Genomic DNA, 124,186 nt, shown 5'->3' on the forward strand with positions numbered 1-124,186 from the left:
TGCATCCTATAAGGCTTTTAGGGTGGCACTAATCTCTGCTTTTCCCTCTGGAAGGCAACATTGTTTTTCATATACTCTCTTGGCTGGGAGGAGCTGTTTCCAAGGCTTCCACTTGGCCAGTGGGAGGGTTCTGTAATGATAAGGTGTGTCCACTCTGATTAAACCTCAGGTCTAGGGAAGTAGTCAGGTGCACCTGTGGATCCAGTGGTCCCATCGTAAGCTAGACCTGGGCCAGGGCTCCATTTCATGTATTGCTCTTACACCCCTAACCTAACTTGGGAGCCACGAAGACTCCTGGCACCCCCAGTTGTCAATGTCAACTCAGACTTCATATCCAAGTAACCTAGCAAAATCTAGGTATTCCTCCTCCCTGGGGTATGGTTCTCTGAGTAAATGACTATGGGTCCCTTTGGGGAGGACAGGGAGAATCATTACTGTGTCACTCGCAGTGATGGCTGCCTTTCTGGAAACTGGGCAGTGTTTTGTAACTTTTGTTTTGGGACAGCTTCCCTCAGCCAACCAATCAATGACCCACTGTTGATTCCTTCTGCTTGTATAAGGGAAGCCAACCTCTTGTCGGCTGCCCTGCACTACACTGTTGTCCCTGCACTACACTGTGATCCATTAATAGCTCCCTAGTTCTCTGTGGGTTAGGTCCTCCAACCTGGCCGCTCATTATGATAACTGTTCACATCTGGCTTCTGAAATGTCCATGCTGCCACCTGGCCCTATTGCTTTAGGATTCCCCACAACCCCACTGCTATCAGGGAGGCTGGTTCTGTTATGCCTTCTACCGTCAGTCTGGGCCTCGGAGGAATGGCCACCCAGCTTCTCAGTGATGTGGTGCCCCTCTCCAGTGTGCCTTCTCTTTTGGGTAAATGGGATGTCCTCTGGGTCCTCTTGCAGAACATAATTGGCTGGTAGGTTTTGTGGCCCATCACAAATATAGTCTGTCCACTCTTGCATGCCCTTCACTGAGCGTGTGGAGCCCTGCCTCTACTGCCTGCTGCAGCAGCTCCTGCATTTCTACTTCCCTGAGCACAGGCCATGGCTTTCTCAAAGCTTCCAAGAGCCAAGCTAGGGGCATATTATCTATGTTTCCTGGGAGTGTAGAGTTCAGGGTAATAAGTCCTGTGTTACAGCAGGGCACTCCCATATGGATAAAGCCCTCCCTGGACCCATTTCCTGTTAGCACTGCCTTCCCCCCACCCCAGCCCTTTCAGTCCCACACACTCCTGGCTCCTGCCCATCCATCTTGGCAAGGTCCTTCAGTGCCTTCGGCATACTGTCCCTTTCCTCTCTCAACAGGCCCAACACTTGCCGAGACAGGTTGTTATTACATCACCCTCATTATTGATCCAGTGGCCAGAAGGGGAGGTGGGGAAGAGGTCTGTGCATGATTTTTAAGCAAGATGAAGGCACCAATCCTTAAGAGGAAGCAGGCTGTGTTTGCAGGCCCAGGGGTTGCAGGGGGACCTGGGCTTCCAAGGCTTTCTAAGGCATCAATCAGATGTTCCCATCCCAAGTGTCAGGGTCCCTCTCCTTCCTAATGAGGACAGTGACTTTTGTGTAGGAGATTTGGTGGGTTCAAAGTTCAATCTGCCCTCTTAACACCTAAGGCTTGGCTTGATTCCCCTCAGCTTTGTCTGCCCTTCTCAGAGCCTGCCAAAGAGGCCCTCTGATTTCACACTCAGTCTTTTTTTTTTTCAGCCGCTCCATGGCATGTGGGATCTTCCCGGACCGGGGCACAAACCCGTGTCCCCTGCATCGGCAGGCGGACTCTCAACCACTGCACCACCAGGGAAGCCCCTCACACTCGGTCTTAAGCTGGTGCTTAATCATCCTCAGCTTTTCATTGTCTTTCTTCAATACATTGGTGACGGGCCCTAGGAATAGTCCCCTGACACCACAGTTCTTTTAAAAATTTTATTGTGGTAAGAAGACTTAACATGAGATCTGCCTTCTTAAATTTTTAAGTGTATAATACAGTATTCTTTTTTTTTTTTTTTTTTTTTTTGCGGTACGCGGCCCTCTCACTGTTGTGGCCTCTCCCGTTGCGGAGCACAGGCTCCGGACGTGCAGGCTCAGTGGCCACGGCTCATGGGCCCAGCCGCTCCGCGGCATGTGGGATCCTCCCAGATTGGGACACGAACCCGTGTCCCCTGCATCGGCAGGCGGACTCTCAACTACTGCGCCACCAGGGAAGCCCAGTACAGTATTCTTGACTGTTGTTATAGAGCAGATCTCTAGAGCTTCTTAGTCTTGCTTCACTAAAACATTTCGCCTATTGATTAGCATCTCTACATTTCCCCTCCAACAGCCCCTGGCAGCCACCATTCCACTCTGATTCTGTGAATTTGACTATTTTCAATACCTCATCTCATGTAAATGGAATCATACAGTATTTGCCTTTCTGTGGCTTTTTTCACTTAGCAAAATGTCCTCAAAATTCATCCCTGTTGTTGCACATGGCGGAATTTCTTTTGTTAAAGGCTGAGCACATTCCATTGTATGCATGTACCGCACTTTCTTTTTCCATTCACCTATGGGTGGACAATTAGATTGTTTCCACACCTTGGCTACTGTGAATAGTGCTGCAATGAACATGGTTGTGCTAATATCTGCTGATTTCTGTACTTTTGGATAAATAAATGGCCAGAACTGGTATTGCCTCATCACGTGGTAGTTCTAATGTTTTGAGGAACACTCGTACTGTTTTCCATAGCTGCTGCACTATTTTGCATTCCCACCTTCTCCACATCCTAACACTTTTTTTGGCTTTTGTTCCACAGTTCTTATAATTACTCCTTCCCTTAAACTTCTCGGAGGCGTAGGATATTGCATTCCCTTCTCCAGTATCCTATCCCGGTATCACCATGCTGAAAGCCTGTTAACTTCAGCATGCTAGTGGCTTTTCCTGCCCCATGGTTACCAGTGATGGGGCTCTCATGGCCGGGCAGCTGGCAGTAAGCCAGCTCCAGCCAGCTCTGAGAGCACTCCCCACTCCTACTGTCTCAGGTTGGCTTCCCCAGAAGCAGATTTTGGTGAGTAGGCAAGGGCAGCTGGACTGGGCAGAGGGGTGTTGAACCGAAAGGCAGTCGCAACAGAGGCCTCAGATGGTCCCACTGGCACCGTGGATCTGGGTGGCCCTTTCATGCCCCAAATTGAGGAAAGGGGCTGGGCCTTTGTACCCCCATATTGGCCAGGCTCCAGATGTGGGCTGCCCCTGAGTAGGGGGCATAGCCACAGGCAAGGCAGCTCCTTTCCACTGAAGGCAATTCCCAGACTCAGCTGAGAGCTGGCAGCAGCCAACATTCCTGGCATTTGGTGGAAGGAGCCCCTCGGTCCTGAAGAGGCAGCTGGGCTCACACCTTGTCTGTAGTGGCAGGATTGGGCTCAGACAAGCCTGTTCTCTTGTTCTAGTCTTCCTATAACACTATGGCAGGGCTAAAAAGTTGGATGGATGGAGAGAGGAGCCAACAGAGGAGGCTGGATAGGTTCAACAGAAGGAACGAGAGGCAGCAGCAGAGTTTAAGCGTCTTTTACTGCACAAGCAAGTATCAAAAAGAAGAAATGGCATGGGGGGAGATATAACTAATAGAGCAGATTTGAATTTTTTTTTTTACTACTTGGGTGAAGGATTTTCTTGGGCCTCCAACTCCAAGGGTAACATGACATAGTAGGAAGGACGGCAACATTTGCAGCTCTTGACTTTGAAGATGACTGTATGTGGTTGGGCTTCGCCCTGCGTTAAAGAAGTGGGTACTTAAAGTATACAACCTATCTAGAGCCTTAAAACTCAAGATGAGAGATAGTGGAGGTATCAGTAGTGATAAATCCAAAGGTAGGGCAGCAAGTACTCACCTCAGCTGCGTCAACTGGAGCTAGATCCTTCACAACTTATTAAGAATATGTATCTCCAGCTTTTTTTCTCTGTAACCTTGAAAAATTCTGCTTTCCAGATACAAAGACAAATGGAGCCTTCTACTTGGACTCCCGGCGCCGACCACCTAACAGCCCCGGAATGCATGGTGTGCCTGTCTGGCCAGGACCCGCCATGTCACTTGCAGCAGAAGACTCTTCCCACCCGGCCTCATTAGACAGGAGAGGGAATCCTGAACCCCCTCACCCCACCCTCGGGCAGCTGTTGTATTTGTTGCCATATCTGTTTTTGCAGCAGATATCTTTTCCTCGGACACCTTCCTATCTTTTTCTTGCACAGGTTACCTCTCTCAGAGTTTGCATTCCAGAACATTGATATCGAGGTGGAGCCGTGTGTTCTGTCCTTGCCATGCTGGATTTCACTTTGAGTGAGGGTCTGAAGCTATTTTTTCCAACTTCCATGAAATGGTCTGCAGGTACTGACTAGGGTCTGCAGCCCAGCTAACTGCAACCATTCAGAAGGCAAATTATCTTTGCCACATAAGCAAAGCCTATCTGAAAAGTGGCAAGTGCATCACCAGCTTTCCAGTAAGGCAAACTGATCCCATGTGCAGAAGAGCTGACCTGTTTCCAAGACATCACCTACCATTCTTTGTGCTGGTCCCGGAGTACCTGGAACTTTTAGTTGACTAGCCTTGGACCAAGTTCACAGGCAACCACCATTTTGCATCTTTCAACACCTTTACCACTTCCACGTTGCCACTTCCACACCTTCATCAGCTGACTGGCCTTAAGGTTGTCTAATTGATAAAGCTGCTAATGATGGCAGGAGCAGTCCAACCCCAGGGATGAACGTGGGACCCCATCTTACCTTCAGCATCTCCTTGGGCTGGGCTGGCAGAGGCCCCAGAGTAGCACAGGCTTGCACTGCGGATGCTGCAGTGCTGGGGTCACCTGGCAGAGGGGCAAGGGCTCACTCTCCTACTATATGCAACATATGTCCTTTGTGCTTTTAATTGAACATGTGTTGGGCATCTGCTGATTTTACTTTCTCAGCGTTCCTCCCTTCCTGTTAACAGCACCCTCTTCCTTTGGGGAATTTCCTTTCCTGTTCCACGTGGCTGTGAACTGCTCTTCCCCAGAGCTCTGGCTGGCTCCCTTCCAGTACTCGGCCTCAGTTAGGTGTCTCCTTAGAGGGGCCTATTCTGCCCACCACATCTAAAGTCTCTCAGGCCTCCCCTCCCCCACAGCAGCCTCTACCTTATGCACTGCTTTAGTTTCTTCCTGACACCATTTTGAAATCATCCGTCACATGTTATGACATCCCCTTCACATGAGACTGAAGGTCCACAGAGCAGGGACCACAGAGCTCTCCTATACTGCTGCTACTTTCCCTGCTCCTAATACAATGCCTGGACATAGTGGGTGCTCTATAAACATGAGCTGAGGGAGCTGTGCCTCAAGAAGCCTGCCTCGGTCACCACATGAGTCTGGCTTGTAACTCTCGACAGACTCGGGAAGGTGGCCGGGCAGCACAGACTGGAACTGCCTGACCCTTGGCACTCCTGAGGCCTGGCTTGTTAAACACCTCCTCTGATTCTGGGAATTAGCTGGTAACCTAAAATACAGACTGGGGGCAGGGAATGTTCAGGGTTTTATTAGCCAGTTTTTCTGTTGGCTCCCAACAGAAGCCCAACAAAACCTGCATTCCAAGTTGCAATGTTCAAAACCTTCCTAAATATTTAAAGTAACTATATTGTATCTCATCAAGAGGAAGTACTGCAATTTACTTAACCAATCCCCTCTGACAGCTCTTTAGATTCTCCTAGTTTTCTGCAGTTATAAATAGTGCTACTAGGAACACCACTGTGCTATATAACCATTTTCTGCACTTAGAATTATTTTCAAGGATGGCTTCTCAGAATTGGAATTTCTGGGGTGGACAGACGGCACAAATATTTTAAGGCGCTTGCTACCTTTTTCAAAATTTCTTCCCACAAAAAAGTTGTACAGCAGCCTGCCTCATCACACTGCAGTCAGCACTGAGGATGACTGAGGTAATCTGACAAGCAGAATCATCTCCCTTTGGTTCTGTTTTGTACTTCCTTCCCCACTCATGAGAGCGTGTCCCCCACCCCACGCCAAACAACACACACATTCTGTGCATTCTCAGCCAAGACTTCATGAGTCTTGTGTTCTTCCCTTTACTGTGCCTTATATACATGGCTATGTTAGGCTTCATTAGAGTAATTAAACCTTTCAATTCCATCACATGACAGGCTTCCTCCCTGAAGGGTGCTCTTTCCTGCCCTTCTAAGAGCTCCAGCTTCTCTAGGTCTGACCCGCTTCCAGCCTATGGCTGAGGTGAGAGGTCACTGAGAAGACTTGCCTTCCAGGTTCCCGGTGTGGCTTCTGTCATCATTTGATGCCCCTTCACAGTGTGACACTGACAAGAGTGAGTGGGTGAACATGCCAGAGCACACACTTTCTTACAATAAAAAAGAAAACGAAACAAGACCTAGAGAACTGCACTGACAGTAAATCTAAGGGTTTAAGTAAAACATCTGAACTGCTAAGGATCTAAAGTATCCCTTAAGTCCAACTTCCCTCACATTAGACGTAAGGGCATGGATGAGGTCTAGAGAGGGGAGAGACCGGTGGCCCTGGGCAATGTCAGTGCTAATTTCCCATGTATCACCAAAAAACAAACCAAACACCCCCACCACCAATGTGCATTAAGAAAGCAGCTAAATCACAAAGGAAATCAACTACCAAACAAAGCAGCTGTGTACTGGTCCACCTCCTGCCTGTGGCACAGCCATGTGAATTGAAATACATGGGCAGTTTCCATACTAGCAAAATACTTTTATTATTTTATAATGATAAAACAGGAAAGTAAAGATTTCTTTTTGGTGTATACCAGAGTTAAGGGAAGTAGAAGAATAAGGGAATTAATAGGACTTTTATGTACTTTGATGACAGTAAAAAGTTAACAATACCAACTGTTTGACATAAAACTTATAGCCCCCAAAACACATATATAAAGGATCATAGTTTTAAAATCTATAAAAGTAAAAAATATACAGTCAGAAGCTCTAACGCTTATTCCATCTTTAATATAAAATTGTAAACATTTATTTACACAAAGCAAGTGTGTATAACAAAAGTCCAAGCACCCTTTTCTTTTGAGTCATGGCTCCTGGAAGATGGGGATTTGCACTGAAGTGGAGTTGTCTCCTTCCCTGACTACCCAAAAACCAGATTCATAAATAAAGCCACAGGCAGCTCCCTGGGGGGACTCCAAGCATCACATTTTATTGCTCTGACACTGCAGCAAGTGAGAAGCCTGCTGTCTGTCTAGGTGGCCCCAGGACTAAGGCAGGGGCAGCCCTCCTCACACGGGGGAGGCAGAGGCGCGAGCGCCCAGGGATAGAGGTGAGCAGCAGCCAGAGGGAGACCAGGAGAGGAGCAAGGACCCACCACCAGCCTTCTGCCCGCTATTTTTGGTAGAAAACCCGCTGAAGTCACCCTCTTCCCCTTCAGATTGGGGAACTCACTCAGAGGGTGGAGTCTTCACTGGCTTTATGATTCATTCCCTTCTTTGAGAGTTATATTCAGTGACTGGGGAAGGCAGGGAGGGTGTTTAAAGGGGAAATGGCCCAAACACCACCCATGGTGGCAAATGGCTATTAGAGAAGAAGATCTGAGGGTCCAAGTACCCCCATGAAAGGCACTGCTGGTGCAAAATAATTACCAATGTGTGTACAACCCTTTGTCCCCTCAAAGCCACTCAAGCTGGTTGTGTGAATATTTTCCTTGGCTCAATTCTTTACATATGATACTCCTTGAATTATCCATTCTGAGGCTCCAGGGAAATAAAAATGGGGTTGTGGTTTCGCCAGAGACCACTCTGTATATACGCCACTCTTTTCAGTGTACTATTTTCTCTCCGACACCCCATTTAAAAGGGTCTCACCTTGTGCTTACCATGTTGCTTTCGTTACATCGAAGTGCTCTGTCTTCATTTCCCACAAACAGCCCACAGGTTGTTGTGGACTCTTAGCTTAGTCAAGACCTAAAAAGTCATAGACCTTAAGAGAGAAATCCATTTGAATCTTTAGAAAGGATGTATTAGTGTTACAAAGCAATTCTCTTTAAAAAGTGCAAGTCATCTGACAAGGGAGTGGCAGAAGTAGTAAAACAAAGTGGAATTCCTTCCTCTGGCCCAGCCTGCGTCCTCCCTGCCAAACGGGGCACACCTATTTTTCTCCTTCCCACAAACCTTTGCTTTCTGGGGAAGGGATACCCAGCTCCTTACTATGCTAGGCTTCCCTAGGGAATTCTAATGACTCTTTCTTTTTCTCTCCAATCCAGTAAATCAGTGGCTTAAGGAGTTTTTCCATTTGGGCTGGAGAGAGAAAGAAGGGGAGGCAGAAAGAAAGGTTATGGGAAATGAAGACAGGGTGCAGGAAAGACATCTGTTCATAACTCGACAATGATCACCTTCCTAACACATTAAAGATGAGTTTTCGGAGAAACTGCAAAAAGAGAAACAACAAAAGAGGACAGAGGAATCCCAATTGTTTCATTTCAGCATTTGGCCTGGGGGCCGCCTGGGGTCTTGCTACCAACACATGGGAGGAAGGGATTCCTCAGCCCACATCCTCCTAAATGCCAGCCTGGAAGAACAGCATTCTGGGAGAAGGAGGAGCTGCTGGAAAGACCAGATCTGTGTCACTAACTCTGCTTTCTCATGGCATCCTGTTCCTTTTTGGCACATGCAGTCACAGCCTGCACTTACGGAAATGATTTTCCAGTGAGCCTCCCTTTGCCCTGAAAGCTGACAAAGAGCAGGAATAAAAAAGGCTCTTAATCAAAAGGAAACCCTAAGTTTCCAATGCCACTTATCAATTTAAACCACCACCTACCCTAATCTGTTTTAAAACCTTAAAAAAATTTAAAATCTTTTCTATGCTACAAATTGCAAATAGTTCTGCTATAAAGTTTCAACAAAAATTTGTCCCAAAATTGGGGCAAGTGGAGAAATCTTGGATTAAGTCAACATGATAGCATAGATTTTTATAAGCCTGACATCGTGGGGTTTCACTGTTGGTTTTTTGGTCATTTGGATAGAAAACCACCTGCAGAACCCTGTCCTGCTGTCCCAAAACCAGATAACGACGCCAGCAGATGGGGTGGGGCCAGCCCAACATACCACAACTGCTGGCTGGGAGCCCTGGGCCCCACAGAGCCTGGGAGGACCAGGCCTCAGCCCCATGGCTCTAGCTCTACCTGCCCAGCTCCCTGGGCTGTGGGCTTTTGGTCCAAAGTAGTTGCTCTTTCTTGAATTTGAGAAGAAAAATATAGGCTGTATGAACACTGAAAACACCACAAATCCTCCTGTTACTGAGGCCCTAGAAGGTCGTCCAAATCATTCATCCACTCCTCCGAAGTCCTGTTCTTCAGCAGGGAGTCGATCAGGTCGGCATCTCCGGCCATGCTGGCCAGCCCGCTGCTACCTGGCTGCCCACTGTAGGCAAAGGGCAGTTCTTGGCCTGCGGTCCGCACAGGGTAGGCTTGGGTGCAGTGTAGCCCTGCCCGGCCGCCCACTGTTGGGGCGGGGCTCTGGCTGAAGGCCCCCAGCTCAGGCCCAGCTGGGCTCAGGCCCGGCAAGGCCTGCTGTGGGGCTCCCTGGGGAGGTGCTGGGGCAGGGGCACTGGTCCTCTGCTGTGTGCTCACAGGGGGCAGCATGGACCCTGCTGCAGCTGCTGAGCTCATGGGGGCCATAGGCCTGCTGGGCATCGCCTGGGAGAACTGTGGGCTGGACATTTTCAGGTGGGCCTGCTGCATGTGGAAACTGGAAGCTGCAGTGAAGGGACTTACGGAGTTGTTCCCTGGGGTTTGGCCACTCAGGTTCGGCATTCCCTGATGTTGCCATGTGGAATTCTGGCCTCCCATGGTTGCCGATACCCTTGGGACCTGTGGCTTAGTTAAACCAGAGTTCAGGGTCCCCTTATTGTGCTGTTGGGAGATACCCGAGTTCCCCAGAGAGTTCTGCCCATAGGCAGCTGAAACCGAGGTGTTCGGGCCCACACCGGTCTGCCGTGGAATGTGGGCATGTCCATTGGTGGCCTGTGGCGGGGGCTGGGCAACTCTCTGGGTCATACCAGAAGCCATGCCATAGAGGCTGCCCTGTGGCATGCTTTGCGAGCCAGTGAACTGAGCCACACCCCGGTCCTGCTGGCCTGAGCTTGAAGGGAGAGAGGAAACCGAAGTGTGTCCAGGACCCATTGGTATCAGATTCCCAGCCTGAGGGAACACTCGAGGACAGCTGGAGTTAGATGGACCCAAGTTGTTCATGCCAGGCATGGCAGAAGAGGACCCTAGAAGACAGAGAAAATTCTGTCAACTAAGCTAGCATTTCTTCACCACCACTATGGAGATACCTCCAAGACCCATGCTGCAGCTGCTATCCCACAGGCCTGAAAGGCAAAATCAGAACACCAGATACCTCATGATCAGTGGAACCTCAAAGAGAACCCTGGGGGCAAAGGTTTCCCACAGGGTGGAATGGAGGCCGGTCTGGAGCAAAAAGGAGATTAAGACAGGCACAGAGGAAGGGGCAAACTCTATGGCTAGAATGTGGGGAGAGTATCTAGAGATAAAAGGAAGAGATGGTCCCGGCCAGATTCAGAAGAGCTGCAGCCACCATAGGAGGGGACAGGGTTGCAAAGCCAAAGGGTAACTGGACTGTGACTCTGGTTTAGACCTAGCTCGGCAGGGACTGTCAGGATCACTTAGATGAGGCCCACACAGTGTGGCACTGCAGGGCGGTGAAGGGAGGAAGGAGTCTGGACTGAAATCAGAAGATATTTACTGAGCACCTGCTCTGTGGTAGGTTCTGTGCTGGGGAGACAGCACGGAATGGGACAGAGAGGTCCTGTCCTCAGGGAACTTGCTATTTGGGACTCTGTCTTAAGCAGTGGATGCATGGTGACAGCCCTGACTGAGATTTTTTTTTGTTGGTAGGTGAGCGATTGTTCAGGGGTTGGCCATAACTGAGTACACTTTGTTTCTCCTCTTCCTCTCTCCATCAGCACCTAAACTAAAAACTGAGTTGAAGACAAAAGGGAAATGCTGAAACAGTCCACTTCTGTACCACTGATAGCCCACAACAACATCAGATGGGATGAAGGCAGGAAAGCTGGCCAAGACCCAGGCTTCTGAGATGCCCACAGACTTCAACCCCTGGTCCCTGTTAGCACAAGCATAAAACCCCACTTAAGGGCTTTCCTGGTGGCGCAGTGGTTGAGAGTCCGTCTGCCGATGCAGGGGACACAGGTTCGTGCCCTGGTCCGGGAGGATCCCACATGCCACGGAGCGGCTGGGCCCGTGAGCCATGGCTGCTGAGCCTGCGTGTCCGGAGCCTGTGCTCCGCAACGGGAGAGGCCACAACAGTGAGAGGCCTGCGTACTGCAAAAACAACAACAACAACAACAAAAAAACCCACTTAAGTCTCCTCTGGAATGCACAGCTGTGGTCAACTTCTCTGGGACACTTTATAACGAGAATCACTGACCAAGAGAAGCACAGGTTTCGAAGATATTCCAAGAGCTAGGAAGGCAGGTATGGCCTAGATTTTACTGCATTTGTCAACTGAAATCTCTATTTCTGGAGCAACAGCCTGAGCAATGGCGGTCAGGTTCCCTCACATATCTGAGACAAGACAGCTGAGACCTCAGAATGCTTCCTGCCCCTTTCTGGCCAACTGTCTGCTGCTGATACTGCCACCCGTGACACCAATATGAGCAGACAAGAAGAAAGAAAAGAAGCAAAAGGCCATACAAGTGCACTAAGTCTCTCCTTATCTGGAAAATAGGAGAGGGTCATTTTTTGAACAGACACATAATGCTAGAAGCAAAGAACTCTCTTAAGAATTACAGAAGCCACTTCTTACTGATAAGACATCTTCCAACTACAGATGATTTTGCCTCAAAAGATTATACAGCCAGGGACCCAGCCAAAGCACTTAGCCAAAGTAGTCTGCCTCTGTGACTTTCTTCTCCTGACCTGTAGAGTAACCAGAACGCTAGGCTCCTTATGCAGAATGGAGTTACAGGAGCATATACATCCATTTAGCATCTATAGCATAAAACTGGGCAGACAGCAGGAACTCAGCATGAGTGGGACAGACTACCTGCTCTGTCCAGTGCCTGCCTTCCCTTGCCCCACTCCACTGCCTCAGACACTCCTCACCTGTGAACTGTCCAACCTGTTGTGGGAAGGTGCTCTGTGTTGGGTCTTGGTACTGGGGTGGCGGGCGGGTCAGATGGCGCTGAAACTGTTGCTTCTCCTAGAAAATGCCAAGAACAACAGAAAATTACAAGACCCACATAAAACAACAAAGCGATTAGAGAAAAGTAAACTGTCCAAGTTTGTTACTCAGAGGGACTCCTATGGAGATAATGCTCGTAATCTCATTTGGGGGGCTCTTAATAAACTGTAGTATGAGACAGAAGGATGGGGCAATGATTTAAAAAAAAAAAAAAGGTGATGTATCAGTTAAAAGAAAAAAGAATGGCAGACCAGGGAAATGCAAATCAAAGCCACAATAAGATAGATACCACTTCACACCTACTAGGATGGCTAGAATCAAAAAGATAGATAAGTGTGTCAAGGATGTGGAGAAACTGGCCCCCTCATACACTGCTGTGGGAACGTAAAACGGTGCAGCTGCTTTGGAAAACAGTTTGGCAGTTTCTCAAAAGGTTAAACTAAAGAGTTACCATATGACCCAACAATTCCATCCCTGGGTGTATACTCAAGAGGACTGAAAACCTATGTCCACAGAAAGGGGAAACAACCCAAACGTCTATAAACTGATGAACAGATAAATAAAATGCAGCATATTCATATAATGGAATATATTCAGCCACAGAAAGGAGTGAAGTACGGATACATCCTACAATATGGTTGAATCTTGAATGCATTTTATATGAAATGTCCAGAATAGGTAAATCTATACAGATAAAAAGTAGATTAGTGGTGCCCTAGGCTTGGGAAGATGGGGGAACAACTTTTAATGGGTAACTAAAATAGGAGAGGGTCATTTTTTGAACAGACACATAATGCTAGAAGCAAAGAACTTTCTTAAGAAAGTTAACCCAACTGCACACCCAACTGCATGTGACACAACTATTGTCACACAAGTGTTAAAAAGTATCAATGGATCTATATATATATGTCTTTTATAGATATAGAAGACAATCCAGGACACACTGTGTAGTAAGAAAAGCAAGTGCTAACTTTGAGGAAGTCCGGGAACACTCTGTGTTTGTTTACTGTACAAGCCCTAGCCATGAGAAGGCTTCCAGTGGGGACACATTTTAGAACATATTTGAATGTGAGTAGAAATGCAAATAATGATCATCATAGAATGGTACTTGACCATTCTCCACCCTACAAAGCCATGTGATTCTGCCAGGCTTGAGTGTCTTGACTAAATAACCTGTTTCTTTTAGGTAATGTTCTAAAAGTGGCTGTGGTGATGGTTTGTATAACTCTATGAATAAACTAAAAACTATTTGAATAATACACTTTAAATGGGTGGATTGTATGTCATGTGAATTACATCCCAATAAAGCTGTTATTTAAAAAATGGCAGAATTGAGGCAGTAATGTGGGCTTTAAAGTCATCCTCAATCAACTTTATTCTCTGGGTAGCTAGTTCTCTTATGTCTTAAGGATGTAATTTAAAGTCCTGAGAACTCCTGTAACCTTGGTACCTGAACACTACATTTGGTGACCAAGTGGGTGAACTGCAGGACTGGGAGCGGGCTTGTCAGTCCTGATTCTTGAACCCCAGGACCTCAGGGATGTCTTCATTTCCCCGCTTTATGTTCTCCCTTATAGCAATCTCTACCTTTACAAAAAAGCTGGATCCCACAGCAAACTGGTGGACCAAGTGAGCTCAGTGCTTTGGTAGCTGCTGACAAGGGACATGGAAAAATGTTCCTAACACATACAGTTTTAGCCACAGATTCGGCCTTCATTAATCCCCACTAAGTGACATAAAGCTGCTCTGACACAGGCTACCACTGTCTGAGAAACGTCACACTCCTGTTTCAAGGATACTCTAATACCGGGCATATAAACAATCACAAATCCACATACATACACACTGGAGCTTGTAGCCACTGCAGTGACTTGGGAGGCAGGAAAACATGGGCAGGGATGGTGGGGTTTTCTTCCACCTTTCCCTTTACCTGTTCTGCCAGAAGGTGCTGTTGCCTTTGCAAAAACTGCTGTTGTTGCAAATGCTTTTGTTGCTGCTCCCTCTGTTTCTGTTGGTCCAAAAGCAACTGATGCTGCTTCATTACAGCTGCCTGCTGCTGGTTACTGAGAAAGGAGGTGCTACTGTGAGTGCTGGCTACGGACACGGCAGGTGGCTGAGTCCCCACACTGGCAGCCTGGGTTGGTACAGGGACGCTGGGAGGGTTCTGGTCCTGTCAACACAGAAAAGGGGGTCTCAAGTCAGGTGGGACACACTGAAGACTATAAGCCCTGATCAGAGAAGATGAGCTGCATCCAGTGAAAACCTGGCTCAAGGCTCTCTCTTGAAGCCTCTTCTTCCCTGCAGGCGACTCCAGTGAAACCACCCTCCAGGGCGGGGCTGGAGACCAATAGCACTAACACCTGAGTATCCAGGCATGGCAATGAACAGTCACTAGCTGCATGTTAGGTTTGTTTCCTATGATTCACCAGTGGCAAAGGTGTGATTTTACATTTAAGCTCGTATATTTGTATACATAGTTCCAGTGGCAACTGTAGCTTATAAATGCTCCCTTACTGGAATGCATGGGTGTGGATAGGCCCCCAGAGGAGGAACTTCTGAGGGGCTCTGGTCGATGGAGATGCTACATTCTGAGTGTGCAAACCTTGGGCCCCTGGTGGCTGGGCTGTCCCTGAACCTCCTGAAATTATATGGTTTGTCCACATGTGTACAGCATTTTCCTGGGAAGAGACTGCTTGACTTTTGTCAGATACTCATGCTCAAAAAATACTGAGTACCAATGAGAATTTTAATGGATAGTCTCTATTAATACCTGGACCTAAAGTGAGAGTCATGTCAAAGGTTACCACAATATTACCCCAACATCATTACTTACCTTTAAAAGAAAAGGAAAAATTTTAACTCATACAGGAAAAAGGCAAAAAGCAATTATCATTTGAACAAATTCAACTTTTTGAGCTTTTACCCAGTCCTTATTTATTTGTTTGCATGTATGTATGTATGTATGTATGTATGTATTTGGCTGCACTGGGTCTTAGTTGGGGCATGCGGGATCTAGTTCCCTGACCAGAGATCGAACCTGGGCCCCCTGCATTGGGAGTGTGGAGTCTTAACCACTGGACCACCAGGGAAGTCCCTCATTTGTATATTTAATCTTTTTACAAGATTCTAATCTTAGAGTAGACAGATTCTGAAATAATCTCCTCACTCCAATCACCAGAAGCTTATGGACTACAAGAGTGCCTTGTGAGGTGCAAAGTACTACTGAAATGGCAGACATCACTGTGCCGCTCTTTCTTTAGGATGCTCTCAGTGGCTGAAATAATTAGAAGTATGAATGTTTACACATGCATTCTTCTGCTGACAGATGCTTAGACTGCTTCCAGTTTTTGGCTATTAGAAATAATCATGCAATTAGTATCTTGTATGTAACTTTCTTCCTTTTTTTGGATTATTTCTTGCGGGGGTATATAATATGTCAATGCTTACGAACATTTTTATGGCTTATGAAAAATACGAAAAGTCAAATTACTTTCCAAAAGCATTGTGCCCATTTACATACCCTCACTACTATCTGAACATGTCAATTTCCTCATGGTATTACTAGCATTTAATTTTTTAAATTTTAGAGTGTGCTACAAATAGACTGCAGGCTTACAGTAGTGAAAGAAAGGAGGCAATGCAATACACCCAACTGCATGTGACACAACTATTGTCACACAAGTGTTAAAAAGTATCAATGGATCTATATATATATATGTCTTTTATAGATATAGAAGACAATCCAGGACACACTGTGTAGTAAGAAAAGCAAGTGCTAACTTTGAGGAAGTCCGGGAACACTCTGTTTGTTTACTGTACAAGCCCTAGCCATGAGAAGGCTTCCAGTGGGGACACATTTTAGAACATATTTGAATGTGAGTAGAAATGCAAATAATGATCATCATAGAATGGTACTTGACCATTCTCCACCCTACAAAGCCATGTGATTCTGCCAGGCTTGAGTGTCTTGACTAAATAACCTGTTAGGAAGCAGCACTCACCTAAATGTTATAAGCTTACTAAAACTTATGGTATTTTGAACACACATGTTTGAAAAGTGGTATAAAAAAAAAAGCAGAGCCTCTAAGGTCATTAAATGTGATCTTGCCACAAATAACTTAAGTTGTATGGCATGAAAGAGACACTAGACCAAGTGCAGGGGATTCCTCAAATGAGTATACAGTTAAAACCAAGTTACACTAGGGAATTTTACCCTATTTTTGTTTATTAAGAATCAATCCTCGTTTGCTTGGTCAATTTTCACTCCCAAGGGAGTCAAAGGACTAAAGTACCAGCTCCCTCCCTCCCTTTGTTCCACAACTACCTGGGACCTGGTAACCACACTAGGATGGATGTGGATGCAGAGTAACAGAGTAAAGCCCCGTGCTCACCTGGCTAGGTGGAACCAGTGATCGGAAGGGCAAATTTCCTGGCTTTGGTTTCATTAGAAATAAGGAGTTCTGCTCGTTGTTCAGATGAGACAGCTGCTGGGGAAGATAAGCCATCAGGGCTGGCTTGCTCTGGCCAGCCCCAGGGCCGCCTTGCCCACAGTCTGCTTTGTAGTGAGAAAGGGGTTTGGTGTTGCCGTAGTCCAGCACGGATCCTTGGTTAGCCACGGGATTCTGATTCAAGTTACTTGGTGGCTGGTGACTCAGCAGGTTCACATGGCTGGGCTGGAGGTAGGGGCCTCCTGGCCGAGGGGAGCTCTTGTTCACACTGGGTATCATGAGCAGTTTGGAGCTAGTGAAGTCTTGCTTGTAACCGGGAGGGCTGGCAGGTTTTTCCATGGAGTAAGGGACATTTAAGGGACTGTGGGAGGGGCCTGTCTGCTGCCACGTGGACATCTGGCCTGGAGCTGGTGCTGGGGCAGCCTGCTGTGGGTTCTGGAGCATCTGCTCACGCTTCTGCTTGGCAGCGATCTGCTGGAGTTGGTGGGCAGAGGACAGCTCTGAGCTCCCGCCTGGGCCCTGGCTAGGCAACACCACACTGGAGAGGGCTCTTTGTGCATTCTGGGCTTGGGCTGATGCTGACATCAGGTTGGGACTGGGATTGTCCACCCCAGGCTGACCAGAGGTGTGGAACAGGGGCTGAGAGCCCCCTAGGCTGGGTGAATCTGTGCTCACAGGGCCAGATGAAGGCCCCATAAAGGTCTGTCCTGCAGACCCAGCCCTCACTTGTGGAGAGCCTAACTGTTCTTGTTCAAAGGCTGCTGGAGAGAATTCTGTTTTAATATTAATGTCCTGTGCCAAGGGGGTCTGTGTGGCAGAACCAGAAGACTCTGGATCCTTCTTCTCTTCAAAGTCCTCATTAAATAGATCCTTCATGTCTTCATCAGGCACTGACCTGTTCAGCTCCTCGATGAGCTCCTTCCACTCCTGCTCATTAAGGTTGAGGTCAGGCATGAGGTTGCTTTGAGATATGGAGCCTCCGGCCCCTGTGATCATGCAAGGCAGGTCGTCCACGGGCTCCTGCTTCAGTTCTTTATTCAGGCTCAGGGGAAATGACTCACTGGGGTTGCTGCCTCCATTCAAGTGGAGGCTCGAGTCTGCCAGACACTTCTTGTTGATGGAGTCCAGCCCCAGTGAATGCTTCCCGCTGGCCTGTAGGGCCTCTGTGCCAGGCTTGTCAGGCTGACCAAGGGGGGAGGCTGGAGGCAGGCCATTGGAAGAGACGGCAACTCCCAGAGGGGCCTCCCGGCGGGTCTTCTTATGCCCAGGAAAGAAGTCTCCATAGCCATTCTGTTGATCACCATTCTGAGGGGATGTGGCACTATCGAGATTCCTCTTCACTGTATCATGGAGATGCTGAAAAACAAGAAAAAGAGTGACTTATATATACACCACGTATGAGTCCCGTCTGCTTCTCATGGTGACTTAAACCAGGGGCCTGTATCCCTGCAGTGCTCTCCTGCCGATTTTGCTTGCCCAGTTTACAACTCTCACTTCTGGGAACACACCCCCATTCCCCCTCCAGGGTTGTCTCTGCCTCTTCCTCTCTTGTGGCCTTGCCTGAGTGAAGACTAGCTCAGCTGTGGGAAAGTAATCCGGCTGCAGTCAATGTGTCAGTCCCTGGACTCTTGCAGCTCTTTTTGCAGGACACAAGCCTGATGCAGCCCACAGTCGTCTAATCTGAGGGTGTGACTGAGAATGGAGCTAATGAGAAAGAGCCAAAGGATACATATACATTCTTGAGGACATCATTTGCATCCCGGATCTAGGTTATACACGAGACCAGCCATCCCCCTGGACTTTTCACTTACGGGAACCAATAAATTCCTCCTTGTGTTTAAGCTGGTTTAACTTGGATTTCTGTTGCCTTCAGCTAAAGGAGACTGGGCTAGTATAGGCTCTTTTTCAGGCCTTGTTGGGGGCTGATCACAAGCTCCAGGCCTCCATCTTGGTGCACAGGCATTTTCATGCCCTTCCTCATCTTTCTAGGTGCCCTTGCCCGGCTCCACCCCTTGTCTCCAGGCTAGGCTGCTTCCTCATATGCCTTACAGGCCTCTGCCTTTTGGCTTCTGTCCCAATCTGCTCCCCACCAACCGTGAGCATCTTCTAATCCCCTGCACCCAGTCACCAGCCCTCCCAAACCCTGCCACTTCTTAACAAGACCATTAATTTGAACACAGTCATGTCTGTCTGGCAGTTACTTACTTCCCCATGTTCTCCTCAACTGGATTTGTTCAACTAACCTTATCAAGAGTCTACCGTGTGTCAGGGACAAGTGCTGTGGGGATATCAAGACAAATGAGGTGGTCCCTGCTCTTCATGGGCTTCCAGTCTTCTAGGATATGGGACATACATGGACATGGCTACAGAATAAGACAAACACCATATGCAAGCCGTAGAGCAATAAGCACCCTGAGAGTTCAAGGGCAGGAGTTTCATGGAGAGAACATGACAGGGAAGAGAAGAGGTGGTATCTTTCTGTTATTTCCCAGCCTCGTTTTCAGCTACCAGGACACAACTCTTCCACTAACAGAGGCACCTGCACTCAGCCTCTATACATGTCTGCTCCTTTCCTATGTTTACTTCTGTTACATTTTTGTCCTTTATCCCCCACTCTCAATTCCAACCTCCCCACCAACCACTGGCCCTAAGCATTTATACTGTGCTATTTACAACATTCCAATTAACACCTTTCAGTATTAAAGATAAGCAGATTTCAGAGGAATCAGACAGTAGCACAGGACACTCTGTGCTGCTTTCTTCTGCTGCAGAGAAGGGCCACAATGACCCACCACATCCACCCCAGGAGGCTGAGCACAGAAGTACCTGACCCCCTGGGCGGGGGGTGGAGGGAAGGAGGGGGCCAAGGGCACCAGCTCTCAGCAGCAAACTACCTGTAGACACAAATGTGTAATGAGCAAGAAAACAAGGAGGGCAATTTTATCAGTCCCTGAGTTCCAATTTTAATGTTCCATTCCCTCTCCTTCAAGATTTTCTTATTTCTTAACTGTTAAAGCTGACTGCACAGTGTTCTATAAATCCTGGCTAAGTATTTCTTTAAATGCATATCTGGGTACTTAAGTTAGCTCAGAAAAGGTTAGGAATGCTCAATAAATGGAACTGTAGGGCAAAAGTATAAGCAAAACATGATCCTAGGACTCAACTCAAGAACACAGCCCCTACGTATAGAGAGAACATATCTCAAGATAATAAATTTATGACAAACCCACAGCCAATATTCTGTGGTGAAAAGCTGAAAGCCTTCCTGCTAAATTCTGGAACAAGACAAGGATGCTCACTCTCACCTCTTCTATTCAACACAGTACTGGAAGTCCTAGCCACAGAAATCAGACAAGAAAAAGAAATAAAAGGTATTCAAATTGCAAGAGAAAAGGTAAAATTGTCATTATATGCAGATGATATGATACCATACATAGAAAACCCTAAATGCTCCACACAAAAACTACTACAACTGATAAACGAATTCAGCAAGGTAGCAGGATACAAGATTAACATACAGCAATCAGTTGCATTTCTTTACATCAACAATGAAATATCAGAAAAGGAATGTAAAAAAAAAACCAAAACAATACCTTTTAAAATTGCACCCCCAACAATAAAATACTTAGGAATAAACCTGACCAAGGAGGTGAAAGACATACACTGAGAACTATAAAACATTAATAAAGGAAACTGAAGATGATTCAAAGAAATGGAAAGATATCCCATGCTCTTGGATTGGAAGACTTAATACGTTAAAATGGCCATACTACCCAAAGCAATCGACAGATTTAATGCAATCCCTATCAAATTACCCATGACATTTTCCACAGAACTAGAATAATCTTTTTTAAAACATTTTTTAAAAGATTTATTTATTTATTTAATTTATTTTTGGCTTGAGTTGGGTCTTGGTTGCGGCACGTGGGATCTTCATTGCAGCACATGGACTCTTCGTTGCAGCATGTGGGCTTCTATCTAGTTGTGGCATGTGGGTTTTCTCTTCTCTAGTTGTGGCACGCGGGTTCCAGGGCGTGTGGGCTCTGTAGTTTGCAGCACGCAGGCTCTCTAGTTGAGGCGTGTGAGCTCAGTAGTTGTGGCACATGGGCTTAGTTGCCCCACAGCATCAAACCCATGTCCCCTGCATTGTAAGGCAGATGCTTTACCACTGGACCACCAGGGAAGTCCCTAGAACAGATAATCTTAAAATTCATATGGAACCATAAAAGACCCAGAATTGTCAAAGCAACCCTGAGGAAAAAGAACAAAGCTGGAGGCATAACCCTTCCAGACTTCAGACAATACTACAAAGCTATAGTAATCAAAACAGTGTGGTATTGGCACAAAAACAGACATACGGATCAATGGAACAGAGGGTCCAGAAATAAACCTACACACCTACAATCAATTAATCTTCAACAAAGGAGGTAAGAATATACAATGGGAAAAAGACAGCCTCTTCAGCAACTGATGTGGGGAAAGTTGGACAGCTGCATGTATATCAATGAAGTTAGAACACACCCTCTCACCATACACAAAAGTAAACTCAAAATGGCTTAAAGACTTAAATGTAAGACATGACACCATAAAAATCCTAGAAGAGATCGCAGGCAAAACATTCTCTGACATGAATCATACCAATGTTTTCTTAGGTCAGTCTCCCAAGGTAACAGAAATATAAACCAAACCAAACAAAAAACCCAAACAGGACCTAATGAAACTTACAAGCTTTTGCACAACAAAGGAAACAATCGACAAAATGAAAAGACAACCTAAGGAATCGGAGAAAATATTTGCAAACGATGAGACTGACAAGGGCTTAATTTCCAAAATATACAGACAGCTCATACAACTCGACAAAAAATGGGCAGAAGGGCTTCCCTGGTGGTGCAGTGTGGTTGGGAGTCCGCCTGCCAATGAGGGGGACGCGGGTTCATGCCCCGGTCCAGGAGGATCCCGCATGCCGTGGAGTGGCTGGGCCCGTGGGCCGTGGCCACTGAGCCTGCGCGTCCGGAGCCTGTGCTCCGCAACGGGAGAGGCCACAACAGTGAGAGGCCCGCGTACCGCAAAAAAAAAAAAAAAAAAGGGCAGAAGACCTAAATAGACATTTCTCCAAAGAAGACATACAGATGGCCAACAGGCATATGAAAAGATGCTCAACATGGCTAATTATCAGACAAATGCAAATCAAAACTACAATGAGGTATCTATCATCTTACACCGGTCAGAATGGCCATCATCAAAAAATCTACAAATAATAAATGCTGGAGGGCTTCCCTGGTGGTGCAGTGGCTGGGAATCCACCTGCCAATGCAGGGGACATGGGTTCGAGCCCTGGTCCGGGAAGATCCCACATGCTGTGGAGCAATTAAGCCTGTGCACAACTACTGAGCCTGCACTCTAGAGCCCGCGAGCCACAACTACTGAGCCCACACGCCACAACTACTGAAGCCCCTGTGCCTAGAGCCCATGCTCTGAAACAAAGAGAGGCCACCGCAATAAGAGGCTCATGCACCACAATGAAGAGCAGCCCCCACTCGCCGCAACTAGAGAAAGCCCGCGTGTAGCAACTTAGACCCAACGCAGCCAAAAATAAAATAAATTTATCAAAAAAAACACAACACCCTTTAAAAAATAAAATAAATGTTGGAGAGGGTGTGGAGAAAAGGGAACCCGCCTATACTGTTGGTGGGGATGTCAGTGCAGCCACTGTAGAAAACAGTATGGAGGTTCCTCAAGAAACTAAAAATAGAATTACCATATGATCCAGCAATCCCACTCCTGGGTATATACCCAGACAAAACTATAATTCAAAAAGATACATGCACCACTATGTTCACAGCAGCACTATTCACAACAGCCAAGACCTGCAAACAACCTAAATGTCCACTGACAGATGAATGGATAAAGAAGATGTGGTACATATATACAGTGGAATACTACTCAGCCATAGAAAAGAAGGAAATAATGCCATTAGCAGCAACATGGATGCAACTAGAGATTATCATACTAAGTAACGTAAGCCAGAAAGAGAAAGACAAATACCATGATATATCACTTATATGTGGAATCTAAAATACGACACAAATGAACTTATCTATGAAATAAATAGAATCACGGACATAGAGAACAGACTGGTGGTTGCCAGCGGAGAGGGGTTGGAGTGGGAGGTTGGGGTTAGCAGATGTAAGTTTTTATATACAGAACGGATAAGCAAGTTCCTACTGTATAGCGCAGAGAACTATATTTACTATCTTATGATAAACCATAATGGAAAATATAAAAAAAGAATGTATATATATATATGTATAACTGAATCACTTTGCTGTACAGCAGTAATTAACACAACAGTGTAAATCAACTACACCTCAATTAAAAAAAAAATACTGGGACTTCCCCGGTGGTCCAATGGCTAAGACACCATGCTCCCAATGCAGGGGGCCCAGGATGGATTCCTGGTCAGGGAACTAGATCCCACATGCCACAATTAAGAGTTCACGTGCCACAACTAAAGATCCCGCTTGCCGCAACAAAGATCCCGTGTGCTGCAACTAAGACCTGGCACAGCCAAATAAATAAATAAATATTAAAACAAAACAAAGAACACAGCCCCTACAACACAAGGACATATGTGCTTTACTTTCATGTAGGTTTTTCTGCTTCCTGCTGCCACCTAGGGGTGAGAGGGGGAAAGGAACCATAATCCTAAAATGGACCCTTTATAAGATCTTTTGTTTTAAAAGTTTCCTTCTGGGAAGGTAAATTCATACCCATTTAGTCCGTCAGAAGGAAATAAAAATGAGTTGCTAATTTTAGGGGGGGTTATTCTTTCTATTATTTCTTTTTGTTTTTTTGAAAATCATTTGTTCCTCAGTGTCAGGTTTGGGCTCTCTGTAAACCTGGGAGCTCAGTTTTCTACTTTCCTAAGGGGGAAGATGGACACCTAAGAGGTCAACGCACCTGATGAGTCAGCTGATTTTCCCAGATTAGAAACAGAATCCTTCTTTGCCATAACAGTTATAAAAGCTACCACGTCCTCTTTCAATATCCACATGCAAACAGCTGCAGACAAGTTCCAAAGTAACAACTTAATTTTGCAATACCGATTGCTTTTAGCCAAAGGAAACGCCAGGTCATTTTCTCAACTGTGCACAAAATTTAACTGGAATGATGTAGGTGGGCTTGGGAAGTGTGGAATACGGTGGCTCTGGCAGATTTTTGAGTCTTGAGCATTTGCCGGAGTGCCTGATATGTGCAGGGCACTGCAGAGGAAGACAAAGATGAGTAAACCATGGAACCTGATCTCCAGGAATTTATAACAGATGGGAAAATGGTCTGAACTGATTATAAATTATTTAAGAACAAGCACAGTAAGAGCTATAAAGCATACAAGACTGGCTGTCCTTGTGCTTGCCCTCGGTGTATCTGGTACTTCTGGGTACTCAGCTCAGAGGTTTCTGTTGTAACTACCTAATGGTCTCCTGATGCACAGGGTTTCAGGAGGATTCAGTTCTGGGATAATGTGATCTGGTGCTCATTTCCTCCACAAGGGGGTTTTGTTGAAGAATACTTCATGCTTGATGGTAAACTGGAGGCCTTGCATGCTCACCCAGTCAGTCCTGACTCCTACCCTAGCCTCCTAACCCATCATCTTCTACTCTGCGAGAGGGGCCCCAGGATATCAACGGTGAGTCAAGCTGGAGTTGCCACACCTTATGGACACCAAATCAGTATACTGTACCCACACACCCACTAGATCTCACTTAGTGAGGAGAGTCCCTCACCTAGTCTCTACTTCCACCACCCACCAATGAAATTCCAGTGTGCTTTGTGGTAAAACTTCCCCAAATGAGAGTTCTCCCACTCTGAATTAACAAACAGATGTGGCTGTTTAAGACAGGGGTGGCTCTCTCATCAATGTTCCTTATGCACTGACATGTAGATGAAAGTATAGGTTGACAGGGACTTCCCTGGCGGTCCAGTTGTTGGGACTCCGCGCTTCCACTGCAAGGGGGCGCAGGTTCAATCCCTGGTCAGGGAACTAAGATCCCGCATGCTGTGTGGCACGGCCAAAAGAAGAAGGGAAAAAAAAAAGTATAGGTTGACAATATAGAGGTTCCTCAAAAAACTAAAAATAGAGTTGTCATATGTTCCAGCAATCCCACTCCTGGGCATATATCCAGACAATAATATAATTCAAAAAGACAGAGACTTCCCTGGTGGTGCAGTGGTTAAGAATCCGCCTGCCAATGCAGGGGACACAGGTTCGAGCCCTGGTCCAGAAAGATCCCACATGCCGCAGAGCAATTAAGCCCATGAGCCACAACTACTGAGCCGGTGCTCTAGAGCCCGTGAGCCACAACTACTGAAGTCCATGTGCCCTAGAGCCCATGCTCTGCAACAAGAGAAGCCACTGCAATGAGAAGCCCACGTACCGCAACAAAGAGTAGCCCCCGCTTACTGCAACTAAAGAAAGCCTGCGCACAGCAACGAAGACCCAACGCAGCCAAAAATAAATAAAAAATAAATTTCTAAAAAAAAAAAAAAGAAGGAAATAATGCCATTTGCAGCAACATGGATGCAACTAGAGATTATCATACTAAGTAAAGTACTTCAGAAAGAGAAAGACAAATACCATATGATATCACTTATATGTGGAATCTAAAATATGACACAAATGAACCTATCTACAAAACAGAAACAGATTCACAGACATAGAGAACAGACTTGTGGTTGCCAAGGTGGGTGGGGGGTCGGGAAGGGATGGATTGGAAGTTTGGGGTTAGCAGATGCAAACTATTATATATAGAATGGATGAACAACAAGGCCCTACTGTATAGCACAGGGAACTACATTCAATATCCTATGATAAACCATAGTGGAAAAGAATTTTTTTTTTTTTTTTTTTTTTGCCGCAGCGCACGGCATGCAGAACTTCTCCGACCAGGGATTGAACCTGTGCCCCTGCATTGGAAGTATGGAGTCTTAATCACTGGACCACCAGGGAAGTCCAAAAAGGATTTTATTAAAAAATGTAATATATATGTATAACTGAATCACTGCTGTAAAGCAGAAATTAACACAACATTGTAAATCAACTAAACTTCAAAAAAACAGAGTATAGGTTGAAACATATAAAATCATTTAACTTTTTAAGGTAATATTGGTAATTTCAACCTAATACCATGCTCACCTTTCTTTCCCCCATGAGCTCTTCTAGTACCCTGTATATACAGTGAGGACACTCAGGAACCCCGACTGTTGTTGGAAAAGATCCTCTAAAGGTAAAGTGGATCTATTTTCATGCAACATTAAAGGTTTCAATGATTTGAGGAAAAATCAGTGAGGTCCAAAGTAGCAACTCTGATAAGGCACTAATCTGAGCCAAATGCTACAAGGACAAGTCATCACTTCCTTAGTGTGCCTCGAGGACCACTCAGCACCTGCACTTACTATTCCCCACTGATTCAGAATCTCACTCAATCTTCAAAGGTACCCTGAAGATGAGTATCACTGTTTCTGTTTTACGGCAGATTGAAGTCAGATTACATGAGGTTTCCTAAAGTTTGAGCATTCAGAGGTCTTGGGAAGGATCTGCAGCAGATCCCCACAGCCCTGCCCCTCCCCTGGTCAGTCTGAGATCGGGCCCAAATTAATCCCAACTCCACCTGTGAAGCTAAAAGAGTTTGGTAAAAAACAAGCAGCAGGGAGTGAGTCAAGAGTTTCAAACTGTAAGGAGAACCTCCCTGAGACCAAGCACAAAGAGCCCTGTTAAGACGTTACCAGAAAAATGGGCTGTGCTGAAAAATATCTCACACACCAAGGCTACAAAAGATTCTTTGTAAAATATTTAAAGAAAAAAATGTTACAGAACCTTCTATAATTTGCTACTAAAGATTCCCACTCTTAAGACATTATGTCTTAATAGTTTGGTATCATCACTGATTAGAAGCACACTGAGTACTAAGGAGATCTGTAAGCACCACTCCTTGCCACTAAATCTGCCTACAAGGACATACTGAAAATGCCAAGTTTTGAGAAATGTATTTTCCAGAAAACTTTATAGTTTTGTGCCTAGACATTTTTATCATCATCTTAAAAAATTTTTTTATTTTGAAAGAATTATAGATTCATAGGAAGTTGCAAAGAGTACAGAGGGTCCTGTGTACCCTTCACCCAGTTTCCCTCAACAGTTGTATTTTACCTAATTATAGCAAAATATCAACCAGGAAGAAGATATGGGTAGAATGTGGGTGTACAGTTCTATGTCATTTTAGCAAATGACTATCACCTTTAAAAAAATTTTTATTTTATATTGAAGCATAGCTGATTAACAATGTTGTGCTAGTTTCAGGTGTACAGCAAAGTGATTCCGTTATACATATACATGTATCTATTCTTTTTAAAATTCTTTTCCCGGTTAGACTATCACCTTTTTTGATAAGAAAACTTTTAAAAAGCTCTTTTATAAAAAGCTATTTAAGAAAGCAGGACTATGTATTTAACACAATGTAATCTCTTCCTGCAGTGGTTATAAAGCAGAAAGTTAAAATTCACACTGTATACTGAGAATCAAAATTGATAAACAGATTGGTTCTCATGCTTGGCAAGCAGTCCGCACATTCTCTTTGCTATAGAAAAACCTATTTGGGAAGCCACGTGAGGCTCAGAAGGTTGCATGGTATATATGAAAACAAAGCAGGCTACTGCTAACTGGCTGTGTGATCTTAGTTAAGATGCAATTCTTCTAGGACCTGCTTTCATGCCCTATAAAATTAAGATCCTGGGTAAAATGACCTAAAGTTCCACTCAGTTTTAAAGGTCCACACTGCTGTCCTGTTAATATCGATCAATGTCCTGTAGAGGGAGATACCCTCACGGGTTCATGCAGTGCTCATTCACCAAGATCCTACTATTTGACAGATAATGCCCTATACAGGCTGTGCACAAAATAATGGTGAATTCAGATATTCACTAGGTTTTCACTATATGCTAGGCAGAGCACTTGTTACTGGGGATAAAAAGATAAAGAAGACATGGGACTTCCCTGGCGGTCCAGTGGTTAAGACTCCGTGCTTCCACTGCAGGGGGCACAGGTTCCATCCCTGGTTGGGGAACTAAGATCCCACATGCAGCAAGGTGCAGCCAAAAGATTAAAAAATAAAAATACTTTCACTTAAAAAAAAAAAAGGACAAGACCTAGTTCCGGCTCCACCCCCAGAATCTGATGGAGAATCAATGAAGGCAGGCCCGAGTGTTATGGGAGGAAAGAGAACAGAACAGTGTGGGGATGGCATGCTAGACTTTCCGGAGAAGGGGATGCAGAGAAGTCATCCAGAAGAGGCGGAAGGCACTTCGGCTGAGAGGCAAAGGCAAGGATATACAAATGAGCACTGAATGGCAGTAGATGGAGGGAGGTAAGCAGAAAAAAATGAGTTGTTTAATGCTGATGAAGCATAAAGGGCACAACAGGGAGTACTGAAAGGGAAAGGCTGGAATGGACTATGACTGTCCCAAATGTGATTTAATGAAAAATGTTTAAAAATACACAAAACTAGAGAGAACAGTATAATGAATCCTAATATGCCCATCACTCAACTTAAACAACCATTAGTATTTGGGCATTTTGTTTCATTTCCATCTCCTTATCTTCCCCCCCCCCCAAAAACCTGGATAATTTAAAAAACAAATCCTAGGCATAACATCATTTAATCCACAAATACTTCACTATGTATCTCTAAAAAGTAAGAACTCTTAAACATATATGCATGTAACAACACAATGTCATTATCACACCTACAACATTAATAATTCTTTATCATCACCACCTCAAACCCATTAGGATGGCTACCATCAAAAAGCCAGAAAGTAACAAGTGTACAGAGAAACTGGAACCCTTGTGCACTACTGGTGGGAATGTAAAATGGTGCAGCCACTATGAAAACAGTATGGTGGTTCCTCAAAAAAAAAAAAAAAAAAAAAAAAGACTTACTGTATTAGCCGTCAATTTAATTTCTAAAAGAATTCCATTTCCAAAAGAACTGAAGCCAAGGATTTGTACATCCATGTTCATAGTAGCATTATCCACAATAGCCAAAAGGTAGAAGCAGCCCAAGGGTCCACCAATGGATGAATGGATAAACAAAATGTGGTATACCCACAGAAGCCTTAAAAAGGAAGGAAACTTGGACACATGCTGTAACATGGATGAAACCTGAGGACATTGTTAAGTGAAATAAGCCAGCCACAAAAGGACAAATACTATATGATTCTACTCATATAAGACACCTGAAGCAAATTCATTAAAGACAGAAAGTAGAATGGTGGTTACCAGAGGCTGGAGAGAGGAGAAAATGGGGAGTTATTGTTTAATGGGTATAGTGTTTTCAGTTTTGCAAGATAAAAGAGTTCTGAAGAGGATGGATGGCGGTGTGGTTGCAGACAATGTGAACATACCTCATGCCACTGAACTGTACACTTAAAAATGGTTAAGATGGTAGATTTTTATGTTATATGTATTTTACCACAATTTAAAATTTTTAATTCTTTATTATTATCCTATATCCCATCAGTGCTTACATTTCCCTGTCTCATCAATATCTTTTGCAAACAAAACAAATAAAACAAAATTAAGCATAATAAATTATGGAAAATTTCAAACATACAATACAGTAGAAAGAAAGTACAATGACCCCCATGTACCCATTGTCCAGCTGAAACAACACAGCCCATCTTGTCTTATTCACACCCTACCCATGCTCCCTGGACTAACCTAGGAATCACACCATTTCTCCTTAAATACTTCAGCATGTATTGCTAAAATATAAAAGCTTTTTAAAAAACAATCACCAAAGAACTCTCCAAGCACTTTAAAAATATGATCTAAAAAATGTTGGGACTTCCCTGGTGGTTCAGTGGTAAAGAATCCGCCTTCCAATGCAGGGGACATGGGTTCGATCCCTGGTCAGAGAACTAAAATCCCACATGTCTTGGGGAAACTAAGCCTGCGCGCCGCAACTACTGAGCTCCCGCGCCTCAACTAGAGCCCCCGTGCTGCCAACTACAGAGCCCACACACTCTGGAACCCGCGTGCCACAACTACAGAGCCCACGTGCCGTGGAGCCTGTGCGCCACACCTAGAGAAGAGGGAAAAAACCCCACACACCACAACTAGAGAGAGGCCCACACACCACGATGAAAGATCCCGTGTGCCACAACTAAGACGCAACGCAGCCAAAAATAAGTAAAATAAATAAGAAAAATCTTAAAAAAATAATAAAAATAAAAACGTTATTAGGGATAATCAAGCCACTTTACAGATGGGGATATCAAGACTTGGAGAGAGAATGTATGTTGCTGAAGGTTGCATAGCAAAATTAATGGAAGATCTGGACTGCCTGATGATGTTTCAAAAAAATATGGTCTACACAAGGATGATTCTAGTTAACTGAACCTTAATCACTTGTAAGCAGCATGGTGTTAGATTTTTTAAAAATACACGCTTTCAAATAATATAGACCTCATTTAAAATCCACCTCGGTCGCTAACAAGCTATATGATCTTGGGCAATATGCTTTACCTTTTGAAACTCATTTCTTTCATTTATATGCAGGGACTAATAATATCCATTCCACAGACTTGTGAAAAATAAAGTATGTTAGAAAAAAATTATGGTTAAGTACTTACCTTAAAATTTATGGCAAACTACCAAAAAGATAGAAATATGGTTTTTAGCTTTAGAACCAACAATAGAACAAAAGGGATCACAGAAAACACTATCAATCTATCCAAAAGTAGGAAAGAAAAAAGGAAGAATCAAAGAAGGGAGACAATAAACCAACAAGTACTAAAAGAACAGAAATAATTTCAAATATGTCAGTGATTATATAAATGTAAATGCATTAAACTCTCCAATGAAAAGTTAGAGACAAAAAAAAAAGATAACCATAACACCATTACTGAATGTTAAAAAAAAAAATTGTTGCTACAGTTGGTTTATTCAAATCAGTATCCAACACACTGCATTTGGTTGACATGCTCTTAAGACTTTCAATATGTTAACAGTTCTTTCTCCCTTTCTTCCCTTTGTCATTTATTTGTCCAAGACGCTTAGTCACTTGTCCTGTAAAATTTTCCACTTCCACAGTTGGCTGACTGTGGCCCCATGGTGTCCTTTACAAGTTCTATCCTCTGTATTTTCTATAAACTGGCAGTTAGAAGCTCGATCAGATTCAGATTGGGGGGTGGGTGGGGCATAAATACTTATAGGTGATGTGTTGCATGTCATTTTAATGGGACCTTAGCAGATGAGGTCAGATTTGTCTTTTTATAAGCTCTCTATAATGACTGTGTGGTGAATGGATTTCAGGGAGGGAGGCTACAAGCCAGAGTAAACAAGTAGGTAATTGCAGAAATAGTTCATGAAAGAGATGAGGATCTGACATGGGTATGGGAAAAAGATGATTTCAGATTTAGGGAGGAAGAAAAGTCAGCAGATACTGGAAACCGATTTCAAATTGAGGGTGAGGGAGAAAGGAGTTTCTATCTAGTTTGCATACATGGGTAAGATAGAGAACAAAGGAAAAGCAGGGTTTTTTTGGGGTGGGGGGAGGGTTCCTTCAGTTTTAGCCACAAAGAAATGACTGGACCATCCAGGTAACGTCCACGAGGCAGTGAATAATACTGACTATGAGTTCCATGGAAAGACGTTCATCAGCAACACATGCAGCTAAAACCAAGAGCAGATCCATTTACTCAGAAAGAGTGAGAAGCCAGCCAAGGGGCAGATAAAGAGCCCATACTGAAGACAGAGCACAAGGGAGAGTGATGGGTTAAATGCATCCGAAAAGTACATTGGGTCTGGTCACTAAACGATCACCGATGTTGTTGCCCAGAACAGTTCCAGAAGAATGACTGCAGTAAAAACCCTTGACTTGAGACGTGAGTAAGTAGAGAGAATACGGATTGTTCTCTTCCTAGTTTAAAAAGGGAGATATAGAGGACTTCCCTGGTGGCACAGTGGTTGAGAATCCGCCTGCCAATGCAGGGGACACAGGTTCGAGCCCTGGTCCGGGAAGATCCCACATGCTGCGGAGCAACTAAGCCCGCGAGCCACAACTACTGAGCCCACGTGCTGCAACTACTGAAGCCACCGCGCCTAGAGCCCGTGCTCCGCAACAAGAGAAGCCACCACAGTGAAAAGTCCGCACACCACAACAAAGAGTAGCCCCCACTCGCCGCAATTAGTGAAAGGGTTAAAGGAGGGTTATTTTGGAATGATACATGAGCTCACTTAAAGAACAGCAGATAATTACTTATCGATTAGACTAGATCTCTCTGAAATTCTCTGGAATTCTGTTATTCTATGAATGCAATCAGGCACAGGAATATGAATATGAAAAATGTATCATAACAACTACCTAAAGCATAAACACCATGATCTTCCTGTTTATGGGGAAATTCTGACTTAATTAGGGACTGTGTATATAAAAGCAAGGCTATGCCCTTCCGAAGCCAAGCCCTCCTCCACTTGGGTTCTCTACCCCATTTGGCCTCCTCAAGGTTCTTGCTCATTCAATTACCACCTTTTTCTCTATTTCCCATTCATCTCCCTCTTTACCAGTTCCTTCCTCCCCTGAGCACTGACACATGCTCAGTACCTCCCATCTTTTAACTTCCATCCTACTCTCCATACCATTTAGCACAGTGTTAAGAGCACAGCTAGCTAGGCTGGGTTTGAATCCTGGTTCAGTTGCTTAACTACTGTGTGCTCACAGAGAAATTGCTAAACATCTACAGAAGCTCTGGCTCCTCATCTAAAAAATAAGGTGTGGCGGTGGTAAGAAGAACCACTTCCAGGGGGTGGGGAGGAGGGGCTGTGAGGCGCGGCACTACCAGTTATTGAGCAGCTAACGTTCTTACTGTTCAGCTAATCCTCTTCCCTCGCTTCAGAGCTTCTTCAAGGAGCAGTCTCTACTTTGTCATACTCACCAAGGTGATCTCCTGGTTCTTAAATCCAAGGAACTCGTTTCAAACTCTATCTACCTGACCAGAGCACTGAGCTCTGACCTTCTCCAAACGTCTTTCTCCCTTAAGGCCCACGCAACCACACTGGACCTGCTCCTGCTTCCAAGGCCACTGTTTGCAGGCTGCTCCTTCTCATGCCTGCTCCTTCAGTGATGACACCTGCAAGGCATTTGTCCCTCTTCACTGCTGTCATCTCACCAGGCAACCCCGTCCACGGCCTGACAACCTGGCACAGGCACGCACTCAAATATTTACTAAGTGAACATTTCCCAAATCATCACCTTTGGGCCCAGCCCTCTGTCCTGTGCTCTAGACAACTGTAAACTGGTTATCTCCAAGTGGATATCAGACAGGATATCCTCCAAACTCAGCTCTTTGCCTTCCTCCCCAAATCCGTTCCTTCCCCTTACTCCCTGACTCGGTGCATGGCTCAATCCTTGAACTCTTGGATGATCAGGCATTGATTTCTGCTGATTCTACCTTTTTAATCGCTCTCCAGTAAGATCCCTCCACACCACCTGCATCTTAGTTCAACTACTCATTATTATTATTTTTTTAACCTAGATTACTGAAGTAACTTCATGCTGATCTATTCTCACTCTGTTCTAACCCACTCTTTATGATGCTTTCAACGTGATCTCTAAAAAACACACATTTGAACCATTTAAAATTCCTTACTTCCCCATCACTTACACATGAAGTTCCAATTCCTTAACCTGGCATGTACAGGCCTGTTTGATCTGATCTCAATAAACTCTGTTCAATCCTCTGCTGTTCCCTTGAAGCCTAGACTTAAATGAACTCCTTTCAGGACTGAGAATATATCTCTGGCCTGGCGACCTCCTACTAATCTTTTAAGATTTAGCTCAAACCTCAACTCCTCTAGAGCATTTTTTCCCTGGCCACTTACCCCAAACCTGGTCAAGTTCCTTATTCCATCCCTTAGTGCTCTAACAAACCTTTGTACTTGTATTCCATGACGAGTCATACTGCAAATACTCACTGATCTATTTCTCTACATCTCCCTCCATCCGTAGAGGGCAAGAGCCCTGCCCTTTTCACCCCCAGTACTCAGCAAGTTACAAACACCCAATGCTCAGCAAGTTACAAGCACCCAATGAACATTTCTAGAATTAACCCTCCCACCTTCGCCATCACTCCCTTTCAAAGTCACTCTATTGTTCTTTAGCCCCATGGATATTTGTCCTTCAGTTTTGTGGGATCTCTGCCCAATAATGGAGGCAGTACTGGTTCACCTAATCTCCACAACTACCTATGGGGTGGGCTTACAGTGAATGGAAAGTGAGTGCTGAACCAGGATTTGAACACAGATCTATTTGATTCAAAGTCATTTCCCAAAGTTCAGCTTCTGTGATTCCTTCAAATGTACCTCTTTTTCACCTCAAAACTTAATGTCTTTACTTATCAACTCTCTTCTTTCCCTCTTCTCTGAGAGGGAAACATCTCTCCTTGCAAAGATTAACTCCCTTCAGCTGCACCTTCTTATTCCCTCTGGACCTGCCTCATCAGAGACTTTTCCCCTTCAAATTCTTCCCCTCCCCACCTCAAAAAATAACTTCAACCTGTTTTGTTCTAGAGCAGTGGTTCTCAAAGTGTAGTCCCAGACCAGTAGCATCAGCATCACCTGGGAACCTATTAGAAATGCAAATTCTCAGGCATCAACTTGGGTTAATGAGACCCACTAAGTGAGAAACTTGGGGTTGGGCCAAGGAAACAGTTTTAAAAAGCCCTCCAGGCGTAGTCACATCAAAAATAAACAGGTGAAGCTAATTTTAATAATTTATTTAACCCAATATATTCCACTTCAAATGTAATATTTAAAAAAGATTTTGCATTCTTTTTTGGTACTCAGTTTCAAAATCCAGTACATATTTTACACTTTTGGCACAATTCAATTTGGACTAGACACACTTCAAGCACTTAACAGCCCTCCGTGGCTGGTGACTACAGTACTGTACAACGCAGCTCTAGAAATTAGCTTTGAACCTCAGTGTTCAGGACAGCACTAAGACGAAAGGGAGCGCCCCTAAACCTGCTGCCTGCTTCTGGCAGCAGGCTCCTCACTGCACACAAGGCTCCTCGTCACAGCCTACCCTCCTGTGTCAGGAAAGCTGAACTTCAACATACCAGGACCCTTTGTGCCTCTGCATGGGCGGCTTCCTGGCTGGGAAGCCTCTACGTTGCCCCTTCTCACTTTCTCCCAAACTGCTTCTCATTATCTCATTCAGGGTATTCAACCAAAATCTACTTAGAGCTCATCAAGCCAGCAACTGTCTGGGCCTTGGGGATATAGCAGGGAAGGAAACAGACAAATCCCTTGCTCTCCTGGAGCCTACATTCCTATCAACTTGTGCTCCCAAGGAAATAAAGCACAGAAAGGAAGTTTGTGGGGGCTTATGGTTTTTAAAATGTGCTCAGTAAAGGCCTCACTGAGTGTGAGAAGTCTGAGCCAAAATCTGAGAGATGAGTAAGAGGTGCCATCTCTGGAAGAGGGTCCAGGCCTAGGGAACAGTGATACAGAGGCCGAGTGGGAGCGTGCCTAGTGGTGGTGGTGATGGGGAGCCTGAAGTGATGATGCCAGAGGGGATCCAGGGGGAGGAGACCGAGTGAGAGAAGGCAGGAAGGACAGGAGTACCAGACTGCACAGGGTCTGTGGGCCCTGGTTAAGGGTTGGTTTTATCCTCAGGTGAGATGGAAAACCTATGGCAGGGTCCAGCAGGGGAACAAGATCACTCTGGCTGCTGGGCAGAGACCAGATCATAGGAAGATTAGGGCAAACAGGAAGACTGATTAGGAGGCAATAATCCAGGTAAAAGAAACAATGGCTTAGACTGGGGTGGTAGCAGCAGAGGTGGTGAGATGTGGCCAATTCTGAATGTATGCTGAAGGTGGAACTGTTGAGGTTTGCTGATAGGGTTTTGCCCAAGGGTCTCTGGGAAAAGAGTGTCCCTGGCAGGCTCATGTGTGGCTAGAGCACAGTGAGTGATGACAGGTGGCGGCAGAGAGGTCAGGTTCACTGGTGCTATTCTGATGGACTCTCAGGCTGGCAGTGGGGAGAGGCCATGGGTGTGTGGCAATAAGGATGGAGGTGAGCAAGCAGAAAAGTGGATGTGCCAGGGGCACAGGGAGCTGTGTGGGCATCCCCCTGCACTCAACAGTAAAGAGCACCTAGTGCCCACCTTAAAGTCTTCCTCAATTCCCAGAGGCAACTGCAGAGTTTGCCACTGGCTTTTTGTGCCACCCTCTAATGTGGCACATGTAACACAGCACAGTGATGTCCAGTCCAATCCCGCATCTGTCTCTGTCAGCTCCAAAGGCAGGGTCACTCCCTCATTCACCTCTGGTCTTTTCAGCACCAGAACGGGACCTGACTCATTAATACCGCTCAGTAAACAGACCCCTAAATTTTGTTCGTTGGGATTGGCTAGTTTGCCAAACCAGCTCATACCTGATTTGATGAAAAGAGGTAGGCAGGAGATCAAAAACAACAAAATAAAAACAAACATTTAAAAAGAAATCTCCTAAACCAGTAAGAGTACCATTTATTAGGCACCTATTCTGTGCTAGGCAGAGCAACTCTGCAAAGCAGGTATTATCATCATTTCACAGGGAAGGGAACTAAGGCTTGGAGAGGGTAAAGAGAGCAAAGAGGAAGAAGATCGGCAGTAACTGTAGCTCAGAAGCAGTATCAGAGTGTGTGTGTGGAGTGAACATGGGAGTGATAGCTGCTCACATCTTTTTTGAAAAAAATTAATTAGTTTGTTTTTGGCTGCATTGGGTCTTCATTGCTGTGTGCAGGCTTCCTCTAGTTGCGGCAAGCGGGGGCTACTCTTCGTTGTGGTGCGCAGGCTTCTCATCGTGGTGGCTTCTCTTGTTGCAGAGCATGGGCTCTAGGTGTGCGGTCTTCAGTAGTTGTGGCAGGCGGGCTCAGTAGTTGTGGCTCGCTGGCTGTAGAGCGCAGGTTCAGTAGCTGTAGCGCACGGGCTTAGCTGTTCCGCAGCATGTGGGATCTTCCCCGACCAGGGCTCAAACCCCTGTCCCCTGCATCGGCAGGCGGATTCTTTTATTTATTTATTTATTTAATTTTATTTAAATAAATGGTGCAGTGGTTGAGAGTCTGCCTGCCGATGCAGGGGACGCAGGTTCGTGCCCTAGTCGAGGAAGATCCCACATGCCCCGGAGCGGCTGGGCCCGTGAGCCATGGCCGCTGAGCCTGCGCCTCCGGAGCCTGTGCTCTGCAACGGGAGAGGCCACAACAGTGAGAGGACTGCGTACCGCAAAAAAAAAAAATAAAAAATGTTTAGGACAAAGGTGTAAAAAGGTTATATTCTTTTTGCTTATTTTTTGGTTTTCCATACATTTGTCAACCCCTGATTCTATGCCAGTGTTCTAGATGTCTCTCGGGATGTGCATTCACATAAGACATTGTCTCTTCATCTTCTGGCACAGTCTGTCCAGGAGTCCTCTGACAAGCTCTTGTGTGGACTGGCTACTGTCATCCTAAGGTCCCTCTTATCTCATATCTTCCTCCTTCTTGGTTCATTTCTTTGTTTTATGAAACACACTCTCCCATAGTTTCCTAAGAAAAAGCATGTAGATTAATTTTTCACATGTCTGAAAATGTCTTCCTTCTACACATGCCCTTGACTCGTATTTTGTCTGGATAGATAAGCCCAGTATGGAGATCATTCTTCAGAATTTGGAAGGAACTGCACCATTGTCTTTTAGCTCCCTGTGTTGCTGCTGAGAAATTCTAAGTCATTCAATTTCTTAACATTTATTCATCAACCTGACTGGGCCATGGGGTGCCCAGATATTTGGTCAAACATTATTGTGGGTGTGGCTATGAAGGTGCTTCTGGATGAAATTAATACTTGCATCAGTAGACGGAGTAAAGCAGATTGCCCTCCTGATTTGGATGGATCCAATCAAGTGGGATCCTGAACAGAATAAAAAGGCTAAGCAAGAAGGAACTCCTCCTGCCTGATTGCCTTGAGCTGAGACATCGTTTTTTTTTTTTCCTGCCTGTGAACTCAAACTGTAACACTGGCTCTTCATGGGGTCTGGAGCATGCCAACATTCCGACTATTGGTTCTCCTAGGTCTCCAGCTTGCCGACTGCAGATCTTGGGACTTGTCAGCCTCTGTCACTGTGTGAGCCAATTCATTACAATAAAACCAATCAATACTCCCCTCCCCTCCATATATATATGTCTCCTAATGGTTCTGTTTCTCTGGAGAACACTGACTAATACAATAAAGTACGCAAGGCTTTTATGATTTGACATGTTTATCTCCAGGATTTTTGCTCAATACATCCTTCTCATATTTTCCTTTGCAATTAAAACCTTTTTGTTGTGAAAGCTATCACACATACATGCATACATCAAGAGTTAACAATAAAATGAACACTGTGCATCAACTGCTCAAATTAAGAAACAACAGTAATGGCACTTTAGAACACTGGCACTCAAAGTATGGTCCCAGGACAGAACTAGCATCACCTGGAAGGTTTAAAAACTGCTGAATCTCAGCCTCCCCCTGCTCTGGCTTAGAATCTGCATTTTAACAGGGTCTCCAAGTGATTCACACGCACATTAAGTCTGAGGAGCTCTCCTTAGAAGCCCCTGTATCCCTTCTCTTCAACCCCTGACACAGATATCTAATATCCTGATTTTGTGTTAATTGCTTTTAATAATAGTTCTACCACCCTCATTTAATCTATCCCCTAACAACATACCACCTAGTCTTGAAAAGGGAGGGCAAGCAAACACCAGCCATGCAAGAAGCAAGCTGCACTGATCTCACTGGACAGAGGCTCCAGAAGGAGGTGAGCAGAGCAGTCTTGGGTCATGGTCTGACTTCTGCTTCTATGGAAGTTGACAAGGTCCCCTCTGAGGAAGTTGCAAGCGAGGTCATGAGTGAGTCTTGGGAAACACAGGTTTCTCCACAGTTGGGCACATGGCAAGACATGCAGCATGTAGACCAGGCGCTGGACATGCAGCAGAAGTCTGGTCAGTGAGAGTGGGCTGCTCTGTACTTCTGCTTCTAAGCCCAACGTGGCCTACCTCCCACTCTCAGGGAAAAGCTGAAAACTTCCATGAGTGTCCTTGGCAAAGCATGAAAGGAGAGACATGATCAATACAGGCCATCCTGGTATCATTTATCATCCTCCTCCAAGTGAACCCCTGTCATTTTTTTTTTTGTTGGGTCTCCTGTTTTCTGTATCTAATGTCTTACTCTTTCTTGATTTATTCTTTCAATATTGATGGAGTATTTCTTGCAGTAGCTTCTTAAAAAGGGTGACAGGTAAAATTTTTTAAATCCTTAATTTCTGAAAATGACTTTATTCTATACTCATTCTTGTTGTATACTTTGCCTAGGTATAGAATTCTAGGTTGGTAATCATTTTACTTCAGAATTTCAGCATTGTACTGTTGTCCTCTTGATTCCTATGGTACCGCCAAGAAGTCCAAAGATACTCTGATTCTTGATATATGACCTAGTACCCTAGCCTCCCCATGCTGGAAGTTTGTATCTCTTCTTTAAACTGAATGTTCAGAATTTATAACTGGCGTGGGTCTATTTTCTTCCCCAGTGCTGGGCACAGTGCGCCCTTTTAATCTGGCAACTCATGCCCTTAAATTCTCAAATTATTATTATTTTTAAAATATTTATTTTATTTATTTATTTTCCTTATTTTTTTGGCTGCGTCAGGTCTTAGTTGCGGCATACGAGATCTTCGTTGAGGCACGTGGGATCTTTTGTTACAGTGCGCAGGCTCTTCGTCGCAGAGCTCGGGCTTCTCTCTAGTTGCGGCGCTCAGGTTACTTTCTAGCTATGGTGTGCAGGTTTTCTCACTCTAGTTGTGACGTGCAGGCTCCTGGGAGCATGGACTCTGTAGTTGTGGTGCGCAGGCTCCAGAGCACGTGGGCTCTGTAGTTTGCAGCATTCAGGCTCTCTCGTTGAGGCACACGAGCTCAATATTGTGGCGTGCGGGCTTAGTTGCCCCACAGCATGTGGGACCTTAGTTCCCCGACCAGGGATGGAACCCACGTCCCCTGCATTGGAAGGTGGATTCTTTACCACTGGACAACCAGGGAAGTCCCTCAAATTATTTTTAAAATCATTTCTTTCTTCTAGTAACTTCTATTTTTCAGGTGTTCAACCTCCTACACTGGTCCTCTAATTTTCTTCTCTATTTTCGGCTTTGTCTTCTTTTTCTTTACTTTTTGGGAAAATTACTCATATTTCATATGTATAGTTCACGCACATATTTCATATTTTTATAATATTTCCAAGATTTTGTTTTCTGAATTAAAAAATTATTGTTTCATAAATACAATATATCCTCTTATCCCTCTCATTAACGTCTCATTGGCCAAAGCAAGTCATATATCCAAGCTCCAAATCAAGGAATGGGGACGTATACTATATTATACACCTATATTATATAGTATATAGTATAATATAGTATACTATAATATAGTATATTATAGTATACTATATTATAATATAGTATATTTTATATTATAGTATATTATATTATATATATAGTATAATATTAATATACTTTAATTATAATATTATAATTAATTATAATATATTATATTAATAATTAATTAATTAATATAATATTAATTATAATATTATAACTATAATTAATAATATTATATTATATATATTATAATATTATATTATACTATATTATAATATAGTATAATATAGTATACTATATTATATTATTATATAATATACGTATATTATACGTATAATATACGTATATTATACACCTACAAGGGTGTAGGTGTATAATATGACCCAAAGAGTGAAGAATTGAAACCAAACCTCCACACAACTAAGGGATATGACATATTCCCATGAATAACAGTGACTCATTTTAGCAGTGATAAGGGATGAAAGTCAGGGGAGAGGTGGAAAAGGGAGGGCATCAGTAGGCAAGAAGATATATAGTTAAAAAGTGCCCCAAGTACAGTAGTTCCCCCTTATCCAGGGGGTTGCACCCCCAGTGGATGACTGAAACCAGGGATAGTACTGAAATCTATACATTTCACTTAAAGGAAGCACTTTACACTTTCTCTTTGGCATCTCTGAAATTCTGGCATCACCACTCTTGTGTTTTGGGGCCATTATTAAGTAAAATGAGGGTTAGATGCACTTAAATACCGTGACTATCAATCTGATAACCCAGATGGCTACTAAGTGACTAAAGGGTGTATAGGGTATACAGCGTAAATATGCTAGACAAAGGGATGATTCATGTCCCCAGGGGGACAGAGCACAAGATTTCTTCACACTACTCAGAATGGCACCTAATTTAAAACGTATGAATTATTTCTAAAATTTTCTACTTAATATTTTCGGACAATGGTTGACCTCAGGTAACTGGAACAGTGGAAAGCAAAACTGCAGATAAGTGGGGACCGCTCTAATTCTGATATACATGACACTCCGCCACAGAGTATCCTTTTTTAAATAAATTTATTTGTTTGTTTATTTTTGGCTGTGTTGGGTCTTCATTGCTGCGCACGGGCTTTCTCTAGTTGTGGCCAGTGGGTGCTACTCTTTGTTGTGGTGCACAGGCTTCTCATTGTGGTGGCTTCTCTTGTTGTGGAGCACGGGCTCCAGGCGCACAGGCTTCAGTAGTTGTAGCACATGTGCTCGGTAGTTGTGGCTTACGGGCTCTTGAGCTCAGGCTCAGTAGTTGTGGTGCATGGGCTTAGTTGCTCCACGGCATGTGGGTTCTTCCCGGACCAGGGCTCAAACCCGTGTCCCCTGCACTGGCAGGCGGATTCTTAACCACTGCATCTCCAGGGATGTCTTGATATGCTTTTATTAAGAAGCCCTTATTAGGGACTTCCCTGGTGGTCGAGTGGTTAAGACTCTGTGCTTCCAATGCAGGGGGCACTGGTTCGATCCCTGGTCGTGGAACTAAGATCCCACATGCCAGCAAGGTGTGGCCAATAAATAAATAACTAAAGCCCTTATAATTGCTAAAAATTTTCCAAGCATATCGTTTGGAAAATCATAGTTTTTGTCTTGTAATTAATTTTTAAAAAATTGTGGTCACAAATGAACCTATCTATGAAACAGAAGTAGAATCAGGAACATAGGGAATAGATTGGTGGTTGCCATGGGGTTGGGGGGAGAGGGTTGGATGGGGAGTTTGGGATTAGCAGATGCAAACTGGTATATATACTGGGAACTGTATTCAGTATCCTGTGATAAACCATAATGGAGAAGAATATGAAAAAGAATGTATGTATCTATGTACAACTGAGTCACTGCTGTACAGCAATAAGTAACACAACACTAATTCAACTATACTTCAAAAATAATTTGTGGTCAAAAACCATATCATAAAAGTTACCATCTTTTTTATATGTACAGTACAGTAGCATTAACTATATGCACACTGCTGTGCAACAAATCTCTAGAACTTTTCATCTAGCAAAACTGAAACTCTACGTCCACTGAACAACTCCCACTCTCCCCTTCCCTCCAGCCCTTGGCAACTACCATTCTACTTTGTGTTTCTAAGAGTTTCACTATTTTAGATATCTCAGATAAGTGGAATCATGCAGTATTCCTCTTCCTGCAATTGGCTTATTTCATTTAGCATGATGTCCTCAAGGTTCATCCATGTTTCAACATACGACAAGATTTCCTTCCTTTTTAAGGCTTAATAATAGTCCACTGTATGTATACAGCACATTTTCTTCATCCATTCATATCTGTTGATGGAAACTCAGATTGCTTCCACCTCTTGGCTACTATGAACAAGGCTGCAATGAACATGGCGGTACAAATCAGGGCCTACTGTCTTAGCTCTGTCAACTCCACCTCTGAAATGATCCCAGCCTAAAAACATACAGCTTCTGACTCTCAATTCAGAGCTCCTTCCACAATATCATTAACATTCATTCAACAGATGCTTGCTGACTGCCAAATATGTGTGAGGTCTGGTGCTAAACTACTGGTCTTGCTCTCAGATTGCTCATAGTATAATGGAGAGCGGCAAACACGCTAATTAAAGCTCAGTGTGGTTGTTCTGGCATAGGTTTAAGTACCTAGCCTGGCTAGAGGAGGGACTTAGGAAAGAGGTCCTAGAGGAGATGGCACATGAGCAGAGCTCTGAATGGTGAGCAGGTGTCAGGCATTATGAGACTAGGGAAGGGCATACGCGTAAAGACACCTAGAGAAATCAGGCCATTTTCAAAGAACTGCATTCAAAGTATTTTAGGGACCTTGGAGTGTTGCACATGGGTTTCATTCCCATGGTGCCAGATGCCACCCCAATGACATGCTGCTCCAAATGTTCACCGTATACCAGTCTCTTCTGTTGCTCTGCTAGGCACAATAGTTCTTCACTGACTTAAGGGCCTTGAGCACTTAAATTGCCAAAGTTTGGCCTGCGAGTTGGGATGCTTTGAATTAAGACTGCCATAGAGTGGGCAGCAAGAGTGGTGATATTTTTCATTTAAAGACATCATTCTTCCATCCTCAACTAACCAAATAACATAGAGCTCTTCAAATGAATGCTTAATATGAATAAAATACATGCAGGCAATGCACAGTATTTTATGCAGGCAACAAAACTCACGACAAGGCTCCATGCTCTTGAACTCTCCCTTAGAAAAGTGAGATGGTACTCACAGGGTTGTATAGTATTATTTGTATTTGAAAAAATGAAGCAAACTTTTTCTGACAGAAAGCTGATTAACTTGAAAATGGAGGCTCATTTTGCCAATTAGGTAGACATTTTTCATACATTAAACAAGCTACAGTCACAGCTCTAAGGTTTTGATGAAAATGTATCTAAAGCAAATAAAAATGTTTTATCAAAAAATACTGTATTGGCAAAGGTGTATTGAAATGAACAGTATTTTGATTTTCCCAACCAATTTTGAGTATATTAGGTTAAACAAGGTCCTTCTAAGTGAAAGAATAACAGGTATAATCAACAATCAATTGATAAATGTAAAGCCTTTGTGTTTCATTTCTCCATAACTGAGAAAGTGAATGACTGACGACTAGATTATCCTTTTGTAAGTGAGATGGTTTCTAATTCTCTGCTTTCATTAAAGTTGAAAGTGTACCAAACCAAGCTGTCGTCTAATTGGTAAATTAATTTTGATGATACATATCACTGTGTGATTTTTGGCATACCAACTCAAATTTCAAAAACTTGATTAACATTGTATAATTATATTTCTTCCTTTTATACTTATATGAACAAGGATTACTGGAACTTAAATGTATAAAAACAAACAAAAAATAGGAAAAGAATTAAGAACTATCATTTTGTCAGCAAGTAATATTCATCCACAGTTATGTGAACAAATTGAGATGGGAAAAGCCTCATCCATCTCATTAAGGGAGGCATGTATAATAAACCTGTACTTTTTTTGCTTAATTATTTATAAAAATTTATAATGTGCTTGTTATTTGTTGTATACTAATTTACTGTAATTCCACTTACTGAAATAAGAAATATATATAACACACAGAACCTATAAATGCTACATATATTCTTTTGTATAAATCGACTTTTTTTTTGGCCACGCTATGTGGCTTGTGGGATCCTAGTTCCATGACCAGGGATCAAACCCGGGCCCTCAGCAGTGAAAGCGTGGAGTCCCAACCACTGGACTGCCAGGGAATTCCCTATAAATCAACTTTAAAAAGAGCAAAAAGGGAATTTACTGTATAGTAATAACCTATAAGAGACAAGAATATGAAAACGGATATATATGTGTGTAGGGCTGAATCACTTTGCTGTGTGCCTGAAACTAGCACAGCACTGTAAATCAACTATACTCCAATTAAAAAAAAAAAAGAAAGAAAGAAAGAAAAGGAAAAAGAAATGCAAGTTCCAAGAAAAAGGAATGATTTAACATTTCTGTTAGAACTTCCCTGGTTGCACAATGGTTAAGAATCTGCCTGCCAATGCAGGGGAAGTGAATTCGAGCCCTGGTCTGGGAAGATCCCACATGCCACGGAGCAACTAAGCCTGTGCGCCACAACTACTGAGCCTGCGTGCCACAACCAGTGAAGCCTGCACGCCTAGGGCCCGTGCTCCACAACAAGAGAAGCCACTGCAATGAGAAGCCTGCGCACCACAACAAAGAGTAGCCCCCTCTCACTGCAACTAGAGAAAGCCTGCGCACGCAGCAACAAAGACCCAACGCAGCCAAAAATAATAAATTAAAAAAACAGGGACTGCCCTGGTGGCACAGTGGTTAAGAAACCTCCTGCCAATGCAGGGAACACGGGTTTGAGCCCTGGTCCGGGAAGATCCCACATGCCGCGGAGCAACTAAGCCCTTGCGCCACAACTACTGAGCCTTGCTCTAGAGCCCGCGTGCCACAACTACTGAGCCCACGCGCCTAGAGCCAGTGCTCCGCAACAAGAGAAGCCACCGCAATGAGAAGCCCACGCACCGCAACAAAGAGTAGCCCCCGGCTTGCCGCAACTAGAGAAAAGCCCACACGCAGTAAAATAAATAAATTAATTTTAAAAAAATAATAAATAAACCTTCTTAAAATAAACAAAATTTCTGTTAAAGAAAAGCATTCTTTAAATGGTTGATGAAAGCATATCACTAAGGTATTCAGGTTCCACTGGCAACATTTTAAAAAATGATATAACCATTTTATTTTTAAATGTTAGTATTTATAATTCTCTGGAAGTTATATCCTCTGCAACTATAAACAGCATTTTTACCCTTTTTCTTTTCTCTTTTTAAAATAGTTGATTCACATTAAACATATGTAGCACTTATGTGTTACATAAATTTCTTATTTCATATATTTCACTTAATAAATTGTTACAGTAATTTAATATACAATTGATTAACACAACCAATGCATTATAATTTTTCATAAGCTTAAAAACTTAGGATGAAAAGTTCAAAATGTCAACATAAAATGTGTGAGGCAGGATTCACAATGTTTCAAAATTATTCAGTCCAAACACCCAGTATCAAAGACAAAGCTTTTCGTGATATGACTCCTACCTTTCCAGTTTTATCTTCCAGCCTCTCTGGCACTTTAAGCCTTAAATTCAAAGATTTACTCACTGTCATAATTTTGTGCTTTTGCTTAGTTTCCCACAGAAATCAAAATCCTATTAGATGCCTCCTGATAAGAGCTCAAGTCCGCATGCATATTAGCCTATTAAATGTTTGGAAATATCCTAAATAAAGGAAACTTTAAATTTGTTTATCCCAGTGTCACCCAAATTTGCTCAACTCTAGAACTCTTTTAACAGCCTATGAAATTAGCGTTTCATATAACGCCCTTTGGGAAAACATCTGGCAAAATATTAAGACCCATTTTAAAAGTCAAGTCTTTAAAACTTACCCAACTTCACCCAAGGGGCATCCCTTTCCTAGTATTCCCACAGGCTTTTCAGCCCTCAACAGGGCTTTGCAATGAACTGTTTACCACCTACTCCCCAAGAGACTGCATGACACACAGGTCTGGCACCACCACAATTTCTGGCTCCCAGCAGGAGCTCAATGTTGGTTGAACAAATAACCAACTTAAAGACGGAAATAGAGACTTCCTTGGCGGGCCAAGTGGTTAAGACTCTGCTCTCCCAATGCAGGGGGCACTGGTTCAATACCTGGTCGGGGAACTAAGATTCCGCATGCTGCAGAGCGTGCCCCAAAAAAACCAAACCAAAACAAAAAAAAAAACCCAAAACACAAAACTCAAAAAAACAGGAAATGAAGAAAAGGAGTGGATAATTCCCAAGTTTCTACTTTGCATGACTGGACTAGAGAAAATACTCTGAAGAAACATAAGACTGGCAAGAAAAAGGGAGAGTCCCTTTTGGACATGTGGGAAATCAAAGTGGAAATGTCCAATAGACAGCTGGATCTGAACCTTGGTAGAGATATCTGGAGAATCTCATTATTACAGGTGATAGATGAAGCCATGAAAGAATCAATGACAGGAACTTCCCTGGTGGTCCAGTGGTTAAGAATCCGCCTTCCAATGCAGGGGATGCGGGTTCGATCACTGGTCGGGGAACTAAGATCCCATATGTCGCAGGGCAACTAAGCCCGCAAGCCACAACTAGAGAGCCCACATGCCACAACTACTGAGCCTGGGCGCCCTGGAGTCCCGCACACCACAACTAGAGAGAAGCCTGTGCACTGCAACGAAGAACCCGAGCGCCACAATCTTAAGATCCCACATGCTGCAACAAATATCCCACATGCCACAACTAAGACCCGACGCAGCCAAATAAATAAATATTAAAAAAAAAATCAATGACATTAACCCAGGAAAAGAAAACTGAGTGAAAAAAGTAGAGAATTTAGTTGGTTGGGGACCATGAATGTTTAAAAAGTGTGCAAAGAAAGTTTCTCAAGCCAAAAAAATTGGAATTCCCTTCAACGCCTCCCATTTGCCCCCATCCAATCCATCTAGTCCATCAGCAACCTCTGTCACCTCTGCCTTAAGAAGCTGTCCAGAATCCATCTCCTCCTCTCCATCTGCACTACTACCACCAGCCCCAGCCTAGACATTGCAAAAGCTTTAACTGCATCCACTCTCACCCAGACCAATCCCAGACATCCTCCATCTAGCACCAGAATGGCCTTTAAAAAATGTTAGATCATGTGATGTTTTTGCTTAAAATCCTGCTATTGCTTCTCACTGCACCTGATCTGATCCTTGCTTACTCATACCAGCTGCATACCTGCTGCTCTGGCCATACTGACCTCCTTTCTGTCTTCATGCAAGCTCAGAAGGTTCCTGCCTCCAAGACTTTGTGCTGGTGGTTCTAACTGGAATGTTCTTTTCTGAAACTTTCAGCTGATTCATAAACTCCTGTCATTCAGGCCAAATTAAGACAAAGCTGCTACTACCATATCTAAAGCTGCTGCTACAAATCACTCAGTATCACATAACTCTTTAAATTTTTTCTTAGCATTTATTATAACTTAAAATTAATTTTAAAAATTATTGATCTGTCTCCGTAAGAGCAGAGTTTCAATCTGTCTTGTTCACTGCTGTATCCCTAGCAACTAAAATATGCTCTGGCCCACAGTAGGCACTCAAATATTTGTTGCATGAATTAATAAGGGAAAGCAGGAAGGAGACAAAAAAAGTCAGAAAGCTGGAAAGAAAATCAGAAGAGAGTAGAAGCTAAGAGAAGAGTCTTAGGAAGGAGGAAGTCAAAAAGAATGATGACTAAGAAGCCACTGAATTTGGTAATTCCATCTTTGGTGTCCTTTAAGGGGGCAGCTTTGGAAAAGTAAAAGAGGTAGAAGGCAGATTACAATGGGGCAATGAGTAAATGGGAAGTGCAGTGGAAAACACAAAGGGAAGGAAGGAGATAGAATACTATTTTGAGGGTGAGAAAAGACAAAAGAAAGGAGAATATGTGCTCCTGTTTCAAGCTAAAGGGAAGGACCCAGTGGGAAAGGGGATACTGAAGATAAAAAAGGAAAGATGGTACTATGACAAGGTCGCAAATGTTACAGGAAGAAATGGGATTCTAAAACCACATTAGTCATCTTTTCTCTAAAATTATCCCATATGATTATAGAACAATGTCTGTCTTATGTTTAGAAATATCTACTCCCTAAAAATAATTTGTTATTTACATAATTCCTACACAAGTTCGGTCTACAAAATCATTATTAAGATTTCACACATCTTATCTTAACTCTTAGAAGGTACACACTGGGTGTTTGGGGTAGAGAGCCATATGTGCAGTGTTCTCACAGGTGGTTCAGAGAACAAAAGTTTTAGGGAGAAAGAGAAGACAGAAAGAGGTATGTATGCAAACGATAAAGCAAATGGGGCATGATGATGACAATGGGTAGAATCTAAGAGGAGGGTATGCAGATGTTCTTTGTACTATTTGTGTAGTTATGTACAGATAAAAGTTAAGAAGAGAGAAGAAAGAAAAAGAGGAAAGAAGAGAGAAAGGAAGGAAATTACAGATTAACATTTTACATGAACTTAAATGCAAAAAATCCTTGACAAAATATGAACATTTTGAATCTAGAGATGTATAAAAAGAGTTCTTAAACATAACACCAAAACACAATTCATAAAATAAATGATTATAAACTGGATTTTATCAAAATTAAATTTTTCTGTCCTGTGAAAGATCTTATTAAAAGAATAAAAAGAAAAAGAAAAAAAAAAGAGAGAGAGAAATACTGCATGCCTAAACTAAGCAGGAAAGGCAACTTCCATGAATGGTTGGCATGCAACCGTCAAATTTCTTGGTAGACTATCACAACGACTTAAGGAGTAAGCAGCAAAAGTGTGACAATGGTGGATAAGGGGATGTGGCATAAACCTTTATAACATTTTACTAAAAGAGGGATTTCCCTGGTGGTCCAGTGGCTGAAGCTCTGCACTCCCAATTCAGGGGGGCCCGGGTTCAAGCCCTGGTCAGGGAACTAGATCCTACATGCATGCTGCAACTAAGAAGTCCACGTGCCACGGCAAGGATCCCGTGTGCTGCCACTAAGACCAGGTGCAGCCAAAATAAATAAATATTAAAAAAAATTTTTACTAAAAGGAAATGTTCAAGCTATTGTAGAAGACTATTTTCATGACAGAATGAATGTATAAAGTGAGTGGATAATTCTCTATTATCTGGCATCCCTAATACAAAGAAGTCAATCTGGACTTCCCTGGTGGCGCAGTGGTTAAGAATCCGCCTGCCAATGCAGGGGACACGGGTTAGATCCCTGGTCCAGGAAGATCCCACATGTCGCGGAGCAACTAAGCCTTGTGTCATAACGACTGAGCCTGTGCGCCACAACTACTAAGCCCACGTGCCACAACTACTGAAGCCCACATGCCTAGAACCCGTGCTCCGCAACAAGAGAAGCCACCGCAATGAGAAGCCCGTGCACCGCAATAAAGAGTAGCCCCCACTCGCTGCAACTAGAGAAAGCCCCCGTGCAGCAATGACGACCCAACGCAGCCAAAAATAAATAAATAAAATAAATAAATTAAAAAAAAAGTCAATCCTATCATTAGAAAACTACTATTTGGTTTCTAATGAGCACACACAGTATGAAGAAAACCTAATGAGGTAATTCCTTGACAATTAGAGTAGAAAAAAGTCTGAAGCACTGTTTCTGATCCATCTCTAACAGTATCTACAGTAGGAAGATAGTGGTCAAGGTTTTGTTGTGGTGGAATATCCTAAGAAGGGTAAAAACATAAGCAGAAGGTGTACTCTACTAGTAATTTGACTTGATCCCTTTTCACTTGTACAAATGGTTTACCAATGGTAACTTTGCTATGAAACGACTGCCTAAGAGTACTACAGGACATTTGGAAAAAAAATAAGAATAATATTCCTTATGTAAGGAATATTAATTAGATCAAAAACATACACAGAATTGTCAAAAATAACAATGACTGAGAGGCACTTTCTCCCCTCCATTTCTCTGGCAAAGCTGTGCTCTCTCTCCAAGCCAAAATCCTACCAAGGCAAGGACTCTCCCCCTCTCTGAACTGAAGGAGCCACTAAAACGGAACAAGCCACTGTGTTCTTAGTGACACTGATCTTCCATTCCTAAAACCCCACTCCAAGGCCAAAGAGCTCACCCAGAATCACTTGGAGACTGAAGTGAAAAAGGTCCTTCTTCCTAGTAAGGAGGTTGAAGAGCAATTCCATTCTAAAGTTTAACTCATGAAATCCATGGGTCAAGGTTTAATGCGATAAGACATCAACATAACATGGCATACCTAATCACCCAAAAGAATGACTGACAGGCCAGACTCAAGTTCTAACACACTCAGAATTAATTTCTCTTCAAACAGCATGTCCAATTTCTCTCTAGTAGTTTAGGACTAAAAATATCATAGGGGATCTAAATTCTTAGTCTCTTTAAACAAACTGAATCACTACTAATATACATTCTAGGGGGTGGTTCAAGGTAACTATGTGAGTGTAAAATTGAGATTTTTATGAGCTTTCACTATTTACTTACACGGAATTACCACCCACAACTCTTTTTAAAAATTAATTAATTAATTAATTTTTGGCTGTGTTGGGTCTTATTGCTTCGCGTGGACTTTCTCTAGTTGTGGTGTGCGGCCTTCTCATTGTGGTGGCTTCTCTTGCTGCAGAGCACTGGCTCTAGGCGCACAGGCTTCAGTAGCTGTGGCACGTGGGCTCAGTAGTTGTGGCTCGCGGGCTCTAGAGCGCAGGCTCAGTAGTTGTGGCACACGGGCTTAGTTGCTCTGCAGCATGTGGGATCTTCCCGGACCAGGGCTCCAACCCGTGTCCCCTGCATTGGCAGGCGGATTCTTAACCACTGCACCACCAGGGAAGCCCACCCCCCACAACTCTTAAAAGTCTTTCCTTTGACTGTGAGCTGCACCCCTCCCTGTCTCCCAGGGCTTACAGTCTGTTTGCAAGACATGTCCTAAAGTACTATGTGACGTTGTGCTTAAAATAAATAGCATAGACAATACATTTCCTAAATGTTTTGACAAAGGAGATTCTAACTGCTGTGGGGTAGGGTGGAAACTGGTTTTAAAGAGGAAGATGAGATGGCCCTGAAGGATGTCAGGATTCTGAAAGGTGATGGGGGAGGGTCCTGCAGGCAGCCTTTCCATTTATGAAATATTTTTCATATCGACACTCATTTCTTTTGAGTCTTGTAAAAATCCTAGAGGAAACCAAACACATCCTCAGTTTACAGACAAGAAAAGTGAGGATGAGAAGACTTGACTATGTAAGACTTGATAACAATAAGCAATGAGATGTCCAGTAGCCCAAGCTAGTGTGGGAGAGAATAAGGAAAATAATTCAAACAGAGCATAGGGGCTGTGACACACCTAGCATTTAAAGGGTGAAAGAGACCGAACACCTTAAGACTAATTAGGGAAGAGTACTGCAACAGCCCAGGTGAGACCTTAACAGAGGCATGAATTTAAAAACACACAAATTAAATTGGTAACATTTGTTCTAAACTTTAAATTACCAAGAAAACAACAGCAAGGAACCTTATAATCAGTCTCAGGAAGGAAAACCTCTAACCAACAAATTTCCCGAATATCTACTGAGAACCCAAAGGGCATAATAATTTACCAACAAACTCTAATATCATCAGAGGTTTTAAACAGGCTTATAATGAAAACTGGCTTTGTCAACAGTACTGCTGGAATCACAAATTCACAAATTTCAGGGTTGCCTAAATAAAGAATACCTTTGTACACCTCAATGAGCAGTACTATGTCTTTACTAAGATTTCCAAAGATTCTTGATTTTCCATGCAAAACAGTTTGGTCAACTAAAGGCCGTTTTATTTCCATATTTAAGCCCTGACCCTGCAAAGAGCAAGGACCCAATGAACATTTGCAGAATAAATGAAGCCACTATCACAGGCAACTTAAATGCCAGTCTCTTCCAAAATAAAGTTCTCAAAATTTCGGAATCCAATCTGGAAGAAAAACCTTTCACCGACAGTTCGCCAGCCTTCCCACCCGGGACCTTAATGTAAGGTCCTTAGGGTCATGTTTTCCCAAAGTAACGCCACAGTGCCATTTCCCGCAGATGACAACCACTCAGTCCCTGCCATGTTAGCCTCCCCCGAGTCAGACCAGAGAAGTTGCGGGCACTGGGGAAGTCTCAAAGGGCCCTGGGCGGCGTCAGGGGCAGCATCTCCCAGGAAGGGGCTGCTCCCCGAGCCCTACTCACCGCGACCGGGAGGCCGTGCTCTGGGCCATCGGCGGCGTCGAGGCGGGGGGCCGGGGCGGGCGCCGGGGCCGGGGCCTGAGCTGGGGCCGGGGCGGGCGGCTGCCGGTGCTTGCCGGCGCGCTTGGCCTTGGCCTGGATGCAGCGCTGGTGGAGGGCGAAGGTGTGCTGGCGCTCGAGCTCCAGGCGCTCGGGCGATACGGCCTCATAGCGGGCCTCGCAGGTGCTGTGGTGGCGCCGGCACAGCTCGATGCGCCGGCGGAGGCGCTCCATGACCGCGCTGTGTCGCGGCAGCGCGAACTCCGCCATGGGGCAGGTGGGCAGCACCATGGGCCGCGGGCTGCACGGGCCGGGCCCGAGGCGGGCCTCTCGGGGCCGGCTGGCACGGCAGGCTCCGCTCCCCGCCGGCTGCCCGGCTGCCTCACGGCCACGCCATGGCCCCGCAAGCTGCGGAGCGGGCTCGCGCGCGGCGGGGGTCTTCCTCTGGCCCCGCTCGGCCCAACCCAGGCAGTCGCTCGCTGCCCACCTCAGGCCTCGGCCTGTCCCCGCCGCCCCGGCCCCATTGTTTTCCGCGCCGCCGCCGCCGCCGCCATCTTAAAATTGTTTTCAGGGCTCTCGGAAAAGGGCGGGGCTCCGGCAGGCGAAAGCGGCGTCACAGCTGATGAACAGGGACTGCGGCCAAACAGAGAAGGAAGAACGGGCCGCCCGAGGGGCGGGGCCTAGCACGCAAGAGGCGCGCTGGGGCTGCTCCCGTGCGCAGTTTAAAAGGAACTCTCAAGTGAGGCGGAGGGAAGCAGGTGGGCGGGCTTCAGTCCTGCTCACCCATGTAAGTGACCGACCAGAGCCGGCTCTAAACGCCGCCTCACGCGGACAGGCCCTTCCGGGTCCGCCGCGGAAAGACGGGCAGTCGGCGCGGCGTAACCCGCCAGATCCAGACGCTCCCGGCACCATAGCGCTTCATCATTTTATTCCTCCTGTAGCTTCTTAAATGGGGCTTTGATAAGTTAAAAAGTATCCAGGGTTTTTCAGTGTCAGCTGTTTTCGTTCGACCTCACGGCTCACATTCAGCCTCACAATTGTTAAGAATTGTACACGGGTGAAGAGGTTTCTTCTCGCGCTGTTCTGAATCATCGAGACTATATAATCTTCCCTTACATAAATTTTGAACAAATTTCAGAAGTTCAATTACTACAACAACAAAAGCCCTAGCAGACAGGAAGAAGAGGATGTAAGGAGTCTAGCTCCTTTTCTGGTGTGTGGGGGTAGAACTGCAAAGGATGATGCTTCAGTAAAAAAACAGGGAGCCTGGCCTGCAAGCTTTACATTTAAAAGATGGTCTGTTAGGTAAAACTGAATCTCAACAAAATACAACTAAAGACAATTACACTCTAGTATTATACCTAGTAGGCAAAGGGAGTGGGAGACTGTAGGGGAAAAAACAGGAGCAATGAAACTACAGACCGTCTCTGTTGGGCCAAGACAAACTAGAGACAGGTATTGGCACCCTAACTGCTAAAAAGTTAAACAGGAGGTGCCAAAAGGCTGCACAATGAGAGACACCATAAACAGCTCAAACTTTGGTACAGTAACTTATTACTAGGCCAATGAAAATGTTTTACTTTAAAATCAGAAGAAAAAATTGAGTCCTTATTCACATAGTACTTGTTTTTATACAAATGCAGTAAAAAATACAAGTGGCCCACCAAGGCAATAGTGCTTAGGGCTCATGAACGCCATAACATAGTCTTGCTTTTACCATTCTTCAAACATAAATTTTACACCAGAATTAAATAAATTCCTTTTCTAATGGGAAAGATAATCGTAACTAGGAGCAGTACATTTTGGGTACTCTTCAGTAAGCAATTCAAAAGCCTAATAATACTGCATAAAAAAGTTATGGCCTAATGTTCAAAAATATCCCTGAAATATGTAGGAATATATAAAAGATGGAGTCTGATTCTGAACAAAGATTTATTTTCTAATAAATGTTTAAAAGTCGAATGGTTCCCATAAATCTCAAAGAATAATCTACAAATTACCATTCCCTTTCTGAGCTGCTATACCTATTATAGAACTGAAATACTGAACCCCAATCCAGCAGGAAAAGGATACAAAGCCTACTCTGAATTATATTCAAATCCACGTGGTGAGATGTAGTAATTATTTCATCGTCCATAATAGTTTCTGTAATATTAGAAAATTTCATGTAGTAGTCAATTAAAGGAAGATCAACCCACTATTGAACCAGTAAAACACACAAATTGAAGGTTATTATGAAAGAAGGTCAGTCAAAAGCAGATGCTTAACACAGGGCTTTAATGTAATACCATTTAGTAACGCAACAATTGGAGAAAAATGAAGAGTATTTTATGGATGAGAGAAACTGAGGAACACATCTGATGGAGTGGGCATTTTACAACAATGGGACAAATAACCAGCATGTAAAATCATAATGTAAGTGCCTTTTAAAGAGCTGAATACTGCTGCTGGTCATTCATTAATGTGTCAGACTTCTAGGTGCACCTAGAAGGCTGCACCTTCAACAAAGAGTGAAAAGAAAACCAAGAAATGACTTTTTGTTTTGTCTTTCTTTTTTTGGACAAACGTTGCTAAATTACCCTTGGAAAGGCAAATGAACAGTCTACTGATTTATACTTGTTATTCCACAGCTCAGCTGGAAGAAACCATAATGTCAATGGAGGGTAAAGAAGGCAGATTTCTGGAAATGCAATGATCCCACACACTTGCTTCAAGGAGAAACCTGCAGACATATTTTCAGGTCTTGCTAAGTAACTGTTTATTTGCACTCAATACATTTGGGAAAGTCTGCTACATAGCTAAGGTCACTGTGACCACAGAACAACAGATGAAAAGGATAAAGCACTGAACAGTAAGAAAAATGCATCCCACCCTCATAAGAATTTAAGTGAACCAGTAAAAAAACTGAAGATAAACAAAATAAACAGATACAGCCTTCATCTTTTATGAATATACTTCCTCCCCAATATCTCCCCAATATAAACACTCTGGAGTGTTTATATATTCAGTGCAAGGAACAGTATCATCGGTACATTTGAAACACCTCTGAGAAAACAATAAAGCTAAAAAAAAATCTAATTCTGAATACATTTCAGTGTGGTGTAATAATGATGTTATTACACTATAGTGATGGGGGAGAGGCTCTGATAGCACCCATCTGCATTCCACATGAAAAAACAAACCTAAGATCATTTCTTAAAAATTATACAAGCCACATACTTAAAAAAAGTTTTGAACAGGACTGCTTTATCATGTAATTTAAGACAGAACTGTTACATGAACTGCAAATAAAGACTTAAAAGATTTAGCAGCTACAAAAATCAGAAAACTCATGCTAAAAGTCACTTCTCCATAAATACTTTTAGCCTGTGTTCAATTACAGTCAATTCTGAATTGGCTCGCCTCTGGATTACACTTCTAAAGTCTTTACACGGAGTAAAAGAAATGGTAAAGATGAAGGACACTATTCTATCGTGTACTTTGACCCTGGAAAGGTGTGGGTCTGCTTAATAAAGGAAGAAACATACACATAATCACAGTAAAGCTTAACACTATGCAGAGCTCATAAGCATTTTCAGCAACGGACTGCAAGCTGTGCTGTGAAGACAATGCATAGCAGAGAAGAAAGCTGGGAATTTGGGGAAATTGAGAAGGTAAAACAGTGTCAACACAGTGGAAGATGTGATGAAAACATCTGCCTCTACTCTGGTAGCGTTCCTTAAGAAGCCACCTGCTTGAGAAGGCTGAAGCCCAGACACTCCCAGGGTGTGAAGAATGAATGCCCGAGCGCCACATTATGCCACCTCCTCCACTAACTGCAACGCTGTCTGGGAACTGAGCTGTTCCAAACGCAAAAGAACACACATACTTCATGGCCTAACCAACATCAAGTGAAAAGTTTTTTTCTTTTTGTATGTCTATTTTTAATACAATTTTAACAGAACCTTTATATAAATTTGGGCTTCCATCCAATCACTCTCCTCAATTTCCTTAGGAGGAATTGAATAATGGAAGCAAGCAAAACAAGATTATAACCACAAATGACTGCACTTTAAACATGATTATCAATTTTAAGGGACAAAGACATGTGAATGTTTTGTAATACCAAACTTAAAAAACAAAATCAGTTACTTCAAATTCAGCCCCCTAGCATTTTTAAAGGTTGGTGTTATTTCTGCATGGACAGATTAATATATTAAATTAAGCCAAGATTTTTAAAGACTGACAAAGTTCTATCACTCTATTTTAAAAAACAAAGATGTTTAAAAACAAAAAAAATACAAGTTAGTTGCTTCATGTTACATTTCACAACCATTATGTTAAATGCTTTCTTTCTACAGAAACAGGGTCCTTTATGTCACAACTGCAATTATTTACTGCTAGATGTTTAAAATTACACGGGCTAGTGTTCAGCTGGAACCTGTTGATGGTGACTCTGAAGGTTTTCTGAGTTTCAACCTAAGATGTGCCAGGTCCTCTCCTAGGACCCACACTTTGCAGGGGAAGGGCAGGGAGAGGAAATCACAGATCAAGTTCTTAAGATTGTTTCACTCTCTTCGTGGCTTTCTGTTTCTTGGTGATCTGTTCAAAATTTCATCCTCCTGTTGGTTGAAAAAACAAGAAATTCACTATAATTAGCATATTTTTTAAAAAAGTAAAAGTTCACCAAGTTTTCAAATGAGCCAGGCTGAGTATAACCCATCTGAGGAAAAACAGGAAAAGAAAAATGATTGGAAGAAAATGCATCAAAAACAATGTTGGCTCAAAGGTGGTGGGATTGTATGTGTTCTAATTCAGTCTTTGTTTTCTAAATCTAACCTATAAGCATTTTCTTTAAAAAGGACCAGACACCAGGCTTTCACATGTTATCCTGCTTAATCCTGAATAACTACTGGCCTGTGGACACATTAGTCCCACTTTGAGGCTGGGAAAGCCTCAAAGATTCATGAGGACTAAAGGCTATCAAAGCTGAGTCCCACATAAAACTCAAGACTACAAACCCAGTGCTCCTTCTACTCTACACACACTTATTGTGTGAGGAAGTTTGGGGAATATAAAAACAGACTGGTCCCTACCTGAAAGAACTATGCATTCTAGTTGAGACAGAATACGTCCACTGAAAATATAAACAACATTGACCTTTATCAATACAAGGGCAGAGTTGTGGTAGCTGTAAATGGAAACTGGGTAGTTTCCAGAAAGGATCAGAATGAAACAGCAGTGCTTAGAAAAGGGACCTTGGTAAGAAAGGTGTGGACTATTCTCTTTCCCTCATACCTCATATCCAATCCACCAGAAAATCCAGATCAGAAGCTCACATCCTTCTCTCCTATCACCCTGCTCTGGGCCACCATATCTTGCCTGGATTATTACAGTAATCTCCTAACTAGGCTCCTTGATTCTCCCTGGTCTGTGAAAAACATAGCAGCCAGAGTAATCAGGTCTGATCACTCCTTTGCCCCAAAGCCTACAATGGCTGCCCATTTCACTAGGAGGAAAAGCCAAGCCCCTACAACAGCCTAGGAGGCCTCACCTAATCTGGAGCCTTCCCCATGTTCCTTTGCTCCACCCTCTTAATCTACTGACCGTACTGGCCATCTAGACTACCACTTCAGGCCCTTGTACCGGCTGTTCTCTCAGGAATGCTCTTCCCATGGACATCTCCATGGCAAAGTCCTTTATCTCTTTCAAGTCTTTGCTCAAATGTCACCTCTCCACTGAGGCCTACCTACCATCTTTTAACATTACATACAACACACCCCGCCTCCAGCATTTCCAATACCTTCTCCTGTACAACTTTTATTTTTCATAGCCCATTGCTTTTTAACATACTGTTCTCATTTACTTCCTTATAACGTCTACTGCTTACTGTCTGTTTCCTTCCACTAGAATTTAAGTTCCCCAGATGTAGCGTATCTTTGTCTGTCTTGTTCACTAACAATACCTGGTACACAATGGGTACTCCACAAATATTTACTGAATGAACGAAAGAATGACTCCATCAGCAAGAGGGATAAAAATTTTAGAATGCAGTGATTTGTCCAATAAATATTTTTAAGGGCACAGTGAGGAGAGGTAGATGATGACACAGAACTGTAAAATAATAACCTGAAGTTGCCATCTTAGAAAGCATTTTGTTAGTCTTTCCTTACCTTCTATTTATTACAGAAAACCATTTTTAGCACAGAAAATACTTTTGAGATTCAGATGTAATTTGAAATTTAATTTTTTAGTGCTAAGAATTCCACTTTTACAAAATTGGCTGTAATGGAATTTTTACTGTCACAGCCATTGAAAATTACCCTATGAAAATACTCTCTACTTAAATGTACCTTCACTGAGTTGCTTGAAACATTAAGATATACTCTCCCCCTTTCTATTACCTCTGCTTTAGGTTTCCTATCTTCCTCCTCTTGACTGACAGTGCCACCATCTTCTTCAACGTCACTTTTTTGCTTCTCTTCTAAGACAGAAAACAAAGCAAAACAACTGAGCAAAATCTTATACTTGTTTTTGGTAACTAGAAAATCAGCATTAGAACACACCTCTAGAGTCTGAAACAATCTTGACAGTAACTTGCTTATAAGGGTTTGAAACATCTTCTTAGGATGTTGGTTTAAAGCAGATATTTTGGGGTCTACTTCTTACCAAGTTTCTCTTCACCTTCCTCCTCCTCATCTCCCTTTTCCTTTTCCTCTTCCTTTTCTTCTTCGTCCTCCTTCACATCTGGTTGAGGAGCATCAGTCTTCTTGTACTCCACAGGACTGGGCTGTTTCTGAAATATTCCCCCAAAGCATGACAGTTTTGTTCACATTTTATGTATTACGTTACCATATAATTACCGAAGGTCTATGAGCAAAGTTCTGTACAAAGGCTATATGCTGGGGTAGATACAAAGAAATGAGTAAGATGGAATTCCTGCTTGAGAGCTTCCTCTTCACTGAGCATGTGTATGGTTCAAGGTAGAAGGAACAGTAGAAGCAAAGGGGTCAGGCAGGAATGTGCAAGTCTAACTAGTCAAAGGTGACTGAGGTACAGATATGCAGAATAGTGGTGGGGGGATAAGGCTGGAAAGGAAGATTGGGGATCAGGTTACAAAACATCTTGAATGCAAGGTGAAGCATAATCCTCATTTAGTAGAAGTAGAGAGTCTAAACAAAATTTTCTTTTTTTTTGATTGCATATAACAAAGGCTAAAGAATAAGGCTGTATCAGCCCTACATGTGTTTTGCGGGGGGAAGGGAGGGTAGGGATGCTGAGGGAGAAATGGATAATGAGAAATCAAAGACTGAATTATAAAGTATATGAATAGAAACAGCTATGCCAGAAGGAAAAGCTAGTTTGTGCCCAGATGGCTCAGTTTTATATCTCTAAGTTGTTTTCTCTTTTCTTTCAGAAAGCTTCTGCCAAATGTGAAGGAGAGTAATATAGTAGGCTAATACTATTAGAAACCGAGGGGCTAACAATCCTACTTCCATCTGGGCACAATAAATGGCCACTGAAAGTAGTGAACAGGGTTTCAGAAGTCAACACCAAATGTGGCCCAGTCACTACTGAGCTGCTACAAAGAAAAACCTCAGGCAACGTATCTTAGTTATTTTTAACAATATAAGAGTGAATCAAAATAAAAAAACAAAGCAAAAACAAACGAGCAACAACTCATACCTTTCCAGAACAGCAGAAGAGGATGACAAGAAATACGGGCAGAGCTACAGTCAAAATGTAGACCACCCAGAGCCATGGGCGCTCCTCGGCTGCCTCAATCATCTGCCCCACTACACCTGGCTGAAAAACAAGACAGGACTCATTTCAAGTTTTGGCTTTTGACACTAAATACAGGCTGTACTGTCCCACTGTTCAATTACCGCATGGCACTACTCAGGCACCTTTTTCAGAGGATTCAAGCCTAGATGTTCACACAATGTAAAAAGGAAATAAGAGAAAAATTTTGATTTTCCTGCTCTCTTTATCATCAAGGGGATTTCTCCTTCCTAGGTGTGAAAGCTGGCTTCTTAATCACCTACAAAGGTTTCCTTAACCTCAGGGACCAGTGAATGAAGAATTTCTTGATCTCAATGTCTCTCCAATTCCCATCTTGGCCTTATGGCCAATTATGTGAAAATTCCACTTATTGGGTAAACCAAGATTCAGTATTTAAGAGTGCATTAGCATATACCCTAAATGGCAAATTTTGTTAAATATCTTAAAAAAATTTTTTTTAAATTGGAGTATAGTTGATTTATAATGTTGTGTTAGTTTCTGCTGTACAGCAAAGTGAGTTAATTATACATATATCTACTCTTTTTAAAGTCTATTCCCATATAGGTCATTACAGAATAGAATTGAATAGAGTTCCCTGTGCAATACAGTAGGTTCTTTTTAGATATCTATTTTATACATAGTAGTGTGTATATGTCAATCCCTGTTAAATGTATCTTAACACAATTAAAAAAAAAACACCCTACAAATACAGACTCTAAAGCCATTATATTGGCCTAATGAAATCATGTCCAAAGCCCCAGTGTTTTGTCTTTAGCAGACAAAGGTCACACTTTCTATGCCAACATCCCCAAAAAAGGAAAAAGACAAATCTTAGAAGATAGCTTTTCACAACAGAAGCAATTAGTTACCTGTAATAAAAGACATAAATGCACAATAAACAAGCAAGCACAAACCTCAGCAGCCCCATCCGCAGCTTTCTTCAGACCCCATCCATCATTGGCCCAATCATCAACTACTCTTCTATCACCAGAAACAATAAAGTTGTCAAAAAAAATGTCTGAGGTCATAGACCACAGTTCTAAACCAATAGCACTAAAAGGAGTCATCTTGAAAGGCTCCAGATCTTCAAAGAAATCTGGATTTGGTATTTTCCGGGGTTTCCAGATTCCCTAGAGAAAAATATTTAAAAAAATCATTTCAGATAATGATCACCACAAATTTATGGTGAACCTAAATAAGAATGAAGATGAATTCTGCATTACCTGCGAGTTAAGTGCTGACTTTGTAAAACTTAAGTAACAGGAAGAAAACAATAAATGCTACTGATACCTCTAAGACATCTGGACTCCAGCTACTTTCAATTTCATCCATGACCTTGATCCAAACACCTTGCTCTACCTGGCACATTCCAACAGCCTCCACTCTTATCAACTAACTGCTGGTAGGAGTGGGAGCATAAATCAGTACAGACTCCTTCAGTGGTGATTTAAAATGTACACAATCTTCAACCAGATATTTCACCTCAGATAACTACCTAGAGAAATAGTTACCACATATACTCAGACATTTACAAGGAAAATTACTGCAGCAAGGACTCTAAAAGCAAAAAATGGCAATTCACCTAAATGGCCATCAACAAAACAGCTAAAGTGCAATTTTTAACTTATCTTATTGATTGCACAAGTATATTTAAAAACAGAAAAGTATATACATAGTAGATACATAGAGATACAGACCTACACTTTACATTTTGAAGTGTGACAGAGTAGAAATTAATGATTTTAAATAATTTGACTAGAACAGAAACAGAAGTGAGACCAGGGTCTCACTGAGTTGTTACATTTCCATAGTAAACTTAAAGCTTTAAAATATCACCACCTGTATTACCATCTCATTTGAGCCTCACAGTCTTTTTATAGTTGAAGATACTGAGGTCAAGCAATGAGCTGACTTGTGTTCCCTGACTTGTGGTCAGGGAACCAACTCCCATCATAATCCTCTATCCACCCTACCACAGAGATTGCCAAGTTGGATCCACATGGCAGCAGGGTGCCCAAACCACAAGTTTTCTATTTTTTGTTTGCTTTTAAACACAAGTTACAAAGCAATTATGAAAGTTCTTTCTAGTTTCTAGGTTTACCTTTTCAACACTTAACACACAAGTTTTCTCTCAATTTTGAAGTTTACTTTGTTTTCAATTCAATAGTTTGAATACAGGGGATCAACCTGGCAGCCTCACTATAGAAAAAACTTCTATCTGAACACAAAGAGATCTATGAAACCACAGAGAGGTACAAACCTGGTAGTTAGGATTGTCAATCATGGGCGGCTTCCATTTGCCCTTATAATTAGGGTTGTCAATCATAGGTCGCTGCCAGACACCACACCCAGGAGCCGACTCACACTTAGGGTTGGCAATCTGAGGAGCCTCCCATTCTCCATCCATATCTTCATCCCTGTGGAGATACAAACAAACTACAAATGGATTCTGTGATGCAGGACTGTGAAAAGCTGCCCCAGGGCTTCCCTGAAATCCTGCAGAAATACTTTCACAATGTCGTACTACAGAGCATCATCTTGTTTCCACATTTCCAGTAATAAGGGTTTTTCATGACAGATGCATTTAAAAAAAGAGATGAAAATGTAATCAATTTAGTTTGTTGAGCTCTACACTTAAATTTGAGCAGTTAGCTGTATTTAAGTATTAACTTTTACTTCAATAAAAAAGCAGGCAATTTCAAAAGTTAACTAAAGCTCATACCAATCCTCTGGCTTCTCTGCATCTGGGTCAGGTACATATTCAGGTTCATCATCTAACCAGCCTTCAGGCTTTGTGGCTTCTTCATCTGGAATCTTAGCAGGGGCATCTTCATCCCTTAAACACAAAAGAAAAAGCCAATTACTGACAACATTGGCCAGAGAATCACAATGTGGTCCCACTTTGTGAATCTGAAACAGGGCAATCTAAAAATATGTAGGCCTTACTTAATCAAAAAACTTAAAATAGTTCCTCCTATAAATATCTAAAATCATATACAAGGGCCTAGTATGCAGAATTTATAAAGAACTCTTACAACCTAATAATAAAAAGACAACTCAGTTTAAAAACCAGCAAAGGATTGAATAGACATTTCTTCAGACATAGAAATGCCCAATAAGCACATGAAAATATGTTCAACATCATTAGCCATCAGAGAAATGCAAATCAAAACCACAATAAGATACCACTTCATACCCAGTAGGATGGCTATAATAAAAAAACTGATAAAACTAAGTATTGGCAAGGATGTGGAGAAAATGAAACCCTCATACATTGATTGTGAGCAAGTAAAATGGTACAGCCACTTTGGAAAACAGTTTGGCAGTCCCTCAAAAAGTTAAACGTCATTACCATAGGACCCAACAATTCCACTCCTAGGAATATACCCAAGAGAAATGAAAATGTATATTCACCCAAAAACCTATACATGAATGTTCATAGCAGCATTATTCATAACCACAGCCAAAAAAGGGAAACACCCTAAATGTCAATCAAATAAGGAATGGATAAATAAAATGTGGTCTTATCCACACAATGGAACAGTCTTCAGTCATAAAAAGGAATGAAGTACTAATCCATGCTTCAACATGGATGAGTCTTAAAAACATTATGCTGAGCAAAAGAAGCTAGACACAAAGGACCACATATTATATTATTCTATATCCAGAATGGGCAAATCCACAGAGACAGAAGGCAGATTAGTGGTTGCCAGGGGCTGGTGGAAGGGAGAAATACGGAGTAACTGCTTCATGGGTATGGGCTTCTTTTTGGGTGATAAAAATGTTCGGGAATTAGACAGTGGTGATGGTTGCACAACACTGCAAACATACTGTAAAACCACTGAACTGTACACTTTAAAGGGTGGATTTTAGCATGTGAATTATGACTCAGTTACCCTTAAAAGTTCATCAGGAAGTACCTAATTTCAAAGCTTTATGCAGTTATTGTTAGAGCCACTTTAGCTGGTAAGCAGAGACATCTTCTATTCTTGGTCAGGATTATGCTTGGTTTTGAAATTTGCTAGTTTAAAATTGTGTAAGAACTTAAACTTGTATATCATTCAGCTGATCTTTCAAGCTGAACATTCACTTCTCCACCCCCAAAATAAAACAGCTAGTTAAGGAATACAATACTGAACAAGGCTGAGTCGAAATCTAATGTTCACCAAATATACAAATAAACTCACCCACTACACCAGTGCAGCATAAAAGTATCAACTAGAATTTAACTGTGAAGCCTAAGAGGATACTTACAAGTGGAAGATCAGTTTTATCACTTCTCTTTGTTCACTTCCTGACATTTCCAAAAGTCACCATACCAGAGTTCAAAGATGGTCACATACAAGAGTACAACCCACCTGTTTTCTTTTCTTACCACTCTCCAATTTGCACTTTATGTAAAAGGCTACTCAATTTCCCTCACACGTGTTAAGCTCACTCCTATTCCTCTACTTTTGCACCTGATATTCTCCTTCAACCAGGGAATACCATTTTCCATCTTCACCAGTTAAGTTAACTCTTGCCCACTTTCAGTTCTCAATTTGATTTGCCCAACTCCAAGAAACTACTGAAGTTAGGTATACCTGGTGCTCTGGTCACAAGTAACACATATTAGACCATTCATCCCATGCATGCCAACTTCAAGTGCCTGTCTCACAACTAGACTGGGAGTTGTGTAGGCAGCTGGTGTGCTTGTGGTTTTGTATTCCAGTGCTCACCACGGAGGAGAGATCTCCTGAGTATTGTTTAAATAGTAAAAAGGTTATTTTTCAAATTAAAATTTAAAATTTTAGGACTCCAGCTTTAAATGTGAATTCATAGAAGCATTGGAAAGGCCAGGCCGAAAGACCCGAGGTTCTGCCACAAACCAACCGTGTCACCACAGGCAAACTCTATCATCAGTTTCAGCATTTGGTGGCTTGTAAAATGGTATGAGGCAGCCCAGATGATCACGATGGCCCTAGTAATCACTAGGTGGTCACTACTATTTTCAGCTATAGTAGTCTACATTTTTCCTAACATTTAGACTGCATCACAGATTATCCAAATTATCAGATTTCAACCACCATTCAATTGTTCAAGCCAAATGGAATGTACGAAATGCTCCACTGCATTCAAAGACAGGTCCCGAAGACTCACCAGTCATCTGGCTTGACAGCATCAGGATCTGGTATTTTTGGTCTTTCATCCCAATCTTCAGGCTTCCGGTCTTCTGGGTCCTCAATTTCACGTGAAGGATTTACAGGAGGAGTCATGTCATTTAACAGATTCCCACTGTTTACAACAGACTGGTCCACTAATATTTCAAAACTATTATCTGGATTCAAGACTGAAAAAATTAAATGCAATTTTAAAAAGTTAATTAGCCACTCATTCCCAAGCTCTCTTTACCACAACACAAACAATCATATTTCTAACAGAAAGCAGAAGCATGGAGTAAAGACCTTGGGCGTTAGAACATGGTCATGGAGCCTTATGCAAGTTAGCACGCTTTTTCCTTATCTGTAAGTCGTAAATGTTAGTTCTTCAGGTTTTTAGGAATTAGAACAAATGACAGGTAAAATTTTTACACACCAAAAGATTCCATGTATGAACATTAAAAACATCAAAAAAAACAAAGGTACATAAACTAATGCAATATTGGTTTGACACAAATGGTTACACACCAGTCAACAGGCAAATAAGTTTACTTATTATAACTGTCCCCCAACAGAAAAGGCCCATTTCCTCATTTTTTGAGTTGGTATTACCACTATGTTGCCCAAATTTCAAATTACACAAAATTTCAATTACATGTGGTTTATTAAACCACGTGTCTACTCAGGTTGTACTTTTGGAATCCAGTGAAGAATGCAAACATAATTTTAAATCCATAAAGGTATCTTAAGTGTGAATTATGCTAAAGCCTGGATCCTACATCTAAAAGCCTAATAGGCAACCGACTAGGTCACAGAACATCCAGAGTACTATGGAAAATGACAGAGTACTATGCTGCTATCCTCAATGACAATGAAGGTTATCAATGTTATCAGTGATATCTACTCTCACAGAAAGATTCTCATGCTTTTGTGAAGAGAAAAAGTGAAATATAGCACACTTAACTTCTAATAAAAATTACATGTGTCTATACATATACACATGTTTATTCACATATAGCCAAATACATATCACAGTGTTGATATTTCAGATAATTTTGTTTTCTTTTTGCTTTCTTTTTCCTTTTAAATTCCTATGCTGAATATATATTACTTTTGTTATAAAGAAGAAAGGTTATTGCATTCTTTAGGAAAAGAGGCATGTCTATATGTGATCTCAAAGCAGCAGGAAAAACTTCATTAAATAAAAAGACCCATTCCAATGTCCAAATGATTAAACTCAACTGTCTAGGTGTTGGAGCATCCAAACAAGTTCAACTAGAAGATACTTTGAAAAAAACTGTACACATATTTCTATTGTATGTCCTATAACTTAACATCCCATCAACAAGAAAATAAACAAAGGGAGGAAATGAAGGGTGAGGATCAAGCAAAGAAGCTCTTTATGGGACATACAATCTTATTCTTAAAATTGTTTCAAACCCTAGCTCTCAATTCAACCTAAGGAAGAGATATTTTAGTGCTGAGAAATTAAGTTCTTCTCACAACTAATATTAAGTCAACAGAGATTCTTATTTGCAGGCTTACAATCTTTAAATTAAATGGATGATAAATGTGTAGTGCCATAAAAACCAAAATTTATTAATAGTTTTTCTTACTTAATGTATAAAGATGTGTTTTCTTATCAGTAAAATAGGTCTTCAGATCTGCATCTGGCCTCTTAGCATGCTTTTCTTCATATACACCCGTTTTGGGGTTTTTGTGGCGAAAGATGAAGTGCAATTTATAGTCCTCTCCACATTTATCTGGACCAAACATAATCGTGTAAGGGGTCTTGTCGTGGAAGTGATCCTTCAGAAACAAAAATGGATTAAGTAACTCAAAGTGTTGAAAAGCAACCTTTCAAAAGTGTGATATGTCCTCTTATAAAATCCCAAATAGTGTCCTATTACAGGAAAAGTTTATTCATTTATGAGGTTTGTACAGATACCAGTGAAAAGGAATAACCAGAAATTACCGGGAAATTTTACATGAGAATATATGAAAGTGCTTAAAAACACAAAATAATGCATATACCTAGATAGTTACTGCTTCTTTCATAACACAAAGAAATAAGTTTGCTAAAACTAAAAATTACACAGGACAGAAACCAAGGATAAAACAAAACAGCTTTGAAATTTACATTTCAAATAAAAAGCACAGAAATGTCAAGGTCAGTATTTCCAGCCTCCAAAATATTTCAACAGCAGCAGGAGAAACGGCCTTATTTTCACTGGTCTTAGAAAATTTTCTTTCCTTTTCTCTGAGATTCTTAAAAGGTAACTGTGGGAGGCCACATAAAGAAATAGGAAGTACCTACCAGGTTGAGCTCTGGGGTTTTGGAAAGTAGTTTCACATAGGCACCACCACATTCTATTCCATTTTGGAAATTAACCTCATACCTAATTTCAGAGAGAAAGGCAGAGACCATATGGCATTTTGAAAGATCAAATTTCTTAATTTATTTCCCTTTCCCCCACTTTGGTCACATGTTTTATCACAGGTCATATGTGAAGATTCCATCTTCTATTGTTATACTTACCCAATCCCCCAAAATTAAATAAGTAAAAGAAAATTAAATCTTAATGCAGATTCCCAGTAAATACTATTTGCAAAATCCAGAAGTTCATTTGCTATCAGTAGGAAAAATAGCTGATTTATTTCAAAATAATTTACTGGGCATGAAAAAAATGTTACATTACAGGATGCTTAAATACATCCTAAAATTCCTACTGTAGCATGTAATTATTCTCATAATTTTTTTTTACATAGAGTAATAGTTTTATAATATAATGTCTTCACTCTTCCTAGAAAGGGTCTATCAAGCAATTGTTTCACTCACTGAATAATGAGAGGCTTGGTATCAAAGATGAAAGGCTTGTTCAGTTTAGCAGAGATAGCATGATGCTTGGCTCGAGACATCAATACAAGTCCTTTATCGCCTGGAAGTTTTGTTTCCTTCATTTCATCTACCTCCCATTTTCCTGCAAGACAACAAAAAGGTCCCACTCCCTAATTACACCTCTGAAGATCCTGAAATCGTAACAAACAAAACTCCAAGTTGTGCAAATCCATCATACTGACAAATGTTTAACATGTTCCATTTACCTCTGAGAGCTGGTCTATTAATATTAAACACACATAATTGACAAATATTAGGATATGGTTTTTAAAAACCTATAGCACATTCATTCTACCAATGCCTAGAAAAGACCTTCCATTTCCAAAATACAGCACCATGGGTAATAAATCTCCTTCCATTTTATGGTGTAAAAATAAACATTAAACAGGTCTAACCCTATAAAATATAATAGAACACACAAAGAAAGCAAACTTCCAGTGAAAAATCTTAAAATGTATACATACTCTTTTTTTTTTTTTTTTCCCAGTACATGGGCCTCTCACTGTTGTGGCCTCTCCCGTTGCAGAGCACAGGCTCCGGACGCGCAGGCTCAGCGGCCATGGCTCACGGGCCCAGCCGCTCCGCGGCATGTGGGATCTTCCCGGACCGGGGCACGAACCCGTGTCCCCTGCATCGGCAGGCGGACTCTCAACCACTACGCCACCAGGGAAGCCCTATACATACTCCTTTTAAACTAGTCTTGAGAGATACTATGGAAATACATCAAACCTCAATCTGCTATTATATCTAAATCAAATGCAACTCTCACCATCATATTTGGCAATTTCGTCATCAGTGTCATCTTTCTTGGCTTTGGATAAAATCCACCTGTAATTAAGACATACCCCTAAATTAAGATTCAAATTATAGTTGGCCTGTAAAAAGAAACAATGTAAACAATAATAAAAATAGGAACTATCCAGCTCTTCTTAGCCTACCTAACCACTGTACTTTCAACTTTTAAATGTCATTCAAGTAGTGATAATATATTGTACTCAACTCAAAAATCTGTAAGAAAAAGTACCAAACCCATGAAATAATTTCACCTTTTAAGACTCAAGAGAAAACAACTTTCTCAAAGAACAAAATACAGGGTGAAGGGAAAAGATATGGAAGCAAGAACCACATGTTCTAAAACACTATTTTCCTAAAAGGGATGAAAGATATAAAATAGTTAGACATTTCACTATATAAAATAATATCCAAAAAGGAATACACTATCCCATCTTATTTATATGATGTCTGCCTCTAAGATTTTTTCCCCCTAAGAAACACTTACCCTGACAGAGTTCCTCTGTCAAAGCTATCAGCAAAATACACTTCTCCTGTTGGAACTGGAGCTTTGTAGGTGACCTGTGTTAAATATAAAAATGAATTAAGAATTGAAATATTCAGCAACACTCCTTTCTCAGTAGGATCTATTCTCTTGATTTGCTTTCAAACTTTCATAGCTGGCCCTCGAATTCAATCCATATAACTTATCTTTGGGACAATATAACAAAGGCTGACAGAGAGATCAATAAAAATTTTAGCAAATTTTGCTTTCCCTGTGATAAGGATCCAAAATTTACCTTCATCCTTTGGTTATCTCAAGAGGCAAAATGAATAGATTCAAAGACCACTTCAAACCTTTGGAGATGGAGGAGTGCTGGTATCTGCTTTCGGTTTTGAGTCTTCTACCTCTTCAATGACATCATCAAGGTCATCCTCAATGTCAATCACATCATCTTCATGTCCATCATGAGCCTGAACAAGAGCAGTTCCAAGCACCAGTAACACACACAGCAACCACTTCCCTTCCATGATCTAAATATAAAAAAGGGTACAGTTAAATGCATCACCTCCTTTTAAAAAAATTTTGTAAGATCACTAACCCCTCTCTCATTTATTTGTTTTTTTTTCTTTGCGGTACGCAGGCCTCTCACTGTTGTGGCCTCTCCCGTTGCGGAGCACAGGCTCCGGACGCACAGGCTCAGCAGCCATGGCTCATGGGCCCAGCCACTCCGCGGCATGTGGGATCTTCCCAGACCGGGGCACAAACCTGTGTCCCCTGCATCGGCAGGCGGACTCTCAACCACTGCGCCCCCAGGGAAGCCCTAACCCCTCTCTTATTTAAAATTAAGGCTTTCAAATCAGAACTTCATTGTAGTTCATTTTACAGATAAAGAAAGTGAATCCAGAATGATAAAGCGGTTTTCCTAAAATCAGTTAGTTAAAAGATTCAATTTCAATAAAAATTTCAAAATAAAACTCAAACATAAACAGGTGTCCCCATATAGAATATCATGTTGGCTACACAAATTTATGGTGTTCAGATACAATTTCAAACTAAATTCCTGCATTTGTAAAGAGCTCTACAATGGACAAAGCCCCTTTTACAGGTTAGTTTAAATGAGTTAAAACATTACAATGAAGTAACAGAGGAGCTAACTAGCCTCACATTAAACACTTAATTTAGATGCTGCTGCTCTTGTCCAAAGACCATCAAGTGTAGATATGGTTTTAAATTAGTGTTTTAAGACTCAACAAAAAAATATATTAAACCACAGACCAGCTATCTTTACCTCTTATTTTCTAAGTCTGTAAGTGCCTTATGTATTGTATTAGACTGTCATGGATGGTAGTTGGTCCTTTTCCCAAAACCGCAGACCTAAAGATATAAAAACTGAGCCACATGGATGCACAAAAAGATTTGGTAGTAGGTAGTATAGAGTTTCAATTCTCCAAGACGAAAAGAGTTCTCTCTGGAGATGGATGGAGGTGAAAGCTGCACAACAATGAGAATGTACTTAATGCCACTGAACTTAACAATGGTTAATATGGTAAGTCTTATGATAAGCGTTTTTACTACAATAAAAAAGATTTTAGGGGCTTCCCTAGTGGTGCAGTGGTTAAGAATCCGCCTGCCAATGCAGGAGACACGGGTTTGAGCCTTGGTCCAGGAAGATCCCACATGCCATGGAGCAACTAAGCCTGTGTGCCACAACTACTGAGCCTGCACTCTAGAGCCCGTGAGCCACAACTACTGAGCCTGTGTGCCACAACTACTGAAGCCCACGTGCCTAGAGCCCGTGTTCTTCAACAAGAGAAGCCACTGCAATGAGAAGCCCACGCACCACAACGAAGAGTAGCCCCTGCTTGCCGCAACTAGAGAAAGCCCGCGTGCAGCAACGAAGACCCAACACAGCCAAAAATAAATAAATAAAATAAAAAATTTTTTTAAAAAATTTAAAAAAAGAAAATAGCTTAATTTTTTTTGGTGTCTTATACATCAACTTATTCCAATGCTGAATTTGACACCTAATTCCTTATAAACTCTATAATCCTTTAAAGTGAGTAACAGTATGTAGAACTAGATTTTCACATATCATTTGGTGGTATTTCTTTTATTTACATATCTTGGGTACTGTTTTCACAAAATGAAAGAAGGTAAAGTTCACTGGATTCCTAAATGCTTAGCATTTAGGCAGTGCAGAAAATAAAAGTGCTAAAAAAAAAAGTGCTAAATAAAATCATTGATAATGTTTCCTAGGACTGGTATTAGTTTTTAGGAGAAACTCTCAATGTCAACATTCTGCTCTAGTTTCTAATATACTAGGAATATCACTAATTTCATTTATTCACTGGAAAGGCCTCTATTCTCTACTATCAAAATAATATACAATGGCACAGCAACATTGCTTTCATTTACAACTACAAGGGATTCTCTAAAACTAAACAGGTTGATTCAACACTTTTATCTAAATCAACTCTATACAAGTCCCAAGTCCTCACAGAAACAATGCTATAAATGGTAGCTGGGTTCCCAGGGATAAGCTACAAAACCAAATTAGCCCAAAACATAGCTAAAACAATATATGCATACAATTGTTAAAACTTTTTAAAAGACAAAATGTGGTAAGCCTAGTAGTAATTAAATGAAGCACAAAACCAGTGGATTAATCCGGACTAAGTACTGATGCTGGAAAATCGCTGCTCAAGGAAAAGCTAATCAGGGAGATGAGCTAACTACTTACCTTTTAAAAAGGTAAGCCTGATTTTTTTTTCCCAATAATTTTTAATTTGTTGATACATTGCTGTTGTGGGCTTAACTGTGCCCCCCTCCCCCCATTCACATGTTGAAGCCCTAACTCCCAATGTAATATTTGGAGATAGGACCTTTAGGGAAGTAATTAAGGTTAAAAGAGGTCATAAGGCCTAATCCGATAGGCCTGGAATCTATATAAGATGAAGAGAGCCAGAAGTCCGTGTGCACATAAGTCCATGTGAGAGGACACAACAAGATGGTGGCTCTCTGCAAGCCGAGGAGAAAGTCCACACCAGAAACCAACTCTGCCAATGCCCTGATCATGGACTTCCAGACTCCAGACCGTGAGAAAATAAATTTCTGCTTTTTACGCCACCCAGCCTGTGGTACCGTTACGGCAGTCCAAGTAGACTAATACAACTGTCCTTAGGTTAAGCATAATTTTATATAAGGCAGTGCTTCTCAAACTTTAGCATGCATCAGGGGGCTTTTTAAAACAAATCACGGGCTTCCCTGGTGGCGCAGTGGTTAAGAAACCGCCTGCCGGGGGTGGGGTAGTAGTGGTGGTGGTGGTGGTGGGATGAATTGGGAGATTGGGATCGACATATATACACTAATATGTATAAAATGGATAACTAATAAGAACCTGCTACATAAAAAAATAAATTAAATAAAATTCAAAAAGAGAAATCCGCCTGCCAATGCAGGGGACACAGGTTTGAGCCTTGGTCCAGGAAGATCCTACATGCCGTGGAGCAACTAAGCCCGTGCGCCACAACTATTGAGCCTGTGCTCTAGAGCCCACGAGCCACAACTACTGAGCCCGCATACCACAACCACTGAAGCTTGCGTGCCAGGAGCCCTTGCTCCACAAGAGAAGCCACTGCAATGAGAAGCCCGTGCACCGCAACAAAGAGTAGCCCCCGCTCGCTACAACTAGAGAAAGGCTGCACGCAGTGACAAAGACCCAACACCACCAAAAATAACTAAAATAAATAAATTTATTTTAAAAATTAAAAATAAATTTAAAAAATTGCTGATTCAGTAGATGTGGGCTGGGCCCAGTGGGCTAGGACTTCACATTTCTAACAAGTTCCAGGAGATGCAAAGGCTGCTAGCTCAGGAATCACACTTTGAGAACCACTGATTAGGGTTTATGAATAATCAATTTGTGCTTTGTTTTCCAGTTAATAAAAGCACTTTCACATAGGCACACTGTTTCGCATAAACCTCCCTTGAGGTATTACTCTAATTTTACTTTACATATTAATAACTAAGACTAGTAAAATGAAAATAACCCAATCATTTACTCATTATCACAACCAATAAGAGTCAAAGAATTCATATCCCATATTTCTATTATGCTAGACAAAATGTAGTTGAATACTGAGAAGGTGTGATAGAGACAGGACTGGAAGACTAGTCAGTAAGGGTACTAAAGGGAGTGGTCTGGAATAGGGGATTCAGGTAGGGTTTAGTGAGGCAAAGTGCAACTGCAGAACAGCTAGCCCTGGTTGGTGGACCAAAGATCCTGGGAAAGGAGGCATCTGTGTGGCGGAGGCAGAATGACCCAATGAAAGGAAAACAGTTTTCAGGTAGCAGAAGGCTACCATCCCTGTCAAGAACAACAAAGGGATAGGGAGTCTCCAGCAAACTTCAGGAAATGCACTTCGCTCCACCACCGTTTCCCCTACACCCTGAGTTGCAGGACCCAGTTTTTCAGAAGTCTTAGGCACATATCTGTTAACTTTCGCATTATCCAGAGGTTTGTAAAGCTGTGGAGGAACCACTACTGCCAAACCATGGTAAACCGATTCTCATAGCTGTGCACTGATGATCCTAAGCCACTGCTAGTTTTACATATGCTATTTCAACATTTGTAATTTGCCAAGACTCCCGAGAAATTGCTACAGCAAACAGGTCTAGTCCCAAGAGCCACTATGAAGCCAGCCCAAACATTTCAAGTTTTGTTAAAGACCTGGTCACACTTACAAATAATTCAAGACAATATATTTTAAGGTGATATTAATTCTCTGCTTCATTAATGAAAATCCAATATTACCAAGAAACAAAATCCACCCTCATTTCAATCCTCCTACCCACACTCCTTCTATCAAATGGAGTCCAAAAAGGATGTTGCACTATTACGCTCTCCAGATGAAAACACAGGAGAAATTTTAAGTAATCTTGGGTTTGACAATGAGTTTTCAATACAACATCAAAAGCAAGATACATTATTTGCACAGTATATCTTTTCCAATTCTTTTACTTTCAACCTTTTTGTACCATTATGTTTTGTTTTTTTAATAAATTTTTAAAAATTAAAAAAAGCAAGATACATGAAAGAAAAAATTGGTTAAACTGAAATTTATTAAAATTTAAAACTTCAACTCTATGAAAGAAACTTAAGAGAATTAAAAAATAAAGCAAGGTAGGAGAAATATTTCCAAAATACATATCTAATAATAAACTGGTTTCCAAAATGTACGAAGAACACAACTCAACAATAAGGAAACAGGGACTTCCCTGGTGGTCCAGAGGTTAAGACTCCGTGCTCCCGGACTTCCCTGGTGGCACGGTGGTTAAGGATCCGCCTGCCAATGCAGGGGACACGGGTTTGAGCCCTGGTCCGGGAAGATCCCACATGCCGCGGAGCAACTAAGCCAGTGCGCCACAACTACTGAGCCTGCGCTCTAGAGCCCGCAAGCCACAACTACTGAAGCCCACACACTTAGAGCCCGTGCTCCTCAACAAGAGAAGGTACTACAAAGGCCGTGCACCACAACAAAGAGTAGCCCCCTACTCACTGCAACTAGAGAAAGCCCACGTGCAGCAACAAATATCCAACTCAGCCAAAAATAAATAAATTAAAAAAAAAAAAGACCCCGTGCTCCCAACGCAGGGGGCCCAGGTTCGATTCTTAGTCAGGGGACTAGATCCCACACACCACAACTAGGAGTCCGCATGCCGCAACTAAAGATCCCGCATGTCACAACTAATACCCACAACCAAATAAATTAAAAAATAAATATTTTTTAAAAATAAGAAAACCACTCAATTATAAAATGGGCAAAAGATCTGAACAGATACCTCACCAAAGAAGATATTCAGATGGCATATGAAAACATCATTTGCCATTAAGTAACTGCAAATTAAAACAACAATGAGGGCCTTCCCTGGTGGTGCAGTGGTTAAGACTTTGCCTGCCCATGCAGGGGACACGGGTTCAATCCCTGGTCCAGGAAGATCCCACATCCCGCAGAGCAACTAAGCCCATGCGCCACAACTACTGAGCCTGTGCTCTAGAGCCCTCGAGCCACAGCTACTGAGCCTGCGTGCCACAACTACTGAAGCCCGCGAGCCTAGAGCCCATGCTCTGCAACAAGAGAAGCCACTGCAATGAGAAGCCCGCACACCACAACGAAGAATAACCCCCACTTGCCGCAACTAGAGAAAGCCCGCACGCAGCAATGAAGACCCAACACAGCCAAAGATAAATTTTAAAATATAAATAAAATAAAACAAAACAATGAGATACTACTATACACCTATTCGCATGGCTAAGATTAAAAAAACTGGCAAGGATGTGAAGTAACGGGAACTCTCATTTCACTGCTGGTGAAAATCCAAAATAGTACAGCCACTCTGGAACACAGTTTGGCAATTTCTTACAAATCTAACTATAGACTTACCACAGGATTCAGCAATCATGCTCACAGGTACTTGCCCAACTGATCTGAAAGCTTACAAATGCACAGAAACTCACACACAAATGTTTATAGCAGCTTTATCCATAAGCACCCAAAACTTGAAGAAACCAAAATGTTCTTCAGTAGGGGAATGAATAAACAAACTGTAGTACACCCATACGATGGAATATTGTTCAGAAATTAAAAGATGAGCTATCTAAAATGAATCACTTTGCCATACAGCAGAAATTAACACAACATTGTAAATAAACTATAAACTATACTTCAATTAAAAAAAAAAGAGCTATCAAGCCAAAAAAAGACTTGGATGAATCTTTAATGCCTATTGCTAAGTGAAAGAAGCCAGTCTGAAAAGGTGACATGCTATAGAATTCCAATTAGATCACATTCTGAAAAAGGCAAAACTCTAGATACCAAAAAAAAAAAAAAAAGTCTGGTAGTCAGAGGTTTAGGGGAGGGGGTCAGGTTGAATAGGTAAGCACAGGGGACTTTCTTAGGCAGTGAAACCATTCTGTTATGATGCTATAATTATGGATACATGACACTATCCATCTTTCAAATCCCATAAAACTTTATAGCACAAAGAATGAATCTTCATGTATGAAAAAAATTTTTTTAATATATTTTTAAAAACTTATTTTATTTATTTATTTTTGGCTACATTGGGTCTTCGTTGCTGCACACAGGCTTTCTCTAGTTGCGGTGAGGGAGGTTACTCTTTGTTGCAGTGCGCAGGTTCCTCATTGTGGTGGCTTCTCTTGTGTGGAGCATGGGACCTAGGTGTGCAGCCTTCAGTAGTTGTCGCACGCAGGCTCAGTAGTTGTGGCTCGCGGGCTCTAGAGCACAGGCACAGCAGCTGTGGCACACTGGCTTAGTTGCTCGGTGGCATGTGGGATCTTCCCGGACCAGGGCTTGAACCTGTGTCCCCTGCACTGGCAGGTGGATCCTTAACCACTGCACCACCAGGGAAGCCCCATGTATGAAAATTTTAAAAAATCATTGAAGAGGTTGAGTGATCCAAGGATGGCACACAGGATGTGACAAAACAATCTAACTGTATTACAAACATACAAAACAACCTCACTGAATGGGGTGGAGGGAAAAGATGTTAACCTAAGTAACTCTGGAAATGAGTGGAGTCTGTAAAACCAGACTGTACAAAAGCACTGCTCAAGTTGAGTAAGTTGTTTCACATGAATATACAGGTTAAGAATTCGGATACTGCTATATATGTATATCAAAATTTAACAACTAAATAAATGGATTGTGGGAGCCACTTTCAGTGTTGGGTGTGTGAATTTTACAGATAAGCAAGGGAAAGAGGCTAAAATAATCCTCATGGTAATGGGCGAGAGAGACTATAGTATGAATTCATGTTTATCTTAATATACAGAGGATTACACAGAGAAGTATTTATAGATACGTGCATATATACCAGTTAGTATACACACATATATTTCCTTGCTCTGTCAGCTAAGAGGGCATACAAGAAACTGCTACACCCCAGTAGCAATAAATACACCTAGTAGCAAGGATCTTGGTTTCCAATATCATCTCGAATAAAAGGAAACAGTGTTCCTTGGCTGACTCTAGGATTAGGGCAGGAAATATACAAGACGAGCCTGGAGCATCTTGTGGTGCCCGAAAGGGAAGTGTTCAAAACAAAAACAGAACACCCACAGTGATGGGGACTATGTCAAAAGAACACAAGAAAAAGCAATGGCCAAAGCTGGAACAATACAAGCAACAAAATAAGTGGTACTGGATTATACCTCAAATTATAAAATAAATGCCCATGAATCTACACAATACAAATATATTATTGAGTAAATAAATAAATGAGGAAGAGACAAATTTCCCATGAAGAAATATTCCAAGTAACAGATGTAGATACTCCACTGTCAAGGAGGTGGAACGTAACCCCCCACTCCTTACGTGTGGGCTACACATAGTGATATTGATATCCTTCCAAAGAGCACAGTATGGAAAGGGGGAAAAACAAGAACTTTACAGTGGAGAAACCTAGCAAACACTACCTCAGCCAGCTGATCAAGGTCAACATCCAAAGTAATAGGTCATGTTGATAGTATGTACCCTTGATAAAATATGATGAAAACAGTACTTTAACCTCTGTGGTCTTCTTCCCAAAAATCCATATTCCCTCTCGTCATGAGAAAAACATCAAAGAAATCCCAACAGAGGGACATGCTACAAAATAATCTGACCAGTAGTCCTCAAAATATGTCAAGGTCATCAAAAAACAAAGAAAATCTAAAAAACTGTCACAGCCAAGAGAAGCTTAAGGAGACATGATGACTAATGTAGTGTGGTATCATGGAACAGAAAAAGGGCAGCAAGTAAAAACAAAGGAAATCTGAATTAAATATGGGCTTTAGTTGGTAATTATTTATCAATATTGGTTCGTTAATTATAATAAACGTACTATACTAATGTTGTTAATAATGGCAGAAACTGGGTATGGGTTATATGGGAATACTCTGTACTATCTTTATAATCTTTTTGTAGATCCAAAACTATTCTGTAAAAATTTTTTTTTAAAAAAGATGTTCCATTATTATGCACCAAATGTGACTGATTTGCCAAAAACCAGTTATTGGCAGAATCAGGATCAGAGGCCAAGTCTCCTGTCTCCCAATACCTTACTTGGTAATTCTATACTGGTTTTGTCTTAGAAACACAAAATAATTTTTCACATTTTAGTGTCTAAAAAGATTTCAGAAGCTTTTTTCTCCCTTTAAAACCCTTCATTTGGGGACTTCCTTGGTAGCACACTGGTTAAGACCCCATGCTCCCAATGCAGGGGGCCCAGGTTCAATCCCTGATCAGGGAACTAGATCCCACATGCATGCCACAACTAAGAGTTTGCATGCCACAACTAAGGAGCCCACCTGCTGCACATAAGACCGGGCACAACCAAATAAAAATAAATAAATATTAAAAAAAAAACCCTCTTCATTTGTCTTAACATTTACAGACTCCTAAGCAGAGAGCGTATTTCTCTGTTGTCACCCACTATTTCTAGGATTATCAATAGGAAATACGTAACAAGTAGCTCAGCAACAAAGCAATAATGCTTTTAAAAAACAAATAGCACATCTCCCCCACCCCCAACTTGCCCAAAGCCACAGAGCAAGTGATTCCTAGATCCAGAATGCTCAGGAATAAAAGTGAATAAAGAAATTAGGTACCTTTAAACCGAGTAACTTTCCAGCAGTAAATAAACATTTACTACATTTTCTAAGTCTCTTCTACTTCACAGTTCATGCTCACTAAGCTACATTAGCTCTTCTAGTACAGGATTTCTCATATTCCTGAATGCCATTATAGCAGTTTCTCCCATACTTTTACTTTCTGCTTGAAAGCCATCATTTTCTTGGAGCACTTCATTTCCTGGTTTTCTTCCAAGAGCCATTTTCTCGCTCTAATTTTTTTATCACTGCAAGACCGTTACTCTACAGCAGTGCCCCTTTGAGCTAGGGTGCAAATGCTGGGTGGATGTCTAACTCATGACTAAGCTACTTAATGCCACAAACTGTCCCACAGTAGGGCCATTTAAATTCCTGTCTTGGCCAAATTACAAATTACTTACAAGCATAGACCTCCAGAAGAGCCAGCAATTAAAAATCAAAACCACGAACAAGAAAATCTTTTAATATTTATGAGTCTACTGAAGTGAACTTTTCTTTAAAATACCTTAAGTTATATGTAAATTTGAGTTTTTAACTAGAGCAAAGCCTAAGTCAATAAAACCAATACTATGAGGGCCAACACTATATAGTCCAAGTTCTGATTTCTGTTGATCCAGAACTGATCTACAAATAAAACTTACAATTTCTAGGTTCTAGAGAAGTGAACAGACTGCACTTCCTTCAAATACTCATCAATAAATCTCTCAACTGGACTTTATCTTTTTTTTTTTGGCCGCACTGCACAGCTTGCAGGACCTTTGTTCCCCCACCAGGGATCGAACCCAGGCCCCAGCAGTGAAAGCACTGAGTCCTAACCACTGGACCACCAGTGAATTCTCTCAACTGGACTTTTAATAAATGCTGGGTGGCAGAGTTCAAGACTGTTTTCTGGCAGTCACAAGACTGAACTGTCGGAATTCTGCGTTACAAAGGGTTAAAGGAGAATATATATGATGCCCATCAGAAAACCCAGCACATGTTAGAAACTAAATGAATGTTTGCTGATAGTGGTCAATTCCATGAGTGTCAACTAGTTACTAAGGATTAAAAAAAAAAAGTCTCTGACCTTCAGGATCAATCTATATAGGGTGTCCTTAAAGTCTGGAAACATAAAAAGTATTTGCCCATGTTTTCAGAGTTTATGAATATTCTGTAGTATTAGTTCTATTAATCAAATGTTGGGGGTTTTAGGGGGATAATACCAAAATAAACTCATAACCTTTTATCTAACTAGGAAAAAAATGTGCATAGGTATGTTAGTACTACTTAACGCTCTAGCTTGAGTATTTTCCTTCTATTAAAAAAAAAGTCAAACAAGTAAAAATTTCAAAAATGAATTAGTGTCATGATAAAATTGCACATAACTATGTACACACAAGGGCATATAAAACCTGGAGAAATCTGAATAAGGTCTTTAGACTGTACCAGTGCAATTGTTTCCTAGTTTTGATATTTTACAATAGTTATCTATCTATACTACTATTGGGGGAAGCTGGGTGATGGGTACAAGAGACCTCTCTGTACTATTTTGCAACTTTCCGTGGGTCTATAATTATTTCAAAATTAAAATCTTCTTTTAAAAAATTTATTACTGATCAGTATAGATGGTTCTTTAGACTTGATCAAAGTTGTCTAGAAAACAGCTTTAAATTCTAAAGCACAGAAGTACAGAGGAAGACTCAGAAATGAGTTGGATTAGAAATATGAACCCCTTACTCCCTTCCTTCCAGTTAATAAGTGTTTTGTTTTTAATAATAAAATATAATTATCAACCTATATCCAAGTCAGAGAAGCTCTACCCTCTGGGATCACATAGACAAACGTACACAAAGCCAAGAAAACAGGAGCTAAACATATGCACATTTGTAATATATATTTATAAATAATATAAATGATTTCTGACTTGCTTCTCAGTTTCCCAAGGACAGAGCAAAAAGCCCAGTTCTCAAAATCTGAGTCAGAAGGATTTTTCAAGAGAAACTAATCTACTCACTTTTAATGTTTCAGTTCACTCTTTTAACTTTTCAAAGAGTGAATTTATCTTGAATTCTAGAGATGGAAGTTTTCTATTTTAAAAACTGATGATTCAGAAAATGAACTCCTTATACAAAAGGCAGTATGGTATATGTGATGGTGTAAACTGTCAAGTCAGAGAAAGCTGGGTTCTAGACTTTCCTGATCCTCTTTGTGGCCTTGGTCAGCTTACTGAATTTCCATGAGTCTTTCTTCCCTATTTTATAATGTAGCTAGTAGTATTAGTGGCTCGAAGGCTTGCTGTGAAAATATAAAAAAATACAAAGTCTATCAGAGTCCAGTACTTCATAGGAGTTCCCAAATGGTTTATTCTTTGATACAAAATTAGTACAACCACAGTGAATACATTTTCAATTCCCAGAATGGGCCAAAAGGTGTAACTGTGCCCGTACACCTCCTATATTTCAACAAAGCTGAATGATTTTATGTAACAAGAAACACTAGCTTTCCTCTGATTATACTCTACGATTTCGTCTTTAACTCTTCCTTGCAACGGTGTATATACAATCATAGCATTTGGACAGGGAAATATCCCTATTTATCCGTGATTTTCTTTTTTCCTGCTCTTCCACCAATTTTCTTTATGAATTCTCCCAAATTTAACTTATTTTTGGTTAATGATAATTCTGTTCTCAACACACATTCTAAAAAAAGTCCATATTATTTTACTATACACATTTAATAATGTACATGAGACTTCAACTGAACACAAAATATTCTATTTAATGGAAACAAATTTTAACAAATCCAAAATTGATCAACTTTAGGAATGGGCAAACACTAAAGAAATATTACATTTGTCACCTCTCATTGGCAGAATCTTTATGCTCAGTAAGGGTCCATTCAGAAAAAAAATCTTTAAAACAAAGGGAGGCTCAAATTATTTTAAAATTAAATTTAAACTTTAATATTTTCAAGTTAGTCTAGTTTTGCATCTATTTTCTTAAAAGATACCGGTCTACGGTTTTCTTATGAAGTCTTTGTCTGGTTTTGGTATCAGGGTAATATTGGCCTCATAGAATGAGTTGGAAAGTGTTCTCTCTTGTATTTTTGGAAGAGTTTGTGAAGGACTAGCGTTAATTCTTCCCTAAGTATTTGGTAGAATTCACCAGTGAAGCCATTTGCTTCTGGGGTTTTCTTTGTAAGACTTTGTTTCTTAAAAGTAGTTAGGAAATTTCACCTCTAATTCCTTTAATCCATGAGAAATTAGAAAGAGGAACAGAAGGAATCCCACAGAAGGGATTATTTGTCTCAAGAGGGCTGAGGAAGTTCCTTTCTATTCCTAGTTTGTTGAGTGCTTCTATCACGAAAGGGTGTTGCACTTTATCGACTGCAATGATCATGCGGTTTTTGTCCTTTATTAATGCAGTATATTACATTCTTTATTATAGTTTGGTGAACCAACCTTACATTTCTGGGATAAATCCCACTTGGTTGTGGTGTATAATTTTTTTTTTTTAATTTTTAAATTTTATTTATTTACTTTTGGCTGCACTGGGTCTTCGTTGCTGCACGCGGACTTTCTCTAGCTGCGGCAAGTGGAGGCTACTCTGTTGCAGTGCGCAGGCTTCTCATTGCTGTGGCTTCTCGTTGCAGAGCACAGGCTCTAGGTGCTCGGGCTTCAGAAGCTGTGGCACTCAGGCTCAGTAATTGTGGCGCACAGGCTTAGCTGCTCCGCGGCATGTGGGATCCTCCCAGACCAGGGCTCGAACCCGTGTCCCCTGCATTGGCAGGCCGATTCTTAACCACTGCGCCACCAGGGAAGCCCTATAATTCTATATGTTGCTGGATCCCATTTGCTAGCATTTTGAGGATTTTTTGCATCTATTTTCTTAAGGGATACTGTTCTATGTTTTTCTTTTCCTGTGAAGTCTGTCTGGTTTTGGTATCATGGTAATATTGGCTTCATAGAATGAGTTGGGAAGTGTTCCCTCTTCTATTTTTTAGAAGGGTTTGTGAAGGATTGGTGTTAAAACCATTTGGTTTGGGGCTTTCCTTTGTGGAATTTTACCTCTTAAAAGTAGTTAGGAAATTTCACCTCTAATTCCTTTGATCCACGAGAAATTAGAAAGAAGAACAGAAGAAGTGGCCTAGCTGGTGTTCTAGGTTTCTGGGGGGGGGAAAAAGATTTTTATTTTTTGGCCATGCCGCATGGCTTGTGGGATCTTAGTCCCCCAACCAGGGATCGAACCCCGGCCCCCTGCAGTGGAAGAGCCAAGTCCTAACCACTGGACTGCCAGGGAATTCCCAAAAGTGATTTTTTTTTAAAAGGCAGTGTGTAATAAAAAATGAGGCAGTCTTTCTTTCATGTAGGCTATCCATTCATCTATTAATATACCCTTTTATTTTTTAAATATATTTATTTATTTATTTATTTTGGCTGCGCCAGGTCTTAGTTGCAGCACGCAGAATCTTCGCTGCGGCATGCGGGATCTTTTAGTTGTGGCATGCATGTGGGATCTAGTTCCCTGACCAGGGATCAAACCCGGGCTCCCTGCATTGGGAGCACAGAGTCTTAATCAATGGACTACCACGGAAGTCCCAATATACCCTTTAAAAATGTTAAGTCTTACCTTAGGTTGTCTAATTTAACCCTCAGAAGAACCCCAGGAAGTTCTATCATCCCCATGTGACACATGACAAAACTAAGGCTAAGAGAAGTTACATAAGCTGTCCAAGGTCACAGTTAGGCGTAGAACATAGAATAGTGTTATGAGCAGGAACTCAGAAGTCACAATCCCTAATCAGCTACTTAATAACTTCAGGGCCTCAGTTTCTTCATCTCTAAAATGAGAATAACAACACTATGTACTTCTTAGGATTGTTATATAAACAAAATGCATGTTAAGTGTTTATGTCAGTACTTGGCTTACAGTAAATGCAACATTAGCAGTGATTTCTACTATTACTAGGTATTGCCCAGTGACACCATTTAACTTTTGATGGTTCTAAAACGCTGAGTTTTAAGGCAATAAGAAATTTGAAGTCTTAGATTGAAAAGGAACCACTTAAAAGGAATTTGATTCCAGTCGCAGATAACCATTTTAATACTACTACTTTCTGTCCCTCTGATATTACTACATGTGCATCTAGTCAAAATATAGAAGCACTTAAAGGGGGAAAAAAGTACATAAAATTCAAAGTGGTCTTTATTGTAAATGATCATCCACTTAAAAACAGATATATACTACTGCCTAGTTTACAGTTTTCAATTTTGCTTTTCACTGACAGGAACATTAAAATCTATTTTTCCATAGCACATTCTTTTCTCCTATAAACTAAGTAGGTTTAAGATGTGGATACGAAAACATTGCTGAAGATTCTAAATTATTTAAAAAACAAAATTCTCCAAATAATTTTCACAGCGCACAGTGGAGCTTAATTTAAAGGCACATCTGTTTTAGTTAACAAAGCATTCAACATACACTTTACTGACAAAGTTCTACGGTAAGCTATATAGGTTATAACTATGTTCAGGCACTTTTATTATTTCCAAGGAGTTGTTATGAGCTGCCAATTCTTCTATTTGCACAGTTCACTATGCCATTCAAAGTAATTTCATGTTCACCATCTTATTTGTCCCTCCTGGTAAGGTATCCAGGGCACTCTTCATTCCCATTTTAAAGAGGTGGAAACCAATGTAGTTCATTAAGCTAGTTACCATGCTGGGCCTGGAATTCAAATCTCTTGAGCCTGCATTTATGCTTACCAACTGTCACTTCATCCCCTTAAGCTATCTCTCAGGGCAAAGTGAACTCTGTAACTGAAAGGATGCAAGAGCATGATTGCCAAAACTGCAGCAACAACTTCCGTCAAAACGTTTACCCCTCGAGGTCCTTGAAAGATAATGTGCTGGTTGAAACTGCTGAGTTAAGATAGTAAGGTAGGGAGGGATGCTAACACCCATTATCAGATAGGTCAGAAAATTTGTTTGTTGTGCGACACATTTACTCCAATACAAAGTTCATTCTGGCCATCTCATAATCCAGTTCCCCCGCTTATTTGCTTGTGTATCCTGGGTGGTGCACAGAACTCCCCACACCATCTTTTACCTCTGCTCTAACTATAGCAAATGTACAATTCAGCAGTGATTTTACTCATGGCCCTTAAACAGCACTGTCAAAAGACTGAGATACAGAATGATTTTAAGATCAATACAGTTCCTCCCTTAAAAGAAACTAAACCAAAACAAATCAAATCCTCCCAACCCACCAACTCTACTTATTAAAAAATTAAGCAAAATGTTCCATTTCTTAAATTAGAGGTAAAGAGCCTAACTGTGGCTCACCTTTGTCCTCTCAACCTTTTAATATTCAGCTCAGTTTAACTTCCTTCAGCCAGCATTCACTTGTGTCATGCCCAGCAGTTAATCCACTAAATCAGTTTCTTCCTCTATCTCCATAAATGTGACTTTAGGTCCCAGGGCTTAATCAACTCAAAAAGTAGGATGCCGGTGTAGTGGACCAACATCATTCAGACCATAACAATTTATTTCAATCGTTTATCAAGCAGTTAAAGTCCTTTTTTGTACACAATTTAATTCTAACAACTCCACCAGGTATTATACCCATTATTTGGAGAGAACTGGGGCACAAAGGGGAAGTAAACTGTCCAAGTTCACATAGCAACAAATTGCTGATGAAGGACTTGAATCAGGGCTTAGCCTTAACAACTACACCAAATCTGCCTCAACAGTAATTCCAACGTGATCATAAAATTAATCGCATGACCTTGAGCCAATCATTCAGAGCTCTGGGCCTCAGTTTCCTCCACTATAAAACAACCTGCCCACAGAGAGCTTTTGGGAGCTTTCCTGCTTTAAAAATCCTGTGAATTTACTAGTTTACTTACTCCCCATCCCCGAATAGATGTAAATGTTAGGACTGAAATTTTTCAACCACTGCGTGTTCTAGCACATTCTTCATACTCGTCAGGCTACCAGAGTCCAGTCTTCACTTTGTGGTTTTAATTTTCAAATACTGGACCTGTAATGCTAATCCTAAACATTCTCTCTCGGCCCACTATCACCCTTCCCCACTACTAGGGATACCGACTAGGCCCGGTCCTATTCCAGACCTTTACCCGGTTACACCAGAACACCTCGCAGCTTCACAAGCAGCCAACAACAGGCTTAAGAAAGCCCTAGAAGCAAAGCCAGAAGGAGAAGTTAGCTTCCCAGAGGTCAAGAGAGGCTCTAGGGCACCTGCCACGCCTCCCGACCCCGCCGGCGCGGCTTGGGCCTGGCTACCCAACTCAGGCGGCCCAGGTTCGGGCATCGCCCTTCATGGCCCGAGCGTCCGCCTGGGCCTGAGCTCTCGAAACCCAGCCGGACCCCTCGGCCCCGGCCACGCCCGGCTCCTCGGGCCCTCGGACGCGGCGCCGCGTACCCAGGCCCCCAGGGGTCCTCACAGGCCCGAGAACACGAGCAGGCCTCCCGTCTCACCTCGAGCCTCAGGGGGACCGCCGGCGGCGCCGCGTCTCCTCCCGCCCGCACACCCGGCCCCGCGCTGCAGTAAAGACAGCGGCTGAGGCAGCACAACCGTCACGTGCTGCTGAACCAAGAGGCCTTGACTACCGCGACCGCCGCGCGAGCGAGCCCCACTGCACGAAGCCCGGCCCTGCGTCCGCCCCTCGCTCCTGAGTAGCTGCGGCCAGCGCTAAATCCCGCCCCCCCGCGCAAGTTCCGGGATTCGGTTGGTCGATGAGACCATCGCTCTCTTCACTTTCCCATACGCCCCCTAGGGCTATTCTTCGTGGAGAGTGGGGATTGGCTGGGAGTGAGGCAGGAAGTGGCCGTTGGTTGGGCGGGAGAGAAGGGGTCGGGCTGCGGCGGAATGGAGTACCGCCCAGGGCGCGCGCCCTGAGGCGGGGCCGGCCGGGCCGGCGTTCCCGCGCCGTGTTGCCTTCGTTCCTTACTGGGCCTGCTGCCCGGCGTTGCATCCCAGTCTCTGTGGTTCCGACCCCTCCTGGGCCTGGACCCGGGTCTCGGGGTCTGGCATCCCGTTTCCTTCTCTGGAGGGGCAAGTGGCAGCTGGCAAGAAAGGGTGGGAAGTCCGGTGAGATATCGGGAAGGGCCTGGTCCCCAATGCAGCGAGTGCGCGGCGCTGACGGAACCCGTCACGGCTCCTTAAGTCAGGCCTGAGGTCGACTGCACCACGCTGTGTAACCAGGCGCCACCGTTCCTGCAGAGTCACTGCTCTGGGCCCAGCAGCCTGAGGCCACCCTGTTACCCAACATCAAATACAGTCCAGAACACTACCCTCCAAGGTTATTTCAACTTTCAATTTGTGATGTTTCCTTAAGTAACATTGACAAAGAGGGCACAAAGACACACTGACAACAGGATTGAAAGAAAAGGATGGTGCAATGGAAAAATTTCAAACACACCACAATTTTTGTAACTCACTTTTATCACATCTTCAGTTTTCAGTATACTGAGAACCTCAGAAAATGGAAGTGGTCTATGGTTTTTCTAGACCTTTATAGGTCCTGGTCTCTGTCTTCCATTTGTTTGGATACCCAAAGGCTGAATGCTAGGCTGGGAAAAACTAGACTCAGTAGGTGTATCAACTACCCCAGGAGCCAGCTTTATTCCCTCCTGCCATCTGGAAGGGAAAATGAGAAGTCAAGAGTTTGGTGTTTGCATGAGTTTAGTATCCTCCAACTCTCACCCCCCAAATTTGTGTTAAGAGCATTTGCTTCCTTTTTACGTGGGGAAGTGGATATTCGAGGCAAAATGATGTTCTGGATGTCACAGGTTCCAAACAATGAGCTTAAAATGTAGTTACAGGAACTGTATGTGACCAAAAGAGCTACTGCAGCAAAGGTAACTGCTAAAACATGGTGGTACTGAAGAGAATTTAATGGGATTTTGAGTTGGGAGGAACTGCTTTCATCTAGAATGGACAGGGAAATAGGTAAGACTTGAGCTGGCCCTGGTAGGATATGCAGGATTTCTATAGGTGGAGACTTGGAGAAAGGCTTCTTTGGATGAGGGAATGGCATATGCAAAGGCAGGGAAATGGGTATTGTGTTTGGGGACACCATGTATGAGAGTATTTTGGCTGGAGAAAGGTGTTCAAGAAAGTAATAGGAGATCGGTCAGCTCCAGAGTTGGGTTAGGACCTAGCCAAGGAGTCTGTAGAGAGATAGTTTAAATTCTAGGTTTGGGTTATGATTTAGATATTTAGGGAAGCTTTTTTTTTTTTTTTGGCCACACCACGTGGTATGCAGGATCCTAGTTCCCCAACCAGGGATCAAACCTGCCCCAGCAGTGAAAAAGCCGAGTCCTAACCACTGGACTGCCAGGGGATTCCCTAGGGAAGCATTATTTTAATATTATTCCAGGGCGCAGTGGATAAGAATCTGCCTGCCAATGCAGGGGACACAGGTTTGATCCCTGGTCCGGGAAGATCCCATATGCCAAGGAGCAACTAAGCCTGCGTACCACAACTACTGAAGCACGTGTGCCTACAGCCCGTGCTCTGCAACAAGAGGAGCCACCGCATGGAGAAGCCCGCATGCCGCCACTATGAGGCTGGTTAGGAAGCCACTTCTTGAAGTTGATTAAAGGGCAGAATTAGGGAATGACAGAGTGTATAGGAACAAAAGCATTAAATGTTGATGCTGAAGAATGCTCCACTGGATTCAGGAGGCTAGGGAAAGAGAAGAACCAAAGGCAACGATGAGAGTATGAGCCTGAGTGACTGGTGGTAAAGTATAGAGCCCCTAAAAAAAAGGGAATTCAGGTTTAGCTGATCCTGGGAATCCTGGGTCTGGGCCCAAGACAGAGCAGGACTGTAGGTCCTGCCAAGAATCTTGGAATTCTAGGGGTTTTTCTGCTAAAGCATAATGTTCTTGAAAAGAAGTTGCGGACAAATCCCTGCAGAATGAGTTTTTAATTTTTTTATAGTCTGAAATCAGTCACTGTTTATTAACTGACCAGATTACAAAAATAATCATGGTAGACACACCTCAGTTCATCCATCTAATAAGCCTGTTAGATCTGTTGATCTGGGCTCCCGGAGAAGGTAATTTGAAGGGCCACAGGAAGCCCTTCAAATTAGATCCTCCATGTAGATGATGCCATATTTACCAAGGGATGGAGCAAAGTGTTATCTGTCAGGGCAATTCTCTTCTTGTTGATTTTGCCATAACAATAATTGTAGATGCATTCATTTTCTGACTTCAGGTTCAGGTACCCCCATGAAATATGTGGTTCCACATTCCTCAAATCTTAACTGAAGCCTTGCTGAGCTTAACAAAGGTGCCGTGGAAGATGCAGCGAAAACGAAGAAGCTGTAACACCTTTCGGATCTCTGGGCTCACACCACTGATACCTGTGATCCTGATGAGGAATGCCCATTTGGGTCCAGCAGGTACACCAAACTTGCCCGCTTTTCTTGTCATCCTTTCCTTCTGAATCTCAGTTCTATCTGCCTATATTCTTTGTGACAGTGATTAGCTTTTTCATAGATAAGCTTCTTCCTTGCGTTTTGAAGCATCTTTTGGGCAAACTTCTTTCTCAGGCACTCGATCTCAGGCTCTGTAAAATCCCTCCACTTGTTTCTTAAGGCTTTTCCTTCTATTCTACACCCACCATGGTTCCAGTTGGAAAAAGGCATAAGATCTTTTCTTGATAACGCAAAAGGTACTTTGAGGTATTGGAGTATTTCTTTAAAAGAAATAATCATTTTATAATTAGATGTCGAACGTGTGGGAGATTGGGTTGAATGTATTTTGACCTTATAATCTGCAAGATGATTTTCAAAATAAATTATTTATATTCATTTAAAAATGCACACATGGGAACTTCCCTGGTGGTCCAGTGAGTAAGACTCTGCGCTCCCAATGCAAGGGGCCTGGGTTCGATCCCTGGCCGGGGAACTAGATCCCACATGCATGCATGCCACAACTAAGAGTTTGTGTGTTGCAACTAATAGTTCAAATGCTGCAACTAAGAAGCCTGCATGCTGCAACTAAAGATCCTGCATGCTGCAACGAAGATCCTGCGTGCTGCAACTAAGACCCAGAGCAACCAAAATGAATAAATTTAAAAAAAACTTTAAAAAATAAAATAAAAATGCACATATGCTTTGGCCCAGCAATTTTACTCCTGGGAATATATCTGTATCTATATCTAGGTTTGATAGAATATTCACATGATGTACTTGTATTTAAAAATATACATGGGCTTCCCTGGTGGCACAGTGGTTGAGAGTCCGCCTGCCGATGCAGGGGACACGGGTTCATGCCCCGGTCTGGGAAGATCCCACATGCCAAGGAGAGGCTAGGCCCTGAACCATGGCCGCTGAGCCTGCGCGTCCCGAGCCTGTGCTCCGCAACGGGAGAGGACACAACAGTGAGAGGGCCGCGTACCGCCAAAAAAAAAAAAATATATATATATATATGTATATATATATATACATATATATATATATACACAATGATGTGCATTGCAGCATTGTTTGTAGTATCCAAATCCTAGAAACAACCTAACCACCATCATAGAGAACTGGTTAAATAAAATATAGCTCATCCATATAATGGTTCTGCATTGGAAAACTTTCGGTGAACACATATGTATATAGATATGATTGCCAAGATTTAGTGTTGTGTGAAAAAGCACTGAGAAAAGTATGTTTCCTTTCATGTTGCAAAGGGAGCTATATTCTCATGGATATAAGCTTGGACAAACAAGCTTTCTGGAAAGATGCAGGAGAAACTGCTAAGAGTGGTTGATGCCCAAGAGGTGGCTAAGACTTTGGATATGGAAAGGAGATATTTTTATAATGCGTATGTTATTTTTTCAGTAAGTAATCAAATTTCTGCTTTTGTGCTTAGATTTTCAAAAAAGATAGAATATATATTAAAAATCCACCATAGGGCTTCCACCGCAAGCCTAGAGCCTATTCTCTGCAACAAGAGAAGCCACCACAGTGAGAAGCCTGAGCACTGCAATGAAGAGTAGCCCCCATTCACTGTGACTAGAGAAAGCCCGTGCGCAGCAATGAAGATCCAACACAGCCAAAAATAAATAAATAAAATAAATTTTTTTAAAAAAGTAATCTTTTGATGTTCCGACTACCTGGTTTTTGTTGCAAAACCCCCTATATATCTTGACTCCTACCTTACCTCTTTGGAGCAGTCACTCTGAGCTATCTGAGAGGCTATCCCCTGGGCTTAAGTCCTCAGCAAGCCCACCAAATAAAACATAATTCTCAATTTTTAGGTTGTGCAATTATATTTTTTCAGTTAACAGACTGCTCTTCAGCCACTGTCACTGGACCTCCTTGTACCTCCTCCTGGGTTCAGATCTCCTGTTTCCTCAACTCCTAGACCCCACATTTTAAAAATTCAACTTTATTGTACAGTTCCATAATTTTGGTAATGTACAGCACATACCATGTAACCACTACATAATGAAGATATAGAACATTTCCATTACACCATAAGTTTCCTCTGAAGTTCCCCGACACCAAATATGAGTTCTCTTCTGACACCACTTCCGTCAGTTCAGTTCAATTTTGACACTAACTACCCGGTTAGTTTCAGACACCACAGGTTTAGAGGCTAAGACTGCCCCCACATCAGATGCCCAGCTGGAAATGAGGTGCACAGGCTATCCACATGTCTGCTTGACCAGCTACAAATTTGGGGGTTCCATGACACCCCCCCTTCAGGTTCAGTAATTCAAGAGAATAACTCACAGAACTCAGGAAAGTGCTTTACTTGCTATCACAGGTTTACTAAAAAAGCTACAACTCAGGAACAAATGGAAAAATGCATAGGGCAAGGTATGGATGTGTATGTGTGTGAATGTGCAGAGCTTCTGTACTCTCTCTGGGCATGCAACCTCCCAGCACCTGCATGTGTTGACCAAGCTGCAAGCTCTCTGAACACCATTATTTAGGAGTGTTTATGGAGGTTCCATTAGTAGGCACAGTTGATAAATCGTTGACCATTGGTGATTGTACTCAATCTCCAGTCCCTCTCCCCTTCCTAAAGGTCAGAAGTGGAGCTGAAAATCCTACTCCTCTAAATCACTTGGTTTGGTTTCTCTAGCACCCTTATCCTGAATTGATCAAGGGGCCCAGCAATAATCACCTGATTAGCATAAACTCAGGTGTTGTTGGAAGGGGACATCATCATAATGATATGAATGATGATATGATATTCATAATGATATGAATAACAAAAGACTCTCATCACTCAGGAAATGCCAAGGGTTTTAGAAGCTCTGTGCCAGGAACCCAGAATAAAGACCAAATGTATTTTTTTATTATACCACAGTTTCCTCATATCCATTCCCATTCCGTCCCCACCACCAGCATCAGGCAAAAAATTGATCTGCTTTCTGTTACTATAGAAAAGACTGGTCATTTCTAGAGCTTAATATAAATGCAATTATATAGTATATAGTGTTTTGTGTCTGGCTTATTTCACTCATATTGTTTTGAGATCCTCATCTGTGTTGTAAAATGTATCAGTAATTTGTTGCTTTTAATTGCTGAGTAGTAGTCTATTGTACAAGTATGCCACAGTTTGTTTATCCATTAACCAGGTAATAAGACAACTGGGCTGTTCTCAATTTTTGGCTATATGATATACAACTGCTATGGACATGGTGTACCACTCTTTGTATAGACATATATTTTATTTTTCCCTTAAAACCCAACATTTTCACTTTTTCTTGGTTTACTACCTCAATTAATAGTTACATCTATCCCAAGAAAGACTGTGTAGTAATTTTTTTTGAAATCTTGCGCATGTAAAAGTATCTTTATTCTACCCTCACATAGTTTATTTAACTTTATTGAAATATAAATTACATACCATAAAGTTTTCCCACTGTAAGTGAATGATTCGTTGATTTTTAGTAAATTTATAGAATTGTGCAACCATTACCACAATCGAATTTTAGAATAACTCCACCACCGGACTTCCCTAGTGGCGCAATGGTTAAGAATCTGCCTGCCAATGCAGGGGACACAGGTTGGAGCCCTGGTCCGGGAAGATCCCACATGCCGCGGAGCAACTAAGCCCATGCAACTCAACTACTGAGCCTGTGCTCTAGAGCCCGTGAGCCACAACTACTGAGCCCGTGTGCCACAACTACTGAAGCCCACGCGCCTAGAGCCCGTGCTCCACAACAAGAGAAGCCACTGCAATGAGAAGCCCGTGCACCACAACTAAAAGTAGCCCCCGCTTGCTGCAACTAGGGAAAGCCTGCGTGCAGCAATTAATACCCTATGCAGCCTAATTAATTAATTTTTTTTAAAAAAAGAATAACTCCACCACCAAAAAGTTCCTTTGTGCCTATTTGTAGTCAACTCCCAACCAACCCAAGGCAACCATAGAACTGCTTTCTCCCACTATTGATCTCCCTTTTCTAGATATTTCACATAAATGGAATCATTATCTGACTTCTTTCACTTAGCATAATGTTTTTGCACTTCATGTTGTAGCATGTATCAAGAATTGATTCTTTTTCCATTATTGAATAATATTACATTGCATAGATATACATTTTGTTTATCCATGGCCACACCGTGCAGCTTCCAGGGATTGAACCCCGGGCCAGGGCAGTGAAAGCGCCGAATCCTAACTACCGGACCACCAGGGAACTCCCTGTATACAAGTCTTCATATGGACAAGTTTCCATTTGAGTAGTACATAGGAATAGAATTGCTGACTTGTATGCTAAGTTTATGTTTAACTGTTTGACACTACTAAATTGTTTTCCAAATTGGCTGCTGATTTTACATTTCCCATGTAGGAGGATTTGTTTCTCCACATCATCGCCAATAGCCATTTTAGTAGATATAGAGTAGTATCTCACTGTGGTTTGCTTCGGATTCAGTGAGCCCCCCTCTGGCAGTGAAGCTGTTGGTTTGTGCAGCCTCCCCAATTCTGGGACAGCTAGCTTGCTGACCAAGCTCGGGGAATGTTAGCAGCCTCAGACAAGAATGCCACAGACTCTCACTGTTCTAACCAGAGTTCAGAAGTTTTTCATGGATAAATGCGTCTCAATTTCTCATTTACTTATGGTCAATTTCCAGAGCCCTAAATCTTTAAAAAAATCTTTTTTTCCAGTTTCATAATTGTTTTCTGGGGAGAAAATTTGCTGACTACTTTTGGTTGAAAATTTTTTTCTCTGTATGTTTTCGCTGTTTCCTTTCAGCTGTTTTCTGTTTGCTTGCCTTGGTCTCTATGTTTTACATTGCAAGGGTATTTTTGTTTTGTTTTTGTTTTTTGCCTTGTCTGCACATTGGAATTACCTGGAAAGCTTTTAAAATCCTAGTGCCCAAGCTGTACCCCCAGAACATTACATCAGAATCTCTGGGGGAGGGCCCAGCCAGCTGAGAATCAAAATAATTAAATGAACTATAAACCACTGAAAAAGAGAACTGTAAACAAATTTTAAAAAGGAAAAGAAAAGGGCTTCCCTGGTGGTGCAGTGGTTGAGAGTCCGCCTGCCGATGCAGGGGACGCAGGTTCGTGCCCCGGTCCGGGAAGATCCCACGTGCCGCAGAGCGGCTGGGCCCGTGAGCCATGGCCGCTGAGCCTGCGCGTCCGGAGCCTGTGCTCCACAATGGGAGAGGCCACAACAGTGAGAGGCCCGCGTACCGCCAAAAAAAAAAAAAAAAAAAAAAAGGAAAAGAAAAATAGAATTAATAAGTCTATACCTGTAAAGAAAAAACTCACACTCCTCCTGTGTTGCTTTTTTTTAAAATAAATTTATTTACTTTTTATTTATTTATTTTTGGCTGCATTGGGTCTTCATTGCTGCGCATGGGCTTTTCTTTAGTTGCAGCGAGTGGGGGCTACTCGTGGTTGCGGTGCACAGGCTTCTCATTGCGGTGGCTTCTCTTGTTGCAGAGCACGGGCTCTAGGCACGTGGGCTTCAGTAGTTGTGGCTCGCAGGCTCAGTAGTTGTGGCGCACGGGCTTAGTTGCTCTGCGGCATGTGGGCTCTTCCCGGACCAGGGCTCGAACCTGTGTGCCCTGTATTGATAGGTGGATTCTTAACCACTGCACCACCAGGAAGTCCCCCTCCTGTGTTTCTTCTTTACTGTCACACTACTACCACATTCACATCACTTCCTACACCAGATGTGTGGCAGTTTTCCCCATTGCAAGCAATTCTGTGACACCAGCTGGGTGTCCTACAACTTAATTCTGACACTAGCTACCTGGAGATAGCTAGTGTCAGATCCCACAGGTTAAGGGCTTAGTTCTGTAAGACTGACCCCACTTCACATGCTAATCGCAAGAATTGGATCCTCAGCTTACCCGCAATTTCTGTCCGACTTGGCTATAAATCAGAGGTTTCCATGACTTCCTCCCCCTTGGCTTCGATTATTTGCTAGAACAGCTCACAGAATTCAGAGAAACACTTACATGTATCAGTTTATTAAAGGATATGATAAAGGATACTGATGAGCAGCGAGATGAAGAGATACACAAGGCGAGGTCCGGGAGGGTCCCAAGCACGAAATTCTGTCCCCGTGGAGCTGGATGTGTTACCCTCCCAGTACATGGCTGTGTTCACCGATCTGGAAACTTTTTGAAACCAGGACTTAGGGGATTTTTATGGAAGCAGGATCAATCATTAACTCCATTTCCAACCCCTCTCCCCTTTGGAGAATGGGGGAGGGGAGGAGGGGCTGAAAGTCCCAAGTGTCCAGTCATGGCTCTGTCTTTCTGGTGAACAGCTCCTATCCAGGAGCCCACCATGAGTCACTTCATTAGACCAAAAGACACTGCTATAACTCAGGAAATTCTGAGGGATTTAGAAACTGTCAGGAACAGGAGTCAAAGACCAAATATTAGAACAAAAGATGTGCCTGGGGGCGGAGATATATATATATGTATATATATATATGTATTTTTTTTTCTCTATTATCTCACCATACCAGCAGAGGAGAAAGAAGATCTCTTGCTTACAGTAGAATGCTGAGGGCCGACTGATAAGTATGTGCTAGTGTTGGAAAAGCATAATTTGGCAGTCATAAAGATTGGATCAGGCAAGAGTCACCAGTGGATGCTAACTTTAGTGGGAATTTTGAGGAACAGGACATTTAAATGGTCTTAAAAGTGCCTGCCCACAGTAGGGAAGGTTCCTTTGCAACACTTAAATGCAATACCTATCCCTAGATGGGATCCTGTACTAGAGGGAAAAAATGCTATAAAGGACATTCTTAGTAAACTGACAAAATTGAAATATGGATGGTTGTATTATATCAATGTAAATTCATAAGGTTGATAACTGTACTGTGGTTACGTAAGAAAATACACATTGAAGTATTTAGGGCAAAGGACTATGATGTATGTAAAAGGATCAGAAATGATCAAGGAAATAGGGTAAAATGCTGAGTGTAGGGGAATCTAGATAAAGGGTATACTGGTGTTCCTTGAACAATTTTTATTAAAAAAATTTTTTTTCCTTGCACAATTTTTAAATTTACAACTTAAAAAAATAAAAAAGCCAGGGGATTTTCCTGGTGGTCTAGTAGTTAGGATTCGGCGCTTTCACTGCCGTGGCCAGGGTTCAATCCCTGGTCGGGGAACTGAACTGAGATCCTGCAAGCCACGCAGCGAGCGTGGCAAAAAAAAAAAAAAAAGTCAGGCTCTCACAATTCAAGACAATTGTTCAGAGTTGTTCAGATCCTATAGAGCCTATTTTGGAAGTTAGAAGCCCCCAAATAATTCTGTTTTCTGCAGGAAGCCTCAGATTTTCATTTAAATGATAACAGGTACCTGTATAAAAAGGAATATTCAGGACAACTATATATGGGCTAATCAGAATATTAACCCACCACACATTCTTGTTTAAATGTCTATAAACATAAGCCTACCTATTTACAGCTGTTATACAAATATAAAACCACAATAAATTTATAAATTACCTATAAAGCATTTAAATTAACATTTCAATAGGACAACAAAAAATGTTTTTCTGCTGAAAATAAGTGCTATTTGACCTGTGATCTGCTCCCAGTGCCCTGAGGCAGATGTTTCCAAATTCTGCTGCCACACACTCTGTACTGTGTCATGATGCACATTCTAAGTCCACTTTTCACTCTTCAGAAGACTTTGAAATCTTCCATTCTCAGGGGGACTCAGTGCTCTCATGCCTGTCTGCTTACCTTCCCCTCTGGTTAGCCACTACCACTCAAACCCAGGTGCAGACTCTCAGGTTCCAGGGTGCTTCCTGGTGGTTATCTAGAGCAAATAGAACATCATCAACACTTTTTTTCAGTTATTTTTTAAAACAAAATTTAAACATTTTCTATAGAGTATTGAAGATTCCAGAGAACATGCATGTAACTAATTTTAAGGCAAAATGGCTTGGGAGCAGCATGGGTATGAGAGAGGAAGCAATAGCAACACTTAGACCACCACTGTGGTTACCCCTCATGCTGCATCCCACCCCTGCTGAAACCACCAACCCCATGAGGAAGGCTGAAGGAGAAGCTAAAGAAGAAAAGCCCAAGGGAAGGATGAACCACATAGGAGATGGGCATCCTTTCATGCATCCTAAAAAGGCACCGTGCAGAAAATGGAAGTACCAGGTGAAGCGTGTGCATTTTGTATAACTATGTTCTTCTTGTGTTCCGTACTACTTGAATTACTGTTTTTATCAGGTCTTATACAGATGCAAATATTTGTAGTTTTTAAAAAACTATGTTAGCACAGAGAACCCCTCATTGTTTCAGAGAAGGTTAAATATCACTAACAGATTATCATAGAAGCTGGATTGAAATGGTCATGAGGGTAAACAAGATTTTGCTTCCTTGGTTTTGGAACTATTCCTCTTGGTTGCCAAGAGAAGGGATCCACTGACATTTACAGCCACTATGGCTGTGAAGAAATGAAAATTCTTTTTTAAGTCCTCTCTCCTTTCCTCTGTGCCATCAGAATGAACTTTACGTCCTTAAACTCAGACCTGTTGGTACTCCTTTCCTCACAGGCTCCAAATCTGGTCTTTTCAGTGACATTTAGATGGAGTGCCTCAAAGGAGCCAGGAACCATTGTTATTGACTGTGCATTTTTAAATTCTACAGTTTTCGGGACTTCCCTGGCAGTCCAGTGGTTGGGACTCCGCGCTTCCACTTCAGGGGTCATGGGCTTGATCACAGTTAGGGGAACTGGGATCCCGCATGCTGCACCGTGCAGCAAAGAAAAAAAACCAAAACAAAACTAGTTTTCATTACATTTCCTCAAAATCAAGGTCTGTTTGTGAAAGGAGTTAACATGTTAAGTGGGAATTATTCCTCCTCTAAACTTTTCCTTTTCAAATCATCAAAAAAGACTTCCTTGGGTTTTGTAGCTTTTCCTCTTTTGTAGACCATGGAAATAGGGAAATTGAAAGTTGCTGAATACCATTCCTGATGATCACTCAGGACCTTCCTGAAATGTCATGAGTGTTAATGAAAAGTAGCTTTAATAACACAGACACAATTGGGGGGGTGGTGGAAGAGGGAGTGAGGGAGAGAAGGCGAATGTGTGATTGGCTGGGTTAATATATTCCTGGGCTCTGATTCCATGTCCATTAGATAACCTTCTGAGGGCTGATTCAAGCTTATCCTGATGATAAGAGAGAGCTTTGAACAGTGAGCATAAAGGTTTATTTGTGGAAACTGACATTCTAATTCTAAAATTAGGATAGAAATTCAATTACATGGAATTGAAATTATATGAAAATTCCAAGGACCTAGAAAACCAAAGCAGTCTTAAAAAAAACTGTTTGAAGATTTACATTACCAGATAAAGACTTACTGTAAGCTACAATAATTAAGAAAATATGGTATTGGTACAAGAATAAAAAGAATAATAAAGGGCTTCCCTGGTGGCGCAGTGGTTGAGAGTCCGCCTGCCAATGCAGGGGACGAGGGTTCGTGCCCTGGTCCAGGAAGATCCCACATGCCGTGGAGTGGCTGGGCCCGTGAGCCATGGCCGTTGAGCCTGCGCGTCCGGAGCCTGTGCTCCGCGACGGGCGAGGCCACAACAGTGAGAGGCCCGCGTACTGCAAAAAAAAAAAAAAAAAAGAATAATAAAGAGAATAGAGAGCCCAGAAACAGTCATACATACACAGTCACATGACGAACAATAAAGACATAACCGCAAATAGTGAGGAAAGGCTAGTCTTTATAAATGGTGCTGGGTCAACTTGACAACCATATGAAAAGAACACTATCAACAAAAATTAACTCAAAATAGAACACAAAATGTAAAGCTAAAATGGTGAAACTTTTAGTTTGGCAAAGCGTTCTTTAATATGACATGAAAAGCATGACCTTTTGAGGGTCAAAGTAAAAATTGATAAATTGGACTTTATTAAAAACTTTTGCTTTAATAGGCAAGCCATAGACTGGGAAAAAAATATTTGCAAAACATATCTGCAAAGGACTTTTATCTAGCGTTAAAGAACTTACACTCAACAAGACAAACAATCCAGTTTAAAAAAAAAGGTCAAAAGACAAGAACTTCAACAACAAGGGTAACAAATAAGCACATGAAAAGACACTCAACATTATTAGCCAACAGAGAAATGAAATCAAAATCACAATTTAGACACACCCACTAGAATAACTAAAATTTTTTTAAATAAACTTATTTTATTTATTTATTGGGTGCATTGGGTCTTCGTTGCTGCACGCGGGCTTTCTCTAGTTGCAGGGAGTGGGGGCTACTCTTCGTTGCGGTGTGCGCAGTCTTCTCGTTGCGGTGACTTCGTTTGTTGCCGAGCACGGGCTCTAGGCGCACGGGCTTCAGTAGTTGTGGTGCACGGGGTTAGTTGCTCTGCGGCATGTGGGATCTTCCCGGACCAGGGCTCGAACCTGTGTCCCCTGCATTGGCAGGCGGATTCTTAACCACTGCACCATCAGGGATGCCCATAGAATAACTAAAATTAAAAGGGTTTAACATACTAAGTGTTGGCAAGTATGTGGAGGAAAAGGAACAGAAACTCTTTCAATGATGGTAGGGATATGGTACAACCATTTTGGAAAAACCTTGGTAACTTCATAAAAAGGTAAATACACCTACCATATAACCCAGCCATTCTACTCCTAGGTATTTATTCAAGAGAAATTAAAGCACGTGGCCACACAACGAGTAGTACACAGATGTTTATAGCAGCTGTATTTGTAATAGCCCCCCAAATGGAACCAACCCAAATTTCCATCAACAGGTGGATGGAAAAACAAATTGTGGTATTTCCATATAATGGAATACTACTCACCAAAAAAGGAATGAATTGTTAATAAATGCAACAACATGAATGAATTTCAACTTAAAATAATTATGCTGCAAGAAGCCAGTGCAGGGACTTCCCTGGTGGTGCAGTGGTTAAGAATCTGCCTGCCAATGTAGGGGACACGGGTTCGAGCCTCGGTCCAAGAAGATCCCACATGCTGCAGAGCAACTAAGCCCGTGAGCCACAACTACTGAGCCTGTGCTCTAGAGGCTACAAACCACAACTACTGAGCCCGCATGCCACAATTACCGAAGCCCACGTGCCTAGAGCCCGTGCTCCGCAACGAGAAGCCACTGCAATGAGAAGCCCGCGCACTGCAACGAAGAGTAGCCCCCACTCACCACAACTAGAGAAAAGCCTGCGTGCAGCAACAATGACCCAACGCAGCCAAAAATAAATAAATTTATTAAAAAAAGCCAGTGCAAAAAAAAAAGTACATACTAAATAATTCTATTTATATAAAATTCTAGAAAATTCAAATTAATCTATATAGTGATGGGAGCAGAGGAAACTTCTGAAGGTAATGTGTATCTTCATTATCTTGATTTTGGTTATGATTTCTTACATCAAATTATCCAAACATATCAAAGTGTGCATTATAAATATTGAATATATGTAGTTTATTGTGTCAATTATACCTCAATAAAACTGTTACAGAAAAAGGTTTCCCAGAAGGTGGCACTACTACTTGGCTCTGCCCTATGTTGTGAGCTCCCTGGAGCTGGGTGACCCCTTCTAGAGCCATCAGGATGCTGGATTAACTAGGAGGCCCCTGCAAGAGACCCTTGGGGTCAGGAAAGCCAAGTAAACGTGATGGCAATTGATTGGGTGTGGCTGGCGAGTAGGGCTGACTTCATTTCCTTCCACAGCTCAACACAGCACTTGTCCTTCAAACAAGCCCAACTCCTTTGTACCTTTAGCCCCTGTCTTCATGTAGCTAGAGTCTCTCATCATTCAGGTTTTAGTATGAATATCAAGTGCCTTCATCGAGTGCCAGGTCTAAATTGGTTCCTACACCTCATTTTGTCCTAAAGTCACTTTCTGTATTTCTATATTTTCTTCATGGCATGTATCACAACCAGAAATTCTTATTCATTTAGTTATTTCCTTTCATTAAAAAAAATTATTTATTTTATTTTTACTTCTGGCTGCTTTGGGTCTTCGTTGCCGCGTGCGGGCTTTCTCTATTTGCGGTGAGCGGGGCTACTCTTCGTTGTGGTGCGCAGGCTTCTCATTGTGGTGGCTTCTCGTTGCGGAGCACAGGCTCTAGGCACGCGGGCTCACCAGTTGTGGCTCGCGGGCTCTAGAGCACAGGCTCAGTAGTTGTGGCACATGGGCTTAGTTGCTCTGCGGCATGTGGGATCTTCCCAGACCAGGGCTCCAACCCGTGTCCCCTGCATTGGCAGGTGGATTCTTAACCACTGTGCCACCAGGGAAGCCCCATTTCCTTTCATTTTTATTACCTATTCTCATCCTCCCTCTTTTTTTTTTGCGGTACGCGGGCCTCTCACTGCTGTGGCCTCTCCCGTTGCGGAGCACAGGCTCCGGACGCGCAGGCCCAGCGGCCACGGCTCACGGGCCCAGCCGCTCCGTGGCATGTGGGATCTTCCCAGACCGAGGCACAAACCCGTGTCCCCTGCATCGGCAGGCGGACTCTCAACCACTGCGCCACCAGGGAAGCCCTCTTCCTCCCTCTTTTATGCTGTTGACATCCTACAAATCCCTTTACTGGGGGTGCACCCACCCCACAGGTGCCTTAAGTGTTGGCTGACAAACTCACAGTTGCCCCTGACAATGACTGACTGAGGGCTGGGTGAGGGAGAAGGGCACAAAAGATTGGCTCCCTTGCAGTAAGGAGACCTAACTCTGTGGCACAATTTCTACAGTTCCCCGTGAGATCTGGCTAGAGCTCGTCTCCACTTGAGGCCACATTCCTGCTTAGCTTTAGCTCTTTTCCCTGCCCTGTCCTGCTTCCCTTACTCCCTTCTCCCAAAAACACTTCCCCAGTAAATCCCTCAATAATTCTCATCTGAGGCTCTGCTTCTAGGAAACCTGACCCATGACACCCTTGGTTAGCTTCATGAGGGACTATTTTGTTCAATCCCCTAGAACAAATTCCTATCTTAGGCTCTGCTTATGACATTCTCCCCCTTAAGAATGATAGCTTGATGACGGAAGATCTTCCTCACGTTGGAAGAACAGTGTCTGGAACAGAGAAGGCACTCAATAAGTGTGCTGAATGAATACAGGGGAGAGCCCGGGGTCTGTTTTATAGATTAGCTGATCTGGCCTAGAGGCATTGTGAGTCATAGCCGGTAGACAGCAACTGAGTGGTTCAGAGATGGGGCCAGGCCTGGGACAGCAGTTTGGCACCTCCAACACATCCTCCAGGTGAGGTACAACATGTGAGGATTATTGGGGAAGGATCCTCTGGAAAGATGCAACCTCAAGGGTGGGTCGGGTTCTAGCCTTGGGCTTCCAAGAGACATGTCCCTGAGCCAGATCTAGGGGGTAGTACTGCCCAGCTATGTGTGAGGAGTAAGTGTGTGTTGAATTAATGAAGGCATGACAGAGGTAACCCTGCCCCAGGGTTCCTTCTCTTTTCACTCTCCATTGGGAGAAGAGGAATTCAAAAGAAAGCATATAGTCTTCTTTCTCACACAACAGAATCAGAACGTACAGGAATGGGGGGAGAAGGAGTATGGGACATGTCTGTTATCTGGACTTTAGTTTCCTTGAGCATGTAGTCTGCTTTGGATAAAAGTCACATCCAGTCTGTGCAACCCCTTTTGGCTCAAGCCCTAAGCATAGGTCCTAGCCCATGGCACATGCCCCTACTGGACTGACCACACCAGACTATGATCTACACGCACACATCTGGCTTCCCAGCTGGACCAGGAGCATCTTCAGGGCAGGCATAGGCTGTGCTGGCACCCTCTACCCAGACCAAGGCCTGGCACAAAGCAGATGCCAGTCAGTTCAAGGTTGTAAAATAACTGAATGACGAGGGCAGTAATGCTGTTGGGTATGCTAGACATCCACCAGATACTTTTCAGAATGTAGATCCAGCCCTGGCTTCGCAATGCTTCAGCAGCGCCCTCTAACCCACGGAAGGAAGTCTAAACTTTTAAGCCTGCCTGTACAGCACCCTCATATAGTGTCCTGGTCCCCCTTTCCAGCTTCCTCTTCTGCTATTTCCAGCTCAATACCCTACACCAATCCTACCCCAAGCTCTTCCTCACATGTGCAACATTCGAGCCTTGCCTAGCTCTTCACTCTGCCTAGCGGCTCTCCCTTACCCACCCCCAATCTACCTGTCAAATTCCTGTGCATCTTTTAAGTACCTGCTTGTCTCTGCTATCATTCCTTCCTCCCTTAAGGGCCTATTAACCCCTTCCAGCAGCCACCCAGCACTCAGAGAGCAGGGTTCTGGTCCTTCACCTGCCCATCTATCCCCAAAGCCTGACAGAGTAGTCTTTGGGGAAGGGGGTTTCGGGGAGACTTCTGCTAGTACGAGTGTGCAGGGATGGACTCCTCAGTGGCCAGCAGCTGGCTAACCCTGAGCGCCAGCTGCGGGCCTGAGCCCTGCCCACCAGGCCTCGCGGTTTGAGGGGGCAGCACGTCCAAGCAGGCTGCTCACCCAGACTCTTGCTCTCCAGCAGTGCCCCTGGCTCGCCTTTATCATTCTGGACATCGAGGCTTGCGAGGCAAGGGAGCAGCCTGGGTCGCCCGCGTCCTCGAGGCTCTGCTCTGGGTATCCGTGCGCCTGACGAGGCCCACCCGGCCCTTGCCCTGGAGGCCTTCGGGTACTCGGCCTCGGGCCATGCGAGCCGCCTGTGGGAACAGCTGCGGCAGTTCTGGGCCCACCATTTCTCGCGGCGCTTCTCGCCGCGGCGCCCTCCGCTGCGCCGCATCTCCTCCATGTCCACCTTCTACCTGCTGGACCACCAGACGCGCCAGGCAGAGCTAGGCCTCAGCTACGGCACACCGCGCACGCGCCTCAGCGACGAGGCCTTTGTGTTCCGCGGCGGCCGGTGGACCACGGAGGGCCAGCCGGTGCGGTCGCGGCCGCAGCTGCCCTCGCCGACCACCTCGGGCTGGAAGGCGCAGGTGCAGCGGATCAAGAGCCAGGTGCTGCTGGAGGAGAACAACTACCTGAAGCTACAGCAGGAACTGCTCATGGACATGCTGACGGAGACCACAGCACGCATGCACCTGTTGGAAAAAAAAGATAGACCACGAGGCAAGCACTGCCGCTGCGGCGCGCGCCTGGCAGAGGAAAATGCGCAAGCGCGAAGGCGCGTGCAGCGCGCTCCTGACCGAGCCGCTGACTCCAGAGTCGCGGTGACGCAATAAAACCCGTGCAGCGCATGCGCACCTCGCTCCACACCTTAGGCCCGGTCTCGTTCCTGTGGCCCCTAGAGGGCCCGGCCAGGACTGGGCTCCGGGTGCGCGGGGGTCCGCTGCGCGCCTTCAGGGACCATCACTCCGGGCCTGGTGTGGAGGGGAGACGCAGCCAGCAGTCCGTCTCGGGAGGGTGCGATAGGGCGGTGGAGGAAGATGTTTGCAGCCCGTTGGAAACGCGGAGTGGGAGCCAGGCTTGCAACAGTGCAGCGGGGGGCGGGGATGGCCGGCGATGAGAGGTAGTGGTAGCAATGGCTTTCTTGGCCCGAGGGACGGAGGGCAAAGTCCGGGAGGCAGGGAAACCTGGGCTCAGGGATGGAGGGTGCGGTTGGGCGGGCGGGCGGGCGGGCGGGGTTGGTGACCTTACAGTTGGCCTTTCCCTCCCTGAGGCGATCCCGGGAGGGGTTTCAGCCCGAGTCCAGGATAAAAGTGTATTTTACGACCTGGAAACTGTTTCCCGAAAGAATCCCTCGAAACTTTGAGCTCTGCCTCCCCCTTCTGGCTGTGTGGCTTTTGGCGAGTCGCTTTTCGTTGCGGGTTTCCTTTTCCTCTCTCTAGAATTATGGGTCGGGGATACAAACAAGCACTGTCCAGAGCTAATCCAGCGCACAGATAGGATTTGCTCGACCCACCTTATTTTACAATTTTGCATGAGTTGCCAACATTTAAGAATTTGGAGATTTCACATTAAAAATCCAGATTTCCCGTGTTCTCCTGAAAACCCAGAAGACTCAGCCATTGCTGGACCTTGGTTTTGCCCAGCAGCAGTTGCCTGAATTGTGGCTGTCAGCTCCTGCTCAGCTTCACTCCTTTCCTCCTATAGGTGTCTGATTTTGGATCTCCTTCTATATCCGTTCTAGATCGATGTTCTCTCCTGGAGCATAGGGAACCCTGTGCCCAAGGTATCATATAAAGTGCTTTTGGTGAGGGTGTTGTGAGTGATGTGGCTGCACAACAAAGGTGATGGCACTGGTCCTTGCAATCTGCAACCTTCCCTTGGAATGTAGACAGGCCCTTTCAGCACCCAGTGAAACTTAAGTCCGGTAGGATTACAACACATTTTCTTAGAGTCATGTGAAAACTTTGAGAGAAGTGGGTGTCCTTCTTCGGCCTAACTTGCTTTCAGGAGAAAGACTAGGGATTACTAAACCACTACTGTGTATAAAAATGTGGCCTAATTAAATCAGCAAAACAACACAAAACATGTCATTAGACACTATGCTTAAAAACATTTCTTTTGAGCAGTGCTCTTTTGTATTTTAATAATTTTATATTAACATAGATTAAAATATTTTTAAATAGTTGTAAAATATAATTTCCTTTTAGAATAACTTAGAAAATAAAAAATATACAGAAAAGGAAATGAGAAGGGAATCAAAACAATACCTAGAAAAAAACACAAAATAAGGCACTGATGGAGAAATTATACTAAGTGAAAGAAGCCAGATGCAAAGGACCACATATTGTATGCTTTTGTTTATATAAAATATCCAGAATAGACAAATCCACAGCCGGGGGATGTGGGGAGGAAGGAGTGACTACTTAACAGGAGCAGGGTTTCCTTTTGGATTGATGAAAAATGTTTCGGAGCTATAGTGGTCGTACAACATTGTGAATGTTCTAACAGCCACTGAATTGCACACTTTAAAACAGTGAGTTTTATGTGAATTTTACCACAATAAAAAAGATTTTTTTTAAGGAGGAAAGTGCTTTACATTAAAACATGAGATAAAAACTATGTGGTATGGGGAAATAGCAAAAATCATAAAGGTGATCCAAGAGTACCTAAAGTTTAAGGAATATCGCTTTGGCCAGAGCACTTGCAAACAGTTTATTTTCTAGAACAGAGAAAAGTATCTGCCTTGCCAGATCAGCAGCAGATGGGGAGCCCCATGTTTGGGGAGGGGTATCCAAGTGGATAAAGGACCCAGATCAAATGGGGCAGAATGATATTTTAAGATATCTGACTTTGTTCTTTCTGCTCTGGAACTTCACCCCCTGACTGAGGCAGCAAGCTCATTGCCCCGGGGGTGGGGGTGGGGCTGTATGTGTGTGACAGAGCAGAAAGTAGGAACAAAGAACTCTTTGTGGCTTTCACCTTCTACAGCTCAGAACCCTCTGGGGAACAGAGCTTTGAAAACATATTTTTTGGGCTTGAGGAGGGAGGTCAAAAAGGCTGTAGATTTGTCTACAGCAAGAGGAAAGATGAAGGGAAATGGAAGTAGAGATCCTTCCATCTTGGAAAGAAGTCCTTTCTTGACCCTACATTACTTTCCAGCTACTGCCTCATTTCTCTGCTTCCCTTTATAACTAAGCTCCAAAAAGTTGCTTATATTCACTGTCTTCAATTCCTCCCCTCCCTCTTTGCTCTTAGTTCCCCTCAGCTTTGGATTTCTCACCTCCAAGTCTCCCCAGCCTGCTCTTGTCAAGAATGACATTGCCTCCAGTGTTGTTAAGTCCTTTGGCTAATTCTCCATCCTCATCTTGGCCCATCAGCAGCATTTCATGCAGTTGACGCCTCCTCATGTTCACTTGTCATCTAGGACACTACACTCTTCTGATTTCTCTCCTGCCTCACAGTTGCTCCTTCTCAGTGTCTTGCTGATTTCACTTCCTTCAGGTGTCTACTTAAATGTCACCTTTTCAGTGAAGTTTTCCCTAATGACTTTATTTAAAAGAGCATGCATTTTCCCCACACCCAACCAAACCAGCACAACTTATCCTCCTTTCCTGCTTTGTTTTCTAGCATCTGTCACCATTTGACCTCCTATGTATTTTGTCAGTCTCCCTCCACCCGCTCTGCCCCAACTAGAGTGTAAGTTCCATAGGGCTTTTTTGTGTGTGTGTGTGTGTGGTACGCGGGCTTCTCACTGTTGTGGCCTCTCCCGTTGCGGAGCACAGGCTCCAGACGCGCAGGCTCAGCGGCCATGGCTCATGGGCCCAGCCTCTCCGCGGCACGTGGGATCTTCCCGGACCCGGGCACGAACCCATGTCCCCTGCATCGGCAGGCGGACTCTCAACCACTGCGCCACCAGGGAAGCCCTCCATAGGGTTTTTTTCTGTTTTTTGTTTTTTTTTTTTTCTGTATCTTAGTTAGAAAAGTGCTTAACACTTACTAGGCTCTCTCCAGATATTCCTAGAATGAACAAAGGTCTATAAGAGACAGGCACCTGAATCCCAGGAGCAGATGGTGTTTGGCCTTTGGTATTGTCATAGGTATCTAATCCTCTAGGAGGCAGGGAAGGTGTACCAGATGCTTTTGGAACTTTTGGTTGCATCTGATAAGCCCACCTCTGATTTTAGCCGCAACTATGGTGGATGGCTCTGTGTATACTGTCAGTGCCTCATTTCAGGTGTCTACTGTGGGTTTCTCGGCCTTTCTGCTTCAGGGCTTTCTCCTAAGCCTCAGGAGCTCTCTCAACCCACAGACATAGTCTGGGAGTGCAGGAGAGTTAACGCCTTCTGGGGGCAACCTCCAGTAGAGGACAGAAAACAAAACACACTTTGTTGAATTTTCCTTCTACCATTTTCCTCACTCCCCCTCTCTCAGTTCATGGAATCATCTACCAGATAAACTGCACCCAAGTTCTAAGCTCAGACTCTGCTTTTATGGGGATTCAAGCTAAGGCAGTTAGTAAGAAGTAGCACTAGAAGGCAGGCCATAGGGAAAGGAATCTAGAACTAGATCACCCCCCATTCAGAAGGCTCGCTCACCACTGTTGGTGAGAAGGATGGTAGTAACCCCTAGTGTCCTAAAGCATAAGACTCTTACCTTTGGTGGATTGGAATGAGATAGAAATTGAAGGGAAAGTTTGGCTTATGTAGTAGCTTTGGCACTCGAAAGATATGGAGGCAGCTGTAATTACAAGGATTATGGAAGTGGTTAACTTTTCTAAACTGTCTTAGAAGCTTTGAAGAAAGAATGAAAGGCTCTTCTTAGCCCACTCAACTCAGGGCATGATATGAAAGCTGGAAAGTCTCCCAAGGCAACATGTAAAGAACTGCTCACTTCTGCTGCCAGGAAGCAGAGTGTACTGAAAATAAGGCTCAAGATTTAATCAAGGGCAGTAGAGCTGCAGAGAAGACCCGGGCATCCTTAACAATTTTCCTGTACTAAAGTCAAGCGTTTTAAGGGGAAGGAATGGGACCCTAAGGCCTGGCATGGGGATGTTTGGGTGGATATACCTAAGAACCTTGAGCCCCCAGAGCCCCTGAACCCTTCTGGCCAGTAGCAGCTGCTCCTTCCCTTGATAGAGGAGAACAGCTTTATTTTTCCTGGAGACAATGCAGCGATCTCACCTGAGGTAGATGTCATAAAATGATGCTAATCCTTCTGAAGCTCCACCTCTCGTTGCCTCTAGACCAATAACTAGGATCGAGTCTCAGCATAGCCCAAGCAGTGAAGCACAGTCCCTACTCTAGAAGGAAATAGTTTGATCGTCCAAAAGGTTGCAGGACCTCTGGGGGAACAGACATTGGAGTGGATCTAGAGGGTGGGGGTGTATATAACACTGGGTAGGAAGTTGATCGCAATGGAACATTTCCCATAACTCAAGACTAGAGTTCTGCCAAGAGCTTGTCCTAATGTTCTACTAGATGACTCTGGAAAATTGGACACGATGGTGGTCTAGGGTCAATGAGGTGGAGACACCAGAATTGCCTTGGCTGAGTTTAAAGAAGGGTCTGAAGGCTACAGGGAAGTGAGAATATTAGAATGGGTTTATTACATGAGACCAGAAGATTCACCATTTGACTCTGTTCTCTGGGAGATGCCCAGAGGATGCCCCTTTGGCTAAAGCAGTAGGGAATATGACAGTGAGGGGGGGCATTGCATCATTGAGAAGGTGTTGATGGTTGTCCCCAGTATGCCAGGGTTGACAGCAGGAGATGCTGCTAGGGAACTGGGCTCCCTAGTGTCATTGGGGATGATGGGATTTGGGAATGGCATTTAACCATTCTGGATGGTGACATTTACGGATCAGAAGCCAGGAGGGCATTCTTATCATACTTTGCAGCAAGAGTGGAATGGCAACTTGGGGGGCCTCGCTTCTCAGAGACCTGTGGTAATGATGATAATAGGCCACAGCGTTCGTAGGGGCAAAATAAATGGGCAGCCAATGGAGGCAGAGAATAAGTGATAGAAAGGGTTGGGGAACAAGGATGAGAGACATGCCAGCAAAGACAGTCTTGCTATTAAAATGCCTTCCTTAGTATTAGGTCAGTATTTAGATACATCCTAGGAAAGGCAGGTGAGGAATGCTCCAAATAGACTGAAGTTAACTTTCCACCACTGCAGCAGAGTGGCAGGTTTGACATACAAATTGAGTTATTGAAAAGCAGTTAAAAACCATGTTTCTTGAACACCCAAGAACATGGAGCAAGATCTGTACCAGCCACAAATACCAACAAGGAGACAAGGCAGTGTGAGATGCTGATGTATGGCATGCAGAGAAATGAATGTGACAGTGACTAACCAAATTCAGACCTTTTGTGGATGTCTTAGTTCAGGCTGCTGTAACAAAACATCATAGACTGGAGGACTTATAAACAACCGAAATTAGTTCCTCACAGTTTTAGAGGGCGGAAATCTTAGGTCAGGGTGCCAGCATGGTCAAGTGAGGGCCCTCCTGCCGATGGCTAACTTCTTGTGTCCTCACATGGCAGAGAGCAGAGTTGGGAAGCCAGCTCTCTTGTGACTCTTATAAAGGCACTAATCCCATCATGAGGTCTCCACGTCATGATCTCATCTAATCCTAATCATCTCCCAAGGCCCCACCTCCTAATACCATCACATTGCAGGGTAGGGTTTTGACATATGTTATGGACACATTCAGTCCATAACAGGAGGCAAATCCCAGAACTGGAATCAGGCTCAGCAGGCAGCAGGGAGACCAGGACCTCTACCTGCAGCAACAGTGCTCTGCACTTAACTCACCCCACAAGTCCAGGTGATAAATGGCAGCAGGGACAGTAACATGGGCCGGTGAAAATGGTCAGTGGTTTCACTTTTGCAAGATGAAGAGAGTTATGGGGATGGATGGTGGTGATAATTGTACAACAATGTGAACTAAACAGTACACTGAAAAATGATTAAGATAGTAAATTTTATGTCATGTATATTTTACCATAATAAAAAAAAAGAAAAAAATGGTTAGTGGTGACTGTGTAGAGATTGGGGTCTAGAATAGAATATTAGCCAGAGGAGCATAAGAAGCAGCATAGCTCTTAAGAGGAAAAACAGACTGTATCTGAAAAACAGTATGTGTCCACAAAACAACCTGCAAATCCCAGGACAGAAGTGCTTTCGAAAATACATGTAGGATAAAAGGGGAGAGGAACAGGATGTGACTGCCGAGCGGGTGTAGACAATGGTCACGTGTCCAGGAGAGCCAATGCATTGGCCTTGCGTTGGTTAGGTTGGGGCTTTGCCCTCTTGCCTTTTGTAGGGGACCCAGCTGTCTGGTGGTAGCTGATCTGGGGTATCTCCCAGAAAATCACCTGCTTCCCCTGTGTCTGGCCAGGAGGAAAGTGTTCACAGCCTCGCCCCATTTCTCTACTTTTCCTGTCCCCATCTAGCTTAGCTCTTACCATTGCTCCTGCCTCACCTGCCAGTTCCAACACATGTGTGTCTCCTCCCTCATACTCCTGGGGCCACTCCTACCAGGACCGACCTCCTCACCTGGTCAGTCTGGGAGGCTGTCTGTGCATGGCCTTGCCTGCCTTTGATTCTCAGATGTGTCTAGCACAGGAACCAGATCACTCAGAAGCCTGTGCCCATGGTGTTCCGTGTGCATCTGCACACGTGTGGGATGGGATTACCACAGAAGTCCATGGCGACCAGAGAGGATGGGCAAGGACCAAAGGCCCACAGAGCCTGCTTGGTCACCAAGAACAGTGCTGACAGGGGAGGAAGGGGGCCTTGCATGGGATCCTGGGAGCAGGACTGGCCTAGGGCTGGACCAGCACCAGCTGCCTCTGGAGCACAGTTCAGGAGCTTTGGCTCCTGCCCCCTTGGGAGCCAACACCAGTGGTGTGTCTGCTGCTTTCTGTCCTCTCCTAATATATTGCACCTACAAAAGTTTAATAAAACTGTAGTATCAATATCTTCAAATACTCAGTCTGTTTTCAACTGGTCTATGTCCAACCTAGCTCTAATCAGCCAGGGCTGACATGAAGTAAGGGAAGCAGGGTCATGGGGCCTCTGTGCATTCAACAGGGTCTGGGGATGGGTTTGGACTCTTGAGATCCATGTCCTGGGGTCATACCAGTGGTCCCACAGCTCTCCAGAGAGAAAGCACAAGGCCAGTCAATGGCTTGGGGTGTGGCCTGTGTGTAGCCTAAGAAGTAAAAGGCAGGTGGGAGAGTGGAGCCTAACCCTCGAGCTGTGAGCAGACCTATAAAGAGACTTAAGAGATATATCAGCTAGTTACAATGCATGGACATTATTTGGCTCCTGATTTTCAAGCAAACAAACTACAAACAAAACGACAACAGGTCTTTCCTGGTGGTGCAGTGGTTAAGAATCCACCTGCCAATGCAGGGGACACGGGTTTGAGCCCTGGTCCAGGAAGATCCCACATGCCGCGGGACAACTAAGCCCGTGTGCCACAGCTACTGAAGCCCACGCTCCTAAAAGCCTGTGCTCCGAGACAAGAGAAGCCACTGCAATGAGAAGCCTGCGCACCGCAACGAAGAGTAGCCCCCGCTCACCGCAACTTAGAGAAAGTCCGTTGCACAGCAACGAAGACCCAATGCAGCCAAAAATAAATAAAATAAATAAATAAATTAAAAAAAAAGAAATTTCTGATTAGATAGATGTCCTCCAAACACAACATCCATTGTTTTTAAGTATTGTTTATTACCTCATCCATTTTTTGTAAACAATTAACTGCACATATTTAAAGTGTATAATTGGATGAGTTTTGACTTATGTATATACCCATGAAACCAACAACACAATCAAGTAATGAACATATTCATCACCCCCAAATGTTCCTTGTGTTCCTTAGTAATTCTTCCCTCCTACCCCTGCCCCAGGACAACACTGATCTACTTTTTGTCATTATAGATTAGTTTTAATTTTTTAGAAATTTATGCAAATGGAATTATTCAGTATGTACTAAAAAACAAAAACAAAACGCTAGTTTCTTTTGCTCTGCATTATTACTTTGAGATTCATCTATGTTGTTGTATACATCATTTCCATTGTATGGAAACACCACAATTTGTTTATCTACTTGCCTTTTGGTAGAAATTTGGGTTGTTCCTAGTTTTGGGCTATTATAAATAAAGCTGCTATGAACATTTGTGTATAAGCCTTTGTGTGGATGTGTGTTTTCATTTCTCTTGGATATGCTAATTCTGTGTTTACATTTTGACAAAGTCAGGTTATTTTCCAAAGCAGTCATTTTACATTCCCACCAGTAGTGTATGAGTTCCAATTTCTCCACATTCTCATCAATACTTGTTATTTTCTGTGTTTTTTTTTTATACCCACCCTAGTGGAAGAAATCTCAAAAATTACCATCCATACCCCTCTCACGCTATGCTTACTAAGACTGCAGAGAAATCAATTCAACTAACTCTATATTGATTAAATTAAAAAAAAATTGTGCACACATTTACTTGTTTCCAGAGAAAAAACCATGAAGCAAGGTATATACAGATATGTCTAGCTACACCTCTACCCTGATCATTCCTCCCCATCTAGGTAAATGTTTATATTAAATTTTTTTTAATTAAATTTTTTTTTTTTTTTTTTTTGTGGTATGCGGGCCTCTCACCGCTGTGGCCTCTCCAGTGGCAGAGCACAGGCTCCGGATGCACAGGCTCAGCAGCCGTGGCCCACGGCCCAGCCGCTCCACGGCATGTGGGATCTTTCCGGACCGGGGCACCAGCCCGTGTCCCCTGCATCGGCAGGCGGACCCTCAACCACTGCACCACCAGGGAAGCCCTATATTAAATTTTTAAATTTAAATTGTTTCTACTGAAAAATATAAAGCACATATATTTGCATTTCAGGGCCAGTTGCATTGACAAGGCCAGTCAATGGCTTGGGGTGCGGCCTGTGTGTAGCCTAAGAGGTTACTGTGTGCAGTAACCTTTCTTGGTTACTGCAGCATACAGTAAAACCTGTAAACACTTTTGTATGGTCAGGCCACTCAAGATGGCTGTTCTCTTGCTCTCTGTACATTCCCTTCTCGACCAGTCCCTGCTTCACATACATCCTACTCACATGACTATCCAATCCTCTTAATCATAGGGCTTAATTAGTAACCTCCTAGTGCTTGCCCCTTGCCCCATCCACTGGTTTCTCTGGTAACTGATGAGCCAACCTAATGTCAACTCCCCCTTATAAATGGTATCCTCCTCCCCCCCACCCAGGAGTGAAGATTGCTGCCCTGTCTTGCCTGCCATCTGCCACCCACAGTGGGGTGCCACTCCAGGACTCTGCTTCAGACTTGTAAGATTCCCTATCCAATAAATTGTTGATGTCTCTGGGCTCTTTCTTTAGTCTCACAGCTGGGCAATTACAAGACTTGGAGTCCTGTGGGTTACAGTCCAACACCCTTACTTTCTTCACTGAGTGACATATCCTGCAGGTCGCACCTCAGCAGGACATAGAGATACTCCTTATTCCTTTTTATAGTTGCAATGTATCCCACTGGGTGAGTGTAGCACAATCTATTTCACTATGTATTCAATGTTTGGATTGTTTCTTGTCCCTTTTAAAATTGTGATGAAATACATGTAAAATTTATCATCTTAACCAATTTTAAGTGTACAATTCAGTGGCATGAAGTACATTCACCTTCCTGTGCAACCGTAACCACCATGCATTCCCAGAACTCTTTTCATCTTGCAAAACTGAAATTCTGTACCCATTAGATGACTTTCCATTTCTCCCTCCCCTTCTACTTTCTCTTTCTATGAATTTGACTAAGTACCTCATATATAGTGTTTGTCCTTTCGTGACTGGCTGATTTCACGCAGCACGATACCCTCAAGATTCATCTATGTTGTAGCATGTGTAAGAATTTCCTTGCTTTTTAAGGTTGAATAATATTCCATTGTATGGCTGCACGACATTTTCTTTATCCATTCATCTGTCAGTGGATATGTGGGTTGCTTCCACCTTTCGGCTATTGTGAATAATGCTGCTATGAACATGGGTGTGCAAATATCTCTTTGAAACTCTGCTTCTAATTCTTTAGGGTGCACATCCAGTGGAGCTGCTGGATCATAGGTAATCCCATGCTAAATTTTTAAAGGAACCACCATACTGTTTTCCTCAGTGGTTGTATGATTTTACATGCCCACCAACACTGTACAAGGGCTCCAATTTCTCCACATCCTCACCAATACTTCCTATTTTCTGTTTTTGCTTTAATAGTCATTATCCTAATGGGTGTGAGGCGATCTCTCATTGTGGTTTTGTATTTCCTGTAATTAGCTAATGTAATTAATATTGCAATGAAGAGTCTAGTGCCATGAAAATCCTTGTGCATAAGCTGGGTGCTCAATCTTGCTCATAATAACAGAAATACAAAATGAAAGTGTACTAAGATGTCATTTCTCACCTGTCAGATCAGAAAAAACCCAAGTTTTTCCAACATATTTCGTTGGCAAGGCTGTGGGGAAGCTGGCACTCACATGAATTGTTGGGGAAAATGCAAAAATGGTACAACCTGCTGGGTATGAAGATTTGACATGTAGTAAGATTGCATGTGCCTTTACCCTTTAGCCAGGCAATCCCACTTCCTGGAATCTATTCCAAACTCACACCAACTTCCCCCTAGTATAAAGGGCCCTGAGATGAAGAGCTTGGTAGTTATTGTGAGTGGTTCCCTTAGGGTCTTCTTGCTTCCTTTAGGTCCCTTTCTCAGGTGGGGTTCTGAGCGCATGTGCACCTCTTCAGACTTTCTTACCCTCGCTCACCTTTATTCCAGCCCCCACTGGGAAAACTTCCTGGGCAGGCTTTACACAGGTACAACCGGACAGAAGCTCCCTTTAGACCTGTGCTGGAAGAGGGGGTTGGGAGCCAATGGATAAATTCCTTTTCTCCTTCCCAGCAGGATGGTTTGGAGACATTTCATGATGTGCCCCAGAATGTCCTGGGGGACTGAGTGCAGAGACCAGTTTGGTAATGAGGGGTTATTTTGGTGCTCTCTCCTCTACTGCTCACATTCCTTACCTGCTAAATCAATACCCCGTAGGCTCTGCTTTCAGGGGCACCCAGGCCAAGTCAGATACAGAACATACACTCTATCAAAATGATACAAGCTTATAAATGTGTCAAACAGTATGTTTAGTATTTAAGGAGCAGGGGTCCTTATTCTAACCCAGTGCAATTCCACAATAGTAACCAGGGATAATAGTTTCCAACCACTTTCAATGCACTAACAGGGAAAGGACTTCCCTGGGCTGAATCAAGTCCCCAGGCCCAGCATAGCTTCAGGCTTCGGGTGGGAGTGTGGGGATGGGGCACCCCCTGCTGGTTACATGGAGACTGGAGTGGCTTCTGCCTCCTAGAGGGGCGGCACCTTTCTGGCTCTGGATGGGGCTCTGGATTGGTTTGCACGTTGCTGCTTCTGAAACTTCTTTGAGATTCTGGGCGACTCCTCTTCCTGGGGTCCACCAGATTCCTGAGACTTCTCCCTCACAGCAGTCCTGGAGTGTAGTCGCACCTTCTTCACAGGCGCTCGCAACTCCTCAAGTGTTCCTTTTGGCCAGGTGCCCTTGGCTCTCCCACTGCTTGGAGTGGAGGAAGGGGCACAGGCTTTGGATGTGTCCTGGAGTCTAGTTCCACTCCGCCCACTCACTGGATCTCTGACTATGCACATCTCTGAGCCTGTTTCTTGGAGACTTGGGATTGTTGAGAGGCCCCAGTGAGACAGAGATGGTGAAGTACCCAGCAATGAGGTCTGGCCCTAAAATAGTCATTGAACCCAACGGCCTGAACTTTCATAACCTCCCTCTAGTCTTTCCCAACCCTGGCCCCCCAAGTTTGTGACTAGTCCTCAAACATTGGTTCCTCTGCTCAACTGGGAATGCCCAACCCACCCCCTGTCATACCACTCCAAGTGACTTTGCATAGCCCTTGGGCCTGACCGTGGGCTTCACTTTTCTTTTATAGTAGCCCAGGGTCATAGGGAAGTCTTACTTTTCTCAGACTCATGTGACTCAGAAGTAACTCAACACTAAAATAATGATTTATCAAATTCTAGGCCAAAACACTAGAGTCTTATCAGTTGAGAGACTTAGCCCTGAATGGGGAAAACCCAGTGGGGAGGGTACGTAAAGTGAGAAACACAAGGGCTTTAGTGTAATGTGGCTGTTATTGACAAGGCCATGCTCTCTGGGGATGCTGCCCTGTCTCCTGACTGATGGATTGATTGGGACAGGGTATTCACTGAGGTGAATGGTTCAAAGGCTAAATGAAACTTAGCAATGCCACCAAGCACATGCTCTGTTTTTACTGCAAGAGGCATTTCCTCTTCCATGGGTGTTTGTAAACACAGACACCCCACCTAGGGTGGTCATACTAATTGTTCACTGATACTTCTGGTTCTTCTCTTTCCAGGCTCATAAGATTTAATTCCTGGTGTCAACTGGGAAAAAAAAAAAAACCCACCATACAAAAACAGTGAGTTTCAGTTTTATTTAGGGACCCTTACTGAGGACTATAGCCTGGGAGATAGCCTCTCAGACAGCTCTGAGGAACTTCTCAGAAGAGGTAGGGGAGGAACTAGTATGTATATGAAATTTTTGACTGGGAAATATAGTCATGCATACATCTTTTTAAAAAAAACTTATTTGGCTGCACCAGGTCTTAGTTGTGGCATGCGGGGTATTTAGTTGCATCATGTGGGCTCTTAGCTGTGGCATTTGAACTCTTAGTTGCGGCATGCATGTGGGATCTAGTTCCTTGACCAGGGATTGAACCCGGGCCCCCTGCATTGGGAGTGGGGGAGTCTTAACCACTGGACAAACAGGGAAGTTCTCAAGTTAAAAATTTTAGTGCTTTTCTATGTATGGGAAGATGCAAGAATCCAGGATCACTGAAATTCTTCCTTAGATATGCATCTTAACTGTCTAGGAGCCATATATCCAAGACACAGAATTCTTCACCCTATTTTTCTCCATACTGAATTCTCCTCAGTGCACACTGTTGGTGGGCGACTGCAGTGGGTTGTGACTTAACTCTTTTTTTTTATAAGTGGATGTTGGGCAAGACTCTTCGTTCTTTTATGTTTACATTGGCTTCCAGAGGAAAGGTTTGTCCATGTGACTTATTTGGTTAATGAACTGTTGGTAGAAGTATATGTGTCATTTCTGGGCAGAAGCCTCTAAGGGCCAGAGTGGTGGTTCTGGATGGTGGAGGCTCCCTCAGTCTAAGTCCTTGAAAGAGGCAAAATGGAGCAGAACCCCTGATCTAAGATGGACATGTAGTATGACCAATGAGAAATCAACTTTTTTGTGTAGAACCACTGATATTTTGGGTTGTTATTGCAGGATAACCTAGCACATCTTGACTAATGCATTCTAAATCCTTTCTGAAACAAAACAGTACAAACTAGAAAGCCAGCAGACTATTTCCCTTGAGACTGTGAGCCCTGAGAATACAGAATTCATTCTTGAACAATGGACGGCAGGTCAAAGTATCCTCAAATCCAAGCACATCTTTTTCTGAGCCCCATTCCTACTAAAGAGAAACTGAGCAAACTTGCTCTTTAATGGTGACAGTCTCTCTGGATTTAATTTAGTCTTTGGGGTAATTCCTCAGTCTTTCAATTTTTCTTCTTTTCCCCCTTCTCATTCTGTAGCAGACACTGGGTTGCCTGCATTATCTCTATTCCCTGCTTCTTTGCCTACAGAATTGTGACGGTTTGGGTTCCACCCTTGGAGAAGGTGCCCCTTATCCTGGTTCAGGGATAAATCCTGACTTGTCTAAGCCAATTATGGCAGAGCCATCTTCCTGCCCTTGGTTGGTTGGCGCTGAGAATGTGACCAAGTTCTGACTATGGAGAGAGACAGGGGAGGTATCTGCCTTGGGGCTTGTTTTTTTTGTTTTCTGCGGTATGCGGGCCTCTCACTGCCGTGGCCTCTCCCGTTGCGGAGCACAGGCTCCGGACGCGCAGGTTCATTGGCCATGGCTCACGGGCCCAGCCGCTCCGCGGCACGTGGGATCCTCCCGGACCGGGGCACGAACCCGTGTCCCCTGCATTGGCAGGCGGACTCCCAACCACTGTGCCACTAGGGAAGCCCGGGGCTTGTTTTTAAAAAGAGACACAGGTTAAGAAACTGATTTTGTTATCCAAATATTCTCCCAAAGAAAAATCCAGGCTCAGATGATTTCACTGGTCAATTTTATTAAAGTAGAAATAAACACCAATCTCATACAAACACTTGCAGAAAACAGAGTAGTGAGGAACACTGAAGAAACTCTTTTTCTGAGGCCATCATTACCTAGGACAGAAACCTATGAAGTCATTACAAAAAGAAAATTGCAGACCAATAGCCCTCATGAATACAGACTTAAATATCCTTATAAAATATTAGCAAATCAAATACAACATTATATAAAAATATAACACATTATGACCAAGTAGGATTTATCCCAGGGATGCAAGGTTGTTTTAATATTTGAAAATCAGTCAGTGCATGCTTCTCTCACTCTGCATCCTTGCCAGCCCTGGAGATTACAGATCTATAAGCTCTTATTCAAAATCCTCACATATGCTTCAGAATGCAGAATTTTTTGGATTTTAGAAAATTCTATGACACTCCCAGCAGACTCTGAATCAGTATCTCCTAATCAAACTCATTAATTAATGGTTTTGTAGCAGAATATAAGAAATATTCTCACCAAGCAAGATGAGTCAATGCTGCAAAGAGCCTCATATTAGCTCAGGTTAAGTCTTGCTGCTAAATGAACTGGCCTCAAACTTACCATCTTTCTGGTTTCCAGGACTTTATGAATTTTGGATTGGGGATAAGGGATTGTGGACACAGATCGTTCTTTAATTTTAGCCAATCCTGCTGCTGCTTTACTTTGCATTTCTCTGACCACTTGTTAGGCTGAACCCCTATTCATAAGCTTTAGACCATTTACGTATCCTGTTTTCTTATTGGTCTGTTAGAAATTGTAGGTACTTTTGACTTAGGGCTTTTGAATTTTTGTCTTTCACATATTTTATAAATATTTTCTCAGCTTATCATTTGTTTATATATTTTATCTTCTACTAGGAAAACTAAAAATTTGCGTGCAGTCAAATGTATGTTTTTTTGTGTTTTTTTTGGCTTTTTGGTTTCCAGACTTAGGGAGGATTTTCCACCCCAAAGTATTATAAATATGCTTGTTTTTTTCTTCTGCTATCTGGTTTTATATTGAAATATTTAGTATGAAATCTTTAACACATCAGAAAAGTATTTTGGTGTTTTGTGTTATTTCAGAGAAAGGTTTCTAAACCACGGCACTACTGACATTTGGAGTCAGGTAATTCTTTGGTGTGGGGGACTATCCTGTGCATTGTAGGATGCTTAGCAGCATCTCTGGCCTCTACTCACTACATGCAATAGCAGCCCCCAGTTGTGACAACCAAAATGTCACCAGACATTGCCAAATGTCTGTTGGGGGTAAAATCCCCCCTAGCTGAGAAAGACTGGGTTGGAGTCCAGCTTGTGTTTCTTTTCCCCATAATCATGGCCAATAATGTCAGCACCAGTCATCAAATTAATCACCTCTTTTTCCATCCAACATATATCTGCAGCTATTTCTGAATTCTTGTCCTTTTCTTGGCCAGTTCCACTCCACTACCATTCTTCTATTCACAGTATTCTGGGATCTACTCAGGCATTTGTTCTTCCAACTGAACTTTAAAATCATTTAAACCAGCTCTAATTGCACAGTATAGCTAGACTCTCTTAACACAGTCTTAAGAAGTAGTGGGCATCCTTGTCTTGATCTGGATTTTAGTGGAAACGACTTTGATATTTCCATTTAGTTTGCTTTATACTTTTGGGTTTTGATAAATAGTATTTTCATATTTAAGTATTTTACTTCTATTCCTTTTTAACTTATGATTTTATTAGGGATAGAGATCTATCCATCAATTCTATCTAGTGAGTGTTTATGGATTTTGGTAATCATATGATTTTTCTTCTTAATTTGCAAGAAAATGAACGATCCTTTTTATTTCCTGGACTAAACCCTGTATTAGTTTCCTGATATTGCTATAAAAAATTACCACAAATTTAGTGGCTTAAATCAACACACATTTATTATATTAGGTTCTAAGAAGTGTAGGCTGGTATTGCATTTGCCCTCAATCTTCTCTGCATTTCTAGTCTTGCTTCCACCCTTTCTGCTCAACCTAAACTGTTCTTGCTAAAGGCACCAGAGACCTAAATTCTGGGGCCTCCATTCCTCTATCTTCTGAGTCCTCTCACCATAATTTGATGCTGTTGACCACACTGTTTCACCTGAAACCCTGTCCTTTTTTTTCCTTTGTTACCCTAATGATTCCCAGGTTTGCCCATCTTTCTGGCCACTCCTTTTCAGCCTCCTTTGCTGTTTTCTCCCATTCATTCACTCATTCTTTCATTGTTACAAACTCCCAATCTGTAATGTGTGTGATACCTTGTGTTGGAATCTCTAAGAGCCTCTTCTCAAAGGTCAGCCCCTTTATTCATTCCTAAGGTTTTAAATATCATCTGTATCCTGTGACATCCAGATTTTACATCTGGCTTAGATTACTCTTTTTAGCTTTAAACTCATAAAACGCGAGCTGCTTATATGACATCTCCACTTGGATATCTTGGAGGCATTTCAAATTTAACATGTTTAAAATGGATCTACTGACATGCCCCTTCCTTTCTGCCTGCCTGCAGCTCTCCCCATCTTCACTCACTCCAGTGCACTGACCTTCACATGTCCTTCTGCCTCCTCTCCCTAATCCATCTCTCATCCAACAACACTTAACTTGTTCATGCCTACTACATGCCAGGCACTCCATCCAGTGTTAGCAATATAACCAACATTCTAGTGTGGGGAACAGGCAATAAAAAGTAATTACATAGGGTTTCCCTGGTGGCGCAGTGGTTTGGGAGTCCGCCTGCCGGTGCAGGGGACGCGGGTTCGTGCCCCGGTCCGGGAGGATCCTGCGTGCCGTGGAGTGGCTGGGCCCGTGAGCCATGGCCGCTGAGCCTGCGCGTCTGGAGCCTGTGCTCCGCAACGGGAGAGGCCACAACAGTGACAGGCCCGCGTACCGCAAAAAAAAAAAAAAAAAAAGTAATTAAATAAATAAATAAGATAATCACAGAGTGCAGAAACACTGTGAAGGAAATGAATAGAGGAATTTGATAGAGAAAGACCTGAAGAAGGAGCTAGTGAGGATGAGCATTTGGGGAGAGAGCTCCAGGCAGAGAAGACACCATCTGCAAAGGCCTACAGGTGGAAAAGAGCAGAAAGGAGGTCAGTGTGGCTGGGGAGTAAAAAAGGGGGTGGAAAAGTAATGAGGTGCTGGAGAGGTACACAGCATCACATCATGCAGGACCCTGAAGACCACAGCAAAGAAAGGACTTAACTTGAAGTGCAGTGAGAGCCACTGAGGATTTAAAGCAGGGGAGTTACATGATATGATTTGCAGTTTTGAAAGATGACTCTGGATAATGGTTATGGGGTTTCTTTATGGGGTGATGAAAATGTTCTAAACTTAGAATGTGATGGTTGGACAACTCTGTGAATATACTAAAAAAAAATTGTATGGTATGTGAATTATATCTCAGAAAAGCTGTTGGCAGGAAAAAAAATCATTCTGACTGTGGTGAGGGTGACCAGACAAATGCCAAGAGTATAGCCAGGGAGATCAACTGCATTCATCAGATGACAGAGGGATGAAGGAACCTGGGGCAGAGTGCTGCCCATGGGTACAAGGCAGGGTGTGGTGAATGTCATATGGGGTGGGGGGAGGAAGGAGGATTCCTTATGAAACTATTCCCAGCACAGAAGCAAGAATAATCTTTGAAGGATATAAATTGGATCGTGCCACTGTGCACCTTGACCCTTCAGTGGTTTCCTTCTGCAGGTAGAAGCAACCCCTCCCTGCCCATTTGGCCTTGGGGCTGCCACTCCTGCCTTGGAGTCTCCCAGCCTCAAAGCCTCCCCTCTGCCAAATCACTCTCTTCTAACCAGGCCCTATCACCTGTCAAATCCCAGTTTAAGTGCCACCTTCCAGAAACTTTCTCAAAACCACAGTGAGATACTGTTTCACACTTTTTAGGACATCTACTGTCAAAAAACAAAAACAAAGCCAGAAAATAGCAAGTGTTGGTGAGGATGAGGAAAGACTTGGAAGCTGGGTGAATTGCTGGGAGGTATGTAAAATAGTTAAGGTACATATCTAGGAATGGAATTGCTAAATCATATGGTAATTCTATGTTTAACTTTTTAAAGAACTGCCAAAATGTTTTCCATACAGGCTGAAACAATGGAAAGCAGGAAATCAAACATAGTTGCACACCAAAGTTCAAAGCAGCACTATTTACAATAGCTAAAAGGTGGAACCAACCCATTAATGAATTAATGGATAAGCAAAATGTATTATATACATACAACAGAACGTTATTCAGCTTTAAAAGGAAGGAAACTGAGGACATGGATAGACCTTGAAAACATTATGTTACGTTAAATAAACCATACACAAAAGGACAATTATTGTATGATTCCATTTATATCAGGTACTAGAATAGGCAAATTCCTACAGACAGATAGTAGAATAGAGGTTACCAGGGTCTGCGGGAGCAGGGTTGGGGAGTTAAGTGTTTAAATGGTACAGAGTTTCAGTTGGAGAAGATGAAAAAGTTCTAGAGATGGAGAGTGGAAATATTTGCGCAACACTGTAAATGTACTTAATACCACTGAACTGTACACTTAAAAATGGTTAAAATGGGGCTTCCCTGGTGGCGCAGTGGTTAAGAATCTGCCTGCCAATGCAGGGGACACGGATTCGATCCCTGTTCCGGGAAGATCCCATATGCCGTGGAGTAACTAAGCCCGCGTGCCACAACTACTGAACCCGCATGCCACAACTAACTGAGGCCCACGTGCCTAGAGCCCATGCTCCTCAACAAGAAAAGCCACTGCAATGAGAAGCCGGCGCACCTCAACAAAGAGTAGCCCCCGCTCGACGCAACTAGAGAAAGCTCACGCGCAGCAACGAAGACCCAACAGATCCAAAATTAAATAAATAAAACATTTTAAAAGGTAAGTAA

The 124,186-nt window shown here is 42.8% G+C and overlaps 3 protein-coding genes and 1 pseudogene across 5 annotated transcripts; 1 reads left to right on the forward strand and 3 right to left on the reverse strand.

The window, feature by feature from the left end:
• Window positions 1–6,740: 6,740 nt before the first annotated feature.
• On the reverse strand, window positions 6,741–52,757 carry MAML1 (mastermind like transcriptional coactivator 1; the record flags this gene model as incomplete). Its single annotated transcript, XM_082652412.1, has 5 exons — window positions 6,741–10,265; window positions 12,139–12,235; window positions 14,148–14,387; window positions 16,609–18,021; window positions 52,431–52,757. The coding sequence occupies 5 exons, from the start codon at window positions 52,755–52,757 to the stop codon at window positions 9,286–9,288; spliced, it is 3,057 nt and encodes a 1,018-aa protein (XP_082508538.1). The 3' UTR covers window positions 6,741–9,285.
• A 1,969-nt stretch (window positions 52,758–54,726) lies between these two features.
• CANX (calnexin) lies at window positions 54,727–86,845 on the reverse strand (the record flags this gene model as incomplete). Of its 2 annotated transcripts, XM_082650821.1 has the most annotated exons (15): window positions 86,688–86,845; window positions 69,894–70,070; window positions 69,544–69,617; window positions 69,034–69,092; window positions 68,205–68,346; window positions 67,683–67,764; window positions 66,982–67,174; window positions 65,367–65,556; window positions 62,950–63,063; window positions 62,488–62,644; window positions 61,142–61,357; window positions 60,132–60,251; window positions 59,115–59,241; window positions 58,850–58,929; window positions 54,727–57,067 (listed from the first exon to the last, which is right to left on the reverse strand). In XM_082650821.1, exons 2-15 carry the CDS (start codon window positions 70,065–70,067, stop codon window positions 57,014–57,016), a joined length of 1,782 nt encoding a protein of 593 aa, XP_082506947.1. In that variant the 5' UTR covers window positions 70,068–70,070; window positions 86,688–86,845. The 2 variants fall into 2 exon arrangements, with proteins under 2 accessions (XP_082506947.1, XP_082506946.1); XM_082650820.1 differs by lacking the exon at window positions 54,727–57,067 and having other exon boundaries at window positions 58,688–58,929.
• A 2,456-nt stretch (window positions 86,846–89,301) lies between these two features.
• LOC309819920 (large ribosomal subunit protein uL30-like) lies at window positions 89,302–89,868 on the reverse strand (annotated as a pseudogene). Its single transcript has one exon. The product of its transcript is annotated as a large ribosomal subunit protein uL30-like (transcript).
• Window positions 89,869–102,848: 12,980 nt separating this feature from the next.
• CBY3 (chibby family member 3) lies at window positions 102,849–104,855 on the forward strand (the record flags this gene model as incomplete). The annotated part of the gene is given in 3 exon segments (XM_082650359.1): window positions 102,849–102,898; window positions 104,170–104,731; window positions 104,733–104,855. Coding segments are annotated over 3 exon segments (735 nt in total).
• Window positions 104,856–124,186: the final 19,331 nt, after the last annotated feature.

Source organism: Grampus griseus (genome assembly GCF_964374135.1).
Source record: "Grampus griseus genome assembly, chromosome: 3".
NCBI classification, from domain to species: Eukaryota; Metazoa; Chordata; class Mammalia; order Artiodactyla; family Delphinidae; genus Grampus; species Grampus griseus.